The sequence below is a fragment of the Staurois parvus genome, unplaced genomic scaffold, assembly GCF_062004578.1.
Source record: "Staurois parvus isolate SC_StPar_1 unplaced genomic scaffold, SC_StPar_1.0 ptg000419l, whole genome shotgun sequence".
Taxonomy (NCBI): domain Eukaryota; kingdom Metazoa; phylum Chordata; class Amphibia; order Anura; family Ranidae; genus Staurois; species Staurois parvus.
Genome location: NW_028318215.1, coordinates 1 through 140,000, shown reverse-complemented (window position 1 = coordinate 140,000; position 140,000 = coordinate 1). Strand labels below are relative to the sequence as shown.

The 140,000-nt window shown below is 47.8% G+C and overlaps 3 protein-coding genes across 3 annotated transcripts; 2 read left to right on the top strand and 1 right to left on the bottom strand.

The window, feature by feature from the left end:
- Positions 1-21,045: 21,045 nt before the first annotated feature.
- LOC149454728 (caveolin-3-like) lies at positions 21,046-24,487 on the top strand. Its single transcript, XM_089687144.1, has 2 exons — positions 21,046-21,201; positions 23,964-24,487. The coding sequence occupies exons 1-2, from the start codon at positions 21,115-21,117 to the stop codon at positions 24,300-24,302; spliced, it is 426 nt and encodes a 141-aa protein (XP_089543270.1). The 5' UTR covers positions 21,046-21,114; the 3' UTR covers positions 24,303-24,487.
- Positions 24,488-37,526: 13,039 nt separating this feature from the next.
- On the top strand, positions 37,527-45,655 carry LOC149454727 (caveolin-3-like). Its single transcript, XM_089687146.1, has 2 exons — positions 37,527-37,665; positions 43,831-45,655. Exons 1-2 carry the CDS (start codon positions 37,579-37,581, stop codon positions 44,167-44,169), a joined length of 426 nt encoding a protein of 141 aa, XP_089543272.1. The 5' UTR covers positions 37,527-37,578; the 3' UTR covers positions 44,170-45,655.
- Positions 45,656-52,633: 6,978 nt separating this feature from the next.
- CACNA2D2 (calcium voltage-gated channel auxiliary subunit alpha2delta 2) lies at positions 52,634-139,987 on the bottom strand. Its single transcript, XM_089687145.1, has 28 exons — positions 139,871-139,987; positions 132,591-132,669; positions 131,951-132,000; positions 130,606-130,695; positions 127,784-127,858; positions 119,629-119,712; positions 119,240-119,314; positions 113,539-113,610; positions 113,058-113,129; positions 110,867-110,928; positions 103,559-103,635; positions 100,148-100,168; positions 87,511-87,571; positions 85,020-85,117; positions 82,035-82,125; positions 81,577-81,639; positions 81,360-81,463; positions 79,519-79,617; positions 79,278-79,372; positions 73,168-73,218; positions 69,062-69,133; positions 64,440-64,592; positions 62,711-62,763; positions 61,531-61,586; positions 57,330-57,453; positions 57,127-57,236; positions 54,318-54,400; positions 52,634-53,745 (listed from the first exon to the last, which is right to left on the bottom strand). The coding sequence occupies exons 1-28, from the start codon at positions 139,946-139,948 to the stop codon at positions 53,617-53,619; spliced, it is 2,277 nt and encodes a 758-aa protein (XP_089543271.1). The 5' UTR covers positions 139,949-139,987; the 3' UTR covers positions 52,634-53,616.
- Between the last annotated feature and the right edge of the window lie 13 nt (positions 139,988-140,000).

The window sequence follows — 140,000 nt, the reverse complement described above, 5'->3', positions numbered from 1 at the left end:
CAGTGCTGCACTGCTCCTGATCTCAGAGCAGCGTTGTCACCCTCATGTTGGCGGTGCACATTTCCACTACAATGGGAGGAGGAGATGTTATAGAGGCCATGGCTGTCAGCATTGTCAGGAGCCTGTAGCTTGTCAATCAGCATCTGATCACACCTAGTCCCTTCCACTGCTTCTGGATTGACAGCACTGCCTCTGCTACTGAAGCCCTCCCACTGTAAGCTGCAGTGCCTGGGAGGGGGAGTGTGTGAGACACAAATCAAAGATGATTTGGCTCAGTTAGGGAGGATAAAGAAAGTTTTTTGATGACTTTAAGAGGCTTGTGCATCACATAGTAACTTGTAGATAAATGTATAGATAAGGGGGGATGTCAGGTCAGAGGAGAGGGGGCTGCTCTGAGGGGGAGACTGGGGGAAGGGGAGCTGTACTGAGGGGGAGGAGTGTACTGGGTGGGGGAGGAGTGTACTGGGTCAGGCAGAGCTGTACAGGGGGGGAGAGGTTTTGTATTGGGGTAAAGAGCTGCACTTAGTGGAGGAGAGGTGTACTAAGGGGGGAGAGCTGTGCTGGAGGGAGGGGGCTGTGTTGGGGGGGGGGAGGTGTACTGGGTTGTACTGTGCAGATGACACACTCCTGACCCCTGTACTGTGTAGGTTACACACTCCTGACCCCTGTACTGTGAAGGTTACATACTCCTGACCCCTGTACTGTGTAGGTTACACACTCCTGATCCGTGTACTGTGTAGGTTACACACTCCTGATCCGTGTACTGTGTAGGTTACACACTCCTGACCCCTGTACTGTGTAGGTTACACACTCCTGACCCCTGTACTGTGTAGGTTACACACTCCTGACCCCTGTACTGTGTAGGTTACACACTCCTGATCTCTGTACTGTGTAGGTTACACACTCCTGATCTCTGTACTGTGTAGGTTACACACTCCTGACCCCTGTACTGTGAAGGTTACATACTCCTGACCCCTGTACTGTGTAGGTTACACACTCCTGATCCGTGTACTGTGTAGGTTACACACTCCTGATCCGTGTACTGTGTAGGTTACACACTCCTGACCCCTGTACTGTGTAGGTTACACACTCCTGACCCCTGTACTGTGTAGGTTACACACTCCTGACCCCTGTACTGTGTAGGTTACACACTCCTGATCTCTGTACTGTGTAGGTTACACACTCCTGATCCCTGTACTGTGTAGGTTACACACTCCTGACCCCTGTACTGTGTAGGTTACACACTCCTGATCCGTGTACTGTGTAGGTTACACACTCCTGATCCGTGTACTGTGAAGGTTACACACTCCTGACCCCTGTACTGTGTAGGTTACACACTCCGGACACTTGTACTGCGTAGGTTACACACTCCTGACCACTGTACTGTGAAGGTTACACACTCCTGACCCCTGTGCTGTGTAGGTTACACACTCCTGACCCCTGTACTGTGTAGGTTACACACTCCTGACCCCTGTGCTGTGTAGGTTACACACTCCTGATCCCTGTACTGTGTAGGTTACACACTCCTGATCCCTGTACTGTGTAGGTTACACACTCCCGACCCTTGTACTGTGTAGGTTACACACTCCTGATCCCTGTACTGTGTAGATTACACACTCCTGACCCTTGTACTGTGTAGGTTTACACACTCCCGACCCTTGTACTGTGTAGGTTACACACTCCTGACCCCTGTACTGTGTAGGTTACACACTCCCGACCCTTGTACTGTGTAGGTTTACACACTCCCGATCCGTGTACTGTGTAGGTTACACACTCCTGACCCCTGTACTGTGTAGGTTACACACTCCTGACCCCTGTACTGTGTAGGTTACACACTCCTGACCCCTGTACTGTGTAGGTTACACACTCCTGACCCCTGTGCTGTGTAGGTTACACACTCCTGACCCCTGTACTGTGTAGGTTACACACTCCTGACCCCTGTACTGTGTAGGTTACACACTCCTGACCCTTGTGCTGTGTAGGTTACACACTCCTGACCCCTGTACTGTGTAGGTTACACACTCCTGACCCCTGTACTGTGTAGGTTACACACTCCGGACCCCTGTAATGTGTAGGTTACACACTCCTGACCCTTGTGCTGTGTAGGTTACACACTCCTGATCCCTGTACTGTGTATGTTACACACTCCTGATCCATGTACTATGTAGGTTACACACTCCTGATCCATGTACTATGTAGGTTACACACACCTGACCCCTTTACTGTGTAGGTAACACACTCCTGACTCCTGTACTGTGTAGATTACACACTCCTGATCCGTGTACTGTGTAGGTTACACACTCCTGATCTGTGTACTATGTAGGTTACACACTCCTGATCCCTGTACTGTGTAGGTTACACACTCCTGATCCGTGTACTGTGTAGGTTACACACTCCTGATCCATGTACTGTGTAGGTTACACACTCCTGACCCCTGTACTGTGTAGGTTACACACTCCTGACCCCTGTACTGTGTAGGTAACACACTCCTGACCCCTGTACTGTGTAGATTACACACTCCTGATCCGTGTACTGTGTAGGTTACACACTCCTGATCCCTGTACTGTGTAGATTACACACTCCAGACCCCTGTACTATGTAGGTTACACACTCCTGATCCCTGTACTGTGTAGGTTACACACTCCTGACCCTTGTACTATGTAGGTTACACACTCCCGACCCCTGTACTGTGTAGATTACACACTCCTGACCCCTGTACTGTGTAGGTTACACCCTCCTGATCCGTGTACTGTGTAGGTTACACACTCCTGATCCGTGTACTATGTAGGTTACACACTCCTGATCCGTGTACTATGTAGGTTACACACTCCTGACCCCTGTACTGTGTAGGTTACACACTCCTGATCCCTGTACTGTGTAGATTACACACTCCTGATCCGTGTACTGTGTAGGTTACACACTACAGACCCCTGTACTATGTACGTTACACACTCCCGACCCTTGTACTGTGTAGGTTACACACTCCCGACCCCTGTACTGTGTAGATTACACACTCCCGACCCCTGTACTGTGTAGGTTACACCCTCCTGATCCATGTACTGTGTAGGTTACACACTCCTGATCCGTGTACTATGTAGGTTACACACTCCTGACCCCTGTACTGTGTAGGTTACACACTCCTGACCCCTGTACTGTGTAGGTTACACACTCCTGATCCGTGTACTGTGTAGGTTACACACTCCTGACCCCTGTACTGTGTAGGTTACACACTCCTAACCCTTGTACTGTGTAGGTTACACACTCCCGACCCCTGTAATATGTGTCCTAATTAATCCTGATCCCTGCTGTCTGTACATTTCACACTTCTGTATTCTGTGTGTTATTTACTCCTGACCCCTGTACACTGTACATTACACACTCTTGACCTCTGCTCTCTGTGTCTGTAGCACATCTACCCCTGTGCTCGTTGTGATAGTCACACAAGTTTTAAGCCCCTCCCACTGTTAGCGCAATTTTGCAAGCATAATTCATGACTGCATGCACCTCCTGATTTGTTTCTTCTGGATCTCCAATGTTGAAGCCCCTTCTCCAGGAAAATATATTTTTCTATGGCCCTGGTTAATACAGTCAATGGCATGCGCCAAGGTGCCTACATTAAAGTGGATACTTACCTTTCTAGTAACGGTCTGAAATCCCTCGCCAAAAGTGCAGCTTTCATAAAATGATTTCTGGTGATCCTGCCATAATGATCCTTGCTTAGGCACTTCCTGTTGTAGGGTGACAATGTTCTATCCCCATCTCCTGATTGAGCTCCTGCATTGTCACCCTGTCATACAGGCTTCCAATGGAGACAACGAATGACCACGTCAACACAATACAGGCAAGATCCACTGTTGTCACCATCAGGAAACCCACCCTGAGAAATATCGGGCAACCATTACAGTGCATGTAGACAGGAAGCAACTGCAAAGAGGCCGCGTGAGATCAGCCGCAAAGAAATGTCACAAAGGATAAAAAAGGGCGAAGATATTATTTTGAACAGTGACCGTCGTATGTGTTACCCAGCGCACAGAGCGCACTAAACGTCTTCCAGTTGGGGGTGATATCCGCTTTGAAGATGCTATAGACACCCTTTGCCGTCGCTGTCTTCTTCAGCAGCTCGTTTAGCGCAGATTATAGGACTCTGCATCCTGATTGATGGGGACGGCCGCAGATAGCGAGGACAATAAATATTTTACAAGGCAGTAAAAAAAATAAATAAATGACATTTTTATGCGGCGTTTCGCTATCTGGAGCATAAATAGGCGGTAAATGGCGGTGTGTATCTGGCTCTCCGGCGCCGGCACATAGATCACGTCCTAATGACAGGTCTGGGAATCGTGCTATTGTGCGCGGCGTTTAACCGGCGGAGGAGAGATATTTTGTGGGAGGTGAGGAAATGGATGGTTTCATGTTCGGCGTAATTGTGCGGCGCTGTCTGCAAGCAGATTCCACTCCGTGAATCATAAGAAAAGATGGGAATTACATTTATCAAAATGTATCAATGAAAGTATGAATATGGGCGCGTTGTCACATCATTAGAGGTGTCGCTTCACAACCCCCGCTATGTTCCACATCTGCAGTTCGCTGGTAATCGGCACAAACCCCAAATCTGAACACTGATAAAGTCAATGGTGATGGAATTCAAGTGCGCTGAACACGCCGCAGTCCTGCTGCTAAATGACAGATCCTGACTGCGGTAATAGCACTGGAAGTACTGGGTGATGTCAGTGACCACATTTGCACATTGGTGTCACCCAAGATTCCAGGTGGGAAATTAAATCAAACTAGTCCAAAAATTATTCTCCACCACCAATCCCAATTATTTTCTGTGGTAAATTAAATGACCACGGCTGGAAATCTGTCATTTAGAGGCGGGAACGCGGCATGTACTGCAGGGTCAGGGGGACTGATATGAACAACATAATTGGCACTGGAATTATTTCTGGGGATAATAATAACATTTTTTTTCCTTTTAAGAGGTACTTATTTTTTTGTTTTTTCTTTTATTTGATCAAAAAAATGTAATTCAGTGTTGGGGTTCTCGTTACCTCTTTGTGAGGTTGGGCAAGGGGTACTAATGGACCGCTGTACCAATACTCGTAGGATAGGGTGAATAATTGATCACCTCTTTAATAAAAAAAAAGGGGACTTTTATATTCAACCATATGCCCCCCCCCCCCATTAACTAATACCCCCCACCTTCTTTTTACAGGCATATAGAAGTGCAGAAGAGGCCACTGTCCCTCAACACTGGGACAAGGAGGGTACGATGGGTGAAGGAGGTTATGCTGTCCCACTTTGCAAGGTACCCCCCCCCCCCAATGTTGAATGGATGTAGCCTGGTCTAGTACAGAAAGCCGTAGGGGGGCCCAGGCTGACTGCCCTCCCTTTCCTTACTATCCAGGCTGCATGCCCAGATAAGGGCCTGGTTGAAATATAAAGGGACGGCTTCCAGTTTCCACCATAAGTCCCCATTTTACGAATATCCTCACCTCCTTTTTTGGCATACAGAGATGGGTGTGTGGCTACCATATCTCATGCCTGAGAAGGAGGAAGGGAGGGACCCCTGGCCAGCATGATCATCAGGGCCGTGGATAAGGGGGTACCACTGGTCCTCCTGCACAGGGCCCAGGCCAGCAGGGGGGCCCAGGTAGCTGGGTGAATCGAATGTGGGCAGGGAGGGTGATCAGCAAGGCAGTGGGGGGGAGGGGTGTGTACTGGAACAGATCCCCATGTATAGCTCTCAATGCAGCAGCTGAAAGCTGGCTTTTCTCCTCTGCATCCCGCTGGCTGTTGACTTCAGTAATTGCCCTCCAGCCACACCCATTACCCATCACCCTCCCTGTCCACCATATGTTTCCCCTTGTTGCCCCCATCCCCAAAGTGCTGCCAACTTCCCTCCTCAACTTCCCACCGGCAGCTGCAAGCATACAAAAGGGTCCTTCAGGATGGAGAGTGGGGGAAGGGACCAGTGAATACGTCACATTTGCCAGCCCCTTCCTTTCTTGAATGAACACAATGAGTGATTGGTACTATGCTCATTCATAATTGAAGCATAGCAAATCGTGCTTATTTGAGGGGGCCCTGTGAGGTTGACTTTAAATGGCCCCGTGGCCCTAACAGCAGCCCTGATGATCGTTGCTGGTAACAAATCAGGGCACTGCTAACACTTGGTGCAGTTGACAGGATATGGTACTCCACCATCTGAAGAAGATGTGTTGGCATTGGTTGGAGCCGGACCAGAAGACGGGGCTGAGAATGGAGTGGTCTGTGCTCAGTTGCGGGGCAGTACACTAGTCATTCTCTGTGAACAACGTACAGCAATGTATCATTTGCCATGGAAGAGAGCTTCTGATGAGGGGGTTACGCTCCGATTATCGGTGCCCATCTACTGGGCGACAACCAATACTGGACTGTTCATGGTACCAAGGAAGGGGTTTGCCCAATGTCAGTTATTGGGTGAGTGAAACCCTGGGCCTGGTAAGTCCTGACTGCAGTCAATTGACAGTGATTATTACCCTGGGCATGCTGCAGGAGGTGCCTTTGTCTTTGAGGTCCTCCCTGACTTTGAGTGGCCCCATGATCTGTGAATTCCCTAGGAGGAGGATGCAGCCTAGGAGGAGGCCCCATGTATCGGGAGATCCTATGAGGCATTCAGGGACAGGAGCCCTGGGCTCTCCTAGCATAAGCAAATCTGGGGTGAGTGAGGGGTGGACTGGTTCCCCCAGTGTTTTTGGGGTTCAGCCTGTCTGTGGGGAGCTCATGGTTGCAGAGTGGGAGCAGCCACCTATGGAGGATTTAGCCTTGGGTCAATTGGCTAGAGAGGAAAATGCAGCATACGGTGTTGTCCCAGTGATGGAAGATCTTGAGCTGGGAGAGGAGTCAAGGCACCTTATAATATGGTGGAGCAGGGGCGGACTGACCATTTGCCTGAGGGCCCAGGCTCAGTAAGGGGCCCCATGAGATGCCTCTGGTACCTTTTTCATAGGCTTTTTTGAGTTTGGGCAAGGATACAGGGGCCCCATGATCCCCTATTGCCCGGGGGCCCTGTGAGTTGTCAGTCCGCCCCTGTGGTGGAGTGATACTCCCCTGTGGTTGGGTTTCTGCCAGAGTGGAGCCTTAAATGGAGACCATCTTGGAGTTAGGAGGCACTCTGGGAGCTTTGTGTGGAACTCCACTGACCCAGGAGGGCAAAGAGCGGCATCTACATCATATCAAAGAGTTCCTAACCTGGTTGTGGGTGTGGACATCTTGGGAACAGTAGAGGAGCTTGGTGGTGCTGAGGAGCCAGTGGAGGCTCTGGTAGTGGGACATGTGCCAGTTTCATGCGTGGACACAGATTGATCCGCCTATCGTGGCTCCACAGATATCTGGTACTCCACAAGACTTCCTGTACAATCCTGAGGCCCTGTCGACAAAAAATCGACAAAAAAATTATGAGACTGCTATATGGGAACCTCTACAGGGACCAAAATGTAGGACTTCTCTCACAGGGGACTCGGCTACTATTCATGAATTCCGTTGGTGTTATATCGAATGGAATTATGGCGGACATGTTTGCTTGGACAAGGTGGTGGCAGTCTTCATTTGAATTATTATGTGCACCAACAGCAACTGGTCCCTGGGGAATGGAGGGACTCTCCTGACCCCGGTCGTTATTTGTAAATTCCGTCTGTTAGTTTTTCAAAAGGCGCAGTTTGTTATTTCCATACTTTGTATGCAGTTTGTAACAATGTAAGTGATCGGCCGGGTAGAATGCCTGTATGTTATGCATTGATGTCATGTTTATATGATGTATCTTTTGTATCATGTTATGGCCTTTGTATTGTTCAGTTGTAGCCACACCTTACCCCTCCAAAACTGTGGTACCCTCGGCACGGGGGGGCAGTGTAAGCAGGGGTTGGTGCCCCTTTTAGTGAGGTCCTTCCCCTGAGTGGGGATAGACTGTCCTATATAATCTAGAACCAGAAGAGCCCGGGGCAGAGGGTAACGGGAGAAGCCTGCCCTTCGGGGGAGGCTCATAACAAACGCAACTGGAGAATCTACCTATAGAGGACCTGCAGTCAGCGCAGCATAATAGTGGGAGTGACCACGGCTGGTGGCCTTGTTACCGTGTTATATCACAATGCAGAGAGGATACAATGCAGAGAGGATACAATGCAGAGAGGATACAATGTAGAGAGGATACAGTGCAGAGAGGATACAATGCAGAGAGGATACAGTGCAGCATACATCTAGAGAGGATACAACATAGAGGGGATACATCTACAGAGGATACAATGCAGAGAGGATACAATGTAGAGAGGACACAATACAGAGAGGATACAATGTATAGAGGATACAATGTATAGAGGATACTATGTAGAGAAGATACAACATAGAGGGGATACATCTACAGAGGATACAATGCAGAGAGGATACAATGTATAGAGGATACAATGCAGAGAGGATACAATGTAGAGAAGATACAATGTATAGAGGATACAATGCAGAGAGGATACAATGTAGAGAAGATACAACATAGAGGGGATACATCTACAGAGGATACAATGCAGAGAGGATACAATGTAGAGAGGATACAATGCAGGGAGGATACAATGTATGGAGGATACAATGCAGAGAGGATACAATGTATAGAGGATACAATGCAGGGAGGATACAATGTATGGAGGATACAATGCAGAGAGGATACAATGCAGGGAGGATACAATGCAGAGAGGATACAATGCAGAGAGGATACAATGCAGGGAGGATACAATGTAGAGAGGATACAATGCAGAGAGGATACAATGCAGGGAGGATACAATGTAGAGAGGATACAATGCAGAGAGGATACAATGCAGGGAGGATACAATGTAGAGAGGATACAATGCAGAGAGAACACAATGCAGAGAGGATACAATGCAGAGAGGATACAATGTATAGAGGATACAATGCAGAGAGGATACAATGTAGAGAAGATACAACATAGAGGGGATACATCTACAGAGGATACAATGTATAGAGCAGTGATGGCGAACCTTTTTGAGCCCGAGTGCCCAAACTGCAACCCAAAACCAACTTATTTCTTTCAAAGTGCCAACACTGCAATGAAACCTGAATATCGAGCTTTTGGTTTAGAAAAAACAACTCGTACAGTAGTGCAAACTAATTAACAGTACAGGGATGACCAGAGACTGCGGACACAGTACAGGAGATGACCAGAGACTGCGGACACAGTACAGGGGATGACCAGAGACTGCAGACATAGTACAGGAGATGACCAGAGACTGCGGACATAGTACAGGGATGACCAGAGACTGCGGACAGTACAGGGATGACCAGAGACTGCGGACAGTACAGGGATGACCAGAGACTGCGGACACAGTACAGGGATGACCAGAGACTGCGGACACAGTACAGGGATGACCAGAGACTGCGGACACAGTACAGGAGATGACCAGAGACTGCGGACAGTACAGGGGATGACCAGAGACTGCGGACAGTATAGGAGATGACCAGAGACTGCGGACAGTACAGGGATGACCAGAGACTGCAGACACAGTACAGGGATGACCAGAGACTGCGGACACAGTACAGGGATGACCAGAGACTGCGGACAGTACAGGGATGACCAGAGACTGCGGACACAGTACAGGGATGACCAGTGACTGCGGACAGTGCAGGGATGACCAGAGACTGCGGAAAGTACAGGAGATGACCAGAGACTGCGGACACAGTACAGGAGATGACCAGAGACTGCGGACACAGCACAGGGATGACCAGAGACTGTGGACACAGTACAGGGATGACCAGAGACTGCGGACAGTACAGGGATGACCAGAGACTGCGGACACAGTACAGGAGATGACCAGAGACTGCAGACATAGTACAGGGATGACCAGAGACTGCGGACACAGTACAGGAGATGACCAGAGACTGCGGACACAGTACAGGAGATGACCAGAGACTGCGGACAGTACAGGGATGACCAGAGACTGCAGACATAGTACAGGAGATGACCAGAGACTGCGGACACAGTACAGGGATGACCAGAGACTGCGGACACAGTACAGGGATGACCAGAGACTGCGGACAGTACAGGAGATGACCAGAGACTGCGGACACAGTACAGGAGATGACCAGAGACTGCGAACAGTACAGGGATGACCAGAGACTGCGGACAGTACAGGAGATGACCAGAGACTGCGGACAGTACAGGGATGACCAGAGACTGCGGACACAGTACAGGGATGACCAGAGACTGCTGACAGTACAGGGGATGACCAGAGACTGCGGACATAGTACAGGGATGACCAGAGACTGCGGACATAGTACAGGGATGACCAGAGACTGCGGACAGTACAGGGATGACCAGAGACTGTGGACAGTACAGGGGATGACCAGAGACTGCGGACAGTACAGAGATGACTGCTGACCTTTGGGGAGGGAGGGGGAGCGGGTACCTGAATTTGACAGGTACCCGCTCTTACTTCCACAGAGTTTTTTTTTTATCTTACCTGTTCCTCGATCCAGCCGCGCGCTGTCTTCCCGGCTTCTGTAGTGTGGGCGCTCGTCGGACAGCCGGATGCCCAGTGCGCATGCGCGAGAAGCGCTGCGCTTTGTGATTGGTCCGGCGGCTTCTGGGATCTGTCATGTGTCCCAGGTACCGCCTTACCATTTACAAAGAGCACTGCTTCTTGTGCATGCGCACTTGGGACCCGGCTGTCACGCACACTACAGCCGGGAAGACAGCGCGCCGCTGGATTCTCCTGGCGTGCCCACAGATAAGGCTCGGCGTGCCAGCTGTGGCACGCGTGCCACGGGTTCGCCATCACTGGTATAGAGGATACAATGCAGAGAGGATACAATGCAGAGAGGATACAATGTAGAGAGGATACAATGCAGAGAGGATACAATGTATAGAGGATACAATGCAGAGAGGATACAATGTATAGAGGATACAATGCAGAGAGGACACAATGTATAGAGGATACAATGCAGAGAGGATACAATGCAGAGAGGATACAATGTATAGAGGATACAATGCAGAGAGGACACAATGTATAGAGGATACAATGCAGAGAGGACACAATGCAGAGAGGATACAATGCAGGGAGGATACAATGTAGAGAGGATACAATGCAGAGAGGATACAATGTATAGAGGAGACAATGCAGAGAGGAAACAATGTGATGTCATTCATTGATCGGATATTATGTCATATTTATTATTATGTCATATAAGGTGCCTCTAGTAGTTCCTTTGCAGTTGCAGCCACTTCCCCCCAAAGACGCCCGGAACTCCACCACCCGCTTAATTTTGATTAATTTCAACCGATCTACCGTGACGCCTGTGTTTGTTTTCACTGTTCTAATCAAGAGGTTTGGGGGAACACACGAAATTAAATATACGCCGGCGTTTAACTCGGCACCGCAACCTGATTGGTTTCTATGGTAACTGCATCATTACTTCAGATGTACATGGAGACAAGGATGGTGGGGGGAGGTGATGGGGGGGGGGGTTTGATTGCTGGGCTCGGAAAGTTCAGAATGTTTTCTCTGTTTATAGGTGCAGACATGTTCAATGAGGCGTGTGCGTGTACCTGGCGGGTCAGTACAACTGTGCAAGACTGAAGGGAAGGCCGGAGGGAGGATATAAATATTTGATATAGAATTGTATAGATCAGACCAAGAAGAGGCAATAATCAGTATATACATAGTACTGCTGATCATCCACAAAGGACATGGAAAATGGGAATAAAAACAAAGTCCTTTATTAAGAAAAAAAGTCCCTTCACTGCTGATCACGGCTTCCAGCCTTGCAGATCCATCTCAATCACGACACCCACCGACCTGAAATTAAAAAATATCAAAAGCACGTCTGAACCTGATGACTGCTCGCCCCCTACTGACAGTTCCAGGGGCATTACAGTTCATATATACAAAAGGGGTGGGGTCTTTAACCCTATATGGGCATGACCATATTTAGTCAATGATGTCACCTTTTTTTCTTGATTTTCTTAATAGGGTTCCCCCATAAAATCCATACTAGATATGAAGGATCTTGTAAAGGATTTGGGGGGAACCTCGTGCCATTTTGTTTGTATAGGGTCCCCCTTAAAATTCATACTAGCCTTAAAGGACCTGTTGTGAATTATGAGGGAACCCCACACTGTTTTTTTTTTGTTAATATCTTCACCAGACCCCCATCTAGGATAGGTGAAGGGAACCCCCTGGCTGAGTTGTTTACAGACAGAACAAATGGAACTTGGAACTGTCATTTTGCCAGCAATCTAAATGGCAGATTGTAGTAAACTATAAACATCGCACAGATGGGTCACTTCACAGGCAGTGTCAGGCCCCGCCCCCCCCGGCATGGTTTTTATTGGAGTTTTGTAGTTTTAATGTTTCCTTTTACACTTCACAAGCATCACTGCTCCCAACCACACGGGGTTTTCAATTATATGGGTTCGTGTCCCCCAATGTCAGGACCTGGCTCACCTGCTGGTGGCACTGTCGTTCCTAGAGCAGATGGTTGTAGTTCTGGTGTCCACCAGTTGGTGTCTCCCAGCAGCCAGCAGAGCCTAGCAATTAATCTCCACCTGATGCTGGTTGCTGGGAGGGTATTTAGTCCCCTCCTCTACTATACTCTTTTGCTTCAGTGTTTTGCCTGCTACCCAGATGCCGCTTGCTGAGTTATCCTGCTCTTGCCTTGTTCTTATATCCTGTGCCCTGCTCCCTTGTACCCCTCTCCCTTATATCTACCCCCCTTGTTCCTGATCCCAGTACCCCCCTTTCCTTACACCTTCGGTTTTACCCTATAATCTGTGTTCCCCATTTTGTATGTATTGTATATAGTTAGTTGCTAGCTGGGCGTTCTGTTACGGGGCTGTTGGGTATTTTTGTCAGTTGGTTGCGGTTTACTTGTATTTTCACATTTGCTGTGTTTCGGTTGCTGGTGATTGGATGGATTTTATTTCTCAGTTAATAAACTTGCTTGAATTTGATACAGTCTGGTCTCAGCTACGCAGATCTGGTCATCCCTGTTGCTGGATGTCTGCATTCGGTATCCCTGTGCCCAACCCCCAGTACCAGGAGAAGGTCATCTACCACTCAAGACGAAGATGCCAAACTGCCCCCCCAAAAAATGTATGAACATTGTGTGTCAGAAAACATCCTCTCTCCCCTCCCCCATAAAAAATGTGAGCACTAATTTGCACCCTTCCCCCTTAAGTATAAATTCCTTTACCAAGCCAAAATTCTCCCCAAACAAAAACGTCCCCCTCTTTCAGTACAAATCCCCCCTCCCAGCTCAAATCTCCCTCCCCAAAATACTCCCTCCTAGCACAAATCCCTCCCTCAAACCCCCCTCCTAGCACAAATCCTCCCTCAAATATCACCTCCTAGCACAAATACCCCCTCAAATCCCCCCTCCTAGCACAAATCCCCCCTCAAATGTCGCCTCCTAGCACAAATCCCCCTCAAATGTCACCTCCTAGCACAAATCCAACCCCCTCAAATGTCACCTCCTAGCACAAATCCCCCCTCAAAACCCCCTCCTAGCAGCCCCCCCCCCTCAAATCCCCCCTCCTAGCACAAATCCCCCCTCAAATCCCCCCTCCTAGCACAAATCCCCACCTCAAATCCCCCCTCTTAGCACAAATTCCCCTTCCTAGCACAAATCTCCCCTCAAATCCCCCCTCCTAGCACAAATTCCCCTTCCTAGCACAAATCTCCCCTCAAATCCCCCCTCCTAGCACAAATCCCCCCTCCTAGCACAAATCCCCCCTCAAATCCCCCCTCCTAGCACAAATCCCCACCTCAAATCCCCCCTCCTAGCACAAATCCCCCCTCCTAGCACAAATCCCCGCCTCAAATCCCCCCTCTTAGCACAAATTCCCCTTCCTAGCACAAATCTCCCCTCAAATCCCCCCTCCTAGCACAAATTCCCCTTCCTAGCACAAATCTCCCCTCAAATCCCCCTTCCTAGCACAAACTCCCCCTCAAATGTCACCTCCTAGCACAAATCCCCCCTCCTAGCACAAATCCCCCCTCCTAGCACAAATTCCCCTTCCTAGCACAAATCTCCCCTCAAATCCCGCCTCCTAGCTCAAACCCCCCCTCCTAGCTCAAATCCCTCCTCAAATGTCACCTCCTAGCACAAATCCCCCCTTACATGTCACCTCCTAGCACAAATCCCCCCTCAAATGTCACCTCCTAACACAAATCCCCCCTCCTAGCACAAATCCCCCCATTAAATGCCACCTCCTAGCACAAATCCCCTCTCAAATACCTTCTTAACACAAGTCCCCCCTCTTAGTATAAATCCTCTTCCCCCCATCCCCCTTCCCATCACTAATACCCTTAAATCACCCCTCCTAGCACAAATTCCCCCCCCCCCCGCCACCCCCACATTTTCTCCTCCCAGTATAAATCCTCTCCCCCCCCATGCCTCCTCCTAGCACGCATCCCCCCCAAACCCCCTCCTAGCACTTATCCTCTCCCCCCCTGTCCTTAGCACAAATAATCTCATCCCCTCTTAGCACAATTGCTTGTTACTCTGAAGCTGCTGTCACTACTCCTGCCAGCCTATACGGTAGGAACCAGGGGCGGACTGACAACTCATGGGGCCCCTGGGCAATAGGGCATCATGGGGCCCCTGTATCCTTGCCCAAAGTCAAAAAAGCCTATGAAAAAGGTACCAGGGGCATCTCATAGGGCCCCCTACTGACCCCGGGCCATCGGGCAGTGCCCGAGTTTCCAAATGGTCAGTCCGCCCCTGGTAGGAACTCTCCCCACAGCGCCCCCCCGCTTCACATGATACCACAGCGCCCCCCCACTTCACATGATACCACAGCGCCCAGGGCCCCTCATGCCCATCCCTTGTCCCAGCCCTGTTCACACCTGACTGCCCACTACGCATGCGCAAAATGGAATATGTGACATGCGAACTTCCACAATCCTTGCCTAGGCGAGAGATGCAGAAGTGGGAGCAAGTGCCTGTCAGAAAAAGGAATCTGGCAGTGTCCTCACCCTGAGCTGATTCTTCAATCGGCTGGTGCTGCCATCTTGACTAAGGGCAACCCACTGCGGCTTCATGGCTGGTTTCCTACTGCGCATGCGTGAAGCGAAGGAGCCACATGCTTCTAAGAGGGCTGCGGGGGAAGGGGGGGGGACTTCCAGGTACCCCCCCACCCCCGAAAGGTGCCAAATGTGGCAGCGGAGGAGGGGAGGAGGAAGATAGGTGAGGAAGATTCCACTTTTAGGCGGAACTCCGCTTTAACACGAAAAAGTCTGAAATCAGTGCTGGGGGTCCTTCCTCTAAAATGTGTCTACAGCTGACAGAAAGCACTTAGATCTCCATAATCTCCATAGGACAAATTAGAAAAAAATGATGTAAACAAAATGTAAAAAAAAGTGAAAAAAGTTAACAAAAAAGTAAAAAAAAAAATAAAAAGAAATTAAAAAAAAAATGTGAGAAAAAATGTAAAAAAAAGTGAGGAAAAAATAAAAAAAAAAACAATAGGAAAAAAAAGGAAATAAAAAATGTTATGCCAGAACAGATATTTTTGACATGTGATTGATTGTGATTTTGTTACTATGTGATATGCGTGTCTATGTACCGTGTGTCTGCGTGTAGAAGGAGTGTTCGGCCCTCAGATCCCAGTGATTGATGTGTGTACACGGAGTGGCCTCAGCTACGGCCTGTCACCCCTCTGTATACTAACACGGGTAACCAGGCTCTAAACCAATACCTACCCCCCACTCCCCGCACTAGGGAGGGAAGGACGCCTCGTAACGCTTCATAAATCATTCGGCATAGCATTTATTATTATTATACAGGATTTATATATTACTATTATTATTATATTACAGAATTTATATATTATTATTATATTACAGAATTTATATATTATTATTATTATAATACAGGATTTATATGTTATTATTATTATACAGAATTTATATATTATTATTATACAGAATTTATATATTATTATTATTATACAGGATTTATATATTATTATTATTATTATACAGAATTTATATATTATTATTATACAGGATTTATATATTATTATTATTATTATACAGAATTTATATATTATTATTATATTACAGAATTTATATATTATTATTATTATTATTATACAGGATTTATATGTTATTATTATTATACAGAATTTATATATTATTATTATTATACAGAATTTATATATTATTATTATTACACAAGATTTATATATTATTATTATACAGGATTTATATATTATTATTATTATTATTATACAGGATTTATATATTATTATTATTATTATTATACAGGATTTATATGTTATTATTATTATACAGAATTTATATATTATTATTATTACACAAGATTTATATATTATTATTATACAGGATTTATATATTATTATTATACAGAATTTATATATTATTATTATACAGGATTTATATATTATTATTATACAGGATTTATATATTATTATTATTATTATACAGGATTTATATATTGTTATTATATTATTATTAGATTGTAAGCTCGAAAGAGCAGGGTCCTCGAACCCCTCGTGTATTGTCTGTTGCTGTATTGTCTCATGTTCTGTCCCCCACTATAATGTACAGCGCTGAGCAAACCTTTTTGGCGCTATATAAATACTGTATAATAATAATTCTATGAAATCCTGTTTATTAATAATAATATATATAAATCCTGTATAATAATAATAATAATATATAAATCCTGTATTATAATAATAATAATAATAAACAGGATTTAATAGAATTATTATTATTATACAGGATTTATATATATTATTATTATTATTATTATTATTAATAAACAGGATTTAATAGAATTATTATTATTATACAGGATTTACCGGCAGTTTGCACAGTGCTGTATAAAATAGTAAAGCCCCCACCGGAGATATCTCCATCCCTCTAATGCCGGCAGTAATCCCATATATTGGAAAACGTCATTTATTCTCTGTTGCAGCTTACTGGTGCTTAGATATGGCGGCTGCATTCATCTTCTATTTTTAGTCTTTCTTTCTTTCAATTTGCTGTCACTGATTATAAAGTGTGAGGTGGGGTTTGGTTTCAATGTGTTAGTGTAGCTAAATCTACTAGTCTATCTAACACTCCCCTCCCCCCCAGACTGACAATGCTGCTGTCCAGACATGCGCACTATACACTGTGCTGTACATTCCCTCTTCCACATTACATCCTTCTAGAACTGAATTAAAATTCAAGGAGATCCGGATGCAAATATTTTCTTCCAGCCGAGGTCTGAATCTCAAGTTTGTGTCATTGCATCTATCAACGCCAAGCGTGCGTTCTCTGTGCATTCCGTGTGCGGTCAGTGTGCGTTCCATGTGCATTCTGTGTGCATTCCGTGTGTGGTCAGTGTGCGTTCCATGTGCGTTCCGTGTGCATTCTGTGTGCATTCCGTGTGTGGTCAGTGTGCATTCCGTGTGCATTCCGTGTGCGGTCAGTGGGCATTCTGTGTGCGGTCAGTGTGCATTCCGTGTGCATTCCGTGTGTGGTCAGTGTGCATTCCGTGTGCGTTCAGTGTGCGTTCCATGTGAGTTCCCTGTGCATTCCATGTGCATTCTGTGTGCGTTCTGTGTGTGTTCCATGTGCATTCCGTGTGCGTTCCACATGTCTACTTACACGTTTTTAGGGCCCATTCACACTAGAATGCAGTGCGGGAAACCCGTGTTCTGTGTTTGTTCTGTGCATGTTCTGTGCATGTTTCCCACACACTGCATGTGTGATCTGCAGGAGGTGTCACATGCTACAGAAGTACCGCGCCATCCGGTTGCAGTGCGTTTCCAAAGGTATCGGTTCCTAGTGTGACCCGACCTTCAGGCTAGGTTCACGCTGACACGGGTGGTTGCGGGTGCAGGAATCACACCTGTCTCTGCACCCACCGCCCCCCCTCCCCCGCAGCAAAAACATGCTGCTCTCTACAGACACGCGGGGCTGCCGTTAGTTCTTTATGGCACCCTCATGCATCTAAAAATGCAGCGCGGGAACCGCCGGGCCAATCTCACGGTGCGATTTTCCTGCCGCTGCATTTTAAAATGGTGCAGGAACATTTTCCCTGCATGAGACACAGGCAGAGCACCCCATTCATGTGAATGGTCTGCTGTTCCCGCGCAAAAGCGGCGTGTAGAGCCGCCATAGTGTGCCAACATTGGTGAGTCTGTGCGAATTATAACCTCTGTTTCCTGTTCTTAGCTGACAGGAGTGGCACCCAGTATAGTCTTCTGCTGACAGGAATGGCACCCAGTATGGTCTTCTGCTGACAGGAGTGGCACCCAGTATGGTCTTCTGCTGACAGGAGTGGCACCCAGTATGGTCTTCTGCTGACAGGAGTGGCACCTAGTATGGTCTTCTGCTGACAGGAGTGGCACCCGGTGTGGTCTTCTGCTGACAGGAGTGGCACCTAGTATGGTCTTCTGCTGACAGGAGTGGCACCCGGTGTGGTCTTCTGCTGACAGGAGTGGCACCTAGTATGGTCTTCTGCTGACAGGAGTGGCACCCGGTGTGGTCTTCTGCTGACAGGAGTGGCACCCAGTATGGTCTTCTGCTGACAGCAGTGGCACCTAGTATGGTCTTCTGTTGACAGGATTGGCACCCAGTATGGTCTTCTGCTGACAGGAGTGGCACCCAGTATGGTGTTCTGCTGACAGAAGTGGCACTGGCGTGGTCTTCTGCAGACAGCAGTGGCACCGGCGTGGTTTTCTGCTGTTGTAGCCCATCTGCTTCAAGGTTGGACATGTTGTGCGTTCAGAGATGGTATTCTGCACACCTTGGGTGTAACAAGTGGTTATTGGAGTTACTGTTGCCTTTCCTTCATCTGGAACCAGCTGCCCATTCCCCTCTGACCTCTGACCTCAACAAGGCATTTTCCTCCACACAACTGCCACTCACTGGATATTTTCTCTTTTTCGGACCATTCTCTGTAAACCTTAGAGATGGTTGTGCGGGAAAATCCCAGGAGATCAGCAGTTTTCTAAATACTCAGACCAGCCCATTTGGCACCACCAACCATGCCACGTTCAAGGTCACTTAAATCCCCTTTCTTCCCCAGTTTGAACTTCAGCAAGTCATCTTCACCGCATCTGATGCGTAAATGCATGGAGTTGCTGTGATTGGCCGATTAGCCATTTGTGTTACCAAGTGTACCTAATACAGAGGCCGGTGAGTGTACAGTGGGGATGGAAAGTTTGGGCACCCCAGCTAAAAATGTGTATTAATGTGCATAAAGAAGCCAAGGAAAGATGGAAAAATCTCCAAAAGGCATCAAATTACAGATTAGACATTCTTATAATATGTCAACAAAAGTTAGATTTTATTTCCATCATTTACACTTTCAAAATAACAGAAAACAAAAAAATGGCGTCTGCAAAAGTTTGGGCCCCCTGCAGAGTTAATATCTTGTACTGCCCCCTTTGGCAAGTATCACAGCTTGTAAACGCTTTTTGTAGCCAGCCAAGAGTCTTTCAATTCTTGTTTGAGGTATCTTTGCCCATTCTTCCTTACAAAAGTCTTCCAGTTCTTTGAGATTTCTGGGCTGTCTGTCACGCACGGCTCTTTTAAGGTCTATCCATAGATTTTCAATGATGTTGAGGTCAGGAGATTGTGAAGGCCATGGCAAAACCTTCAGTTTACGCCTCTTGATGTATACCCCCGGGGATTTCGAGGTGTGTTTAGGATCATTATCCATTTGTAGAAGCCATCCTCTCTTTAACTTCAGCTTTTTCACAGATGGCATCAAGTTACCATCCAAAATTTGCTGAAATTTTATTGAATCCATTTTTCCTTCTACTCGTGAGATGTTCCCTGTGCCACTGGCTGCAACACAACCCCAAAGCATGATTGATCCAACCCCATGCTTAACAGTTGGACAGAGGTTCTTTTCATTAAATTCTGTGCCCCTTCTTCTCCAAACGTACCTTTGCTCATTCTGGCCAAAAAGTTCAATTTTAACCTCATCGGTCCACAGAACTTGTTTCCAAAATGCATCAGGCTTGTCTATATGTTCATTTGCAAAGTTCAAACGATGATTTTTGTGGTGAGGACGTAGAAGAGGTTTTCTTCTGATGACTCTTCCATGAAGACCATATTTGTACAAGTATCTCTTTATAGCGGAATAGTGACCACAACTCCAGTGTCTGCCAGATCTTTCTGGAGGGATCGTGCAGTCAAACGTGGGTTTTGAATTGTTTTTCTCACAATCCTGCGAGCTGTTCTGTCTGATATTTTTCTTGGTCTTCCAGATCTTGCTTTAACTTCCACTGTTCCTGATGACTGCCATTTCTTAATTACATTCCGAACAGAGGATATTGACATCTGAAAACGCTTTGCTATCTTCTTATAGCCTTCTCCAGCTTTGTGAGCGTCAACTATTTTCAGTTTCAGTTTTCTAGACAACTGCTTAGAAGAACCCATGGTGCTGATTGTTGGGGCAAGGTCAGATGAGTCGGGGCATTTAAAACCTTTGAGATTGACATCACCTGGTCTTCCCAGACGATGATTGAGAACAATCCATGACACTGGCAGGTCTCAGCTTGGCAAAGGGGGCAGTGCATGCTATAAATTCTGCAGGGTGCCCAAACTTTTGCAGACGCAATTTTTTTGTTTTCTGTTATTTTGAAAGTGTAAATGATGGAAATAAAATCTAACTTTTGTTGACATATTATAAGAATGTCTAATCTGTAATTTGATGCCTTTTGGAGATTTTTCCATCTTTCCTTGGCTTCTTTATGCACATTAATACAAATTTTTAGCTGGGGCGCCCAAACTTTCCATCCCCACTGTATATACGGGGAAGAGTTTATTTTGTAACATAATATCTCTAAGGAGTCGGTCCAGCCACGTGTGGTTAGGTGTCGGTGTCGGTCAGGTGACCCCGGATCTGGTGACACCATCCATCTCCTGCCCATCCCTCGGATGGTCTCCATGGCAGTGGAGTGAAGCTGTCCCGGCAGGGAGGAGGGAGCTGTTGATGTTCGGTCTCATAGTAACATTCGCCCTGCAGGTATATAAAACCTCCCAGGATGGAAGGGATGCAGAGACTGACCTGCCCTGACCACAGAGCCGACCTCCATCCAACATGGCCGAGCCCAGGACCATCCCCAGCGAGCCCATGCCCCTGGACATGGACAACCGAGACCCCAACAATATGAACGAGCACGTCAGAGTGAGTATGGGGCCCCGGCTGGCTCAGGGATCCACCAAACAGGGACACTCAGCTTGGACCATAGAAGTCAGGGCCGGGCAAGGGGTGGGGGGGCAGGAGGGGCGGCTGTCCTGGGCACTGCGGGGTCAGGTTCCCCATCACATCAAAGCCCCTCATCACATCAGAGGTTCCCCATCACATCAGAGTCCCTCATCACATCAGAGGTCCCTCATCACATCAGAGGATCCCCATCACATCAGAGTTCCTCATCACATCAGAGGTCCCTCATCACATCAGAGGATCCCCATCACATCAGAGTCCCTCATCACATCAGAGGTCCCTCATCACATCAGAGGATCCCCATCACATCAGAGTCCCTCATCTCATCAGAGGTTCCCCATCACATCAGAGTCCCTCATCACATCAGAGGTCCCTCATCACATCAGAGGTTCCCCATCACATCAGAGGTCCCTCATCACATCAGAGGTCCCTCATCACATCAGAGTACCTCATCACATCAGAGGTTCCCCTTCACATCAGAGGTCCCTCATCACATCAGAGGTCCCTCATCACAGCAGAGGTCCCTCATCACATCAGAGGTCCCTCATCACATCAGAGGTCCCCCCATCACAGCAGAGGTCCCTCATTACAGCAGAGTCCCTCATCACATCAGAGGTCCTATAATCACATCAGAGGTCCCCCCCCATCACATCAGAGGTCCCTCATCACATCAGAGGTCCCTCATCACATCAGAGGTTCCCCATCACATCAGAGGTCTCTCATCACATCAGAGGTCCCTCATCACATCAGAGTACCTCATCACATCAGAGGTTCCCCTTCACATCAGAGGTCCCTCATCACATCAGAGGTCCCTCATCACAGCAGAGGTCCCTCATCACATCAGAGGTCCCTCATCACATCAGAGGTCCCCCCATCACAGCAGAGGTCCCTCATTACAGCAGAGTCCCTCATCACATCAGAGGTCCTATAATCACATCAGAGGTCCCTCATCACATCAGAGGTCCCCCCATCACAGCAGAGGTCCCCCCATCACATCAGAGGTCCCTCATCACATCAGAGGTCCCCCCATCACAGCAGAGGTCCTTTATCACATCAGAGGTCCCTCATCACATCAGAGTTTCTCCCTTCATATCAGAGTCCCCCTTTCACATCAGAGGTTCCTCCTACACATCAGAGGTTCCCCCATCACAACAGAATTTCTCCCTTCATACCAGAGTCCCCCCTTTTACATCAGAGGTTCCCCATCACATCAGAGGTTCCCCATCACATCAGAGGTTCCCCCATCACATCAGACTTTCTCCCATCACATCAGAGCCCCTCGTTTCCCATCAGATGTCCTCCATCATATCAGAGGATTCCCCATCACGGCAGAGCTTCTCCCTTCATATCAGAACCCCCCCTTCACATCAGAAGTCCCCCATCACATCAGAGGTTCCCCAAACAAATTAGAGGTCCCTCAATACATCAGCGGTTCTCCCATCATATCAGAGTTCCCCCATCACATCAGAAGTCCCCCATCACATCAGAGGTTGCCCCATCACATCAAATTCCCTCCTTTCACATCAGAGGTTCCCCCGTCACATCAGAGGTTGCCCCATCACATCAGAAGCCCCCCATCACATCAGATTCCCTCCTTTCACATCAGAGGTCCCCCATCACATCAGGGGTTCCCCCAACACATCAGAGGTCCTCTCATCACATCAGAGGTTCCCCCATCACATCAGGGGTTCCCCCAACACATCAGAGGTCCTCTCATCACATCAGAGGTTCCCCCAACACATCAGAGGTCCTCCCATCACATCAGAGGTCCCCACATCACATCAGAGGTCCCCCCATCACATCAGAGGTTCCCTCAACACATCAGAGGTCCCCCATCATATCAGAGGTCCTTCATTATATCAGGAGTTCCCCCGACACATCAGAGGTCCTTCATTAAATCAGAAGTTCCCCAAACACATCAGAGGTCTCCCATCACATCAGAGTCACCCTTCTGGTCAGAGTCCCCCTATACATCAGAGGACCCCCGTCAACTCATGACACTGATCCGGGACAAATTGTGTCTCATGTTTATGACACCCTGGGGGAACCCAGACAGCACTCTGGCCTGGAGTATACTGTAGGTACTCGATGGGCAGATCCAATGCTGATCATTTTTACTTTAGGATTCTTATTACTCAGGTTCCTGACCGATGGGCCTTGCAGTTGACTGCTTGTAGCACCCCAGTTGGCTTTTCCATTTCCAAGGTGTTCTTGGAGCTTCAGAAACCTTTCTGGATGCCAAAAAAACCTCTCTTGGTGTCAGTAAGTTCCCATTTCTGCCCATTCCGCAGGGTTGTCATCAGGGGCGGACTGACCATTTGGAAACTCGGGCACTGTAGGGGGCCCCATGAGATGCCCCTGGTACCTTTTTCATAGGCTTTTTTGAGTTTGGGCAAGGACACAGGGGCCCCATGATCCCCTATTGCCCGGGGGCCCCATGAGTTGTCAGTCCGCCCCTGGTTGTCACCATCTTTGCTGGAACACTTCTAGGTGGGCAAGGTCACCAAATCTTTGGTAGGTTTCTGCAGGTCTTGGGGCTGATATGTAAAACATGGTACCGATGCCGGGATAAGGTCACTTACCGTCCAAAGCAAAGAATGCAGCACCCTCGGGACCTGGTAATGACTACAGCAGCATAGGTTGTAGGTCTCGCCCTTTTTGTTCCCCCCTCCTGTTGAAGCACCCAAGTTTCCCCTCCTCTGAACTGTCTTCTCTCCTAACAGGTCCTCTTTGAAGATGCCTTCGGAGAGCCGGAAGGGTCGCACAGTATCCCGGGGGTCTGGGGAATGTCCTACAAGACGTTCAACGGGGTGAAGAACTGCTGTTACATCGTGCTCTCCGTGCTGTGCGGTTGCCCACTGGCCTTCTGCTGGGCCCTGGAGTTCGCCTGCGTCCAGTGCTGCCACATCTGGTGCGTGGGGCCCTGCATACGCATGTGGAACATGAACTTCTCCTGTATGAAGCTCTTCTGGAGCTCCTGCGTCCACTGTCTATGCGACCCGTGCTACGAGTCCCGCGGCCTGTGCCTCAGCTTCATCAAGGTCCACAAAACGGAAGGATAAATGGACTGACAACCCCGACACCGATCCCCAAACCCGGACCTGGGCAGCCCAACCAGCACCGCCAATGCCCAACCTGACCCTCCCAGTCACTGTGGCCCTTCACCGCCTACGGCAATACCGAGCCGCGACTGTCATTGATTCTGTATATCTCATATATGAATAAAGAGTTTTCCGGGTCAGGCTCAGTTCCGTGTGCGGGAAATGTGTTCATACAACCAGGGGCGGACTGACAACTCATGGGGCCCCCGGGCAATAGGGGATCATGGGGCCCCTGTGTCTTTGCCCACACTTAAACCACACCCAAAAATGCCTATGAAAGGTACCAGGGGCATCTCATGGGGCCCCCTACTGACCCCAGGCCCTTGGGCAGTGTTAGAGTTCTCCAATGGTCAGTCCACCTCTGCATACGACGGCTTTATAGAACCCAAAATCACATTCCTAGATTCCGTGTCGGATGTATTACATGCATGTCATGAATGTGCCGGCGTGACCTTCCAGGTATGTATTCCCTCTCACAATGGGCACCGTACTCCCCCCCCCCGGCCTTCATCTGCTCTTCTCTCCAGAGAGACGGCACCAACTTTGTTTAGGCATCATTCAGGGCCACCATTCAGGGTCAACATTCAGGGCCACCATTCAGGGTCACCATTCAGGGCCACCATTCAGGGTCAGCATTCAGGGTCATCATTCAGGGTCATGATTCAGGGCCACCATTCAGGGTCAACATTCAGGGCCACCATTCAGGGTCACCATTCAGGGCCACCATTCAGGGTCACCATTCAGGGTCATCATTCAGGGTCACCATTCAGGGTCACCATTCAGGGCCACCATTCAGGGTCACCATTCAGGGCCACCATTCAGGGTCACCATTCAGGGCCACCATTCAGGGCCACCATTCAGGGTCATCATTCAGGGTCACCATTCAGGGTCACCATTCAGGGCCACCATTCAGGGTCACCATTCAGGGCCACCATTCAGGGTCATCATTCAGGGTCACCATTCAGGGTCACCATTCAGGGCCACCATTCAGGGTCATCATTCAGGGTCACCATTCAGGGTCACCATTCAGGGCCACCATTCAGGGTCACCATTCAGGGCCACCATTCAGGGTCACCATTCAGGGCCACCATTCAGGGCCACCATTCAGGGTCATCATTCAGGGCCACCATTCAGGGCCACCATTCAGGGCCACCATTCAGGGTCACCCTTCAGGGTCAACATCTACTTCCAGGACTGAGAAGACAGCCCAGAAATGATACATTCATGTATATCTTAGTGAGCCAGATCAGCCTCCTGCTGCAGCCTCTTACCTTGTGATTTTCTACAATGTACAGTCTGATCACTGGGGGAGGGGAGACTGAGGAAATGCCTCCTCCTTCTACAAAGTTACAATGTACAGTCTGATCACCGGGGGAGGGGAGATTGAGGAAATGCCCCCTCCTCCTTCCACAAAGTTACAATGTACAGTCTGATCACTGGGGGAGGGGAGACTGAGGAAATGCCCCCTCCTCCTTCCACAAAGTTACACTGTACAGTATGATCACTGGGGGACTGGAGACTGAGGAAATGCCTCCTCCTTCCACAAAGTTACACTGTACAGTCTGATCACTGGGGGAGGGGAGACTGAGGAAATGCCTCCTCCTTCTTCTACAAAGTTACAATGTACAGTCTGATCACTGGGGGAGGGGAGACTGAGGAAATGCCTCCTCCTCCTTCTACAAAGTTACAATGTACAGTCTGATCACTGGGGGAGGGGAGACTGAGGAAATGCCTCCTCCTCCTTCTACAAAGTTACAATGTACAGTCTGATCACTGGGGGAGGGGAGACTGAGGAAATGCCTCCTCCTCCTTCTACAAAGTTACAATGTACAGTCTGATCACTGGGGGAGGGGAGACTGAGGAAATGCCTCCTCCTCCTTCTACAAAGTTACAATGTACAGTCTGATCACTGGGGGAGGGGAGACTGAGGAAATGCCCCCTCCTCCTTCTATAAAGTTACACCGTACAGTCTGATCACTGGGGGAGGGGAGACGGAGGAAATGCTTTCTCCTCCATGGTTGACTTACTATGTGTGAAATCAGTGAATGATCACAGAGATCACATGGTACAGGACCATTAACAACAGCCTTGTACCATGTGACAAGCTGTGACCAATCACAGCTCACTCAGTATTTCTCAATGACTGCAAGAATGCAGCCAGAGAGAAGGAGAAATGATTGTACAGCCTTTATGGGTGTAAAAGCAATCAGTGTAAAAAAAAAACAAATCTTTATCTCCCCCCACAAGTAGTACAGTGTCACCATGGTGACTGCACTGCTAGGGTGACAGTACGTTAAAAAAAACATAAATAATAATATAAAAAAAATAAAATTAAAATGTGAAAAATTTCAAAAAATTATAATTTTTGGTTATAAACTAATTTGGATTATATTTTTTACTAAAAAGATAACGGAATACATTTTGGCCAAGATTTATGATGAAATATTATTTATTTGCAAAATTTTAAGAAAACCACTTTTTTTCAAAATGTTTGGACTTTTTCATTTATATAGAAAAAAAAATAAAAATCCCGGCGGTGAATAAATACCACCAAAAGAAAGCTTTATCTGTCTCAAAAAAATGCTAAAAACTTCATATGGGTACAGTGTTGCATGACCGCGCAATTGTCATTCAAAGTGAGACAGCGCTGAAAGCTAAAAATTGGCCTGGACAGGAAGGGGGTATAAGTGTCCTGTAGGCAGGAAGGGGGTAGAAGTGCCCGGTATGCAGGAAGGGGGTAGAAGTGCCCGGTAGGCAGGAAGGGGGTAGAAGCGCACGGTAGGCAGGAAGGGGGTAGAAGTGCCCTGTAGGCAGGAAGGGGGTAGAAGTGTCCTGTAGGCAGGAAGGGGGTAGAAGTGTCCTGTAGGCAGGAAGGGGGCAGAAGTGCCCGGTAGGCAGGAAGGGGGCAGAAGCGCCCGGTAGGCAGGAAGGGGGCAGAAGCGCACGGTAGGCAGGAAGGGGGTAGAGGCGCCCGGTAGGCAGGAAGGGGGTAGAAGTGCCCGGTAGGCAGGAAGGGGGTAGAAGTGCCCGGTAGGCAGGAAGGGGGTAGAAGTGCCCGGTAGGCAGGAAGGGGGTAGAGGCGCCCGGTAGGCAGGAAGGGGGCAGAAGTGCCCTGTAGGCAGGAAGGGGGTAGAAGTGCCCGGTAGGCAGGAAGGGGGCAGAAGCGCCCGGTAGGCAGGAAGGGGGTAGAGGCGCCCGGTAGGCAGGAAGGGGGCAGAAGCGCCCGGTAGGCAGGAAGGGGGTAGAAGTGCCCGGTGGGCAGGAAGGGGGTAGAAGTGTCCTGTAGGCAGGAAGGGGGTAGAAGTGCCCGGTGGGCAGGAAGGGGGCAGAAGCGCCCGGTAGGCAGGAAGGGGGTAGAGGCGCCCGGTAGGCAGGAAGGGGGTAGAAGCGCCCGGTAGGCAGGAAGGGGGCAGAAGCGCCCGGTAGGCAGGAAGGGGGTAGAAGTGCCCGGTAGGCAGGAAGGGGGCAGAAGCGCCCGGTAGGCAGGAAGGGGGTAGAGGCGCCCGGTAGGCAGGAAGGGGGTAGAGGCGCCCGGTAGGCAGGAAGGGGGCAGAAGCGCCCGGTAGGCAGGAAGGGGGTAGAGGCGCCCAGTAGGCAGGAAGGGGGCAGAAGCGCCCGGTAGGCAGGAAGGGGGTAGAGGCACCCGGTAGGCAGGAAGGGGGTAGAAGCGCCCGGTAGGCAGGAAGGGGGCAGAAGCGCCCGGTAGGCAGGAAGGGGGCAGAAGCGCCCGGTAGGCAGGAAGGGGGCAGAAGCGCCCGGTAGGCAGGAAGGGGGTAGAAGCGCCCGGTAGGTAGGAAGGGGGCAGAAGCACCCGGTAGGCAGGAAGGGGGCAGAGGCGCCCGGTAGGCAGGAAGGGGGCAGAAGCGCCCGGTAGGCAGGAAGGGGCAGAAGCGCCCGGTAGGCAGGAAGGGGGTAGAGGCGCCCGGTAGGCAGGAAGGGGGCAGAAGCGCCCGGTAGGCAGGAAGGGGGCAGAAGCGCCTGGTAGGCAGGAAGGGGGTAGAGGCGCCCGGTAGGCAGGAAGGGGGCAGAAGTGCCCGGTAGGCAGGAAGGGGGTAGAAGCGCCCGGTAGGCAGGAAGGGGGCAGAAGCGCCCGGTAGGCAGGAAAGGGGTAGAGGCGCCCGGTAGGCAGGAAGGGGGCAGAAGCGCCCGGTAGGCAGGAAGGGGGTAGAAGCGCCCGGTAGGCAGGAAGGGGGCAGAAGCGCCCGGTAGGCAGGAAGGGGGTAGAGGCGCCTGGTAGGCAGGAAGGGGGCAGAAGCGCCCGGTAGGCAGGAAGGGGGTAGAAGCGCCCGGTAGGCAGGAAGGGGGTAGAGGCGCCCGGTAGGCAGGAAGGGGGCAGAAGTGCCCGGTAGGCAGGAAGGGGGCAGAAGCGCCCGGTAGGCAGGAAGGGGGTAGAGGCGCCCGGTAGGCAGGAAGGGGGCAGAAGTGCCCTGTAGGCAGGAAGGGGGTAGAAGCGCCCGGTAGGCAGGAAGGGGGTAGAAGTGCCCTGTAGGCAGGAAGGGGGTAGAAGTGCCCTGTAGGCAGGAAGGGGGTAGAAGCGCCCGGTAGGCAGGAAGGGGGCAGAAGCGCCCAGTAGGCAGGAAGGGGGTAGAGGCACCCGGTAGGCAGGAAGGGGGCAGAAGTGCCCTGTAGGCAGGAAGGGGGCAGAAGTGCCCCGTAGGCAGGAAGGGGGTAGAAGCGCCCGGTAGGCAGGAAGGGGGTAGAGGCGCCCGGTAGGCAGGAAGGGGGTAGAAGTGTCCTGTAGGCAGGAAGGGGGTAGAGGCGCCCGGTAGGCAGGAAGGGGGCAGAAGCGCCCGGTAGGCAGGAAGGGGGCAGAAGTGCCCGGTAGGCAAGGGGTTAAAAAAACAAACTGTCTATCCTGCTATATTCCCTCTGAAATGTGAACCCCGAGCTGCCAGGGCAGTGCTCTATATGCGTTCTTCCCACCGACCTCCATTGCAATGCCCTCTTCCTAGTGATCAGTTACAGGGCCCCTTTCCCACCACCAGTGGAAGAGACCATTTTACTGACCACCAATGTGAGGGAACATTTTGATTATCTCATATTTCCTTTCTGGTTATTATAATGAAAATTATGAATTTATTTAAAATGTATGAAAATAATGTCTTTGTATAGAGCAGTTCTGGGTGTCAAACATTTCGTCTCAACCTGCTGTTCCTGAGAATGCCCCCCAGGCTGTAGATACAATAACTAGTAGGAGGTCTCCTGAGACCTGAGACCTGTTTAAAGGGTTCTTCCATGTTCTGAAGGATGGGAAAGGCCGGTTGGTCCTGGAGGGTTAAGGTCCTGCAGAGGACCCCCCCCCCCCCCCCCCCCCGCCTATTATCCCTCTAATTGCATTGTCTCTATGGGCTCCAGGTTGTCAGACAATCACCTTGTTACTTGTAAATTTTTAATTGGCTCCATCCATGTAGGGAGGTGCGGGACCTTCTCAGGAGGATGTTGGAAGATCACGACACTCCGGAAAATACTTCTCATGTTTCTAGCAGCCAAGGTGGTGGCTTCACAAATATTTGTAGACACGCAACAATGACCTCTGTGTGTTGGGGACTCTGAAGTTTGGCTCCCTGTGCTGCCTGCTGGGAATTGGACCATTGTTCCCGTACCAGCGGGCCGTAATAAAGACACCTGAGACGTAGATTTAGGTGAACCGAAAGAATAAAAGATAATGAGCGCTAATCGTTCAATCAAGTGCAATCAATGGATAAGAGCTCCTTCACACTCGGGGCAGTGAAACCCTACCACACTTTTACCGCCCCCCCCAACTGCTACCCTCTTTATCTGCAGAGGTAGGGGCAGGGTGTGCACATGCCACGTGGGGTGACCACCTCACTCCTATAAAACCGAACACGTATGAATGACGCGGGATCTGGGGCCGATTAAGGTGGTAATTGAACTCAGCGCATTATCTGCGTTGAATTAGCCTCAGAACCCGTGTCATTCATATGTGTTCGGCTCTAAAGGAATGAGGTGACAACCACAATGTCTTAGCAGCTGGAGGAATTGTCTCTTGGGGGCTCGTTCAGACATGGGGGGGCATAAAACAAGGTGGCTGAGCTGTGGTTTTACTGCCTCTCTCAGCCACCCCCTGGATGGCTACCAGTGCAGCTGGGCAGGGAACTATACACACGGCCATGGCATTTTTAACTCGGGTGCAGCCAGGGCCGGGACAAGGGGTGGGCAGAAGGGGCAGTTGCCTTGGGCACTGTGGTATCATGTGAGGTGGGGGGAGGCACCAGGAGTAAATGGGGGGGATTTGTGTTGGGAGTGGGAATTTGGGGGGGGGGGGGGCGTCAGGGGGTAAGATTTGTTCTAGGAGGGAAAGGTTGGGGAGACATCCTATGGGAGGGGATTTGGGGGGGGAGTTAGTGCTAGAAAAGGTAATATGGTAGAGAGGGAGAGGGTATTTGTGCTAGGAGGGGAGTGTTATTTTTTTTTGAGAGGGGGGGGGGGGTCTGTGCTAGTAGGGTTGATTGAGGGGTTTTTGTGCTAGGAGGGGAACTGTTTTGGGGGGGCAGGATTTATGCTGGGATGGTGACTTTTTCTTGGTGGGGGCATTTGTGATTGGGGCATATGGGGACAGAGAGGATTTCAGCTGGGTGATGGGGGGGGCAAAGATTTATGTTGAATGGGGGAATTTGGGAGATGTCAGGGGAAGGGGGTGGGGAATTGTGCTAGTAGGGATAATTGGGGGGTATTTGTGCTGTGGGGAATTTTTTTTGGGGGGAGCAGGATTTGTGCTGGGACGGAATTTTTTTTTTTTTGGGGGGGGAGGATTTGTGATGGGGTATATGGGGAGAGAGAGGATTTGATCTGGGTGATGGGGGGACAAATATTTGTGTTGGGAGGGGGAATTTGGGGGCGGCAGGGGGTAAGAATTGTTCTAAAAGGGAAAATTTGGGAAGATATCCTGGGGGAGGGGATTTGGGTGGTTAGTGCTAGAAAAGGTAATATGGTAAAGAGGGGGAGGGTAGTTGTACTGGGGGTAATTTTTTTGGGGGGAGCAGGATTTGTGCTGGGACGGAATTTTTTTTTTTTTGGAGGGGGGGGAGATTTGTGATGGGGTATATGTAGAGAGAGAGGATCTGAGCTGGGTGATGGGGGGGGGGGGGAAAGATTTGTGTTTGGAGGGGGAATTTGGGGGCTGCAGGGCATAAGAATTGTTCTAAAAAGGGAAAATTTGGGGAGATGTCCCGGGGGAGGGGATGTGGGGGGTTAGTGCTAGAAAAGGTAATATGGTAGAGAGGGGGAGTGATTGTTTTTTTTGAGGGGAGTTTGTGCTAGTAGGGATGATTGGGGGGTATCTGTGCTAGGAGGGGCATTTTTTGGGGGAGAGGGTGGGATTTATGCTGGGATGGGGGAAAACATTTTTTTTGGGGTGGGGATTTGTGATGGGGGCATATGGGGAGAGAGAGGATTTGAGCTGGGTGATGGAGGGGGGGTGCAAAGATTTGTGTCGGAGGGGGAATTGGGGGCGGGGGGTAAGAATTGTTCTAAAAGGGAAAATTTGGGGAGACGTCCTGGGGGAGGGGATGTGGGGGGTTAGTGCTAGAAAAGGTAAGATGGTAGAGAGGGGGAAGGAATTTGTGCTAGGAGGGGAATCCTTTTTTTTTGGTGGAGGGGGAAGGCAGGATATGTGCTGGTATGGGGGATTTTTTTGGGGGGGGGGATTTGTGCTGGTATGGGGGAATGTTTTTTTGGGGGGGAGGCAGGATTTGTGCTGGTATGGGGGAATTTTTTTTAGGGGCGGGGTTGTGATGGGGGCATATGGGGAGAGAGAGGATTTGAGCTGGATGATGGGGGGCATGTGAGGGAGGATTTCAGTAGGGGGGAGGATTTGTAATGGGAGGAAGGGGAATGTATTCTTAGGGGGTAAGCACGCAGATTAGTGCTTGATTTATTTTTGGGAGGGGGGGGGGATTTTTTCTGACATATAATACTCATCCACCTTGAGGGGGCGCAATTTGTCGTGTTCGCCCCTGGACTCTAGATGACCTTGTCAAATGCATCCATTGAGTTGAATGGGCTGCACCACATTGCAGTGTGGAGGTTCAGGGTTACATCAGGTGGTGGGGAGATATGATGGAGGAGATATGATGGAGGAGATATGATGGAGGAGTTATAATGGAGGAGATATGATGGAGGAGATATGATGGAGGAGATATGATGGAGGCGATATGATGGAGGCGATATGATGGAGGAGATATGATGGAGGAGATATGATGGAGGCGATATGATGGAGGAGATATAATGGAGGAGTTATGATGGAGGAGATATGATGGAGGAGATATAATGGAGGAGATATGATGGAGGCGATATGATGGAGGAGATATGATGGAGGAGATATGATGGAGGCGATATGATGGAGGCGATATAATGGAGGAGATATGATGGAGGAGATATGATGGAGGAGATATGATGGAGGAGATATGATGGAGGAGATATGATGGAGGAGATATAATGGAGGAGTTATAATGGAGGAGATATGATGGAGGAGATATGATGGAGGAGATATGATGGAGGAGATATGATGGAGGCGATATGATGGAGGCGATATGATGGAGGAGATATGATGGAGGAGATATGATGGAGGAGATATGATGGAGGAGATATAATGGAGGAGTTATGATGGAGGAGATATGATGGAGGAGATATGATGGAGGAGATATGATGGAGGCGATATGATGGAGGCGATATGATGGAGGAGATATGATGGAGGAGATATGATGGAGGAGATATGATGGAGGAGATATGATGGAGGAGATATGATGGAGGAGATATGATGGAGGAGATATAATGGAGGAGATATGATGGAGGAGATATGATGGAGGAGATATAATGGAGGAGATATGATGGAGGAGATATGATGGAGGAGATATAATGGAGGAGATATGATGGAGGAGATATGATGGAGGCGATATGATGGAGGCGATATGATGGAGGCGATATGATGGAGGAGATATGATGGAGGAGATATGATGGAGGAGATATGATGGAGGAGATATGATGGAGGAGATATGATGGAAGAGATATAATGGAGGAGATATAATGGAGGAGATATGATGGAGGCGATATGATGGAGGAGATATGATGGAGGAGATATAATGGAGGAGATATGATGGAGGAGATATGATGGAGGAGATATGATGGAGGCGATATGATGGAGGAGATATAATGGAGGAGATATGATGGAGGAGATATAATGGAGGAGATATGATGGAGGAGATATGATGGAGGAGATATGATGGAGGCGATATAATGGAAGAGATATAATGGAGGAGATATAATGGAGGAGATATAATGCCTCCTCACCACCTGTCAAATGCCATCTAAAAAGTAATCCAATCCCAGATCACATTTCAGAGGGCAAAGACCCCATCTCCTTCAGGGAGCACCACCACCCACCAAACACGGCCTATTCACATGAACTGGGAGGCCCTGCAACCACCCCCCAACCATGTGCAATGCAGCGCTAGTGTGGGGTTCAAGGGGTTAAAGCAGGAGGTGATACAGTACCTCCCCACTGCCTATCAAATGCCCTATGAAGAATGAACCTGAATGCGGATTGCTCTTCAGAGATCAAAGCTAGTATAAAGCCTTGAATCCATTAAGCAATCGGTCTCATTCATTAAAAAAGTCTCTGCTGGTTTGCTGGTTCCGCCATACATGTCCTGGTTCAGGCGCATCCTGTTATGGGGTGACAACGCTGCCTCCCATTTATCTTCCTGCGTTGTCACCCTATCACACAGGCCTCTGACGGAGACAACAAGCGACCATTTCAACACACATTATGCAGACACTATCCACCGTTGTCACCATCAGAATACCCGCCCTGAGAAATGTCATACAACCATAGCTGGAGTGACTGCAAAAGGGCCGAAGGAGATCAGCAGTACTGAGCTGATGTAAAGGATGAAAAAATGTGAAAACAAGTATTTCATAAAAAAAAAAAATCAGTTGTTTGTGACGCGCAGCGCACGCTAAATGTCAGTGCGTTCGGGTTTACACTGACTGTAAGCACTGTTTAGCAGGCCTGACCCACAGTCGCAGATTGGTGAATCAAGTCCAAATAACAGGATTAGAAAATGTGTTTGGCAGAGATGCTGATGTTCCCTTGGAGAGCGTCACTAAACGTTTAGTTGCTGAAGCGTGTTTTTGTTATTTCAAAAAAAAAAAAAAGGCAAAAAAACAAGAAGAATCTTTCAAAATATATGAAGATTCTGCCAACATTCAATACAAATGAATCATCTTCTTCTGAGGTTAGAAATTCTTCCAAAACACTTTCACTTTTTTCATTTATTAGTGGGAGAGCAGATGTTACATTTTTATAAATTATTATTATTCAGAGAGAAGATGTTTCATTGTAACCTTTTTATTTGTTATTATTGGGACATTGTATGTTACATTGTAATATTTGAATTTATATTTATTATTATTGGTATTATTATTTGGAGATCAGATGATAGAATTTTAACTTGTTAGATCACTTTACATTGTAACATTGTTTATTTGTTATTATTGGGACATTGAATGTTATATTGTAATTTGTGATTTTTTTTTTAATTGTTATTATTATTATTTGGAGATCCGATGATACATTTTAACTTTTTGATTCATTATTATTAGGAAATTGCATTTTACAATGTAAATTTATTATTATACCAGATGATACATTGTGACTTTTTTAAATTATTGTTAGATCACGTTACATTGTAACATTTTTTTATTTGTTATTATTGGGACATTGAATGTTACATTGTAATTTGTGATTTATTATTATTATTATTATTATTATTATTATTATCATTGTTGTCATTATTAATTGGAGATCTGATGATACATTTTAACTTTTTGATTCATTAATATTGGGAAATCGCATTTTACAATGTAAATTTATTTTTATACCAGACGATACATTGTGAGTTTTTTGTTATTATTGTTAGATCACATGTTATATTGTAACATTTTTTATTTGTTATTATTGGGACATTGAATGTTACATTGTAATTTTTTAACTTTTAATTGTAATTTTCTATTATTACTATTGTTAATAATATTATTGTTACTGAGCAATCAGATGTTACATTTGAACTTTTTTGTTATTATTGGGAGATTGCCTGTTATATTATACTAAAGTACAATGTAACATGCAATCTTCCAATAATAACAAATAAAAAAGTTAAAATGTAACATCTGATTGCTCAATAAATTATTATTATTTTTTGGTCATCAGAAACTACATTATAACTTCTTATCATTTATAATTTATTATTGGGAGATCACATATTACATTGTAACATTATTATTATTATTATTATTATTATTATGAGATCAGATGATACATTGTAACTTTTTATTTGTTATTATTTGGAGATCACATTACGTTGTAACTTTTTGTTTATTATTATTGGGAGATCAGATGTTACACTATAATTTTTTTTTATTTGTAATTAAGATGAGATGTTTTACATTGTAACTTTTTTATTGAAAATGTTTTATTTGTTATTATTGAGAGATTGCATGATACATTGTACCTTTTTTATTTTATTATCATTCTTTTTTTTATTAGATCAGATGCTACTTTACAACTTTTTAATTTGCTATTATTGGGAGATCACATATTACATTGTAACATTATTATGAGATCAGATGATACATTGTAACTTTTTATTTGTTATTATTTGGAGATCACATTACATTGTATCTTTTTATTTATTATTGGGAGATCAGATGTTACATTGTAATTTTTTTATTTGTAATTAAGATGAGATCGTGTTTTATATTGTAACTTTTTTATTTTACATTTTTATTTGTTATTATTGAGAGATTGCATGATACATTGTACCTTTTTTATTTTATTAATATTATTATTTTTTTTTTATTAGATCAGATGCTACAATACAACTTTTTTTATCTGCAATTATTCGGAGATCACTTTACATTGTAATGTTGTTAATATTATTAGGATAATTGCTTATAATTTGTTCTTATTGGAAGATCACATATTACATTGTAACATTATTATGAGATCAGATGATACATTGTAACTTTTTATTTGTTATTATTTGGAGATCACATTACATTGTATCTTTTTATTTATTATTGGGAGATCAGATGTTACATTGTAATTTTTTTATTTGTAATTAAGATAAGATGGTGTTTTATATTGTAACTTTTTTATTTTACATTTTTATTTGTTATTATTGAGAGATTGCATGATACATTGTACCTTTTTTATTTTATTAATATTATTATTTTTTTTTTTATTAGATCAGATGCTACAATACAACTTTTTTTATCTGCAATTATTCGGAGATCACTTTACATTGTAATGTTGTTAATATTATTAGGATAATTGCTTATAATTTGTTCTTATTGGAAGATCACATATTACATTGTAACATTATTATTATTATTATTATTATTATTATTATTATTATGAGATCAGATGATACATTGTAACTTTTTATTTGTTGTTATTATTGGGAGATCAGATGTTACATTGTAATTTTTTTTTATTTGTAATTAAGATGAGATGGTGTTTTATATTGTAACTTTTTTATTGTAAATTTTGTATTTGTTATTATTGAGAGATTGCATGATACATTGTACCTTTTACATTTTTTAATTATTATTATTATAATATTTATTAGATCAGATGCTACATTACAACTTTATAAAATATTTGCTATTATTGGGAGATCACATGTTACATTGTAATGTTGTTATTATTATTAGGAGATCGCGTTTTATATTTTAACTTTTTTTATTTGTAATTATTATGAGATCACATGTTACATTGCACATTTATTTTAATTATTTATTTGGAGATCAGATGTCACGTTGTAACTCTTGTTTCTGTCATTATTGGGAGATCAGACTTTACATCCCCAATCATTGTCAATGTATATTGAGGGACAAATTCTTTTCTTACACATCCATTGTTAGAAAGTTTCTTGTTTTTCCACAACGCGTGTTGTCAGTATGGAAACCAATACATATTTTGACCTTTCATAACTTAGTGACACCTCTCTAAGTGCAGGAAAAGCCCTGGGCCCTCAGGCAATGCAGATCGGGGCCCGTCTGACAATGGTCTCTATGACTCTTTAGCTGGATTTTCTGGACTTGTTTGATGTCATCTTCCATGGAAACCAGGTGACAGCAGATATAAAGGGACAGTCAGGAGGGAGAAAGGACTGACATTCCTCCATCCTGACCACAGGGAAGATCTCCAACCAACATGGCTGAAACTAAATCCATCCCTGATGAGCCAATGCCTCTGGACATGGACAATCGCGACCCCAACAACCTCAATGAGCATGTCAGGGTGAGTGCAGGCTCCAGACTCCATATGTGTTCATCGTTGTGGGGGTCATTCTCTAAGGGCTGGTCTCCTCCAGTACAATGGAGAAGTGTGGTCTTCAGACCCCGACAACCTCAATGAGCATGTCAGGGTGAGTGCAGGTTCCAGACTCCGTATGTGGTCATCATTGTGGGGGTCATTGTCTAAGGGCTGGTCTCCTCCAGTACAATGAAGAAGTGTGGTCTTCAGACCCCGACAACCTCAATGAGCATGTCAGGGTGAGTGCAGGCTCCAGACTCCATATGTGTTCATCGTTGTGGGGGTCATTCTCTAAGGGCTGGTCTCCTCCAGTACAATGGAGAAGTGTGGTCTTCAGACCCCGACAACCTCAATGAGCATGTCAGGGTGAGTGCAGGTTCCAGACTCCGTATGTGGTCATCATTGTGGGGGTCATTGTCTAAGGGCTGGTCTCCTCCAGTACAATGAAGAAGTGTGGTCTTCAGACCCCGACAACCTCAATGAGCATGTCAGGGTGAGTGCAGGTTCCAGACTCCATATGTGTTCATCGTTGTGGGGGTCATTCTCTAAGGGCTGGTCTCCTCCAGTACAATGGAGAAGTGTGGTCTTCAGACCCCGACAACCTCAATGAGCATGTCAGGGTGAGTGCAGGCTCCAGACTCCGTATGTGGTCATCATTGTGGGGGTCATTGTCTAAGGGCTGGTCTCCTCCAGTACAATGGAGAAGTGTGGTCTTCAGACCCCGACAACCTCAATGAGCATGTCAGGGTGAGTGCAGGTTCCAGACTCCATATGTGTTCATCGTTGTGGGGGTCATTCTCTAAGGGCTGGTCTCCTCCAGTACAATGGAGAAGTGTGGTCTTCAGACCCCGACAACCTCAATGAGCATGTCAGGGTGAGTGCAGGCTCCAGACTCCGTATGTGGTCATCATTGTGGGGGTCATTCTCTAAGGGCTGGTCTCCTCCAGTACAATGGAGAAGTGTGGTCTTCAGACCCCGACAACCTCAATGAGCATGTCAGGGTGAGTGCAGGTTCCAGACTCCATATGTGTTCATCGTTGTGGGGGTCATTCTCTAAGGGCTGGTCTCCTCCAGTACAATGGAGAAGTGTGGTTTTTAGACCCCAACAACCTCAATGAGCATGTCAGGGTGAGTGCAGGCTTTAGACTCCGTATGTGGTCATCGTTGTGGGGGTCATTCTCTAAGGGCTGGTCTTCTCCAGTACGATGGAGAAGTGTGGTCTTCTGACCTGGAGGTTTCCATTCTAGTCAATACAATGTTGTCCTCCTCGGTGCATACAAAATACAGGAAAACATTTCAAAAGCTTGCATCTGTCTGCCTAGAAATAGAAGTTTTATGAGAAATGAAGGGCCTCTAATACGCTGTAATTTGTACCCAACTGATGACTGACGCTTTATTGTGCCAAAATTTTGATGTAAAATACACAACCACCAGATTGTCTTTATTTCAGACAGAAATAGCCAAGGAAAATGTAAAATCTCCCCTAGAGTTACCAACATCTGTGTGGTATGAGGGCCTTCCGGACTGTTGTCAGTTGATAGCCAACACGTTTCGGGGGTGAGACTCCCCCTTCTTCAGGCACTGTATGAGAATCATAGCGAAGGACTCAGCAGTGGAATGTACAATTGCTGAAGTATGACTTTCATTCTTTGGTTCTGATGTTCGATCGTATCGATCTGGTGAGATGATGAGGCAGCAATCCGGAGTGTCCACAGATGCACTAGACCACGGGGTGTCAAACTGGCAGCCCTCCAGCTGTTGCCAAACTACAAGTCCCATGAGGCATTGCAAGATTAACAGTTACAAGCATGACTACTAAAGGCAGATGCATGATGGGACTTGTAGTGTGGCAACAGCTGGAGGGCCGCCAGTTTGACACCCCTGATAAAGGTCTATGCCGTGGCAAATGTACTTGATACTGCTGAGTCAATTTCTCAGATTTTCGTACAAACCCTCATGAAGGGGGAATCAGTCACCCCTGCAATGCCTTGGCTGTTGACTTCTAATAAAGAGCAATCTTTTGCCCCTATAAACACCTCTTTTTTAGCACTTTCTCCACCTCCAGTCTTCACCCAAGGTCCCTCAGACTGAGGGAAACCCTCCTTTAGAAGCAACCAAACTATATGGATCCCTATCACTAGATTATTATTTATTATTATTATACAGGACTTATATGGCGCCGACAGTTTGCTCAGCGCTTTACATTATGGAGGGAGACAGTACAGTAACAATACAGTTCAATACAAGAGGGATTAGAGGGCCTGATCCTGGGAGCTTACAATCTAGGAGGGAGGGGATAGTGGTACAAGAGGTAATTAGCTGTGGGGGATGGAGTGGTGGGAGGAGTAGGATATTCCAGTATTAGCTGGGGTCGGGGTAGGTTTCCCTGAAGAGATGGGTTTTCAGAGTGCACCTAAAAGTGAGCAGAGTAGGCAATAGCTTGATAGCTTGAGGTAGGGAGTTCCAGAGGATGGGTGAAGCCCTTGAGAAATCCTGAAGACGAGCATGGGAGGAGGAGACAAGGGAGCTAGAGATTAGGAGGTCTTGCGAGGAGCGGAGAGTACGGTTTGGGTGGTATTTAGAGATAAGGTCGGTGATGTAATTTGGGGCAATGTTATGAATGGCTTTGTACGTCAGTGTTAGTGTTTTGAATTTTATCCGTTGGGCAATTGGAAGCCAGTGGAGGGATTGGCAGAGAGGTGTGGAGGACACTGAGTGGAGGCCAGTGTAGGGATTGGTAGAGAGGGGTGGAGGACACTGAGTGGAGGCCATTGGTGGGATTGGCAGAGAGGGGTGGAGGACACTGAGTGGAGGCCAGTGGAGGGATTGACAGAGAGGGGTGGAGGACACTGAGTGGAGGCCAGTGGAGGGATTGACAGAGAGGGGTGGAGGACACTGAATGGAGGGCAGTGGAGGGATTGGCAGAGGGGGGTGGAGGACACTGAGTGGAGGCCAGTAGTGGGATTGGCAGAGAGGGGTGGAGGACACTGAGTGGAGGCCAGTGTAGGGATTGGTAGAGAGGGGTGGAGGACACTGAGTGGAGGCCAGTGGAGGGATTGGCAGAGAGGGGTGGAGGACACTGAGTGGAGGCCAGTGGAGGGATTGGCAGAGAGGGATGGAGGACACTGAGTGGAGGTCAGTGGAGGGATTGGCAGAGAGGGGTGGAGGACACTGAGTGGAGGCAAGTGGCGGGATTGGCAGAGAGGGGTGGCAGATACAGAACGGTTAGTAAGGTGGATGAGTCTGGCAGCAGCATTCATGATAGACTGAAGAGGGGATAGCCTGCGATGAGGTCGGCCAATGAGGAGGGAGTTACAGTAGTTGCGGCGTGATATAATTAGGGAGTGAATGAGTTGCTTTGTGGTTTCCGAGGTTAGGAACGGGCGTATCTTGGAGATGTTGTGGAAGTCGGAGAAGTTGTGGAGGTGAAGTCTACATGAGTTTGTCAGTGATCGGATCTGGGGCTGGAAGGACAGATTGGAGTCTAGGATGACACCTAGTACCCTGGCGTGAGGGGAGGGACTGATGGTAGTGTTGTTGGTCTTGATAGAGAAGTCAGGGCTGGGGGGAATACTAGGAGCTCAGTTTTGGAAAGGTTGAGTTTGAGGAAGTGGAGTGACATCCAATCCGATCTGTCACTTAGTAGGCTGGTGATGTGAATGGAGACTGAAGGGGTGAAGTGGGGGGTAGAGAGATAGATTTGTGTGTTGTCGGCATAGAGATGATAGTTGAAGCCGCGGGAGTTTATCAATTGGCCGAGGGAGGAGGTGTAGATGGAGAAGGGGATCCCTCTGATCCAGCTCCATTCCCAGCCAATATGACCTAGAGAGGGACAGCAATGGTGGGGAGGGACGCTGGATGGAGGTCCTTAGGATTTTAATGGCGTATGAACTGCAACTGCCGTCTGTCTAATAAATCCATGTATATTAATTCAATGTTTAACATTTCCCTTGTTAGTTTGGTTCTATGGCTACACACTCCACCAGCCAGTCTTTAGTTTGTGATGTTTATGTACAACTTTCCATACGTTTGATTTTTATGTTATAGAAAAGCAAGTTGTTTAGCATGAATTATTTTTGAATATTTTATATTCATTAAAGAGAACCTTGATGTAATCGAAGCATAAAATATGATGATGTGTCCTAGGGAGTTTTATGCGCTGGGACGTCTGCTTGATTCTGCTGTGACAGGTTCTCTTTAGTATAAAACATTATTCTCCTGCTATTAATGGATTTACTATTTATCTATTTTTAGAGATTTTCAAATATGTATATATGTATAGAGAGGGGGGGGAGAGAGGGAGGGGGAGAGAGAGAGAGAGGGGGAGAGAGAGAGGGGGGGAGAGAGGGGGGGAGGGAGGGAGGGGGAGAGAGAGGGGAGAGAGAGAGAGAGGGGGGAAGAGAGAGGGGGGAAGATAGAGGGAGAAAGAGAGGGAAGATAGGGAGGGAGGGGAAGAGGGAGAGAGAAGAGTGAGGTGGAGAGAAAGAGAGGGGGGGGGGAGAGAGGGAGGGGGGGAGAGAAAGAAAGAGAAAGAGAGGGGGGGAGAGAGGTAGAGGGGGGAGAGAGAGGGGGAGAGAGAAAGAGAGAGAGAGAGGGGGGAGAGAGGGAGGGAGGGAGAGAGAGAGAGAGAGAGAGAGAATGAGTTGTTGTAGCAGCTACAACTCTATTTTTTAAACTTTATATTATAGATTTACATTTTATTTGTTTTTTATTTTTTTAAATAACTTTATAATGTATTTATTTTATTTTATATACATTTTAAATATAGAGTCATTGCAGCGGCTACAACTCTTATTTACTCTACAATATCATTTCTGTCGCTGGGGGGGGGGTTATTTATTGCACGCATGTTTGTTGTGAATGTGAATCTGTGATTATTTTATGTTTACAATGTATCAAGTTTATGTTCAGGAGTAATTGGTAATTGTAGCAGCTGATTGGATAGGTATCATAAAAACTGGTATTTTAAAGAGAACCTGTCACAACGGAATCAGGCAGCCGTCCCAGCACACATACAGTACCCCCCCCCCCCTTCCCGGGGGACATGTCTGTCATTGTCATTAGATCCTGATCTGTAACAATTACTTTCATCGCTCTGATTGTTTTCTGGGTTAATGAATTGTTATTTGGACGGAAAGGTCACGCCGTGTTTTCTCACCTATAATTCCTTGGAAAATACAATTATATAAATCGGCCCGCGGGGAGCTGCGACACGTACAGGGGGACGCAGTCTTATTAATGTCAACAAAATGTCATCACAGATGGATCATCATCTTCATAGATCCACATTTCTGTCCTCAGTGAGGGCGATACATATATAACACTCCCAGGGGCGGACTGACAACTCAAAGGCACCATGGTCATCTCATGGGGCCCCTTACTGACCCCGGGCCCTCGGGCAGTGCCCGAGTTTCCGAATGGTCAGTCCGCCCCTGAACACGCCACTCTAATATCTAAATAAAAGAGATTCGTAAAGTTTGCAGCGCGCAGTCTGTACATCAGTAACTGTAAGCTCAGAATGGCATCCTGGAGCTGCTGGGGGGGGGAGGGGGGGCAACAAAAGTTGAAGGCCTTGAGGTATTTGGCACAGGCAGACTTTGATGGGCTGTAAAACCACAGCTCGGCCACCTGTTTTTACTGCCCTTCCTTCCAGCTACCCATGTGAAAGAGGCCTTAGACATGTTTCTTCTAGAGCCAGTAGGGACATCACCTCACTGATACTGCAATCAGCTTCCAGGTTTTCCTGTCAAAGCTTCATTGATCCAGCTGAATTGAGAAGCTGATTGGCTCCCATACACAGCTGCACCAGATTTTGCACTCTCCAGGTTTTGTAAACCTTCCCCATACTGTCTTGTGATTGGTGCCACCAGGACATGAAGGGGGGCAGATCTCCCTAGTGGGGACACAGACAGCAATAAAAGGCTTGAGAGAAGTGGTAACTCTTCTCTATTACATCCAGAACTGAAGACGAAACATTTTAGGCTGGAGCCGGGGCTATGCATTTCAAACAGTCCACTCAGGTGGGAAAACAGACGGACCGTCCTCACTATTGGTATCACACCATGAGCCGATTCATCCATTCACCATTCAGTCTGACACTTTCTGGGAATGATCCCCATTTGTCAAGAAATTTTTTTGTTTATCCAACAGGTCCTCTTTGAAGATGCCTTTGGAGAGCCGGAAGGGACGCACAGTATCCCGGGGGTCTGGGGAATGTCCTACAAGACGTTCCGCGGGGTGAAGAACTGCTGTTACATCGTGCTCTCCGTGCTGTGCGGTTGCCCACTGGCCTTCTGCTGGGCCCTGGAGTTCGCCTGCGTCCAGTGCTGCCACATCTGGTGCGTGGGGCCCTGCATACGCATGTGGAACATGAACGTGTCCTGTATGAAGTCATTCTGGAGCTCCTGCGTCCACTGTCTGTGCGACCCGTGCTACGAAGCCTGCGGCTTGTGCTTCAGCCTCATCCGGGTCCAGAATAAGAACGGATAAAGATGGCGCAGCGCCAAAAACCACACGGACTCCGACCTACGCCTGAAGGCAGCCATATTGCCTCCTGGCAGAGAAACCGTCTCATCTTCTAAGAACACTTGACCATCAAGGACCACTCCACCAGCCTGGACCACACCACCCGCGGCATCAGCTACTGACCTCAGAGAGGCATTGGGCACTGTCCATCATTTATAAAGTGCTAAACGGTGACTAAGGCATGCTAAAGCGGCCCATCAATCAACATTATTGTAGGTCATTTTAGCATGCCTTGAACACTATTGCAGACCAATGAATGAGGACCATTGAGTGCCTCGTGCCTCTATAGTACTGCCCTGTCTAACATCACCCCCTGGTCTCTCTCCACCCTTAAAGGGACTATCCATCTCATCCTAGACTCATCCAGACCCTTCCTAAAGAGTTAAGACAGGATTCAGGTTTTCATGTTGTTGCTCACTGTGAGCCCACGTGAAAGAAAAATATATTTTTAAAATATTCTTCCCAAATATATTGACATATATTTGAAATACTACAATGTCGGCTGTAGTCCATACATATCAAAAATATATTTCAAAATATATAGAAAGCGTATGTTGAGATGCGTTTTTTTTTTTTTTTTATATATGAAGAATATTTTTAAAAATACATTTTCAAATCTATGTCTTTGAAAATACATTCAATCTACAGTTTTTGGAATGCATTTACAAGCAGTTAAAATGACTTTTTAATATATGTTAAAAAAAAAAAGCTGAAGAATATATTTTTTAAATATGTGCCTTTAGGAAATATATTTAAATTTTCATTTTTTAGAATACGTTAAAATATATTAGCGGAGGCCAATACATTGGAAATATAGGTCACATGTAGCATTTTATTTTTCTAAATATATTGGAAATATATTTCTCTTCCATGTGGGAGGACCCTCCACCTACACGTTTTTCCCAAATGCTAGCGGGCGGGCAGCTCCTGCAATGTATTTTCCATCAGATTCTGAAGTTTAACCCCTTGATGCCGAGCGCACGCAAATATGCGGCCTCTCGGCGTCTGGGATGCATATTTGTGAGCAATTAGGAAATACACATGTGCTGAGAGCGCGTTCCCTGCGCGCTCCCAGCACGTGTCCGTGACTCACGGAAAGGTCCCAATCTTTCCTTTCGATCGGGACCTTTTTTGATCATGTGACCGCCGTGACGGCGAATCACGGCACTCACATGACCCCCGCCTTTCGGCTTCTGAAACTCTTAAAGGGCCGGGAGGTGCCAAGGCGAAGAGGTTAATAATACCGCTTTGGTCTTCATGTTAGCTTCCACATAGCAGCAGTAAATGTGAACTGTACCCAGAATAGACGGTCCCTGGCGTGGGATGCACCTCTTTGCTCCTTGTAATGTCATTCATATATATATGTTTTATTATAATTTAAATCCCTCTTTGGTCAAATGGCTCTCTAAAGAAGTGTGGTTAAAAATAAATCGTCTTCCTTTTCCATCAACTTCTCCGTCGTCGAATTTTCTTGCACAGTTTCTGCATTAGGTGGGTCGGTGGACCAGAACTCAATGATTTACCTCGACCTTTACTAACAGTCTGGCTTCAATAGACAGAGTAATAGAAATTCTTACATATTTACCTTTCCTGGGGCTAATGCTGCTCCAGGCACCCTCCAGTGCTGGCTCTAGGTCTAGGCATTGGGCCACACTAGGGAAACTGATCTGACAAGCTGCAGCCTCTTGCTACAAAGATACAATGTACAGTCTGATCACTGGGGGGGGGGGTCCCCTGTGGCAAAGCACCTTGACCCCATTATAAGGACAAAGGCCTCTTCTCCATAACCCTGGCCTGGTGGTTGTGGGGGGCCTGTAGGCAGGAGCTTATTGCCATATGTGCTGGTTGCTAGGGATGTGGTGGGTGCCAGCAGGTGCAAGCTGTATGCCAGGGGGTCCCTCTGGCAAAGCACCTTGACCCCATGTTGATGAGGACAAGGACCTCTTCTTCACATATCTGGCCCGGTTGTTGTGGGGGGCCTGTAGGCAGGAGCTTATTGCCATCTGTGCTGGTTGCTAGGGATGTGGTGGGTGCCAGCAGGTGCAAGCCACATTCCAGGGGTTCCCTCTGGCAAAACACCTTGACCCCATGTTGATGAGGACAAGGACCTCTTCTTCACATATCTGGCCCGGTGGTTGTGGGGGCCTCTAGGCAGGGGCTTATCAGCGTCTGTGCCAATTGCTAGGGATGTGGTGGGTGCCAACAGGTGCAAGCTGCATGCCAGGGGGTCCCTCTGGCGAAGCACCTTGACCCCATGTTGACGAGGACAAGGACCTCTTCTCCACAACCCTGGTCCAGTGGTTGTGGAGGTCTGTGAACAGGGGTTTATCGGCATCTGTGCCGGTTGCTAGGGATGTGGTGGGTACCAGCATGTGCAAGCCACATGCCAGGGGGTCTCCTCTGGCAAGGCACCCTGACCGCATGTTAATAAGGACAAGGACCTCTTCTCCACAACCCTGGTCCAGTGGCTGTAGGGTTTCTATGGGTGGGGGTTTATCGTCGTCCGTGCCAGTTGCTAGGGATGTGGTGGGTGCCAGCAAGTGCAAGCCGCATGCCAAGGGATCTACTTTGGCAAAGCACCTTGACCGCATGTTGATAAGGACAAGGGCCTCTTCTCCACAGCCCTGGCCCATTGGTTGTGGGGGGTCTGTGGGTGGGAGCTTATCGACATCTGTTGCTAGGGATGCGGTGGGTGCCAGCACTATATATGCTTCTATATATGATGCAACGCCCCAACTGCCAAAGTTTGGTCTGAACCTTGGCACATGTCTACCCAAGGAGGCGGGATGGAAAGGGACCCCAACATGAAGACAGTATGGGGCCCCATGATTTCTAATAGTGGCCCTGGTTGGTGTTTATTGTGACATGTGAAGGATTTACCCTAGCAGACTTGTTAAGTTAAATGGTGTGTATGAAATGATGTGATTGTGAGCCGTAGCGCCTCCCCACCCCCCCCGTTTCATGTGGGATCGTTGTTTGTGACGTTCGATCTGCAGAGTCAATTCAGAGGCGCAGTCAGGAAGCAGACTGAGATGAAGTGAAAATATGCACATTATTTATTAACTGATTCTTTGTAATAAACCATTTGAAAATATTTTACAAGTAAATCACACACGCACAATATCTTACAAACTTTCTGTCACTTGTTGAACTTTTCTGTACAAATAAATAAGTAAATAAATAAACTTTTGCTCCAGTTAACGGAAAAAAGCCACTAACTTATGGAGAGAAATTTCAGCAGCGATGACCCTCGAGCCTCCAAGAGATATTTATATATATATTTATATATATTTATACGTATTTATATCTTAGCTGTTTTTTTAAATCTTTTTTTTTTTTTTTTCTTTTTTTCCCGGAATGGAGGATCTGACTAAAACGAGTGCGTACAGACGACTGCGCACACACAATCCCACCCCTCGTAGCACAGTCACGTTTCCCAAACAAGGCCCAAAAAACACACACGCAAAAAGCTACGAGCAAAAATGACCAATAAAAGGGGGCTTGCTCATGGTTCCAATTCCCCGACCGCACCCTCCCCCCCCCCCCCCGAGCTCCAGCAGAGGGCATCCCCCGGGGTGGGGGTCACTTGGTGAGGTGGCAATCGTGTGATAGGATGGGTGTCTGGAGCGCCAGTGGAGGCGGTTGAGATGGAGAGTGAATGGGACGTGACCTTTCGAAAGATCCAGAACCAGCCTAAGGCAGGAAGAGAGAGGATGGGAACGCAACTAAAAGCCTAGTAGATGGCTAGCAAAGTTTGGGCAAGAGGGCAATTGGCCACACCGGGTACATATACACTGGGCATTATGGGAACAAAAGCAGGCATGATGGTTCATCATGTGTGTAATAGTCTACAAAAACAAGTGACAGTGATGAGACACTTATATAGGTTCTCATATGGCCCTGGAAAAGGTCCACTCAGAGACGCCATTGTTGCGCCATATATAAAGCCTCTCTTTTTGGAGAACCAGTCCTGACATACCTGATGGTGGTTGATGTCATTGGTATATACATAATCGATATAATGGCCAAAAGCATGTGGACCCTCCTCCAAGTCAGAGTCTTGGTCTCTCCATTGAAGGGTTCTCCTAATACTCCATCATACAAAGACATTGTAGAACATTGTGTTCTTCCAACCTTGTGGTAACACTTTGGTGAAGACCCTTTTCTGTTCCACCATGTCTGTGCCCCTGTGTAAAAAGCCAGCTCCAAAAAAAACAGTTTCATGTGTAGGATCTCATGTATCCTGCACAAAGTCCTGTCCTCAACCCTACTGAACACCCTCCGGATGAATTGGAACACCCAATGTGAACCAGGTCTTCTCATCCAACATCGGAACCTGACCTCACAAATGGGCACTTATTCCCACAGACACCTTTCAAAATCTCATGAAAACCTTCCCAGAAGAGTGTGGGATGATATAAAGGGAGATACCTCCACATTGATGACCATGAGGAAAGTAGGGGAGTAACTGCATACTAAAGACCATGGTTTGGATTGGGATGCCCTACAAGCTCGTAGAGGTGTGATGGTCAGTTGTCCACAAACTGTTAGCCATATAGTATGCTTAAAATGCTCCTCAATTATTACTTTTGACAACAGTTGTGATGGGTTACAGTTGCAAGAAAAAGTATGTGAACCCCTTGGGATTACGTGGAGTTTTGCATGAATTGGGCATAAAATGTGCTCTGAACGGCATCTAAGTCACAACAATAGAAGAACACAGTCTGCTGAACATAATACTACACAAATATTAGATGTTGCCATGGTTTAATTGCACATAACATGTAAACATTCACAGTGCAGGGAGGAAAAAGTATGTGAAGCCCTAGCTTAATGACTTCTCCCAGAGCTAATTGGAGCCAGGAGTGAGCCAACTTTGACTCCAATCAGTGTGATGATATTGGATGTGTTGCTGACAGCTGTCCTGCCCTTAAAAAACACACACCTGTTTTGGGTTTACTGGTTTCAAGAAGCACTGTCTGATGTGAACCATGCCTCGCAGAAAAGAGCTATCAGAAGACCTACGATCAAGAATTGTTGACTTGCATGAAGCTGGAAAGGGTTACAAAAGTATCTCTAAAAGCCTTGATGTTCATGTGTCCACGGTAAGACAGACTGTCTACAAATGGAGAAAGTTTAGCACTGTTGCTACTCTCCCTAGGCGTGGTCGTCCTGTAAAAATGACTGCAAGAGCACAGCGCAGAATGCTGCATGAGGTAAAGAAGAATCCCAGAGTGTCAGCTAAAGACCTACAGAAATCTCTGGCACATACTAACATTTTTGTTGACACATCTACAATAAGGAAAACATTAAACAAGAATGGAGTACATGGGAGGACACCACGGAGGAAGCCATTGCTGTCCAAAAAGAATATTGCAGTACGTTTGAAGTATGCAAAAGAGCACCTGGATGTTCCACAGCACTACTGGCAAAATATACTGTGGACAGATGAAACCAAGATTGAGTTGTTTGGGAAGAACACACAACACTATGTGTGGAGAAAAAAAGGCACAGCACACCAACATGAAAACCTCATCCCCACTGTAAAACATGGCGGAGGGAGCATCATGGTTTGGGGCTGCTTTGCTGCCTCAGGGCCTGGATGGATTGTTGTCATTGATGGGAAAATGAATTCCAGAGTTTATCAAGACATTTTGCAGGAAAACGTACGACCATCTGTCCGCCAACTGAAGCTCTGCAGAGGATGGGTGATGCAACAGGACAATGACCCAAAGCATACAAGTAATTCAACAAAACAATGGCTGCAACAGCACAGAATACGCCTTCTGGAGTGGCCCAGTCAGAGTCCTGACCTCAACCCGATTGAAATGCTGTGGCATGACCTTAAGAGAGCGATTCACACCAGACATCCCAAGAATATTGCTACACTGAAACAGTTTTGTGAAGAGGAGTGGTCCAAAATTACTCCAGATCGTTGTGCAGGTCTGATCTGCAACTACAGGAAACGTTTGGTTGAGGTTATTGCTGCCAAAGGAGGGTCAACCAGTTATTAAGTCCAAAGGTTCACATACTTTTTCCTCCCTGCACTGTGAATGTTTACATGTTATGTGCAATTAAACCATGGCAACATCTAATGTTTGTGTAGTATTATGTTCAGCAGACTATGTTCTTCTATTGTTGTGACTTAGATGACGTTCAGAGCACATTTTATGCCCAATTCATGCAAAACTCCACGTAATCCCAAGGGGTTCACATACTTTTTCTTGCAACTGTAAGTGTTAGGAATAAGACTTGTGACAAACCACAACAGTCATCCGTCATTTGCCCTCTTGCCCCCACCTTGCCAGGCCTCCATTCTAAATGCAACACAAAGGCGAAGGTCTGAAAACGAGGTCATGTTACTCTCCAAACATCTATATGCTTTATCTCCGATTGTACTTATAAGGAGCAGCACAGAAAATTATGAGCTCTGGAGGAGGGTTTTACTTCTGCTGGTAAAAGATGGCTGGACTGCCTGGGCATGCCATCAGTTGGGGTAAGATGGTGGAACTTCAGGTCCCTCAAATGCCAGAGAGGCTGAGTCATTCCAACTGCAGAGATCTGATCCAAGATTTACAAGGATGGAACACAAAAAGCGGACAGGGATGGACATCTGGAGGCTTCTACAGCTACATTTATCACTTACAGTTCCTTGGTTCACCTTGGCAAAGCCATAGGCAGCAGAAGAAGCCGCGTGCTTCCTTGGTGATCACCGCCTCCATGTTGTGCTGAAAGTTGTAGGTAACTAATATGTAGGACTTGTGCATGAGACGCTGGGCCACCCTACCTCGTGTGCTTGACGAGTCTGCTGTGCTTGTATAATGAGGCTGTGGTCTCTGAGCCACAAATGAGGTGTAGGAGCTCCATACCAAGATGGGGTAAAGCCCCTAGACTCGCTGAGTGATGCTGATTGTATGGAAAGTATGCGGTCTTAGAAGACGCGGTTGTGCTGACAATTTTTGTACACATTGTGCCTTATTTTGTGGCACTGGTGGGAGCCTAGATACTTGTGTTTTCCACAATCAGAGGCGGTATTTCCATTAAAGGACAACTCCACCCAACATGGATTTCAGTTTTGTGCTGTTGCTGAAAAACTTACTGAATCCCGTGCTTCCTTCCACATTGTGCTCAGCTGCCACGGCCAATAGAAAGCCCAGTAATGGTGTCACTCTCCCCTAATGGATTTCCCGTCATACAGAAAAAAAGAATTAAATCTGGAAGCCAGGCTTGAAAGAGAGGGACCTTCATTATGGCTTCAGGGGAGGGGCAGGGACACAAAATACTAATGGAAATCTTGTTGTGGGAGGGGCAGAGATGCAAACTAGTGCAGGGAAATCTCCCCATTGTGGGAGGGGCAGAGACACAAACTACTGCAGGGAAATCTCCCCATTGTGGGAGGGGCAGAGACACAAACTACTGAGGGAAATCTCCCCATTGTGGGAGGGGCAGAGACACAAACTACTGAGGGAAATCTCCCCATTGTGGGAGGGGCAGAGACACAAACTACTGAGGGAAATCTCCCCATTGTGGGAGGGGCAGAGACACAAACTACTGCAGGGAAATCTCATCATTGTGGGACGGGAGTGACATAAACTACTGAGGGAAATCTCCCCATTGTGGGAGGGGCTGAGACACAAACTACTGAGGGAAATCTCCCCTTTGAGGGAGGGGCAGAGGCACAAACTACTGAGGGAAATCTCCCCATTGTGGGAGGGGCAGAGACACAAACTACTGAGGGAAATCTCCCCATTGTGGGAGGGGCAGAGACAAACTACTGAGGGAAATCTCCCCATTGTGGGAGGGGCAGAGACACAAACTACTGAGGGAAATCTCCCCATTGTGATAATGGTAGAAATAAACTGTCCATAATGGTGAGAATTCCTAGCAATAGACAGGGAAATACAAAGCCCTGTGGGGAAATGTCACCATTGTGGGAGGGTCTGAGACACAAACTACTGAGGGAAATCTCCCCATTGTGGGAGGGTCTGAGACACAAACTACTGAGGGAAATCTCCCCATTGTGGGAGGAGCTGAGACACAAACTACAGCAGGAAATCTCCCCATTGTGATAACGGTAGAAACAAACTATTGCCAGGAATTCTCGCCATTATGGACAGACAGGGAAATACAAAGCCCTGTGGGGAAATGTCACCATTGTGGGAGGGTCTGAGACACAAACTACTTTAGGGAAATCTCACCATTGTGGGGGAATTTGAGACAAAAACCACGGTGGGAAAATCTCACCATTATGGAAGGGTGAAAGTCGCAAACTCCTGCGGGGAAATTTTACCATTGTAGAAGGGGTGGAGATACAAACCACCTCCATTTCGGGCAGGATGGAGACACAATCTACTGCGGGAAGATCTCTCCATTTTGAGCGCGGCAGAAACGCAAACTTTTGCCACTGGAGTCACTGACAAATTTAAGATGTCGTTGGCTAATTTAATCCACCACTGCCCAACATAAACTGAAATATGAGATTTGGGCTGAGTTGGCCTTCAAAGAAAATGTAACATTGCACAGAAGTAAAGACATCCCAAGCCTGTTTCTTTGGTACAATACTGTACGGTCCTAAGATGTGACAGGGTTGTGCTTGAGGTTATGAAGCCCGGACAGAAAGAATAACACCAATTATCTAACAAAGCTGCTTTTGGCACTCACGTTGCATCAGAAGTGCAGTCCCCTAGAACCTAGCAAAGGATTCTGGGGAAAGCAATTCTCAAGCCAAAGGCGTGATAACATCTCCAGTCCATGAAAGTGTGTACAGGATGCTCAACACAGACTTCTTGCATGAACAACTTGGCAACCCAATGTGGAAACCTAATGCTTCTCACTTTTTGAATTTTCTTGTCTCCACCCCCCTCCTCCTAGTGACTTTGGCCCCATGCGTGATCCAATGGGGAGATGGACTTCCACTCGGTATGATGATGATATGAAGAAGCCATGATGACTTGATGATGGATGTACAGAATGCCGTTGCGATGTCAACTCTGACCGTTAGCGTGTTACTGGAGCTATACAGAAATATGGAGGCCAAGGTCAGAACATCACAGTGACGTGGTGACATCATCTCAGAGACCAGATGTGAAGACAGAAACGGGAAACCGACGAGACGGATGGACAGAAAACAAGAGATCCTAGAATTGGCCATGATGGACATGGCAGGAAGTTCTTGCCAACGAGTTAAGTGCTGCTACAAAGCCGTGATGCGGTTCTCCCGGTTGCCTTGGAAAAACTCCTGATGACGCTAAAAGGTCTCCTTGTTGTCACAGTAAGATCATCCATAACAAGTGGTGGTTGTCGTGGTAACTCAGCCCAAATGCGCTGGAGTGGCACTCGCCTGGTTGTCATGGTAACCACGTCACTAATCAAGAAGTGGCCTCAGGAAGGAGGGAGGAAGCAGGGACGGGTCTAGAGCCCCCTACCGGTGGTGGACGACGTCGAGCCGGAAACCAGGCACAGGAGAAGCGACTGTAGAAAGATCAGCAAGAGCCAAGACGGTCGAAACATGGAGCCTCTGCCGCAGTCTGACGTGTCCTCCTGGAGAGGAAAGAAAGGGAAGAGTTATCTGTCCCTCGGGAGACCCAGGTGAGACACTAAGCTGAATGTAAGATATGAGAGCCAATAAGAGTATACAAAAGAGCCCTTAAATGGTAAGAGCCAACGAAAGATGGAAATATGGGTCACATGATGGACAATAGCTCTAATTATGGTCAATCACTTGAAGGATAGCCTAGTGTATTCATCCTATTGCCTTTGGAGGCAACCTATCTTTTAGGCGTACAGCAGTCCCGATGTAACGTTCATATCAATCATATGTACAAAGAGAAAATTCCAATAAAGTACCCTTGTTCAGAAATGTTGATTTGGTTTCAGTGCTTTAATGTCTGGTCACTTGGCCAATGCCGAGACACTAGTCATGTGCTCCTTTCTAAAGTAGAAGGCCAGTGATCAGAAAAGCCACCGAATGGCCAACGTCAACTGAGTATCAGTCCTCCAAACCCATAGCATTGGGTAGTTATGGAAATTCCACTGTTTCTGGTCATTTTTTAAAAACTCTCATTCCCCGACAGATTCTTTAGAAAGACTCTTCATAACAAATGCGCCATTACCATCTGGTTGTAGTCGAAGCAGACATGAGGACCTTTTCGGTATCGAGGCATCTGAACCAGTTCGCACTGCTCCGGACCTTCCGCTGAGAGAGGAAGTTAAGGGACAACAAGAGTTATTTGGCGGATGTAACCCAAGATGACGTGAGCTTTCTTGCCAGCCAAGGAACTGGAGTGTCCTTCACAAAGCCTTGACCTCAACCCCTAAGAACACCTTTCAGATGAATGGGAATGCCAGTTGTGAGTCAGGTCTTTTTTTTGGTGCCCAAAGTGAGGCTCAATACGTGGGCCAGGTCTTCCCATCCTACGTTAGTATCTGACCTCACAAATGGGGACTCTTCAGGAAAGCCTTCACAGAAGAGAAGAGGATGTTATAAACCAAAACTAAGGGGACAAATCCATATGAATGTGCATGGTCTTTGGTTGGTGCCTAATGTGAGGCTCAACATGTGAGCCAGGTCTTCCCATCCTACGTTAGTACCTGACCTCACAAATGGGGGCTCTTCAGGAAAACCTTCACAGAAGAGAAGAGGATGTTATAGTCCAAAACTAAGGGGACAAATCCATATGAATGTGCATGGTCTTTGGTAGGTGCCTAATGTGAGGCTCAACATGTGGGCCAGGTCTTCCCATCCAATGTTAGTACCTGACCTCACAAATGGAGACTCTTCAGGAAAGCCTTCACAGAAGAGAAGAGGATGTTATAGTCCACAACTAAGGGGACAAATCCATATGAATGCCCATGGTCTTTGTTTGGTGCCTAATGTGAGGCTCAACATGTGGGCCAGGTCTTCCCATCCTACGTTAGTACCTGACCTCACAAATGGGGGCTCTTCAGGAAAGCCTTCACAGAAGAGAAGAGGATGTTATAGTCCACAACTAAGGGGACAAATCCATATGAATGCCCATGGTCTTTTTTTGGTGCCCAATGTGAGGATCAACATGTGGGCCAGGTCTTCCCATCCAATGTTAGTACCTGACCTCACAAATGGAGACTCTTCAGGAAAGCCTTCACAGAAGAGAAGAGGATGTTATAGTCCACCACTAAGGGGACAAATCCATGTGAATGCCCATGGTTTTGGAATGCGATGTCCAAATATTTTATATAGTTGTGACGATCAGAGTGTATGGTGGTATAGTCATGGAAACAGTGCTTCCAGGTACATGGAGTATGTTTGTGCTGGATATGGTTTTGTTCGATAATTCTAAAGGAAACTTTTATCTAGAACCAATTAAAGGCCACAATGGCTACATTACCATTGGGGGGAAAAAGGATGAAGACCTACAAAACTAGGAATGAAGACCACTGAAGTGCAGAAGTTTTTTAGAAACTCTATTGGCTCCTCTGAGCTTCAGTCAGCCACCCTTCTGAGTTTATAATGTCCTGCCATTGTTCAGTTCTGTGGATCAGATCCTTCGATCTCAGGACCTCATAAATCAGGAGTTCCAAACTCAATTTCATCATGGGCCGCATCAGCACTATGGTTGTCCTCGAAGGACCGGTTGTATCTGTGAGATTAAATGTCCAGAGCATTCCACCTCCCTTACATCAGACATCAAGATCCCCCTCCCCCCAGCATCAGGAGTCCCCCACCCTCTCTTACATCTGAGAGTGCACCCCCATTACCTTGTGCTGCTCCAGGGAAGAAGTTGGGGGCGGAGTCTGGGAACAAAAAATGTAGAGTCTGGAGGAAGGCTGGAGTCTGCTGAATGCTGAGACCAGAGGAGGCTGAGACATGGGGATGCTGCGGCTGCACAGAGAGGATCGGGATATGTAGGAGGAGTTATGTCCTCTTTTCTGCTGCCGACTACTGAGACGGGGAGGTAGAGCCAAGCCTCTCCCTGGCTGCACAGAGAAGCGCAGGGTCTGGAGTAAGAGTTCTGTCCTCCTCTCTGCTGCTGACTGCTGAGACAGGGAGGTAGAGAAAAGCCTCTCCCTGGCTGCACAGAAAAGCACAGGATCTGGAGTAAGAGTTCTGTCCTCCTCTCTGCTGCTGACTGCTGAGACAGGGAGGTAGAGAAAAGCCTCTCCCTGGCTGCACAGAGAAGCGCAGGGTCTGGAGGAGGAGTTCTGTCCTCCTCTCTGCTGCCAACTGCTGAGACATAGGGGTAGAGATAAGCCTCTCAACAGCTGCACAGAAAAGCACAGGATCTGGAGGAGGAGTTCTGTCCTCATCTCTGCTGCTGACTGCTGAGACGAGGAGATAGAGACAAGCCTCTCTATGGCTGCACGGAGAAGCGCAGGGTCTGAAAGAAGAGTTCTGTCCTCCTCTCTGCTGCCGAATGCTGAGACACGGGGTACAGATAAGCCTCTCAATGGCTGCACAGAAAAACACAGGATCTGGAGGAGGAGTTCTGTCCTCCATTCTGCTGCTGACTGCTGAGAGAAGGTGGGAGCAGAGACGGGGGAGGGGATGCCGCAGCTGCAGGAGAGGTGCGAGGGCCACAATGAAACGGCTCGGTATGCCGGATTCGTCCGGAGGGCCTTGTGTTTGACACGTGTCACCAATGGTAGCGCAGATGTTGTAAGCAACTAACCACGCCTAGGGAACACGGCATGACATCATGGAGTACACACGGGTCGGAGCACCCGTGTTGGGAACATTTTAGAAGCCAGATGCCATCTGCATTGTTTCCAGTGAGTGTCACCCGAGACCTCTCTGTACCTGCTGCCTCATCCATCCCCCGCCGCACCCTAAACCGCGATTTGTAGACCCCGCTCCGACCCCCCAACCTCCGGCTTATCTCTTCTGGCTGCACTACTAATCCCCCAGGTTTGACTTTGACCCAAATTCCAGAACCAAAAGGATACACCGCGTCTCCGCTTGATCCAGCTTCATGATGTCACATTGGCTGCACATCAGCTTCTCCGCCACCACAAACAGCAGATTGGTGTTCGACAGTCGCTGGGCATGAAAGTATCTATTCAAAGGAGAGAAGAGAGGGCAGGCGGGTTATCAGGGGTGTATGACCGCCCCCTATAGATTGCACATGGTACAGTCCAATCTGACTCACCGGGAGCAGGGCCCGCAGTCAATGACCGCCGAGTACGTGGAGTTGATGTTGCTGAAGTAATACTGCGTCTGCTTCATTATACAGCTGGCCTCCCGTGGCTCCACCCCTTCCGCCATGATGTCATCTGCGGGGAGATACAAAATAAAGTCATTCCCTTGAAAGTTAAAAGACACAAAACCACTTGAGAAAAGATTACCCTCCAAATACAGAAAGGGTTCCTTACAGTAAGAGCTGTGAAAATGTAGACGGTCTTCCACAAACTCTACATACAGTTTCTAATAAGTGCTGAATGAGTTCCTACACACATCACATGCACCGGCGCACCTCGACTTACCAATGTAATGCGTTCTGCGGGATGTTTCGTATTGCGTAAAATTTGTAAACCGAAACACGGCTTCCCATAGAAATGCACTGAAAACCAATTAATCCGTTCCAGAGGTCAGAATAAAGTCAAAAAAGGTCTTTTATCTGTTCAAAACTCTTTACAAAGTGCACTTTAAAGGCATAAATACTGTACAGGGACATGATTAAAAAAAAAATCGTAAATGCACTGAAAACCAATTAATTCGTTCCAGAGGTCAGAAAAAAGTCAAAAAAAGTTTTATCTGTTCAAAACTCTTTATAAAGTGCACTTTAACCGCCTCCCGCCCTCCATATAGTCCAATGACGGGCGCAAGGCGGTTCTCTCGTTCTGGGAGGACATCATATGACGTCCTCCCATTCTCACCGCGCATGCGCGGCTCTGGGTGCACGCAGCTTGGCGTGTCCCTCGGACACAGCGGATCACCGATCCACGGAAAGAGCCGAAGATGTTGGCTCGATCATGTGATCAGCTGTGTCCAATCACAGCTGATCGCATGTAAACAGGGAAATGCAGGTTATTGGCATTTCTCTCCTCTCGAGCCGTCACGCTGACAGAGGAGAGGAGAGGAGAGCCGGTGATCGGCATTCCTCGGAGGGGACATATACACTGACCATCAGGGCACTGATGATCAGGGTGCCCTGATGATCTGTGTAGCCCCAGCAGTGCCACCTGTCAGTGTCCATCAGTGCCAGCTGTCAGTGCCCATCTGAGCTGCCTTTCAGTGTCAACCATCAGTGCCACCTATCAGTGCTGCCAGTCAGTGCCACCTATCAGTGCCAGTCAGTGCCGCCTATCAGTGCCAGTCAGTGCCGCCTATCAGTGTGCATCAGTGCCGCCTATCAATGCCCGTCAGTGCTGCCTAACAGTGCCAGTCAGTGCCGCCTATCAGTGCCACCTATCAGTGCTGTCTTTCAGTGCCCATTAGTGATGCCTGTCAATGCCCATCAATGCCACCTACCAGTGCCTCCTCATCAGTGCCACCTATCAGTGCAGCCTATCAGTGCCCATCACTGCATCCTCATTAGCGCACATCAGTGAAGGAGAAAAATCACTTATTTACAAAGTTTTATAACAAAAACTAAGAAAAAACCAAAATAAAGCTTTATCCGTCACAAAAAAATGATAAAAATTTCATATGGGTACAGTGTAGCATGACCGCGCAATTGTCATTCAAAGTGTGACAGCGCTGAGAGCTGGAAATTGGCCTGGGGGGGAAGGGGGTAGAAGTGCCCGGTAGGCAGGAAGGGGGTAGAAGTGCCCTGTAGGCAGGAAGGGGGTAGAAGTGTCCTGTAGGCAGGAAGGGGGTAGAAGTGTCCTGTAGGCAGGAAGGGGGTAGAAGTGCCCTGTAGGCAGGAAGGGGGTAGAAGTGCCCTGTAGGCAGGAAGGGGGTAGAAGTGCCCGGTAGGCAGGAAGGGGGTAGAAGTGTCCGGTAGGCAGGAAGGGGGTAGAAGTGCCCAGTAGGCAGGAAGGGGGTAGAAGTGTCCTGTAGGCAGGAAGGGGGTAGAACTGCCCGGTAGGCAGGAAGGGGGTAGAAGTGCCCGGTAGGCAGGAAGGGGGTAGAAGTGCCCGGTAGGCAGGAAGGGAGTAGAAGTGTCCGGTAGGCAGGAAGGGGGTAGAAGTGCCCAGTAGGCAGGAAGGGGGTAGAAGTGTCCTGTAGGCAGGAAGGGGGTAGAACTGCCCGGTAGGCAGGAAGGGGGTAGAAGTGTCCTGTAGGCAGGAAGGGGGTAGAAGTGTCCTGTAGGCAGGAAGGGGGTAGAAGTGCCCGGTAGGCAGGAAGGGGGTAGAAGTGCCCTGTAGGCAGGAAGGGGGTAGAAGTGCCCGGTAGGCAGGAAGGGAGTAGAAGTGCCCTGTAGGCAGGAAGGGGGTAGAAGTGCCCTGTAGGCAGGAAGGGGGTAGAAGTGTCCGGCAGGCAGGAAGGGGGTAGAAGTGCCCTGTAGGCAGGAAGGGGGTAGAAGTGCCCTGTAGGCAGGAAGGGGGTAGAAGTGCCCTGTAGGCAGGAAGGGGGTAGAAGTGTCCGGCAGGCAGGAAGGGGGTAGAAGTGCCCTGTAGGCAGGAAGGGGGTAGAAGTGCCCTGTAGGCAGGAAGGGGGTAGAAGTGCCCTGTAGGCAGGAAGGGGGTAGAAGTGTCCGGCAGGCAGGAAGGGGGTAGAAGTGTCAGGTGGGCAGGAAGGGGGTAGAAGTGTCCGGCAGGCAGGAAGGGGGTAGAAGTGTCCGGCAGGCAGGAAGGGGGTAGAAGTGTCCGGTAGGCAGGAAGGGGGTAGAAGTGTCCGGTAGGCAGGAAGGGGGTAGAAGTGTCAGGTGGGCAGGAAGGGGGTAGAAGTGTCCGGCAGGCAGGAAGGGGGTAGAAGTGTCCAGCAGGCAGGAAGGGGGTAGAAGTGTCAGGTGGGCAGGAAGGGGGTAGAAGTGCCCGGCAGGCAGGAAGGGGGTAGAAGTGCCCGGTAGGCAGGAAGGGAGTAGAAGTGCCCGGTAGGCAGGAAGGGGGTAGAAGTGTCCGGCAGGCGAGGGGTTAAAGGCATAAATACTGTACAGGGACGTGGTTAAAAAAAACAATTAATCTGTTCGTATTGCGAAAAAATTTGTAAACCAAAAATTATTTTAACCGAGGCGTCCGTACACAGAGTCATTATTTTCGATGGATTTTCATTCGTACCCCGGGGGGGCCGCCTGTAACCGGCTTCCATCATTTATAACAAGTAATGATGAATCTCGTTGATTCGGATTTCCTCGCTTCCTCCGGATCAATTGCAGGTTTCAGATGCTGCGCCAGACCTTGTCCTGAGGGAGCCGACACCCCACAGCAGCTGAATACATCCAGAGGTCTCTGCCATTCTGGGAGCAAGTGAAAGTTTGTAGAGCGCCTCCACAGGAGGTCATCATACAAACTCCATGCAGAAAATGATCCCAGGGCCCCAATGTTGCAAGAAAGAGCTAAGAGCACAGAGCTAGCACTGAAAACGGCTGATATCCAGCAACCAGCTGCAGACATTCTACACACAACCAAAAAAAAGTAAAAAGTACACAAGGTGAGTGCCCCGTCCTCCCGTCCTGCTGACAACTCCCATCTCAGATGTGCTGGCAAATCCCAGCTGTCAAAATGACAGTCAGGAGTTCCCTTGTGAAGCTGTTGATGTCAAAAAAGGTCATATAGGTTTATAAACATTGACCCGAGCAGAAATAGAGAGATACAAAGTAACATTGTTTATAAAGATCGATCAGACGGGGGATGGAGAGATACAAAGTAACATTGTTTATAAACATCGATCAGACGGGAGATAGAGAGATACAAAGTAACATTGTTTATAAACATCGATCAGACGGGAGATAGAGAGACACAAAGTAACATTGTTTATAAACATCGATCAGACGGGGGATGGAGAGATACAAAGTAACATTGTTTATAAACATCGATCAGACGGGAGATAGAGAGACACAAAGTAACATTGTTTATAAACATCGATCAGACGGGAGATAGAGAGACACAAAGTAACATTGTTTATAAACATCGATCAGACGGGAGATAGAGAGATACAAAGTAACATTGTTTATAAACATCGATCAGACGGGAGATGGAGAGATACAAAGTAACATTGTTTATAAACATCGATCAGACGGGAGATAGAGAGATACAAAGTAACATTGTTTATAAACATCGATCAGACGGGAGATGGAGAGATACAAAGTAACATTGTTTATAAACATCGATCAGACGGGAGATGGGGAGATACGAGGGGGGTGTACAGGAGGGGGGTGTACGGGGGAGAGATGAAGGCTGTGCTTCTACCTGGACATCCTGTCACACACACTCTGATGATCAGATATAGGAGATGGAGGAACTCACCCGCCTGCATCCACGTGCTGTACGCCAGGCTGTAGATGAGGGACTGGAATACGGACCTGGGGGGGGTGGGGGAGGGAGAGCAATAATCCAGGTCATACATTGTACAATCCATCATCCAATCTGTAACTGCACACAATGGCGGCATTATAACCCGACAACGATTAATATTTCATGTATATCCTGCCAGTAAGGGCTCCGGTCCAGGCACTTCCTCCGACTGGGGACTCCCAACTGCTTTCCTACATTGTCAACCCTGTCACATGTTCCCCCCCCAGCAGGGACTACAAGAGTCTACACTGACACACACTGTCACATAAGGAGGTCCTCATCATCCCTCTGCACACCTGCTGTGCCCATTATGAGGGGTTCCCACCATCCCTGTGCTGAGTTCCCAGGTCTGTACGCCCACTGTGCCCATTATGAGGGGTTCCCACCATCCCTGTGCTGAGTTCCCAGGTCTCTACACTGGCTGTGCCCATTATGAGGGGTTCCCACCATCCCTGTGCTGAGTTCCCGGGTCTGTACACCCGCTGTGCCCATTATGAGGGGTTCCCACCATCCCTGTGCTGAGTTCCTGGGTCTGTACACCCTCTGTGCCCATTATGAGAGGTTCCCACCATCCCTGTGCTGAGTTCCCGGGTCTGTACACCCTCTGTGCCCATTATGAGAGGTTCCCACCATCCCTGTGCTGAGTTCCTGGGTCTGTACGCCCGCTGTGCCCATTATGAGAGGTTCCCACCATCCCTGTGCTGAGTTCCCGGGTCTGTACGCCCGCTGTGCCCATTATGAGGGGTTCCCACCATCCCTGTGCTGAGTTCCTGGGTCTGTACACTCGCTGTGCCCATTATGAGGGGTTCCCACCATCCCTGTGCTGAGCTCCCGGGTCTGTACACCCGCTGTGCCCATTATGAGGGGTTCCCACCATCCCTGTGTTGAGTTCCCGGGTCTGTACACCCGCTGTGCCCATTATGAGGGGTTCCCACCATCCCTGTGCTGAGCTCCCGGGTCTGTACACCCGCTGTGCCCATTATGAGGGGTTCCCACCATCCCTGCTGGATTTCAATGACTCTATATTATGGAAAATGGAACAGAAGGAGTGAGACCCCCCAGATGGATAGAACTTTGATGAGGACGATGTCATCGCTGGCCCGAGCCGTTACATAGAGGAAGTAGAACTCACCACGCCGCGGCCGATGACAACCACGCCAGGTTCAGGATGTCGCCGATCGTTGGCTACAAAAGAATATAAATCGCTCATCAGAATCCAGAATCCCCGACATTGCGGGAAACACAGCAAAGTGCAGAGAAGTCCCCGGAGATCCCAGAACTGAACTCCTAATTCCCGGGACGGACAGACAACGCGCAGGATTTGGGGGGTCTGGATGGTGTCAGCCCTGCCTGGTCGCCTTTTGCTGAACTACTCATCCCCTCCCCCACCCAACACGGAGACCATTCTGGGGGGCGGATCTGACATGAGGAGAAATGACGGAACTCCCCGGCACAGAGCAGAACATCGGAATATCCAAGTAAATGTGAAAAGTATATTACAGTCCCAATGAAGAGCGACTTATGGTGACATCACAGCGCAGAGCCCCTCCCCCATCCGGCTGTATCTGGCAGAACGCCAGGAAAATCGAATATAATGTTTGCTGACTTCAGCAGAGTCACCTCTATCTCTTGGTACACTAAGTGGGTCTCAAAACTAATGAGATTCTAATGTAAGGGGGGACTCTGACGGGGATATTGATATAAGGGGGACTCTGATGTAAGGGGGGGTTGGATGGAGACTTTGATGTAAGGGGGTGCACTGATGTAAGGGGGGACATTGATGTAAGAGAGCTCTGATGGAGACTTTGATGTAAGGGGAATTCTAGAGTAAGGGGGACTCTGATGTAGGGAAGACCTTAATGGGGACTCTGATGGGGATCTTGATATAAGAGGGACTGTGATAGGGACTCTGATGTAAAGAGGCTCAGATGGGGACTTTGATGTAAGAGGGTGCTCTAATGCAAGTGGCTACATTGATGTAAGGGTGCTGTGATTGGGGACTTTGATGTGTTTGTGTGAGGGGGGGGGATTATAATGCAAGGGGGACTCTGACAGGGACTCTGATGTAGGGATGATTCTTATGTAAGTGATGTAAGTGGGGCTGTGATTGGTACTCAGATGTAAGGGGGCTCAGATGGGGACTTTGATGTAGGGGGATTCTAATGTAAGGGGGACTCTGATGGAGATCTTGATATAATAGGGAATGTGATAGGGACTCTGATGTAAAGGGGCTTTCTGCTGTAAGGGAGACTCTGATGTAAGTGAGGGCTCTAATGTAAGTGGGGACATTGATATAAGGGGGGATTTTGATGTAAGGGGACTCTGATGGGGACTTCGATATGGGGGGGTGGATTACAATGTAAGGGGGACTTCGACAGGGACTCTGATGTAGGGATGACTTTGATGGCGACTCTTATGTAAGTAATGATCCTGATGTAATGGGGGACTCTAATGTAAGTGGGGACATTGATGTAAGGGAGTTGTGAATGGGGACTTTGATGGGGGGAGGGGCTATAAATGTAAGGGGAACTCCCAACAGGGACTCTGATGTAAAGGGATGACTTTGATGGGGGCTGTGATGTAAGGGGGCACTCTTATGGGGACCCTGTTTTGGGGGGACTCTGATTTAAGGGGGAAATCTAATAGGGACTCTGAAGGCTACTAAGCTGAACCCAGGAAAAGTCAGAAATCGTTCCTCCTGGAGTTCCCCTTTACCTTCAGAGGATCTGATGTCCCGCACGTCATATCGCACCTCCCAGCGCATGCGCTCCCCGTGACTGCTGATCATGTACACTGGGGGGCGCCGTCCCTCAGATCAGGGAAGGATCCATAATAACCAGCATGCCACATACTGCACTTACCACGAAGATCCCCCGGGGGGCGGCACCTTTGTTGCTCTCAGTTTTGGGGGCGCACAGGGACTGGTAGTCGTAGGATTCTTTCCTCATGAAGAAGGAACTGTTGTAGAGAGCGGACATGAGATTGGGGTCCACCTCACTGAAGAACTTCCCCACCTGAGGAGAGACGTTACATTGTGTCCTGTGACTTCATACAACGCTACATTGTTCCAGCTTGGACCAACTATGTATACATTGTGTCTGCAGATGCCCCTGGAAGAGGGAAATCAGAGGTAGACACCACTACTGCACCACTACTGCACCACTACACTACTACTACACTGCTACACCACTACTACACTGCTACTACACCACTACTACACTGCTACACCACTACTACTACACCACTACTACACCACTACTACACCACTACTACACTGCTACACCACTACTGCACCACTACTACACTGCTACACCACTACTGCACCACTACTACACCACTACTACACCACTACTACACTGCTACACCACTACTGCACCACTACTACACCACTACTACACTGCTACACCACTACTGCACCACTACTGCACCACTACTGCACCACTACACTGCTACACCACTACTACTACACCACTACTGCTACTACACCACTGCTACTACACCACTACTACACCACTACACCACTACTACACTGCTACACCACTACTACACCACTACTACACTGCTACACCACTACTACACTGCTACTACACCACTACTACACTGCTACACCACTACTACACCACTGCTACTACACCACTACTGCACCACTACACTACTACTACACCACTACACCACTACTACACTGCTACTACACCACTACTACACCACTACTGCACCACTACTACACCACTACTACACTGCTACACCACTACACCACTGCTACTACACCACTACTACACTGCTACTACACCACTACTGCACCACTACTGCACCACTACTACACCACTACTACACCACTACTACACTGCTACACCACTACTACACTGCTACACCACTACTACTACACTGCTACTACTGCACCACTACACTACTACTACTACACCACTACTACACCACTACTGCTACTACACCACTACTGCACCACTACACCACTACTACACCACTACTACTACACCACTACACCACTACTACACTGCTACACCACTACTACTACACCACTACTGCACCACTACACCACTACTACTACACTGCTACTACTGCACCACTACACCACTACTACACCACTACTACACCGCTACTACACTGCTACACCACTACTACTACACCACTACTGCACCACTACTACTACACCACTACTACTACACCACTACTACACTGCTACTACTACACCACTACTACTACACTGCTACACCACTACACCACTACTACTACACCACTACTACACTGCTACTACTACACCACTACTACACTGCTACTACACCACTACTACACTGCTACTACTACACCACTACTACACTGCTACACCACTACACCACTGCTACTACACCACTACTACACTGCTACTACTACACCACTACTACACTGCTACTACACCACTACTACACTGCTACTACACCACTACTACACTGCTACACCACTACTACACCACTACTACACTGCTACTACACCACTACTACACTGCTACACCACTACTACACTGCTACTACACCACTACTACACCACTACTACACCACTACTACACCACTACACCACTGCTACTACACCACTACTACACCACTACACCACTGCTACTACACCACTACTACACTGCTACTACACCACTACTACACTGCTACTACACCACTACTACACTGCTACACCACTACTACACCACTACTACACTGCTACTACACCACTACTACACTGCTACTACACCACTACTACACTGCTACTACACTACTACTACTACACTGCTACTACACCACTACTACACTGCTACTAAACTACTACTACACTACTACTACACCACTGCTACTACACTGCTACTACACCACTACTACACCACTACTACACCACTACTACACTGCTACTACACTACTACTACACCACTGCTACTACACTGCTACTACACCACTACTACACCACTACTACACCACTACTACACTGCTACTACACCACTACTGCACCACTACACCACTGCTACTACACTACTACTACACCACTACTGCACCACTACACCACTGCTACTACACCACTACACCACTGCTACTACACCACTACTACACTGCTACTACACTACTACACCACTACTGGACCACTACACCACTGCTACTACACCGCTACTACACCGCTACTACACTGCTACTACACTGCTACTACACCACTACTGCACCACTACTACACCACTACTGCACAATTACACCACTGCTACTACTACACTGCTACTACACCACTACTACACTGCTACACCACTATTGCACCACTAATACACTGCTACTATACCACTACTGCACTGCTACACCACTACTGCATCACTACACCACTGCTACTACACCACTACTACACTGCTACTACACTACTACTACACCACTACTGCACGATTACACCACTGCTACTACTACACCGCTACTACACTGCTACTACACCACTACTACACTGCTACACCACTACTGCATCACTACACCACTGCTACTACACCACTACTACACTGCTACTACACTACTACTACACCACTACTGCACGATTACACCACTGCTACTACTACACCGCTACTACACTGCTACTACACCACTACTACACTGCTACACCACTACTGCATCACTACACCACTGCTACTACACCACTACTACACTGCTACTACACTACTACTACACCACTACTGCACGATTACACCACTGCTACTACTACACCGCTACTACACTGCTACTACACCACTACTACACTGCTACACCACTACTGCACCACTACTACACTACTACACCACTACTACACTACTACTACACCACTACTATACCAGTAATGCACTGCTACTACTATTACACTGCTACTACACCACTACTGCACCCCTACAACACCACTACTATTACACTGCTACTACACCACTACACCACAACTACTGCACTGCTACTACATCACTAACCTGCTGCTATACCACTACTACACTGCTACTACACTGCCTTTGGGCACTGCAGGTCACTACATGAGGTTGAGGAGCTTTATATAAGCTTGGAGTCTGTGGGAAGCTGGTAGGTACTGTGGGGGTTATGGGTTCTCAGGGGGGGGAGGGGGGGCACTAAGGGGGGCTGGGGGGCACTATGGAAGCTTGGAGGAGCTGTGAGAAGTTGGGCGGCACTATGGAAGCTGAAGGTTCTCTGGGGGCCACTGTGGCCCCTATGGGAGGTTGGAGGATGGTGTAGGACACCGTTGGAGGTTGGGGACACTATGGAGGACTAGAAGCTCTGCAGCATAGAGGGAGATTGGGAGACACTGTGAAGGCTGAGGGCTCTAGGGGGCCTTTGGGCACTGGGGGCCACTATGTGAGGTTGGAGGGCTTTCTAGAAGCTTGGAGACTATGGGAAGTTGGGAGGCACTATGGAGGTTGTTGGTTCTCAGGGGGCCCAGGTGCACTCTGGGAGGTTGATTGGCACTAGGGAAGCTTGGAGGCACTGTGGGAAGTTGGGAGGCACTATGGTAACTGAAGGTTCTTGGGTGGCTTGGGGGCACTGTGGGCCACTACGGGGGGTTGGAGGATGGTGTAGGACACTGTTGCAGGTTGGGGACACTATGGAGGACTAGAAGCTCTGCAGAACGCTGGGCCACAGCGGTAGGTTGGGAGACACTGTGAAGGCTGCTCTAGGGGGCTTTTGGGCACTGTGGGCCACTATGTGAGGTTGGAGGGCTTTCTAGAAGCTTGGAGAATATGGGACGTTGGGAGGCACGATGGAGGTTGTTGGTTCTCAGGGGGCCCAGGGCACTCTGGGATGTTGATTGGCACTAGGGAAGCTTGGAGGCACTGTGGGAAGTTGGGAGGCACTATGGAAACTGAAGGTTCTTAGGTGGCCTGGGGGCACTGTGGGCCACTACGGGGGGTTGGAGGATGCTGTAGGACACTGTTGCAGGTTGGGGACACTATGGAGGACTAGAGACTCTGCAGCAGGCTGGGCGGCACTGTGGGAGGTTGGAGGCACTGGGGGCATTGTAGGCCTCCCCGTACTATATGCTGTCCCCACATGTTCAGCATGCTTGCCGGGGACCGAAGCATTATGGTCATCCGATGTAATCATCTGCTGGAAAACGTGAGCCTCCAACATGGATGAACGTTTACGGCCTCCGGTACAGACTCCTTTAATGATGGGTCAAGGGTGCAACTAACTGGGACCTGCCTGATGGAAGAGCTCCAAGAACACAAAGAAGTCTGGCGTGAATGGTTTCCAAGGACATGAGTGTGGGAGCCTAGACAGAAGATCCCCTCCCCCATCTCTTCATCACCTCATCTTGGCCCCTCCTTCCCTTCTTCTGTAATTAGAATTTATGTATCTATTTATAAATAGCCCCCAAATCTAACTGTCCTTCCTTACATCAAGGCACCCCCCCCCCCGAACACACCATGTTCTCCAACAGGCATGCCTAGATCCTTCTACATGGTGCAAAGTCAGGAAATTAGAGAAAGTTAGAAAACACTGACCTGGGACCAGTGGTCCTGCTGGTTGGACATGACGAGGAACCCACCATCATCAATCAGGACGCACAGTAGATCCTGCAGAGAAAAAACACATGACACATCTTCGGCCCTAAACACGGAAGTAACGGGGGGGACCAAGATCGTTTCTGAGCAACGGGAGAGTGACAAGACTGGACTTGGACCTCAACTATCCAAATTTCTGGTGCAAACACCAACACGTAAGCAGGCTGTGTAGACCTGACTACCTCTCAAGCTGGCCGTACGCCTCACATTTTGGTGCCGTGACCCGGACTAAGTGACCATTAATACGATTCCCACAGACACGCTCCAACAGCGAGTGGAGGATGGTATGGCCAAAAAGGGGGGACCAACTCCAAGTTACCGGCCACGAGGAAAGGAGCGGGGCTACTTGAAGGACACGGTTGTGGATTGGGACGCTCTACCAGCCTGTAGAGGTGTGATGGAGAGTTGTCCACCAATTGCTGGCCATGTTGTGTGCTTTTCATACTCCTCAATGATTACATTGGACAACATTTCCGTGCCATGAGCTGGACTAATGGTTGGTAATAGGACTTACGACACACCACAACGGCCATCCAACATTTGCCCTCTTGGCCGCACCATGCCAAGCCCCCGTGCCGAGGTCCGAAAACTGGGTCCAACTACTTTCCAAAAACCTGTCTGTTCCTGCACTTCTCAGGAGCGGCTCAGTCACTCTATACCTATTCAATCCACCGGGAATTGCCGATACGACGGCAAGTAATCACCAGTTCATCACCGACGAGTCCCAACGGCCACCCATCATTTGCCCTCTTGGCCGCACCATGCCAAGCCCCCATGCCGAGGTCCGAAAACTGGGTCCAACTACTTTCCAAAAACCTGTCTGTTCCTGCACTTCTCAGGAGCGGCTCAGTCAAATCTAAAACCTATTCAATCCACCGGGAATTGCCGATACGACGGCAAGTAATCACCAGTTCATCACCGACGAGTCCCAACGGCCACCCATCATTTGCCCTCTTGGCCGCACCATGCCAAGCCCCCGTGCCGAGGTCCGAAAACTGGGTCCAACTACTTTCCAAAAACCTGTCTGTTCCTGCACTTCTCAGGAGCGGCTCAGTCAAATCTAAAACCTATTCAATCCACCGGGAATTGCCGATACGACGGAAAGTAATCACCACTTCATCACCGACGAGTCCCAACGGCCACCCATCATTTGCCCTCTTGGCCGCACCATGCCAAGCCCCCGTGCCGAGGTCCGAAAACTGGGTCCAACTACTTTCCAAAAACCTGTCTGTTCCTGCACTTCTCAGGAGCGGCTCAGTCAAATCTAAAACCTATTCAATCCACCGGGAATTGCCGATACAACGGAAAGTAATCACCACTTCATCACCGACGAGTCCCTAAGGCCATCCAACATTTGCCCTCTTGGCTGCACCATGCCAAGCCCCCATGCCGAGGTCTGAAAACTGGGTCCAACTACTTTCCAAAAACCTGTCTGTTCCTGCACTTCTCAGGAGCGGCTCAGTCACTCTATACCTATTCAATCCACCGGGAATTGCCGATACGACGGCAAGTAATCACCAGTTCATCACCGACGAGTCCCATCGGCCACCAGAACTCGGTCCATTGGGACGATGGAATGGCAAACAAATTCACAGCTTCGAAAATGGAAAAATTTGCAACCGTTTTGTCAAACGTGATCAGATCGGGGCAATTTAAATCCCGCGTTTTGGCGGCGGATCAAAACCGTGTCTTCAATTGCTTTGTGATTTTGCCGGAAAAAAAAGAATTGAACGCGCGATCGCGCTAGCCGAGATTGCCCCTTGTATGGCCAGCTGTAACGCGTCCCGTCAAGGTCGTCGGTTCTACACAATGCCGTGTATTTGCGGAGAACAGGGGCGGACTAACAACTCATGGGGCCCCCCAGGCTATAGGGGATCATGGGGCCCCTGTGTCCTCGCCCACACTCAAAAAAGCCTATGAAAGGTACCAGGGGCATTTCATGGGGCCCCCTACTGACCCTGGGCCCTCAGGCAGTGCCCGAGTTCCTGAATGGTCAGTCTGCCCCTGACGGAGAACATTATGTATTATCTGTATTCTCTATTTCAGGTACTTCTATATCGCCGTCAGTTTACGCCGCGCTTTATATATATATACAGTGGGGATGGAAAGTTTGGGCCCCCCAGCTAAACATTTGTATTAATGTGCATAAAGAAGCCAAGGAAAGATGGAAAAATCTCCAAAAGGCATCAAATTACAGATTACACATTCTTATAATATGTCAACAAAAGTTAGATTTTATTTCCATCATTTACACTTTCAAAATAACAGAAAACAAAAAAATGGCATCCCCAAAAGTTTGGGCACCCTGCAGAGTTTATAGCATGTACTGCCCCCTTTGCCAAGCTGAGACCTGCCAGTGTCATGGATTGTTCTCAATCATCGTCTGGGAAGACCAGGTGATGTCAATCTCAAAGGTTTTAAATGCCCCGACTCATCTGACCTTGCCCCAACAATCAGCACCATGGGTTCTTCTAAGCAGTTGTCTACAAAACTGAAACTGAAAATAGTTGACGCTCACAATGCTGGAGAAGGCTATAAGAAGATAGCAAAGCGTTTTCAGATGTCAATATCCTCTGTTCGGAATGTCATTAAGAAATGGCAGTCATCCGGAACAGTGGAAGTTAAAGCAAGATCTGGAAGACCAAGAAAAATATCAGACAGAACAGCTCGCAGGATTGTGAGAAAAACAATTCAAAACCCACGTTTGACTGCACGATCCCTCCAGAAAGATCTGGCAGACACTGGAGTTGTGGTCACTATTCCACTATAAAGAGATACTTGTACAAATATGGTCTTCATGGAAGAGTCATCAGAAGAAAACCTCTTCTACGTCCTCACCACAAAAATCATCGTTTGAACTTTGCAAATGAACATATAGACAAGCCTGATGCATTTTGGAAACAAGTTCTGTGGACCGATGAGGTTAAAATTGAACTTTTTGGCCGGAATGAGCAAAGGTACGTTTGGAGAAGAAGGGGCACAGAATTGAATGAAAAGAACCTCTGTCCAACTGTGAAGCATGGGGTTGGATCAATCATGCTTTGGGGTTGTGTTGCAGCCAGTGGCACAGGGAACATCTCACCAGTAGAAGGAAAAATGGATTCAATAAAATTTCAGCAAATTTTGGATGGTAACTTGATGCCATCTGTGAAAAAGCTGAAGTTAAAGAGAGGATGGCTTCTACAAATGGATAATGATCCTAAACACACCTCGGAATCCACGGGGGATGACATCAAGAGGCGTAAACTGAAGGTTTTGCCATGGCCTTCACAATCTCCTGACCTCAACATCATTGAAAATCTATGGATAGACCTTAAAAGAGCCGTGCGACAGACAGCCCAGAAATCTCAAAGAACTGGAAGACTTTTGTAAGGAAGAATGGGCAAAGATACCTCAAACAAGAACTGAAAGACTCTTGGCTGGCTACAAAAAGCGTTTACAAGCTGTGATACTTGCCAAAGGGGGCAGTACAAGATATTAACTCTGCAGGGGGCCCAAACTTTTGCAGACGCCATTTTTTTGTTTTCGGTTATTTTGAAAGTGTAAATGATGGAAATAAAATCTAACTTTTGTTGACATATTATAAGAATGTCTAATCTGTAATTTGATGCCTTTTGGAGATTTTTCCATCTTTCCTTGGCTTCTTTATGCACATTAATACACATTTTTAGCTGGGGTGCCCAAACTTTCCATCCCCACTGTATATATTGTACATTAACATCAGTCCCCGCCCCCGAGGAGCGTACAATCTAAGGTGCCTAACTATCATTCATACATACACATACTAGGGCCTATTTAGACAGGAGAAAATTCATTTCCCAGCATGTCTTTGGAGTGTGGGAGGAAACCGGAGTACCCGGAGGAAACCAACGCAGGCACAGGGAGAACATGCAAACTCCAGGCAGGTGGATGATGGTGTATGGGTCGGTAATGCCGATGTTAAATTTTATGCATTGGGTCCGCTACAGGATGACCTCAGAGAAGGCGGAGCTCGTCAGGAAAATCACACCCCCTGATGATGTCATGCGCACACAGACGCCACTCACCTCGTTGTTGATGTCGCAGTCCATCTCACAGCTCGCCGAGGGACTGCACTGCTGAGGAGAACAAAAGACGTTAGAAATCCTAGAAAACGCAGCACAGTCAGCTTCATGAACCTGGTTTCCTCTGATCTCAGGGAGCACAGCATAGGCAATGCATGACTTACACCTGGCTCCCTCTGATCTCAGGGAGTACAGCATAGACAATGCATGACATTACACCTGGCTTCCTCTGATTTCAGGGAGTACAGCATAGGCAATGCATGACATTACACCTGGCTTCCTCTGATCTCAGGGAGTACAGCATAGGCAATGCATGTCTTAGATCTGGCTTCCTCTGATCTCAGGGAGTACAGCATAGGCAATGCATGACATTACACCTGGCTTCCTCTGATCTCAGGGAGTACAGCATAGGCAATGCATGACTTTACACCTGGCTCCCTCTGATCTCAGGGAGTACAGCATAGGCAATGCATGTCTTACACCTGGCTTCCTCTGATCTCAGGGAGTACAGCATAGACAATGCATGACATTACACCTGGCTTCCTCTGATCTCAGGGAGTACAGCATAGGCAATGCATGACTTTACACCTGGCTCCCTCTGATCTCAGGGAGTACAGCATAGGCAATGCATGTCTTACACCTGGCTTCCTCTGATCTCAGGGAGTACAGCATAGACAATGCATGACATTACACCTGGCTTCCTCTGATCTCAGGGAGTACAGCATAGGCAATGCATGACATTACACCTGGCTTCCTCTGATCTCAGGGAGTACAGCATAGACAATGTATGACATTACACCTGGCTTCCTCTGATCTCAGGGAGTACAGCATAGACAATGCATGACATTACACCTGGCTTCCTCTGATCTCAGGGAGCACAGCATAGGCAATGCATGTCTTACACCTGGCTTCCTCTGATCTCAGGGAGTACAGCATAGGCAATGCATGACTTTACACCTGGCTCCCTCTGATCTCAGGGAGTACAGCATAGGCAATGCATGTCTTACACCTGGCTCCCTCTGATCTCAGGGAGTACAGCATAGGCAATGCATGACATTACACCTGGCTTCCTCTGATCTCAGGGAGTACAGCATAGGCAATGCATGACTTACACCTGGCTCCCTCTGATCTCAGGGAGTACAGCATATGCAATGCATGACATTACACCTGGCTCCCTCTGATCTCAGGGAGTACAGCATAGGCAATGCATGACATTACATCTGGCTTCCTCTGATCTCAGGGAGTACAGCATAGGCAATGCATGACTTTACACCTGGCTCCCTCTGATCTCAGGGAGTACAGCATAGGCAATGCATGTCTTACACCTGGCTTCCTCTGATCTCAGGGAGTACAGCATAGGCACTGCATGACATTACACCTGGCTCCCTCTGATCTCAGGGAGTACAGCATAGGCACTGCATGACTTACACCTGGCTCCCTCTGATCTCAGGGAGTACAGCATAGGCAATGCATGACATTACACCTGGCTCCCTCTGATCTCAGGGAGTACAGCATAGGCAATGCATGACATTACACCTGGCTCCCTCTGATCTCAGGGAGTACAGCATAGGCAATGCATGACATTACACCTAGCTTCCTCTGATCTCAGGGAGTACAGCATAGGCAATGCATGTCTTACACCTGGCTTCCTCTGATCTCAGGGAGTACAGCATAGGCACTGCATGACATTACACCTGGCTCCCTCTGATCTCAGGGAGTACAGCATAGGCACTGCATGACTTACACCTGGCTCCCTCTGATCTCAGGGAGTACAGCATAGGCAATGCATGACATTACACCTGGCTCCCTCTGATCTCAGGGAGTACAGCATAGGCAATGCATGACATTACACCTGGCTCCCTCTGATCTCAGGGAGTACAGCATATGCAATGCATGACATTACACCTGGCTCCCTCTGATCTCAGGGAGTACAGCATAGGCACTGCATGACTTTACACCTGGCTCCCTCTGATCTCAGGGAGTACAGCATAGGCAATGCATGTCTTACACCTGGCTTCCTCTGATCTCAGGGAGTACAGCATAGGCAATGCATGACATTACACCTGGCTTCCTCTGATCTCAGGGAGTACAGCATAGGCAATGCATGACATTACACCTGGCTTCCTCTGCTCTCAGGGAGTACAGCATAGGCAATGCATGACATTACACCTGGCTTCCATTACAATTTTCAATGCAATCCAACCAGAACTAGAAGGATCCTCCAATGGCATTGCAGGATGACATGGAGATGGCAGTTGAGGGTGTGGCCGGGCACGACTGTCTGCCTCCACCATGGAGCCATGTGCAGCACCTCGGGCCCTTGCTGTGTCTCTGTTAGTTTTTTTTTCCATACTTGTCTCTTTCTTTACAGGTCAGTAGAGAGGAAACGTGTGACATTAGAAGTGCGATTCACAAGAAGCAGAACTCACTGGACCGGCCTTCCTGGCCCCGTGTAATGTGGAGGAACATTGGAAATGTCAGCCTAGGGAGCCACGGCTAATAATGACACATCTACGGCTCGTGGCACACCGGCGGGGGCAGGGAGATGAGATCAGACAGCCGTGACCGATCTGCACCACACAACGATCTTCCTTCACTTTACTGAGATTATTATAATAATGAGAATAGATAGAAAGACGGAGAAGATCACATTGGTGGTTGTTGGAGAAATGATCTCTTCCATTGGTGGTCAGTGTGAAAGGGGCCCCCTGAACTGATGGACACTAGGAGAGGGGCTTCCATTATAAATGTGGTCAGTGGGAAGAATGTCCCTTACATTGGGGGTCAGTGGGAAGAATGTCCCTTACATTGGGGGTCAGTGGGAAGAATGTCCCTTACATTGGGGGTCAGTGGGAAGAACGTCCCTTACATTGGGGATCAGTGGGAAGAATGTCCCTTACATTGGTGATCAGTGGGAAAAATGTCCCTTACATTGGGGGGTCAGTGGGAAAAATGTCCCTTACATTGGGGGTCAGTGGGAAGAGTGTCCCTTACATTGGGGGGTCAGTGGGAAGAATGTCCCTTACATTGGGGGTCAGTGGGAAGAATGTCCCTTACATTGGGGGTCAGTGGGAAGAATGTCCCTTACATTGGGGGTCAGTGGGAAGAATGTCCCTTACATTGGTGGTCAGTGGGAAGAATGTCCCTTACATTGGGGGTCAGTGGGAAGAATGTCCCTTACATTGGGGGTCAGTGGGAAGAATGTCCCTTACATTGGGGGTCAGTGGGAAGAATGTCCCTTACATTGGGGGTCAGTGGGAAGAATGTCCCTTACATTGGGGGTCAGTGGGAAGAATGTCCCTTACATTGGGGGTCAGTGGGAAGAATGTCCCTTACATTGGAGGTCAGTGGGAAGAATGTCCCTTACATTGGGGGTCAGTGGGAAGAATGTCCCTTACATTGGGGGTCAGTGGGAAGAATGTCCCTTACATTGGGGGTCAGTGGGAAGAATGTCCTTTACATTGGAGGTCAGTGGGAAGAATGTCCCTCACATTGGTGGTCAGAGGGAAGAATGTCCATTACATTGGGGGTCAGTGGGAAGAATGTCCCTCACATTGGGGGTCAGTGGGAAGAATGTCCCTTACATTGGTGATCAGTGGGAAGAATGTCCCTTACATTGGTGATCAGTGGGAAAAATGTCCCTTACATTGGGGGGTCAGTGGGAAAAATGTCCCTTACATTGGGGGTCAGTGGGAAGAATGTCCCTTACATTGGGGGTCAGTGGGAAGAATGTCCCTTACATTGGTGATCAGTGGGAAGAATGTCCCTTACATTGGGGGTCAGTGGGAAGAATGTCCCTTACATTGGTGATCAGTGGGAAAAATGTCCCTTACATTGGGGGGTCAGTGGGAAAAATGTCCCTTACATTGGGGGTCAGTGGGAAGAATGTCCCTTACATTGGGGGTCAGTGGGAAGAATGTACCTTACATTGGGGGTCAGTGGGAAGAATGTCCCTTACATTGGTGGTCAGTGGGAAGAATGTCCCTTACATTGGGGGTCAGTGGGAAGAATGTCCCTTACATTGGTGATCAGTGGGAAGAATGCTCCTTACATTGGTGGTCAGTGGGAAGAATGTCCCTTACATTGGGGGTCAGTGGGAAGAATGTCCCTTACATTGGGGGTCAGAGGGAAGAATGTCCCTTACATTAGTGATCAGTGGGAAGAATGTCCCTTACATTGGTGGTCGGTGGGAAGAATGTCCCTTACATTGGGAGTCAGTGGGAAGAATGTCCCTTACATTGGTGATCAGTGGGAAGAATGTCCTTTACATTGGTGGTCGGTGGGAAGAATGTTACTTACATTGGGAGTCAGTGGGAAGAATGTCCCTTACATTGGTGGTCAGTGGGAAGAATGTCCCTTACATTGGTGGTCAGTGGGAAGAATGTCCCTTACATTGGGGGTCAGTGGGAAGAATGTCCCTTACATTGGGGGTCAGTGGGGAGAATGTCCCTTACATTGGTGGTCAGAGGGAAGAATGTCCCTTACATTGGTGGTCAGTGGGAAGAATGTCCCTTACATTGGTGGTCAGTGGGAAGAATGTCCCTTACATTGGGGGTCAGTGGGAAGAATGCCCCTTACATTGGTGATCAGTGGGAAAAATGTCCCTTACATTGGTGGTCAGTGAGAAGAATGTCCCTTACATTGGGGGGTCAGTGGGAAGAATGCCCCTTACATTGGTGGTCAGTGAGAAGAATGTCCCTTACATTGGGGGTCAGTGGGAAGAATGCCCCTTACATTGGTGGTCAGTGAGAAGAATGTCCCTTACATTGGGGGTCAGTGGGAAGAATGCCCCTTACATTGGTGGTCAGTGAGAAGAATGTCCCTTACATTGGGGGGTCAGTGGGAAAAATGTCCCTTACATTGGGGGTCAGTGGGAAGAATGTCCCTTACATTGGGGGTCAGTGGGAAGAATGTCCCTTACATTGGGGGTCAGTGGGAAGAATGTCCCTTACATTGGGGGTCAGTGGGAAGAATGTCCCTTACATTGGAGGTCAGTGGGAAGAATGTCCCTTACATTGATGGTCAGTGGGAAGAATGTCCCTTACATTGGGGGGTCAGTGGGAAGAATGTCCCTTACATTGGGGGTCAGTGGGAAGATTGTCCCTTACATTGGGGGTCAGTGGGAAGAATGTCCCTTACATTGGGGGTCAGTGGGAAGAATGTCCCTTACATTGGGGATTAGTGGGAAGAATGTCTCTTACATTGGGGGTCAGTGGGAAGAATGTCCCTTACATTGGTGGTCAGTGGGAAGAATGTCCCTTACATTGGTGGTCAGTGGGAAGAATGTCCCTTACATTGGGGGTCAGTGGGAAGAATGTCCCTTACATTGGGGGTCAGTGGGAAGAATGTCCCTTACATTGGTGATCAGTGGGAAGAATGTCCCTTACATTGGGGGTCAGTGGGAAGAATGTCCCTTAATGTGACTCTTCGTTGTCTTTAATAAATGTACATTTTTTCTAGTAATAATTGTGGGCTCTCGTTGAGCTTTATTTAACCATAATTTATTTTTGTTCATTTCTTCCTTTTTTTCCTTTTTCATTCATGAATATTTAAAACTTGCAGTAGTTGTTTTTTTTGTATCGCTGCCTTTGAATAAATAATGGTTTGTGCTAGAAAAAGAAATTTTGAGATTTTATAAAAGAGATAAATTGTCCAATAAAATCTCACTGTTGATGATCTGTAAAGCAGTTTAGTCCCCAAATGGAAGAACAAAAATGATCATTTTAATGGAATTTGTACTCATTGAGAAGGACTAGATCACGCTGGTTCAACCCCATCCTATCACCTCCCCCCATCCTACCAGCTGGACTTGGAGGAAAAGGTGGGACCTCTAGGAGATCCTGGTTGGAGCTGTCACTTCTGTGCCCTTAGCCGGCTCACCCAATGTATGCATGGATGTGCATGCTCCATCGTTTCCTCTTGGGTTGGGGTGGGGGTGGGGGGCACACTTTGTCACCTTTACCTGGAGAGGACCCTGTCCCGGCACACAAGACTGAACACTGTGTTTTATAACTAAGATCCCTAAACAGCCAGGAATATTCAATGGGTAACATGTTATTAGGCCGGTATACCAAATGCATTTTATTTCTAGAACATGTGAAGCGTTTCCTGACCTTGCGTGGTCCTTGAGGGTTGGACTCAGACTGGTTACTGGCCAGAACTTTGAACTTTTCCACCCAAGCTTCCAGGTCCAACTTCACTCCGACAACTGGAAGAAAACAAAGAGACCCTTGAACAAAAACAATGAACACAAACCAGAGAAGCTCAGTGGAGCTCCAAAACCGACTTTGCTGCAAAGGAAATGATCGTCTGGGTGCCCCTCTACCAATGCGGACTTTTTAGCCTCCAACCCACCAGCTGGTTTAAGTCTCCTGCCATCGGTCTCCAGGTCTACGGCTGTGCTGACCAGAATCCCCACCGTGTTATTCTCCAGATCGGACGGCCGATAGCCAGCTGAAACAAGACACAGTTATCAGTTTACAGATATGAATGGAGACCCAGTGCCCAATTCCTGAGCAGGCCTTAGTCACCCAGGATGAAGCTGCAGCCTCATTGGATGAGGCCATTATGACCAATCCTTAGTGGAAGGACATGGCTGCTGAGGCACCAGAGAGATAGGGAGGCTCAATTGTGGGACTCCACTGTGATCCTCCCCCTTACTGTCAAACCCAATCTTTGCGGTGACCTAATATCCCACCCCATGAGATTTCCATGCTTTACTTCCTGCACTGCTCATACTAAACACCATATGGCCTTCCCTCCATCCATGTGCAACTCATTATTCCCCCTGGAACCCCTACATTCTATCTCTGTGCTGCTCACACTTTGCTCCTTAGGGTTCTTGCACTTTACTCCGACAATGCTCACAGCAACTGCCACCCCTGCGCTACTCACACCCAGCCCACTAGGGTCCTCAATTTCAACTCATGGACTGCTCGCACATAGCCCCCCTGGGGGCTTCATATTCCATGCAAGTACTAATCACACCCCACCTCCTGAGGGCCCCACATTCTACCCAACACAGCTAACCAATGTCTTCATATTCTCCCTTTACATTGCTCACACCCTGTGACGGGAGTCACTTTGGGTGGGGGGCCCATGGAACACAGCTCACTTTAGAGAGGTGGGGAGACCCCTGTCACAGCTCCCCAGATCACTCTTATGTGTAAGTCACCCTGTGCCTTTTAGGGGTGCAGGGTGATATGTGTTTGTGTATTGGCTTGGTGGGGGGTGTCTGCTGATGTGTCTCTTATTGCTAGATGTGGTTTGCCCCACCCTGTGTCATTATGCAGGGAGGGGGGATTGTCCCCTTGAATGTATATATCTTGTATCTGTGTTAAAGTAGTCTATTTTCCTGGTTTTCCTTCAAGAGTTGTCTGGTCGGTGTTCGGACGAGGAAACAGGAGTCTAACGGAAATGCCCAAGTGCAATCGGGGTCCGGTTCCGTTACACACCCCCTTACCCACTGGGATTCCCATTTTCCTTTCAAACAATGCTTACAACAATACCCCATTGGGATTCTTATATTCCATCACTATACTGCTCACAACACTCCCCCTGGGGTCCTCATACTCCCACCATCTTCTCTGGTATCATCAAATTCAACCTCTATACTTCTCATATCCCACCCCCTGATATCCTCATATGCTTCTCCTACATTGCTCACACTCCAGCCTGACTCTGGGATCTTTATATTCCAACTCAACACCGATTGCACCCTACCTCCTGGGGTTCTCGTATTCGACTTCTACAATGTTCCCAAATCTGCCCCTTGGGATTCTCATATTCCACTCCTACGCTGATCGAAAACCTCTCCCCTGGGATCTTTAAATTCCACCGCTACACTTTACCCCCAGGGTGCTCAAATTCCACCCCTACACTATTCACATTTTACCATCTTGAGTCCTCATATTCTTCCCCTGCACTGCTCACACCCCTCCCTAATCCTGGGGCCCTAATACTCCTACCCAAGACTGCTCACACCCCACCTCCTGGGGTCCCCATAGTTCATGTCTACACAAATCATAAACCCACCCCCTAGGGCCTTCATGTTCCATTTCTGAATAACTCCCAAACCAGTTCTTGGGGTCCTTGTACACCACCCCTACACTGCTCATATTCCTATGGACTTTCCACTCTGACCCTCCACCCCCACCCCAGTGGTCCTGGCACTTCCTCTCTACTTAATTACTCACGTTCTCTGTATGGTGCTCGAAAGATGTAGCCTTTGTTGTCGAGACTTCTTCGGTAGAAGGTGGCATTGTGAGGCTCCATGTCCTCCAACCAGTCATCAGCGGCTCTAGATAACCACAGAAAAGCAGTTACCCCAATTACACTGACAGGTCCCCAGTATTACCACAGCTGGCTGATTAAATAGCTCAGATGCTTCACATGTCGAATATCAGAACTCACTTGTTGGGGAAGACTCGGGTGATGCCACCGTCTGTTGCCGCAAAGACCGCCAGAAGCCCATAACTATGGGAAGAGGAAAGAACGAGGACAGAGATGTGTAACGAGATACATGAAAAGTGATCTGACTAATCAAAAGATCAGAATTGCTAGAGCTACGTTGTCACATCTCTTCTTTTAGAGGTGTCCATTGGCTGCCATCACTTGTGTTGAGTCTGTCAGATGATAGGCTGTGTCTAGAATTTTTACAGACACCTTGTTGTCACAGACAGGCTTTGGTGGTTGTTTTAGGCTAAAAAATGGGAGTAAAATTTTACTGACGATTAAAAGTGCTTAAAAAAATAAAAATGCTACTGTAATCCTCATGAGCGTTACTGATTATGGATACTGAAGCTCGGCTGTGACATGGGTTTGTCCTTCAAGGATAGTGAAGGTGCAGTGAGTGATGTCAGTATGCTCACGTGAGAAGATCTTTGTCCTTCCAAACACGGTCAGCCAAATCCCGCGTGATTCCCGTGTCCAAGATGAGGTTGTGCAGCAGGAAGCTGTCACCTGTTAAATGGGACAATCAAGGTCATTATGCACAGCGTGGTGTGAAGGTCCATCAGCTGCATCCAATGATAATAGACTCCAATCATTTATCACACTTAAACTGTTTGGATTATAGGCGGAGTCTCCTCTCACTTCAGATAGTTTGGTATTCTTGTATAAGAGAAGAGTAACATCACGGTAACGTTTTATAATCCTTCCTACATCCTCACTGATCCAGGATACAGCCATCCAGGATACTGCAGACCTTTCTGGTGGTTTCTGTCAAGGTGCTTGTACATCTCCTCCACTGTATATAACCCTTCCTACATCTTCACTGACCCACCATCCAAGGTACAACAGATTTTCCAAGTGGTTCCTGTCTAAGCTGGTGGCTCATCTCCTCTATATATCTCTTCTTACATCCTTCTCAACCCACCATCCATGATACTGCAGACCTTCTAAATCAGAGTTTCTCAACCAGAGTTCCATGGAAGTCTAGGGTTCCTCCAGAGGTTTTTAGGGGTTCCTTGAGCAATTTCTGCCTCTAAGATGAGTTCCCACTGACATCATTGATCTTTTAGAGTAGTTTCTGTCCAAGCTGCTTGTACATCTCCCCTATATAACTGTTCCTACTTCCTCACTGACAAGCCATCCAAGATACTGCAGACCTTTCTAACAGTTCCTGTCCAAACGGATTGTACATCTCCTCTATCTAACCTTTTCTACCTCCCCAACAACACACCATCTATGATACTTCAAAACTCCTGAGTGATTCCTGTCCAAGCTGATGGTTCATCTCCTCTATATAACCCTTTCTACATCCTCATCAACCTACCATCCATGATACTGCAGAGCAGACCTTTCTGGTGGTTCCTGTCCAAGCTGCTTGTACATCTTTTCTATATAACCCTTTCTACCTCCCCACCAACCAGCCACCAGGATACTGCAGACCTTTTTAAGGGGTCCCGTCCAAGCTGATTGTAAATCTCTTCTATAAAACCCTTCCTACATCCTCTCGGACCTACCATCACAGTTACTACAGACCTTCCAAACGGTTCCTGTCCAAGCTGCTTGCACATCCTCTCTATATTACCCTTTCTACCTCCCCACCGACCCACCATCCATGATACTTCAAAATTCCTGAGTCATTCCTGTCCAAGCTGATGGTTTATCTCCTCTATATAACCCTTCTTACATCCTCATCAACCCACCATCCATGACACTGCAGAGCAGACCTTTTTGGTGGTTCCTGTCCAAGTTGTTTTGTACATCTCCTCTATATAACCCTTTCTACCTCCCCACCGACCAGCCACCAGGATATTGCAGACCTTTTTAAGGGGTCCCGTCCAAGCTGATTGTACATCTCTTCTATAAAACCCTTCCTACATCCTCTCTGACCTACCATCACAGTTACTACAGACCTTCCAAACGGTTCCTGTCTATGCTGATTGTACATCTCCTCTATGTAACTCTTCTTTAATTCTTCTCAACTCGCCATCTAAGACACTGCAGACCTTTCTAGGGATACCTATCCATACTGGTTGTACATCTTCTTTATATAACCCTTTCTATGTCCTCACAGACCCACCATTCATGATAGTGAACACCTTTTTGATGGTTCTTGTCCAAGGTGATTGTAAATCTCTATATAACCCTTCCTACATCCTCACTGACAAGCCATCCAAGATACTGCAGAGCTTTCCAGAGGTTCCTTTCAAAGCTGATTGTACACTCCCACATCCTCACTGACCCATCATCCTTTCAAACAGTTCCAATCCAAGCTGATTGTTTCTCCTCTGTATAACCCTTTCCACCAACCCACCATCCAAGATACTTCAGACCTACTGAGTGATTCCTGTCCAAGCTGCTGGATCATCTCCTCTATATAACCCTTCTTACATCCTCACTGAACCACCATCAAGGATACTGCGGACCATCCTAGGGGTTTCTGGCCAAGCTGATTGTACATCTCCTCTGTATAACCCTTTCCACCAACCCACCATCCAAGATACTTCAGACCTACTGAGTGATACCTGTCCAAGCTGCTGGATCATCTCCTCTATATAACCCTTCTTACATCCTCACTGAACCACCATCAAGGATACTGTGGACCATCCTAGGGGTTTCTGGCCAAGCTGATTGTACATCTCCTCTGTATAACCCTTTCCACCAACCCACCATCCAAGATACTTCAGACCTACTGAGTGATTCCTGTCCAAGCTGCTGGATCATCTCCTCTATGTAACCCTTCTTACATCCTCACTGACCCACCATCCAGGATACTGCGGAGCATCCTAAGGGTTTCTGGCCAAGCTGATTGTACATCTCCTCTGTATAACCCTTTCCACCAACCCACCATCCAAGATACTTCAGACCTACTGAGTGATTCCTGTCCAAGCTGCTGGATCATCTCCTCTATGTAACCCTTCTTACATCCTCACTGACCCACCATCCATGATACTGCGGACCATCCTAGGGGTTTCTGGCCAAGCTGATTGTACATCTCCTCTGTATAACCCTTTCCACCAACCCACCATCCAAGATACTTCAGACCTACTGAGTGATACCTGTCCAAGCTGCTGGATCATCTCCTCTATGTAACCCTTCTTACATCCTCACTGACCCACCATCCATGATACTGCAGACCATCCTATGGGTTTCTGTCCAAGCTGATTGAACATTTTCTCGTTGTCCCTTCCTTCTCTTAATTTTCCTTCATTACCCCGTTGGCTGCATTTACTCTACAAAAGACTGTTAGGTCATATTTACAGATACCATTCTGGATCATTTTCAACTGATAGACCCAATTATTATGATTATCCAAGAACTCTTTTACAGAGGACGGGTTCCTACTAAAAGCTGCAAAGCACATACCAGACCCCCATTATAAGCGCTCATCGATCGGCGGTACTCACACTGCTTGGAGTCCGGAGTCACTTTCTCCATCAGAGTAATGAAGTTCAGAAGGAACTCTGTGTTGTTTTCAGACTGTTCAAGCTCTCGACAGTACTGCCTGTGGGGGAAAGAGGGGCCCGGGAAACAGGAGAGGGGCATTAGAACGGGGATAAAAATCATTATGACCATTGGGAAGAAGGAGGAAGAGAAGGGGGGTGACCCAAAGGAGATGTGAACAGAGAGGATGAGGACAGGGGGAGAGGATGGAGGAGAAGACTGGGATGGGGTACAGAAGAAGATAGATGGAACACTGAGAAGCACAAGACAGGGATGATATACGAGGTGGTATCAAAACGTTTCAAGACTAGTTTTGTAACACGCCAACAGATGTCAGCACAAGGCTGCACGCACAGTCACAGGGAGCACCGACCTTCATAAGTCAGTGTGCCAAAAGACATCGTCCTGTGTATATCGGGAGCTGCAAAACTGGTGCTATTCTGACCACGTGCGTTACCACGTCTGCTATTTCATTATGGAGAGTAAGTTAGAACAAAGAGCAAACGTGAAATTCTGTGTGAAACGGGGCAAATCACTGGATGTCTGCAATGGGGTCATAATGGCGACCTTTGGGCTGGATCTTGACCTTCGGGAAGAGGGCATTTTCAGGGGTTGAGGGTCTTTCTGATCTCTCGTCGTCTTCCAGTGATGTTATTTTCCGCTCTTGAAGCGTGTGTGCCGCTCAAAACACCCCGAACGACTCATTGCGGCATCGCAGTAAACTTGCCGAATCGTGTCAGATGTCTCTGTGGCAGATCTGCCCAGCTAAACACAGAATTTCACGTTTCCTCTTTGTTCTAACTTGCTGTCCATGATGAAATAGCAGACGTGGCAACGCACGTGGTCAGAATAGCACCAGTGGCACAGCTCCCGATGTACACAAAAAGATGATTTTTGGCACACTGACTTATGAAGGTCGTTGCTCCCTGTGACTGTGCGTGATGCCTTATGCTGACATCTGTTGGCTTACAAAACTGTCTCGAAAGTTTTAGATACCACCTCGTATACAATGAAGCATAGGACAGGGATGGTATATACTATGAAGCACAGGACAGGGATGGTATATACTACGAAGCACAGGACAGGGATGGTATATACTATGAAGCACAGGACCAGGATGATATATACTATGAAGCACAGGACAGGGATGGTATATACGATGAAGCACAGGACCGGGATGGTATATACTACGAAGCACAGGACCGGGATGGTATATACTATGAAGCACAGGACCGGGATGGTATATACTATGAAGCACAGGACCGGGATGGTATATACTATGAAGCACAGGACCGGGATGGTATATACCATGAAGCACAGGACCGGGATGGTATATACTATGATGCACAGGACCGGGATGGTATATACTATGAAGCACAGGACCGGGATGGTATATACTATGAAGCACAGGACAGGGATGGTATATACTATGAAGCACAGGACAGGGATGGTATACACTATGAAGCACAGGACAGAGATGGTATACACTACGAAGCACAGGACCGGGATGGTATATACTATGAAGCACAGGACCGAGATGGTATATACTATGAAGCACAGGACCGGGATGGTATATACTATGAAGCAGAGGACCGGGATGGTATATACTATGAAGCAGAGGACCGGGATGGTATATACTATGAAGCACAGGACCGGGATGGTATATACTATGAAGCTCAGGACCGGGATGGTATATACTATGAAGCTCAGGACCGGGATGGTATATACTATGAAGCACAGGACAGGGATGGTATATACTATGAAGCACAGGACAGAGATGGTATATACTATGAAGCACAGGACCGGGATGGTATATACTATGAAGCTCAGGACCGGGATGGTATATACTACGAAGCACAGGACCGGGATGGTATATACTACGAAGCACAGGACCGAGATGGTATATACTATGAAGCACAGGACCGGGATGGTATATACTATGAAGCAGAGGACCGGGATGGTATATACTATGAAGCAGAGGACTGGGATGGTATATACTATGAAACAGAGGACCGGGATGGTATATACTATGAAGCACAGGACCGGGATGGTATATACTATGACGCACAGGACCGGGATGGTATATACTATAAAGCAGAGGACCGGGATGGTATATACTATGAAGCAGAGGACCGGGATGGTATATACTATGAAGCACAGGACCGGGATGGTATATACTATGAAGCAGAGGACCGGGATGGTATATACTATGAAGCAGAGGACAGGGATGGTATATACTATGAAGCACAGGACCAGGATGGTATATACTATGAAGCACAGGACCAGGACGGTATATACTATGAAGCACAGGACAGGGATGGTATATACTATGACGCACAGGACCGGGATGGTATATACTACGAAGCACAGGACCGGGATGGTATATACTACGAAGCACAGGACCAGGATGACATACACCATAAAGCACAGGGAATTTCCATAGAGCTACCATACCTCGGAGCAATGAACACCCGTCCCTCAGACTCAAAGGTGTTGGGCATCAAAGACTCAAAATCTGTAACAGAGAAGAAGATTTATCCAGCAAGTGAGCCGGCGCAGAGCCCCGAGTACATCCACAGAGGGGGGAACAGACCCCTTTGTGGGGTAACAGAGGAGCCGGCAGCTCCTGGGTGGGTGGCCACGTGCCAGTCTAAAGGGTCTACAGGAGAGCGCCCTCTATAGGAGGGGGGAATGTGACTGCAGTGTGGCCCTAAGGCTGTACAGGTGTGTGCTGAACCAGAGAGTGTGATGTCACCAGCGAATGTTTCTACAGTGCCATGGATGGGTGCTCTGCTCTGCGGTGTCCCTAAAACCCAACTTCACCTTACAAAGGGCCCATTCACATGGCTCTCCGACAACGCAGCCAGCAAGGAGACTGGGAACCTGCGCTCGCTTGGCTCTGAACACTTTCTCAAAGCAAGCAACAGCAAGAGGAATGTAGGGCTGACACAACCCCTCCCTCTGCGTTCCTCTGGCCGCTGCCTGTCTTGGGCAAGTGCTTGGAGCTGAGCGAACACCGGTCACCATGGAGCTGTCTCCTTGCTAACTGTGTTGTCGAACGGCTCTGCGGGGGTGGGGTGGGTTGCCCTGTTTGACCTCAAAACCAGGCCAACCAAGCATGAAGGAACATGGGACAAAGCACCGCCTGGTCACTGCACCCTGCTGGATAGAGCATTATAAAAATGAGCCTAGCCATGAGGTCAGAGCGGGCGAACCAAACCCCATCCCACTCCCCCCCCACAGCCGTCCGACAACACAGCTAGCAAGGAGACAGCTGCATGGTGACCGGCGCTAGCTCACTTAGTTCTGTCTGCAGGGGGAAGGCGGAGTGATGTCATCTGCACTCCGCCTCTTCCTGCTGACCGGATGCTGGTTTGGCCTCAGCCGTGTGGAAGAATTGCGCTGCGTGTAGCCTGCAGGACTGCTCAGTGCTCACTGTGGACTGGTCTGGAGACAAGTTGTTAGACATCAGGATGGTAAATTGATTGACAATGTTGCTGGGTGTAGGCCTGTGCTGTGACTGTCTCTTTGTTTGATTGTGCTGTTTGTGACAGACTCCTTGTTGGATTGGGTTGTCTCTTTGCTATATGGGGAATCTCTTTGCTGGATTAGGCTGTCTCTGTGCTGGACTGGGATGTCTCTTTACTGAAAATAAGGGGATGTCTCTGCTGGATGGGGATGCCTCTTTGCTGGATTGAGATGTCTCTTTGCTATATGGAATGTCTCTTTGCTGGATTGGATGTCTCTTTGCTATATGGGGATGTCTCTTTGCTGGATTGGGATGTCTATTTGCTGAGTAGATGGGGATGTCTTTTCTGGATAGGGCTGTCACTTTGCTGGATTGAGATGTCTCTTTGCTATATGGGAATGTCTCTTTGCTATATGGGGATGTCTCTTTGCTAGATTGGGATGTCTCTTTGCTGAATATATGGGGATGTCTTTGCCTCACAGGGATGTCTCTTTGTTGGATTGGGCTGTTTCTTTGCTAGATATATGGGGATGTCTTTGCGGGATTGGGCTATCTCTTTGTTATATGGGGATGTCTCTTTGCTGGATTGGGATGAATATATATATATATATATATATATATATATATGCTGAATATATGGGGATGTCTTTGCTGGATAGGGATGTCTCTTTGCTGGACTGGGTTGTCACTTTACTATATGGGGAATCTCATTGCTGTAAGTGGATGTCTCTTTTCTGGATTGGGATGTCTCTTTGCTGAATATATGGGGTTATCTCTACTGGATGGGGATGTCTCTTTGCTGGATTGGGCTGCCTGTATTTCAAATATATTTTTCTTCCATATGGGCGTCCATTTTAAGATTTGTTAATATAAAGTATGTGTATTTTATAATAATGTGTGGTCTCATGTGGTGTCTATAAAGTTCGCTCTTATACCATCTAGTTTTTCTAGCGGTTCTTCTCTCTATTGTATATCTTGGGATGTGGCACGTTGGACGCTTAAGTGGTCTATATTTTTTTCTTTCGTTAATATAATAATAAAAAAAAAACAAACAAAAAAAAACCAGTGGTTATCAAATACCACAAAAAGAAAATTCTATTTGTGTGAAAAAAAATTATCTAAATTTCAAATAAGTAAGAATGCTGCGGGTCATGAAGGGGGGAAAACCTTCCAGAGGCCAAGTGGTGAATAATAGATTACATGTAAACTCCATAATCTATTTTCAGTGTATTTCACATCTTTTCTCGCTATGTGCAATCTTCCTAACCCTTAATATTTTTTCTGCTTATATTTTGTCCTGTTAGTCTATTTTTTTTTCTAGGTTCAATGGTATTTATTTTTATTAAAAAAAAAAAAAAAAAAAAGGAGTCGTTTGGGAAAATACTGCAGTATGGCCACTAGATGGAGCTGATGGTCATAGGAAATAAATATATATATTTCCTATGATGGTCAGCTCCATCTGGTGGCCATAATGTGGTATTTTCCTGAGTCACTGTAGACCTGGAGAGAAAATAGTCATATAACATTCGATTTGCACCAATCCAGACAGAACGAATGTACATGCAGTTTCGCAGAACGAATAGCTGTGCAAATTTTTATGTACACACTAGGGGCGGACTGACAACTCATGGGGCCCCCGGGCAATAGGGGATCATGGGGCCTCTGTGTCCTTGCCCAAACTCAAAAAAGCCTATGAAAAAGGTACCAGGGGCATCTCATGGGGCCCCCTACTGACCCCGGGCCCTCGGGCAGTGCCGGAGTTTCCAAATGGTCAGTCCGCCCCTGGTACACACCCCTTTCAAATTTGAAGGTGATCGTAATGGTTTTATCGATGTGTTACTCTTTGCGTCTATGTCCTGACCATAGCTTTGGCGGTATCTGGTGAGATCACATGACATGGCGTGTAGCGTGTGCAGGTTGCCTTTGTAATGCAAAATGAATACTTGTTGTGTCATTAGGAATGTTTTTCATACATGTGGGCAACTTACCTCCAGGGTTCTGGAACTCTTTTTTTCAGCAGTGTGTGTGGTGTCGGGTGTGGTGTTTGCCTGTTGGAGGAGGGGTGACCATGTCTGCTCTCTAAGCTGATTGGATGTGTTATGTTCACATGCAGGATGTACTAACGGGTGGAGAGAGACTTCACTGGACCATTCTGGGAGTAACAGGACAAACTGAACTCAGGCACCTGCGAAGCCACACCGGGGGGACCCAATAAAGACAGTCCAAACTCGCGCCATCCACCCAGACAGGAGGCACCGTGCATTGTGGGGGACTCCAAGGGCATCATAATGTCGGTCAACATGGCTCCTTAAATCATAGTCAAGACGTGATCTCACTCAGTAGGCAATCAGGTACTGGAGACAATTTGCAGAGGATTACATTTTTTTGTAGAAGAGGCCCTTTAATTTACCACCCACAATGCACTTGGGTGCTCAGCTGTGGGGTGGGCTGGGGACACGCGATTGGTTCGACTGTAATCTTCTGATCAGAGGTTGAGGTATAGGGACAGACAAGCGATGGTAGGAAGGGAAGGGAAGGGAAGGAAACAGGACACTATCATTCTATCATCAGCATTGCCATTACAGGGTCACCGAAGGTCAAACAGAAGCTGCAGGGGTCAGTCCTGGTCTGGACAACCACACCATCATATTGATTGACTGAAGACCATCCGCCCCCTTAAACTACCCAAAGATAAATTCTCTAGGAAGCCCACCGTATTGTCTGTGCTGACTCAGCACTGCCCCCTAGCAGCTTGTGTAAGAAAGAGAGGTTGGGAGAGGAGTGAGGAGGAAAACGGAACGGGTACAATACATCATCAGTAGCTAATACCCATTCATGATAACTAGATGAAGGCCACAACTCCATCGCAAGTGGCCGTACAGGAAGGAGAGGCAGCAAGGCAAATGAGGGGTGAGGTGGAGAGAGAGAGAGGCACCCGGCAGAGGAGGGTAAAAAGACAAGTGTGGGTGGACGGGGGGGGGGGGGGGGGAAGGCGGGAGACACACAGGTGGAAACTGGTAACACAAAATGGGTAGGGAGTCTCAGGAGAAGACAACGAGGAGGGGGTAGGGGAGAAGAACACAAAAAAGGTAGGAATGGGAAAAAGACAATAAGGTGGGGGTATGGAGATCAACACAAAAAAAGTTGGACTTGGGAGAAGATGACAAGGAGAGGGTAAGGAGATCAACACAAAAATAGGTAGGAATTGGGAGACGACAATATGTGGGGCGTAAGGAGGAGATCCACACAAACGAGGGTAAGAAGATTAACACACAATTGTTGGAATTAGAAGAAGGCAATAAGGACCCGAGGTAGGGAGAAGAACACAAAAAAATGTTGGCATCAGGAGAAGACAACAAGGAGAGGGTAATGAGATCAACAAAAAAAATATGGAATTGGGAGAAGATAACAAGGAGAGGGTAATGAGATCAACAAAGAATATGGAATTGGGAGAAGATAACAAGGGGGTAAGGAGGAAATGCCCAAAAATAGGGGGGAAGAATATTAACACAAAAATGTAGAAATCGGGAGAAGGCAAAAAGGACCCGGGGCAAGGAGATCAACACAAAATAAAAAGTGGAATTGGGAGAAAATAATGAGGGGTAAGGAGATCAAGGCAAAGTGGAAGGAATTGGGGAAAGATAATACGTACAATAGGGGGTAAGGAGGAAACCCACACAAAGGGGGGTAAGAACACAAAAACATTTTGGAAACGGAAGACAATAAGGTGGGGGTATGGAGAACAACACAAAAAAAGTTGGACTTGGGAGAAGATTACAAGGAGAGGGTAAGGAGATCAACACAAAAATAGGTAGGAATTTGAAAAAGATAATGAGTAGGTAAAGAGATCAAGACAAAAAAGGTAGGAATCGGGAGACGACGTGGCGTGTAAGGAGCAGATCCACTCAAACGGGGGGAAGAAGATTAACACACAATTGTTGGAATTGGAAGTGGAAGAAGGCAACAAGGAACCAGAGGTAGGGAGAAGAACACAAAAAAAATGTTGGAATCGGGAGAGGACAATAAGGACCAGGGGTAAGGAGATCAACACAAAATAAAAGGTGTAACTGGGAGAAAATAATGAGGGGTAAGGAGATCAAGGCAAAGTGGAAGGAAATGGGGAACGATAATATGTACAGTAGGGGGTAAGGAGGAAACCCACACAAAGGGGGGTAAGAAGATTAACACAAAAATTTAGGAATTTGGAGAGAACAATACGTGGGGCGTAAGGAGGAGATCCACACAAAAGGGGGTAAGAAGATTAACACAAAACTGTTGGAATTGGAAGAAGGCAATAAAGACCAGAGGTAGGGAGAAGAACACAGAAAAATGTTGGAATTGGGAGAAGACAATAAGGACCTGGGGTAGGGAGAAGAACACAGAAAAATGTTGGAATTGGGAGAAGACAATAAGGAAAGGGTATGGAGATCAACACAAAAAAGGCAGGAATTGGGAGAAGATAATGCAGGGGTCTAAGGAGCACATCCACACAAACAAGGGTAGGAAGATTAACACAAAAATGTAGAAATAGGGAGAAGGCAAAAAGGGCCCGGGGTAAGGAGATCAACACAAAATAAAAGGTGGAATTGGGAGAAAATAATAAGGAGGGGTAAGGAGATCAAGGCAAAGTGGAAAGAATTGGGGAAAGATAATATGTACAGTAGGGGGTAAGGAGGAAACCCACACAAAGGGGGGTAAGAACACAAAAAATTGTTGGAATCGGAAGACAATAAGCAGAGGGTATGGAGATCAACACAAATAAAGTTGGACTTGGGAGAAGATGACAAGGAGAGAGTAAGGAGATCAACACAAAAATAGGTAGGAATTTGAACAAGATAAGGAGAGGGTAAAGAGATCAAGACAAAAAAAGTAGGAATCGGGAGACGACGTGGTGTGTAAGGAGGAGATCCACACAAACGGGGGTAAGAAGATTAACACACAATTATTGGAATTGGAGGAAGGCAAAAAGGACCAGAGGTAGGGAGAACACAAAAAAAATGTTGGAATCGGGAGAGGACAATAAGGACCAGGGGTAAGGAGATCAACACAAAATAAAAGGTGTAACTGGGAGAAAATAATAAGGAGGGGTAAGTAGAACAAGGTAAAGTGGAAGGAAATGGGGAACGATAATACGTACAGTAGGGGGTAAGGAGGAAACCCACACAAAGGGGGGTAAGAAGATTAACACAAAAATTTAGGAATTGGGAGAGGACAATACGTGGGACGTAAGGAGGAAATCCACACAAAAGGGGGTAAGAAGATTAACACAAAACTGTTGGAATTTGAAGAAGGCAATAAGGACCAGGGGTAGGGAGAAGAACACAGAAAAAAAAGAAATCAGGAGAAGACAATAAGGAGAGGGTATGGAGATCAACACAAAAAAGGCAGGAATTGGGAGAAGATAATGCAGGGGTCTAAGGAGCACATCCACACAAACAAGGGTAGGAAGATTAACACAAAAAGATAGGAATCGGGAGAGGGCAATAAGGAATGGGGTATAGAGAAAAACACCAAAAAAGTAGGAATCAGGAGAAGACAACAAGGAGAGGGTAACGAGATCATCAATAACAGGTGGAATTGGGAGAAGATAATAAGGGGGTAAGGAGGAAATCCACAAAAACGGGGGTAAGAAGATTAACACAAAAATGTATAAATTGGGAGAAGGCAATAAGGACCTGGGGTAAGGAGATCAACACAAAATAAAAGGTGGAATTGGGAGAAAATAATAAGAAGGGGTAAGGAGATCAAGGCAAAGTGGAAGGAATTGGGGAACGATAATATGTACAGTAGGGGGTAAGGAGGAAACCCACACAAAGGGGGGTAAGAAGATTAACACAAAAATTTAGGAATTTGGAGAGAACAATACGTGGGGCGTAAGGAGGAGATCCACACAAAAATTTAGGAATTGGGAGAAGACAATAATGAGAGGGTATGTAAATAAACACAAAAAAGGTAGGAACTGGGAGAAGGCAATAAGGACCAGGGGAAGGGAGAAGAACACAAAAAGGTATGAAGACAAGAGAGAAGACAATAAGTAAGGCGTAAGGAGATCAGGACAAAAAAAGGTGGAATTAGGAGAAGATAATATATAGGAGGCAAGGATATGAACACATAAAAGATGGAATTGGAAGAACATAATACGTTAGGAGATCAACACAAAGAGTAGGAATCAGAAGACAATAAGGAAGGGGTATGGACAGCAACACTAAAAAGAATCGAACTGGGAGGAGATAACGTGTAGGGGGTAGGGAGGAGGTCCACACAAACGGCGGTAAGAAGATTAACACAAAAACTTAGGAACATCTGGAGAAGGCAATAAGGTCTGGGGATAAGGGAGAAGAACACAAAAAGGTAGGAATTGGGGAAAGACAACAAGAGGGGGTAAGGAGATCACCATAAAAGGTAGAAATCAGAAGATAATAATGAGGGATAAGGAGATCAACACAAAAAAGATGGGCATTAGAAGATAAAATGTAGGGGGTAAGGAGATCAACACAAAGGGTAAGGATTAGGAGAACGCAATAAAAAGGGGGTAAGGAGGAGATTCACACAAACAGGGGTGGGATTTGAAAAGAAAAGTGAAAATAGTTACAGAGGGAAAGAATTATGTCGACGAGTAAAAAAACAAACATTCAGATGGAACGGATGGGACCTTGGGTATTAGGTAAACATGATAGAAAGGAGAGAATATACTATGGACTTGGAAGGAGAAGAGAGAGTTCGGACTTTGGAAGACAAACCGGAGCATGATCTTGGGACTCGGAAGACTTGAGACAAGGACAAAGATAAAGGTGATGAGAGTTTAGGAGAAGGACAAACCTTTGGGGTTGGGTAAGGGTCTTGATGGGAAATGGTAAGACGAGGGGAAGGCAGATACTTAGGAATTAGGTCACACAGACCAGAACCTGGAATCAAAGGGTTTCGAGTCTCAGGATTAAAAAGAAAGAAAACTAAAGAATGGCTGAAACATAATGGGAATTTAGGAGAAAGACACATATCTGAGAACACAAAGAAAGGGAACAGGCCTTCAAAACAAGGAGCACCTAAGGGTACAAGAAAGGAACAGGAGCAATGGCATAACCATAGCCATAGCAGTTGACATGGCTGCTATGGGGCCTGGGATAGGAGGGGGCCCTATTAGGGGAAGGATGTTAAACTGTGAAGTTTCCAGTATAGGAAGACTGAAGTCAGACCTCAGGTTCCTCCTAGTCATAGACCTTAGCAATGTAGTTGTATTGCCCTCTGAACTCCTCCTACAGACCAAGTGACCCTTGTATGCCTAAAGCCATTAAAAATCTGAGGGTTCTCTTGAGCTTTTAGACTCCCTCAAGAGTTGGTTGTGGCCAGCTCAGTGGATTGCTGTAGGAAAGTCCTGGATTCTTTCTTGGATACACAGAATATAACTGGATATAACATTTATAGGGAAAGTTCATCCAGGAAATATCCGATTGCCTCTCGGGGGATCAGGAAGGATTTTTTTCCCCAGCAGGAGCAAATTGGATCGTGCTTTGCTGGGGTTTTTTCGCCTTCCTCTGGATCAACTGTGGGTATAGGATTATAACTTTTTTTTTTTATTTTTCTATGTTTGAAATGGATGGACTTTGGTCTTTTTTTAGCCAGACTAACTATGTAACTATGTAGCTAAAATTTAAGGACATGACTGCTGAGGGCTGATGTTCTACCAAAAAAGCTAGAATTTAAAGAAGTTTGTATTAGGATTATAGAGTAATTGTGTGCAAAAGCATTAATCATTTTGTCATAATGTAAAATATCATTACAGTTTTTATTATTGTTATTATTATTATTATTGTTATTATTATTATTATTATGAGTACAATTACACCTTTCAACCAAAGCATTCCATAGTGGTGTGCTGACTATGCTGACAGCTCTCCTGCTGCCTGCCCTGGATTTAGGCATATATTATGTTAGGATCAGTGACACATATTGTTACGGTTGACACTACCAGCTGCTACGGATTATGGAGCTGCCCCCCCCCCCCCAAAAAAAAAACAACAAATAGTAGAGGTGTGCAGAAGCACCTATTTAAGGATAAGATGTTCAAGAGGACCTTGTGTGACAATAATGGGTCATAGGATACAAGGGGAGGACCCGTGATTCATCATCTGGTGAGGAATCAAGAGTTTGGACACACAAGAAGGATGGATTGTTGGATCATCAAATGTATAAAAAGGAAAGAGTATTTCTGAAAGGTTAGGATACAGTATCAACTGGAACAAAAATGATGACAAGAATGAAGGAAAGAAGGCTACTCAAGAAGAAAGATAAAATCCTGAGACCAGAGAAGATCAACACCAGGCCACCACACCAAGATAGGAAAATGGAACACAAAGGGACAACGTCTTGTTAGTTAGGAGTAAAAAGGTACAAGGGGGGATTAAGTCGGAGGATTTGTGGGAAGCCAGAGAGGAAATCTGGCATGCAGGAAAAGAGTAAACTCAGAAACCAAGGATGAAGGGAAAAGAGATGGGTACCAAGAGAAGATGAAAACAGAGAAGATGGGGGGTGGCTCTGGGAAGGTGAGAGAAGAAGCTAGAAAAGTGGAACTTGGGGTATTAGGAACTTGAGTAGTAAGAGGGAAAAGAATGAAGTACTTTGGGGTGTTGGTAGATACAAGTTGGGAATTCGGAGCACATCGGGTGTTAGGAACTTGAGAAGTATGTGGGAAGAGAATGGAGCACTTTGGGGTGTTAGCACAAACGAGCTGGGAATTTGGAACACATCTGGGTATTATGAATTTGAGTAGTAAGAGGAAATGGAATGGAGCACTATGGGGTGTTAGCACGCACAAGTTGTAAATTTGGAACACATCGGGTAGTAGGAACTTGAGTAGTACATGGAAAGAGAGTGGAGCACTTTGGGGTGTTGGTAGATACAAGCTGTGAATTTGGATCACATCGAATGTTAGGAACTTGAGCAGTATGTGGTAAGAGAATGGAGGAATTTGGGGTGTTAGCACAAACAAGTTGGGAATTTGGGACACATCTGGTACTGGGAACCTGAGTAGTAGGACGGAAGACAGTGAATCACTTTGTGTGTTAGCACACACGAGTTGTGAATTGGGAACACTTTGGGTATTTGAAACTTTGGGGTGTAAGAACACACAAGTTGAGAATTTGAAACACATTGGGCATCATGAATTCAAGTAGTAAGGGGGAATAGAATGGACCACTATGAGGTGTTAGCACGCACAATTTGGGAATGTGGAACACATCGGGCATTAGGAACATGAGTAGTACATGGGAAGAGAGTGAAGCATTTTGGGGTGTTAGCAAGGACAAGTTCGAAATTTGGAACTCATCAGGTATTAGGAACTTGAGAAGTATGTGGAAAGAGAGTGGAGCACTTTGGAGTGTTGGTAGATACAAGTTGGAAATTTGGAGCACTTTGGGTGGTAGGAACTTGAGTAGTATATGGGAATAAAACAGAGCACTTTGGGGTGTTAGCACAAATGAGTTGGGAATTTGGAACTCATCTGGTACTGGGAATATGAGTAGAAGAGGGGAAGAGAGTGGAACCCTGTGGGGTGTTAGCACACATAAGTTGTTAATTTGGAACACATCTGGTGCTGGGAGCCTGAGTAGTAGGAGGGAAGAGAGTGAAGCACTTTGGGGAGTTAGCACACACAACACACAAGCTGTTAATCTGGAACACATTGGGTATTTGAAACTTTGGGGTGTAAGAATATACAAGTTGGGATTTTGAAACACATTGGGCATTATGAATTTGAGTTGGGAAGAGAATCAAGCACTTGGGAAATGGAGGGAGCACTATGGGGTGTTAACACGTAAAAGTTGGGAATATGGAACATATCGGGTATTCGGAACCTGAGTAGCGGTTGGAAGAGCACTTTATGATGTTAGCACACACAATTTATGAATTTGGAAAACATCAGGTACTGGGAAATTCAGTAATAGAAGGGAAGGGAGCACGTTGAGGTGTTAGCACACACAACTTAGTCATTTGGAACACAATGAGCAGTGGGAACCTGAGTTGTAGGAGGGAAGAGAAAGCAACACTTTGGGGAGTTAGCACACACAATTTGTGAATTTGGAATAGATTGGGTATTAGGGACCTGAGTAGTAAGAGGAATGGGATTGGAGCGCTGTGGGGAGTTAGCAAACACAGTTGTCAATTTGGAACACATCGGGTATTTGGAGTTTTGGGTTGTTAGAACATACAAGTTGGAAATTGGAAACATATCAAGTATTGTGAATTTGAGAAGTAAGAGAAAAGGGATTAAAGCACTTTGGTGTGCTAGGACACACAAGTTGGGAATCTGAAACACATCAGGTATTATGAGTTTGAGTGGAACGTGAGAAAAGAATTGAGAATATCGGGGTGTTAGCACACACAAGTTGGGAATTTGGAATAGATTGGGTAGTAGGAACTTGAGTACTACGAGGAATGGGATTGGAGAGCTTTGGGGTGTTAGCACACACAAGTTGGGAATTTGGAATAGATTGGGTATTAGGAACTTGAGCAGTAAGAGGAATGGGATTGGAGAGCTTTGGGGAGTTAGCATACACAGTTGTCAATTTGGAACACATCGGGTATTTGGAGTTTTGGGATGTTAGAACATACAAGTTGGGAATCTGAAACACATCGGGTATTATGAGTTTGAGTGGAACGTGAGAAAGGAATTGAGAACTTTGGGGTGTTAGCACATACAAGTTGGCAATTTCGAATAGATTGGGTATTAGGAACTTGAGTAGTAAGAAGGAAAGAAATGGAGAACTTTGGGTTGGAGAACATACAGAAGGTGGGGATTTAAAACACATCGGGTATAAAGAACGTGAGTAGAAAGCGAGAAGGGAATGGAGCAGCTTGGGGTGTTAGCACACATACAAGTTGGGAACACGTTAGGAACATGAGTAGTAAGAGGGAAGGGAATGGGGAATTTGGGGGGTTAGCACACACAAGTTGGGAATTTGGAACACACAAGGGAATGAGGACTTAAGGAGGAGATTAGAATGGAAAGAACGGAAGAATTTGGGAATCTGGAAGACATGGGGTCGAAGGATTTCGGGCACTAGGAGAAAACCAAAGTAAAAGGGGAAGAAGATACAAAAGGATAAAAAATAAAGAAAATGACATAAAGGTGGGAAGGTAAAGGGAAGGGAGACAAAGTTTTTTGCAGGACGGGAGACATAGGAACACAGAGGAGGATACCACATTACTTGTCTGATTTAACCCCTTAATTACCATAGTAGCGCAGGGCGTACAAACCAGCCATTGTCATGTACACACGCACACTTAAGATATAAAAAAAATATATATATATTTGGTTGATATATATATACACCGCTTCTGGTGGCTCCTCTGGAGACCGTCTTTCATTGAGGGGATCAGAGAAGGCAGGAACAGGGAAGGGAAGGAGTGTGAAAGTGATGAAGGGGTCCCACTTTATCCCACATGGTGATAACACAGGGGGGGGGGGTCCTCCGAGGAGGTGACAGAGGGGTACAGACAGGAGGAGGAGTGACAGGATCTGTGAGGTGGTAGTAGGCATTACGGGCAGGGTGACGGGCGGGTGGGCAGGCAGGCGGGTGGTGGTAGGTTGTGAGGGGGCAGGAAGATCTATTGCTGGATTATACTTGCCCTTAGTTTTCTTGTTTGGATCTGTGAAAATCCACCAGAGAGCCAGAAAAACAACACAAAGAAAAAGAACACAAAAGAAAAAAGGAGGAACGGGTGGAAAGGAGGAGCCATTACAAACAATATTTTATTCAAGAGCGGATTGAATAAAAATATTGTATTTCATAATTGTACTGAAAACCAAAAACTGAATAGAAAATAAATCTTGCAAGAAACACCATGAAACATAAGCAGCAAACGAGAAATGGCAAGAAAAGAAAGAGAGAGAGAGAAGGAAAGAAAGAGAGAAAGAAAGAGAGAAAGAAAGAAAGAGAGAAAGAGAGCAAGAAATAGAGAAAAGAAAAAAGAGAGCGAAAGAGATACATAGAGGGAGAGAGAAAAAGAGAAAGAGAGAGATGGAAAGAATGAGAGAAAAAGAGAAAGAAATACATGGATAGATGGAGAGAGAAAAAATGACAGAAAAGAAGAGAGGAATAAAAAGATACATATAGTGGAGAGACAATAAAGGAGAGGAAAAGAGAATAAAAGAGAGAAAGGGAAGGAAAGGAAAGGAAAGGAAGGAAGGAAGGAAGGAAGGAAGGAAGGAAGGAAGGAAGGAAGGAAGGAAGGAAGGAAGGAAGGAAGGAAGGAAGGAAGGAAGGAAAAAGAAGCAAATCAGAAAGGAGGAGAAAGAAAGGAACAAGTAAAAGAATGCAGAGAAAGGAAAAGAAAGGAGAGCAGAAGAAAAGGGAAGAAGGAATGAATGCAAGAAGGGAAAGAAGGAAAGGGAGAGTAAAGTGATGACAGATGGGAAGGAAAAAAGAAAGAAATGAAAAAAGAAAGGAAGGAATAAAGAAGGAAAAGGCAGAAAAATGAAGTGAAGGAAGAAGGAAAAGAGTTAGGAAAGAAGAGGGAAAAAAGAAGTGAAGGAATGAAGGAAAGGAAAACAAAAGGAAGGAAAAAGAAGTGAAGATAAAAGGGAAGGAAGGAAACCAGGAAAAAGGAAGATCTGTATAAAGGCAGAAAGAAAGTGAAAACAGAGAAAAGGAAATGAAATAAAAAGATAAGATGTGTATATAAAATCTGCATATCAAGCCAAAACTTCTTTTTTTTTACATTTTGTGTAGACTTTGGTTAAAACCCATCTCAGGTTTATTTGGGAGATTTCCTTTAACTTCCTGTACTGGAGACAAAACACAAAGTGAAAAGAAATCTCAGCTGCCCCCAGAACGAGCGTCCCCATTGGAGCATTTCCTCTGATGATTTCCAGTGACATCTGGATTTTCTACCACTTTCTGTGTTGGTGTTAATGGTGACAAAACAAAAAGAGAAGGTGAATCCACCCAGCGGGGACACAGACAGCCAGAAGAACCTGACAGGGGGTTTAACTCTTCATAGACCATCCAAAGATATAAAAAAGAGATTTGGCTTTAGATACACTTGAGAATGGAAGAAGTGAAGCAAGAAAATGAACAAAAGGAAAATAAGTGAGTTACAGAAGAAGAAAATAAAAAAAAGATAAGAAAAAAGAAATAATGCAAATATGTTTGTCAGAGAAACAGTAATCAGAGGAAGGAAGAGGAAAGAGAATGATAGGAGAAGAGACAGAAAGGAGAAATGAAAAAGTGGAAATAGAGGTAGGATGAGAAGAGGAGAAAGGAAGTGAGGGGAGACAGCAAGATAGAATGGATGAGAGGGAAGAGGCAGGAAGAGAAAAGAGGGAAGAGGCAGAAAGACTGAAGAGAGAAGAGGGAGGAAGAGAGAAGAGGCAGGAAGAGAAAAGAGGGAAGAGGCAGAAAGACTGAAGAGAGAAGAGGCAGGAAGAGAGAAGAGGCAGGAGGAGAGAAGAGGCAGGAAGAGAAAAGAGGGAAGAGGCAGAAAGACTGAAGAGAGAAGAGGGAGGAAGAGAGAAGAGGCAGGAAGAGAAAAGAGGGAAGAGGCAGAAAGACTGAAGAGAGAAGAGGCAGGAAGAGAGAAGAGGGAGGAAGAGAGAAGAGGGAAGAGGCAGAAAGAGGGAAAAGAGAAGAGGCAGGAAGTGGGAAGAGGAAAGAGGTAAAAAGAGGGAAGAGGCAGAAAGAGAGAGGAGAGAAAAGGCAAGAATAGGCAGGAAGTGGGAAGAATCAGGAAGAGGGAAAAGGCAGGAAGAGAGAAGAGGGAAGGGAAAAGGAAGGAAGAGACAAGAAGAAGGAAGAGGCAAGAAGAGGGAAGAGGCAGGAAGAGGGAAGAGGCAGGAAGTGGGAAGAGGAAAGAGGTAAAAAGAGAGAAGAGGGAAGAGGCAGAAAGAGAGAAGAGGGAAAGGCAGGAAGAGAGAAGAGGGAAGAGGCAGGAAGAGGGAAGAGGCAGGAAGTGGGAAGAGGCAGGAAGAGACAAAAAGAAAGAAGAGGCAGAAAGAGGGAAGGGGCAGGAAGAGAAGAGGGAAGAGGCAGGAAGAGACAAAAAGAAAGAAGGAAGAGCCAAGAAGAGGGAAGAGGCAGGAAGAGACAAGAAGAAGAAGGAAGAGGCAAGAAGAGGGAAGAGGCAGAAAGAGGGAAGGGGCAGGAAGAGACAAGAAGAAGAAGAAGGAAGAGGCAAAAAGAGAAAAGAGGCAGGAAGAGACAAGAAGAAGGAAGAGGCAAGAAAAGGGAAGAGGCAGCAAAAGGGCAGAGGAAGGAAAAGGGGGAACGAAGGTCAAAAAGAAAGCAGGAGGCACAAAGAAAATGGGAAGGAAGAGAAGACTAGGAGGAAGAGGAAAGAGGCAGGAAAAGAGAAGGAACAGGAAGTGGGCAGAGGTAGTAAGAAGAAAGAGGCTGGCAGAGTGGACAGGCAGGATGGGAGAATAGAAAGGGAGAGGCAAGAAACAGGAGGAGGAAAGAGGCGTAAAGATTGGACAGACAAGAAGAAGAAGAGAGAGAGACAGAGCAGAGGAAGGAAGGGAGAAGAGACCGGAAGTGGCAGGAGGGGGAAGGGGAGGCAGCAAAAGGAAAGGGGCAGGAAGAGTGGCGAGAGAAGGAGAGTGAAGAGGTGTAAAGAGAGATTAGATAAGTAGATAAAGTCTAGAGAAAGGAAAAGATCAGTAGAAGGAAGAGACAGGAAGAGATCAGCAGAAGGAAGAGATCAGCAGAAGGAAGAGACAGGAAGAGATCAGCAGAAGGAAGAGACAGGAAGAGATCAGCAGAAGGAAGAGACAGGAGCAGCATCTGATCCAGAGATTAATCTGAATGAATCAAACTGAAAGACACTCATCATGATTCCGATGAAAGGAGAAGTCTCATGCACACCTCCCAGGCAGCGAATGTCTGCCAGGCTCTGCATGCTGCGCCAACTTCTGCCCTCACCCCAGACATATCCCTCCCCGCTAAACAATGACAAACCTGGGGGATGGCAGGGGGCAGGCATGAGCCAGGGGGACAGGAAAAGGGGGCTAGTCAGGGGACACACAAGCAAAAGGGAACTTACACTGCACCTGGAGGATCTGATCACTGAGATTAGCACGCAGGTAGTAGGAGCTGTACAGAGGTAAAACCAGACCCAGGCTGCCAGGAACACCAGAGAGAGAGAAGAGAGCGTGGGAGAAAAAAACGGAGAGATGGGGAAGGGGGAGAAGGGGTGAGAGAAGAAGGAAACGAGAAAAGAAAGAAAAGGAAAGAGGAGAAAGGAAAGGAAAGGAGAAAGGAAAGGGGAAAGGAAAGGAGAAAGGAAAGGAGAAAGGAAAGGAGAAAGGAAAGGGGAAAGGAAAGGAAAGGAGAAAGGAAAGGAAAGGAGAAAGGAAAGGAAAGGAGAAAGGAAAGGAAAGGAGAAAGGAAAGGAAAGGAAAGGAGAAAGGAAAGGAAAGGAGAAAGGAAAGGAAAGGAAAGGAGAAAGGAAAGGAAAAGGGAAAGGAGAAAGGAAATGGGAAAGGAAAGGAAAGGAAATGGGAAAGGAAAGGAAAAAGGAGTAAAAAAGAGTAAATGAAAGGGGGGGGAGAAGGAAGGAAGATGGAGAAAGGTGAGGAGGAGAAAGAAAGAAAGAAAGACATGTGAGAGGTGAAGGAAGGACAGAGAAGAGTATGGATGAGGAGGACAGAGAAGAGTAGGGATGAGGAAGACAGCAGAGTGGTGATGAGGATGTGGGAGGGTTGGGGAGGGTCGGTGATGTCAGGAAGGGATGAGAGGAGAAGGAGAATTCCATTACTATCTGTTCACAGCTTAGCAGCCAATTACAGTACACATACACAGACACAACTCACACTGCCCCTCCCCCACATGTTTAAAGGGACCCTGTCAGAATTGCACTTCATAAGTGTCTTTTGTTTTTGAATCCTCATCATCATCATCCTCCTCCTCATCAAATACCCAATACTAATGTCCTCCGCCACAGTGGACTCAGCAGATGGAGAATTCACCGACAACTATATAGAAAACCTGAGGGTACAAGTCACGGCAAGCAGAGCGAATGTAACAATCTCCAGCTCACAGATATTCGCCGTTCTCTGCAGACTATTCCGACAGGCGATTCGTCCCGTGAACCCGCACGTACATTCATTCTGGAGGCATCACAGGATGTCACTAGGTTATTTTCCCTCCAGCTCGAATGTTGATCCCTCACGCAGAATAGGGTGAATCAGGAAAATACCACTTTATGGCCACTAGATGGAGCTGACGATCACAAGAAATAAACAATTCTTTGCTATGACTGTCGGCACCATCTAGTGGCCTTAAGGCTGTATTTTCCCAAACCACTCTTTTGCTATGAATGAATAACATTCGACCCGGTAAGAAAGGAGAATATTAATTGATTTCGCCCCCCCCCATTTGCACAGAACGAATGTACATGCCGTGTCACAGGACGAATATCTCTCTGAAGTACATCCTAAGAAAAAGAGCTCTTCAGCAGTTCACTAATAGGAAAGAATTATTGGCGTCTGGAAGAATATTATAGATCAGGGTCTCCAAACTTTCTAAACAAAGGGCCATTTCACTGTCCTCAAAATTTAGGGGGGCCGGACTAGTGCCAGTGGGAGTAGAAAATGTCCTCGAGTCCAGTGAGAGTAAACAATGTCTTATCTTTGGTGTCAGTGGGAGGAATAGTGCCCCATAATTGGTATCAGTGGGAGGAATAGTGCCCCATCATTGGTGTCAGTGGGAGGAATAGTGCCCCATCATTGGTGTCAGTGGGAGGAATAGTGCCCCATCATTGGTATCAGTGGGAGGAATAGTGCCCCATCATTGGTGTCAGTGGGAGGAATAGTGCCCCATCAATGGTGTCAGTGGGAGGAATAGTGCCCCATCATTGGTATCAGTGGGAGGAATAGTGTCCCATAATTGGTGTCAGTGGGAGGAATAGTGCCCCATCATTGGTGTCAGTGGGAGGAATAGTGCCCAATCATTGGTGTCAGTAGGAGGAATAGTGCCCCATCATTGGTATCAGTGGGAGGAATAGTGCCCCATCATTGGTGTCAGTGGGAGGAATAGTGCCCCATCAATGGTGTCAGTGGGAGGAATAGTGCCCCATCATTGGTGTCAGTGGGAGGAATAGTGCCCCATCATTGGTGTCAGTGGGAGGAATAGTGCCCCATCATTGGTGTCAGTGGGAGGAATAGTGCCCCATCATTGGTGTCAGGGGGAGGAATAGTGCCCCATCATTGGTGTCAGTGGGAGGAATAGTGCCCCATCATTGGTGTCAGTGGGAGGAATAGTGCCCCATCATTGGTGTCAGTGGGAGGAATAGTGCCCATCATTGGTGTCAGTGGGAGGAATAGTGCCCCATCATTGGTGTCAGTGGGAGGAATAGTGCCCATCATTGGTATCAGTGGGAGGAATAGTGCCCCATCATTGGTGTCAGTGGGAGGAATAGCGCCCCATCATTGGTGTCAGTGGGAGGAATAGTGCCCATCATTGGTGTCAGTGGGAGGAATAGTGTCTCATCATTGGTGTCAGTGGGAGGAATAGCGCCCCCACTATTGGTGTCAGTGGGAGGAATAGAACCCCATCATTGGTGTCAGTGGGAGGAATAGCGCCCCCACTATTGGTGTCAGTGGGAGGAATAGTGCCCCAAGGGCCGGATAAAGACAAGTAAAGGGCCACAGTTTGGAGACCCCTGTAACAGAGTAATAATAAATTCCCACGCCTGCGGCCCTTGGATATAATCATCTGCAGAGTCCAGAGCTGAACAAGAAGGCAGGAATGACCAGTGCTGATTACAGCTCCATCAGAAAACGAATTTCAGTTTTGATGACAGGGTCCCTGTAAAGCGTCGGGGGAGGGGCCACACCTAAATATTATAAATCATTAATAAATGACGACATCCATGATGGAGCTACGCGTGAGATCCACACAATTCAAATCTTCGATTATTCCCTCTGGGGTCAAATGATAAAACATCAGCTGGACGAACACACATTCCATGCAGGCCGGACAAATCCCCTCCCCCAATAGAATATTTCCTGCGATCGTCAGCTCCATCTGGTGGCCGAAACACAGTAATAGTTTTCTTGAAATACCTCAATAAGAAAAAAAAATGAAGCACATTTTTGGCCACTAGGTGGAGCTGATGATCGAAGGAATTCATCTATTGCAGAAATTATGGGAAAAATGCGTTCAGCCGCGACGTTCGTCCAACGAGCGATTTATAAATAGATCCCTTGGTGCCACATTAGTCTGTACATGAGAGATCAGCAGTAGAATGAAGTAACTGATCTCCTCTGCCCAGCCACACATGGGCACAGAGTGTGCGCATCTAGGGTCGGGCGCCCCATGAATGCGCAGGCAACCTACACCCAGCCATCTACAGCCACTTATTATGGAGGTACGAGTCGCCGCTCTCCCAGCCCCGATCCACGTAGGTGTATGCAACGGCCTCAGCCAGCGCTGCTCCACTGACCCCGACAGGACGCGTTTCGTCCCGCCCACCAGGGCTCATTCATAGACCTCTATAACCAATCCTCCGGTGGGCGGGGCAAAACGCATCAGGCGGCGTGGTCTAGACATGTGCACAATGAAAAACTTTGTCTCGTTTCCTTGACTCATTTCGTTTCGTTCGATTAGTAAATTCGTTTAATTCCTTTTTTGGAATTCGTTTAGTTTATTCAAATTCATCTGAATTTGAAATTTCGAAAATTATTCCAACGGATTCGGAAATATTTCTAACGTCGCAATTAATCATCCGCAATCCGTCATCTGCAATCCATCATCCGCAATCCGTCATCTGCAATCCGTCATCCGCAATCCGTCATCCGCAATCCGTCATCTGCAATCCGTCATCTGCAATCCGTCATCCGCAATCCGTCATCCGCAATCCATCACCCGCAATCCATCATCCGCAATCCGTCATCCGCAATCCGTCATCCGCAATCCGTCATCCGCAATCCATCACCCGCAATCCATCACCCGCAATCCGTCATCCGCAATCCGTCATCCGCAATCCGTAATCCACCATCCGCAGTCCATCATCCGCATTCCATCATCCGCAATCCACCATCCGCAGTCCATCATCCGCAGTCCATCATCCGCAGTCCATCATCCGCAATCCGCCATCCGCAATCCGCCATCCGCAATCCGTCATCCGCAATCCATCATCCGCATTCCGTCATCCGCATTCCGTCATCCGCAATCCGTCATCCGCATTCCATCATCCGCAATCCATCATCCGCATTCCATCATCCGCAATCCATCATCCGCAATCCATCATCCGCAATCCATCATCCGCAATCCATCATCCGCAATCCATCATCCGCATTCCATCATCCGCAATCCATCATCCGCAATCCATCATCCGCAATCCATCATCCGCAATCCATCATCCGCAATCCATCATCCGCAATCCATCATCCGCAATCCACCATCCGCAGTCCATCATCCGCAGTCCATCATCCGCATTCCATCATCCGCAGTCCACCATCCGCAGTCCATCATCCGCAGTCCATCATCCGCAGTCCATCATCCGCAATCCACCATCCGCAATCCGCCATCCGTCATCCGCAATCCATCATCCGCATTCCATCATCCGCATTCCGTCATCCGCAATCCGTCATCCGCATTCCATCATCCGCAATCCATCATCCGCAATCCGTCATCCGCATTCCATCATCCGCAATCCATCATCCGCATTCCATCATCCGCATTCCATCATCCGCATTCCATCACCCGCAATCCGTCATCCGCAATCCATCATCCGCAATCCATCATCCGCAATCCATCATCCGCATTCCATCACCCGCAATCCATCATCCGCATTCCATCATCCGCAATCCATCATCCGCATTCCATCATCCGCATTCCATCATCCGCAATCCATCATCCGCAATCCATCATCCGCAGTCCATCATCCGCAATCCATCATCCGCATTCCATCACCCGCAATCCATCATCCGCAATCCATCATCCGCAGTCCATCATCCGCAATCCATCATCCGCAGTCCATCACCCGCAATCCATCATCCGCATTCCATCATCCGCAATCCATCATCCGCATTCCATCATCCGCAATCCATCATCCGCAATCCATCATCTGCAATCCACGTGTGTTTCTGGAGGTATACCGGGCGATAGGAAGAGTTGCGCGACCATATTGGAAATTTCTATTTCAGCAGAATTTTCACAGTGCCTTCGTTGATCACGACTCACTTCACCATAGCGCAGCTCACAATGTTTTGTAAAGTATTTTATTCTTTTCTAATCTATTCTGTACTTTTCTATTATTTTATATTTTATTTTTTATTTTATATTCTATTCTCATGTATTCTGTTCGAATTCAAAGTCATTCTACTTAAAATTTGACTTTTCGGAAGGCAGTTATATTCTATTCTATTCTTTGATTCTCTATTCTAATATTTTCTATTCTATTCTAATTGATTTTATTCCTTTATTTTTTGTTCTAATTTTTGCTGTTTTACTCTATTATTTTCTGTTCTATTCTTTGATTTTCCATTCTAATGGATTCTATTCCTTTATTTTCTATACTATTTTCCTCTGTTTTACTTTATTATTTTTTATTCTATTCTTTGATTTTCTATTCTAAGCTTTTGTATTCTATTCTATTCTGTTATTTTCTATTCTAATATTTTTCTATTCTATTCTAATACATTCTATTTTTTTCTATTCCTTTATTTTCTATTCTATTTTGTTCTGTTTTACTTGAATATTTTCTGCTGTATTATGTTCTATTCCTTTATTTTTTATTCTATTTTCCTGTTTTACTTTATTATTTTTTATTCTATTCTTTGATTTTCTATTCTAAGCTTTTCTACTCTATTTTGCTCTATTTTACTCAAATATTTTTTATTCTATTCTTTTATTTTCTGTTCTAAGCTTTTGTATTCTATTCTTTGATTTTCTATTCTAATGCATTCTATTTTTTTCTATTCCTTTATTTTTTATTCTATTTTTCTCTGTTTTACTCCATTATTTTTTATTCTATTCTTTGATTTTCTATTTTAATCTTTTCTATTCTATTCTAATGGATTCTATTTTTTTCTATTCCTTTATTTTGTATTCTATTTTGCTCTGTTTTACTCTATTATTTTCTATTCTAATCTTTGATTTTCTATTCTATTGGATTTTATTATTTTCTATTCTGTTTTGTGTTACTGAAATATTTTCTACTGAATTCTGTTCTATTCCTTTTTTTTTATTCTATTTTTCTCTGTTTTACACTATTATTTTTTATTCTATTCTTTGATTTTCTATTCTAATCTTTTCTATGCTTTTATTTTCTATTCTGTTTTACGCTATTATTTTCTACTGTATTCTGTTCTATTCTCTTATTTTCTATTCTGCTCTTTTTTCCTCTATTATTTTCTATTATTTTATTCTCTATTATATTTCTTTCTTTTCTTTTCTATTTTATTCAATTCTTGTTTTCAAATTCAAATTGACTTTCAAATTTGAATTTGATTTCAAAGTGGAATCAATTTGAATTTCAGCCGAACTTTGTTTCGTGATTTCAGATCCGCTTAATTTCATTACTATTGTAATTCGGAATCCCCGAGTAATGGAAAATTTGCCCGAATTTTGATCTGACACAAAACGAACTGCACATGTCTAGCGTGGTCAGTGGAGCAGCGCTGGCTGAGGCTGCCACATACACCTACATGGATCAGGCTGGGCGAGCGGCGTCTCATACTTCCACTGCCGGAACCCCTAGTCCTGGGCCCTGCACTGCACTTCTACCTTTGAGTGGCACTATATCGTCCCACATTCATTAATACGGTTGGCGGTACGCGGTAGCTGCGTCTCTTAGGCGCCGAAATACGCCGTAATTTGCTTTGTGCGGCTATTTCAGAGGTCGTTTGGCAATTTTTTGTTCCATTTTAATCTATTTAGTAGACGTAAACCCGATTAGTAAAACCTCCTGGAAGCTTCAACATGTTCCGGTGACTTCAGAAGTCACTTCCAATCTGTTTAAGGGGCTCATTTACCTCATTTGCGTTAAGGCAGCCTATTGAAACGAATGGGCTGCCAACGCCTCCCAATGTGCTAGAAGCCAGAGCTGATTAGGTGTGGCCCCTTGCAGCTGTCAGGGGCCACAGCTGAGGCTCCCTATTCCTCATGAGTTGACCACCGCTGGCCTACTGGATCACCACTAGAGACAGTTCCAGCAATAGTCCAGAAGGTGGCAGTAAAATACAAGAGCTCGCAGACAGCGGAGGATTCTGGGAGTGCAGCTAAATGCTGGCGTGCATACAATACGCCTCGCCAAATTGGTTTGACCCTCCGCGAGCGTCATTCTCTACACTCCCCAGAAATGCGAATCCTTTCAAGCGATACGTGAGACGGACGTCTTTCTTACCTGTAATTTGTACTGTGAATTGGCGCATATGTGTACGTTCGGTCAGCTTCATCGATGTATCTCTGGAAAAGAAGATACGTGAAAATAGCATCGAGAACACATACCGGCTCTGGGCATTGTGGTGGGCACCGGGCATTGTAGAGGGCACCCACTCTGGACATTGTGGTGGGCACCGGCTCTGGGCATTGTGGAGGGCACCGGCTCTGGGCATTGTGGTGGGCACCTGCTCTGGGCATTGTGGAGGGCACCGGCTCTGGGCATTGTGGAAGGTACCGGCTCTGGGCATTGTGGAGGGCACCGGCTCTGGGCATTGTGGCGGGCACCGGCTCTGGGCACTGTAGTGGGCACCCGCTCTGGGCATTGTAGTGGGCACTGGCTTTGGGCATTGTAGTGGGCACCTGCTCTAGGTATTGTAGCGGGCAACGGCTCTGGGCATTGTGGAGGGCACCGGCTCTGGGTATTGTGGTGGGCACCCGCTCTGGGCATTGTGGAAGTCACCCGCTCTGGGCATTGTGGCGGGCACCGGCTCTGGGCATTGTAGTGGGCACCAGCTCTGGGCATTGTAGTGGGCACCCACTCTGGGCATTGTGGTGGGCACTGGATCTAGGCATTGTGGAGGGCACCGGCTCTGGGTATTGTAGTGGGCACCGGCTCTGGGCACTGGCTATGGGCATTGTGGCGGTCACCCGCTCTGGGCATTGTGGCAGGCACCCGCTCTGGGCATTGTGGCGGGCACCCACTCTGGGCGTTGTGGTGGGCACCCGCTCTGGGCATTGTGGCGGTCACCGGCTCTGGGCATTGTGGTGGGCACCCACTCTGGGCATTGTGGTGGGCACCGGCTTTGGGCATTGTGGCGGTCACCCGCTCTGGGCATTGTGGTGGGCACCCGCTCTGGGCATTGTGGCGGTCACCGGCTCTGGGCATTGTGGTGGGCACCCACTCTGGGCATTGTGGTGGGCACCGGCTTTGGGCATTGTGGCGGTCACCCGCTCTGGGCATTGTGGCAGGCACCCGCTCTGGGCATTGTGGCAGGCACCCACTCTGGGCATTGTGGTGGGCACCCACTCTGGGCATTGTGGTGGGCACCGGCTTTGGGCATTGTGGCGGTCACCCGCTCTGGGCATTGTGGTGGGCACCGGCTCTGGGCATTGTGGTGGGCACCGGCTCTGGGCATTGTGGAGGTCACCCGCTCTGGGCATTGTGGTGGGCACTGGCTCTGGGCATTGTGGTGGTCACCCGCTCTGGGCATTGTGGTGGTCACCCGCTCTGGGCATTGTGGTGGGCACTGGCTCTGGGCATTGTGGTGGTCACCCGCTCTGGGCATTGTGGTGGGCACCCGCTCTGGGCATTGTGGCGGTCACCGGCTCTGGGCATTGTGGTGGGCACCCACTCTGGGCATTGTGGTGGGCACCGGCTTTGGGCATTGTGGCGGTCACCCGCTCTGGGCATTGTGGTGGGCACCCGCTCTGGGCATTGTGGCGGTCACCGGCTCTGGGCATTGTGGTGGGCACCCACTCTGGGCATTGTGGTGGGCACCGGCTTTGGGCATTGTGGCGATCACCCGCTCTGGGCATTGTGGCAGGCACCCGCTCTGGGCATTGTGGCGGGCACCCACTCTGGGCATTGTGGTGGGCACCCACTCTGGGCATTGTGGTGGGCACCGGCTTTGGGCATTGTGGCGGTCACCCGCTCTGGGCATTGTGGTGGGCACCGGCTCTGGGCATTGTGGTGGTCCACCCACATCACACACATTGCATTGCAACTGAAAGGTCTCCTATTTCCACTGATTGCAAAGTGTGTGGACGTTTCTGAAGATCCCCCGCTCATAGCTCATAGCTGGAGGACAAATAATGTTCAGAGGTCCTGAAGGCCCCCTCTATGATGTTCAACAAGGGTCACGGTTTTGGCCCCATCCCTCTCCAAGTCCGGGACAAGGGGTGGGCAGGAGGGGCAGCTGCCCTGGGCACAGTGGTATCACATGAGGTGGGGGGCACTGCATGGAGGGTTCCTACCTACAAGCTGACAGGAGCAGTGACAGCAGGGAGGAGATTTTGGCCGATACATAATGCTCATCTATTTTTTGGGGGGGGTGGTTGGCATCTTCGACACTAGAAGACCTTGTCCTGGCACTGGGCCCATGTGCACGGTGTGCTCCACAGACCAATCACAGCTCCAGAGAGCTCAGCTATACCTCATCCAAGGACTTCACCAGGGTTCGGATGAGCTGATGTCCCTCCATCCCGTCAATCATCCTCCGTCGGATCTAATGAAAGACACAAAGACGAGAAACGGTCACCACAAAGGAAAAAACCACCAATGAAGATGGCTACCAGCAAGGACAGCGAGAGCTTCACCTCTACCTAGTCCACCATAACTGAAGACCAACAGAACTCACGGGGTTCCCAGGCCAGTGTAAGCGTTGCTTTGCTTTCATCCGCTAGTCTGCAGTCTGCACTACACTGAGTACAAAGACAGTTTTCCCAGTTGACCGTCTGGAACCCCATTGGTGGGGGAAGGGGTTGGCATGGCTTACCTACTCTCATGCATGGGCTGTCCCTTGGCATTGGGGATGGTGATAGGACTCTGGAACCGATTTTTGGTTGTTGTCCCTCCTGGTCTGCAGGTATGTTGCCAATTTTATAAAAAAGGAGAATAAAGGAACGTACACTTACCTCCTCCTTATTCTCATCCTCCAACTCGGCGTCCAGGAAGTCCAGAGTCACCGGCTCCTGGAAGTTGATGACCTGCAAATATCGGAGGGAACCGTCCAAATTAAACTGAAGTGTACAAAAGGCAGATCACTCAAAAGAAACCTCTTCCAGAAACCATCCCGCTCCAAATACCCAATCACATGCATGAATACTGTCCCGGATTTGCTGGGACACGCCCACATCTTGTGCCCCAATTGTGCCGGCAATGTCCTAGGATCACAGGATCGACCCCATGTCCCGGGATCACAGGATCGACCCCATGTCCCGGGATCACAGCATCGACCCCATGTCCCGGGATCACAGGATCGACCCCATGTCCCTGGGGTCACAGGATCGACCCCATGTCCCGGGATCACAGGATCGACCCCATGTCCCGGGATCACAGGATCGACCCCATGTCCCAGGATCACAGGATCGACCCCATGTCCCGGGATCACAGCATCGACCCCATGTCCCGGGATCACAGGATCGACCCCATGTCCCGGGATCACAGCATCAACCCCATGTCCCGGGATCACAGGATCGACCCCATGTCCCGGGATCACAGGATCGACCCCATGTCCCGGGATCACAGGATCGACCCCATGTCCCGGGATCACAGGATCGACCCCATGTCCCAGGATCACAGGATCGACCCCATGTCCCAGGATCACAGGATCGACCCCATGTCCCGGGATCACAGCATCAACCCCATGTCCCGGGATCACAGCACCAACCCCATGTCCCGGGATCACAGGATCGACCACATGTCCCAGGATCACAGCACCAACCACATGTCCCGGGATCACAGGATCGACCACATGTCCCAGGATCACAGCACCAACCCCATGTCCCAGGATCACAGGATCGACCCCATGTCCCAGGATCACAGCATGGACCTTATCTGAGTAACAGGAACTGAGTGTGCTACACACACCCAAAAGTACACAGAATGTGTGCAGCACATCCAGTTCTTTAGCCACTCCACCATGTCCCCTCCCCCAATGTCCAGCAATTTAAAGCTCTGAATATTAAGCTGAATGTTGCTGTGTACATACAGACGCTTCAGTGTTTATCGATACAGTTCAGATGAGAAATAGAGAGATACAAAGTAACATTGTTTATAAACATCGATCAGACGGGAGATAGAGAGATACAGAGTAACATTGTTTATAAACATCGATCAGACAGGAGATGGAGAGATACAAAGTAACATTGTTTATAAACATCGATCAGACGGGAGATAGAGAGATACAAAGTAACATTGTTTATAAACATCGATCAGACGGGAGATGGAGAGATACAAAGTAACATTGTTTATAAACATCGATCAGACGGGAGATGGAGAGATACAAAGTAACATTGTTTATAAACATCGATCAGACGGGAGATAGAGATACAAAGTAACATTGTTTATAAACATCAGACGGGAGATAGAGAGATACAAAGTAACATTGTTTATAAACATCGATCAGACGGGAGACAGAGATACAAAGTAACATTGTTTATAAACATCGATCAGACGGGAGATAGAGAGATACAAAGTAACATTGTTTATAAACATCGATCAGATGGGAGATGGAAAGATACAAAGTGACATTGTTTATAAACATCGATCAGACGGGAGATAGAGATACAAAGTAACATTGTTTATAAACATCGATCAGACGGGAGACGGAGAGATACAAAGTAACATTGTTTATAAACATCGATCAGACGGGAGATGGAAAGATACAAAGTAACATTGTTTATATACATCGATCAGACGGGAGACAGAGAGATACAAAGTAACATTGTTTATAAACATCGATCAGACGGGAGATAGAGATACAAAGTAACATTGTTTATAAACATCGATCAGACGGGAGATAGAGAGATACAAAGTAACATTGTTTATAAACATCGATCAGACGGGAGATGGAGAGATACAAAGTAACATTGTTTATAAACATCGATCAGACGGGAGATGGAGAGATACAAAGTAACATTGTTTATAAACATCGATCAGACGGGAGATAGAGATACAAAGTAACATTGTTTATAAACATCAGACGGGAGATAGAGAGATACAAAGTAACATTGTTTATAAACATCGATCAGACGGGAGACAGAGATACAAAGTAACATTGTTTATAAACATCGATCAGACGGGAGATAGAGAGATACAAAGTAACATTGTTTATAAACATCGATCAGATGGGAGATGGAAAGATACAAAGTGACATTGTTTATAAACATCGATCAGACGGGAGATAGAGATACAAAGTAACATTGTTTATAAACATCGATCAGACGGGAGACGGAGAGATACAAAGTAACATTGTTTATAAACATCGATCAGACGGGAGATGGAAAGATACAAAGTAACATTGTTTATATACATCGATCAGACGGGAGACAGAGAGATACAAAGTAACATTGTTTATAAACATCGATCAGACGGGAGATAGAGATACAAAGTAACATTGTTTATAAACATCGATCAGACGGGAGATGAAGAGATACAAAGTAACATTGTTTATAAACATCGATCAGACGGGAGATAGAGATACAAAGTAACATTGTTTATAAACATCAATCAGACGGGAGATAGAGATACAAAGTAACATTGTTTATAAACATCAATCAGACAGGAGATGAAGAGATACAAAGTAACATTGTTTATAAACATCGATCAGACGGGAGATGGAGAGATACAAAGTAACATTGTTTATAAACATCAATCAGACAGGAGATGAAGAGATACAAAGTAACATTGTTTATAAACATCGATCAGACGGGAGATGGAGAGATACAAAGTAACATTGTTTATAAACATCGATCAGACGGGAGATGGAGAGATACAAAGTAACATTGTTTATAAACATCGATCAGACAGGAGATGAAGAGATACAAAGTAACATTGTTTATATACATGGGCCGGACAGAAAGTGGTTAAAATGTTTGTGAGAATTTGTATTACATGGGCAGCTTCTCCTTCCTTCTAACAATGCTGTACGGTGACTGTGCTCTTCTGTTCCTCACCCTCGGTGCAGATTGATCAGCCTCTGTAGTCGGTGTTCACCTTCCGTTCACCGTGGGAAGGTCTTATTTGTGTCAATTAGGTGTAATTTGGTGTCTAACATCTACAGCTTCAGCTCATTCTTAGTGAATCAACTCCTAGGTGACTAACTGATCTTATCTCATCACAGATGCTGCTCACTCTCCCTGACGTACAGCAAAGGAGAACCCATAGCTATGTACACTCACCGGCCACTTTATCAGGTCCACCCTGCTAGTCCCGGGTTGGACCCCCTTTGGCCTTCATTCTTGGTGGCAGAGATCCAACAAGGCGTTGGAAACGTTCCTCAGAGATTTTGGTCCATAGTGACATGATGACATCACGCAGTTGCTGCAGATTTGTCGGCATGTCCACCCCTCTATGACTCCAGTGTCCCCATCTTCTGATGGCTCCTCCCAGCAGGATAATGCTCCATGTCACAAGGCTCCAATCATCTCCAGATGGTTTCTTAAACATGACAATGAGGTCACTGGACTCCAATGGCCTCCACAGTCACCAGATCTCCATCCAATAGAACACCCTTTGGGATGTTGTGGAACGGGAGATTCCTAACATGGATGTGCACATGATGCGAATCTCCCGTTCCACCACATCCCAAAGGGTGCTCTATTGGATGGAGATCTGGTGACTGTGGAGGCCATTTGAGGACAGTGACCTCATTCTCATGTTGGAGATGATTGGAGCTTTGTGACATGGTGCATTATCCTGCTGGGAGGAGCCATCAGAAGATGGGGATAATGGAATCATTAAGGGATGGACATGGTCAGCAACAATACTCAGGTAGGCCGTGGTGTTTAAACGATGCTCAATTGGTACTAAGGGGCCCAAAGTGTGCCAACAAAATACCCCCCACACCAAGACATCACCACCACCAGCCTGAACCATTGATACAAGGCAGGATGGATCCTCCTCACCATGACACCACCAGCCTGAGCCGTTGATACAAGGCAGGATGGATCCCCCACACCATGACACCACCACCAGCCTGAACCGTTGATACAAGGCAGGATGGATCCCCCACACCATGACACCACCACAACCAGCCTGAAGCGTTGATACAAGGCAGGATGGATCCATGACACCACCACAACCAGCCTGAACTATTGATACAAGGCAGGATGGGTCCACCACACCATGACACCACCACAACCAGCCTGAACTATTGATACAAGGCAGGATGGGTCCACCACACCATGACACCACCAGCCTGAGCCGTTGATACAAGGCAGGATGGATCCCCCACACCATGACACCACCACAACCAGCCTGAAGCGTTGATACAAGGCAGGATGGATCCTCCTCACCATGACACCACCAGCCTGAGCCGTTGATACAAGGCAGGATGGATCCCCCACACCATGACACCACCACCAGCCTGAACCGTTGATACAAGGCAGGATGGATCCCCAACACCATGACACCACCACAACCAGCCTGAAGCGTTGATACAAGGCAGGATGGATCCATGACACCACCACAACCAGCCTGAACTATTGATACAAGGCAGGATGGGTCCACCACACCATGACACCACCAGCCTGAACCGTTGATACAAGGCAGGATGGATCCTCCTCACCATGACACCACCAGCCTGAGCCGTTGATACAAGGCAGGATGGATCCATCACACCATGACACCACCACCACCATCCTGAACCATTGATACAAGGCAGGATGGATCCCCCACACCATGACACCACCACAACCAGCCTGAAGCGTTGATACAAGGCAGGATGGATCCATGACACCACCACCACCAGCCTGAACTATTGATACAAGGCATGATGGGTCCATGCTTTCATGTTGTTTACGCAAAATTCTGACCCTACCATCTGAATGCTGTAGCTGAAATCCAGACCCATCAGACCAGGCAACGTTTTTCCAGTCTTCTATTGTCCAATGTTGGTGATCCTGTGCAAATTGCAGCCTCCGTTTCCGATTTTTAGCTGACAGGAGTGTCACCCGGTGTGGTCTTCTGCTGCTGTAGACCATCTGCTTCAAGGTTGGACGTGTTCTGCGTTCAGAGATGGTATTCTGCATACCTTGGGTGTAACGAGGGGGTATTGGAGTTACTGTTGCCTTTTTATCATCTCCAACCAGTCTGCCCATTCTCCTCTGACACCAACAAGGCATTTTCCTCCACACAACTGCCGCTCACTGGATATTTTCTCTTTTTCGGACCATTCTCTGTAAACTCTAGAGATGGTTGTGCGGGAAAATCCCAGGAGATCGGCAGTTTTTGAAATACTCAGCCCGTCTGGCACCAGCAACCATGTCACGTTCAAAGTCACTTAAATCCCCTTTCTTCCCCATTCTGTTTGAACTTCAGCAAGTCGTCTTCACCACATCTAGATGCCTAAATGCATTGAGCTGCTGCCATGCGATTGGCTGATTAGCAGTTTGTGTTACCAAGCCATTGAACAGGCGGACCTCATAAAGGGGCCGGTGAGTGTAGATGGAAATATGGAACGGAAAGAGCGGAAGGTGCAAAAGTCCCATCAGAAACGACTTTCCGGCACATTACAATAATTACTAAAGAAAAGTGAAAACTGCACCAGAAAAAGAAGAAACAGAACATTTCACAGATAATTAACGTCTACCAATCAGAGACGAGGAGTCTTACTTGTGGCTTCAGGTTTGGGTGGAGCAGAACATATCCGTTCAGATCGATGGCAAACATGTATCCATTGGCACCCAACTGAGGAGGGAAACAAAGTGGTTTGGATTTGTTCCGGGAGAGAAACTTCCAATATATAATAATTAGAATACTAAATATAAAATACAATTCATATAAATGCCGCAGGCACCCCCATCCCCCGTCCCCCCATCCCCTGCTCCCATCCCCCCATCCCCCGACCCCCCATTCCCTGTCCCCCCATCCCCTGTACCCCATCCCCTGTACCCCATCCCCGTCCCCCATCCCCCGTCCCCCAGCCAAACATTAACCGGCATTGAATCTCCTCCCATCCAATCCTCAGATCCCAGAACAGCGAGTCCTTTGGCTGAACTTACGCTGTATCTCGGCATCAGCTTCTGGATATCTTCCAGCGCCACATCAATGCCCATCACACCGAGAATGAGCTGGTTCTGCCGACTCTGCAGGTGGGAGACAAATCAAGAGCTGAACAGACATCCGGTGTCTCTAAAGATTTTATTTTTAGTTATGGGTCGAGCGTGACGGGTCAGAACCTCTGGCAGCTTTTATTGCCATCATTGGTGTCAGTGGGAGGTATAGTGTCCCATCATTGGTGTCAGTGGGAGGAATAGTGCCCCATCATTGGTGTCAGTGGGAGGAATAGTGCCCTATCATAGGTGTCAGTGGAGGAATAGTGCCCCATCATTGGTGTCAGTGGGAGGAATAGTCTACCAATCAGAGTGAGGCAAGGGGCTGTGATGCCCCATCATTGGAGTCAGTGGGAGGAATAGTGCCCCATCATTGGTGTCAGTGGGAGGAATAGTGCCCCATCATTGGTGTCAGTGGGAGGAATAGTGCCCCATCATTGGAGTCAGTGGGAGGAATAGTGCCCCATCATTGGTGTCAGTGGGAGGAATAGTGCCCTATCATAGGTGTCAGTGGAGGAATAGTGCCCCATCATTGGTGTCAGTGGGAGGAATAGTCTACCAATCAGAGTGAGGCAAGGGGCTGTGATGCCCCATCATTGGAGTCAGTGGGAGGAATAGTGCCCCATCATTGGTGTCAGTGGGAGGAATAGTGCCCCATCATTGGTGTCAGTGGGAGGAATAGTGCCCCATCATTGGAGTCAGTGGGAGGAATAGTGTCCCATCATTGGTGTCAGTGGGAGGAATAGTGCCCCATCATTGGTGTCAGTGGGAGGAATAGTGCCCCATCATTGGTGTCAGTGGGAGGAATAGTGCCCCATCATTGGTATCAGTGGGAGGAATAGTGTCCCATCATTGGTGTCAGTGGGAGGAATAGTGCCCCATCATTGGTGTCAGTGGGAGGAATAGTGCCCTATCATTGGTGTCAGTGGGAGGAATAGTGCCCCATCATTGGTGTCAGTGGGAGGAATAGTGCCCCATCATTGGTATCAGTGGGAGGAATAGTGCCCCATCATTGGTGTCAGTGGGAGGAATAGTGCCCCATCATTGGTGTCAGTGGGAGGAATAGTGCCCCATCATTGGTGTCAGTGGGAGGAATAGCACCCCATCATTGGTATCAGTGGGAGGAATAGTGCCCCATCATTGGTGTCAGTGGGAGGAATAGTGCCCCATCATTGGTGTCAGTGGGAGGAATAATGCCCCATTCATTGGTGTCAGTGGGAGGAATAGTGCCCCATCATTGGTGTCAGTGGGAGGAATAATGCCCCATTCATTGGTGTCAGTGGGAGGAATAGTGCAAGGGCCAGATAAAGGCAAGCAAAGGGCCACACCTGGCCCACGGAGTTTGGAGACCCCTGATCTAGCCCTTTCCTCTCCAGCCTGACTGACCCCGCCCCCACCCACGCCTTTCATTCATTGGATTTCAGTTCTTTCAATCACGGGGGCTCAGCATCCCATGTGGGCGTTCCCTAGGCAAATATAGCCTGCCTAGGAACGCTCAGATTGACACCCACCCATCAAGGCATTTTGACAGTTGCATAACCCCTCCCACAGCTTGCATCAGGGCTGAGGGTTCTTCAGAGGAGTAGTGAGGCAAGGGGCTGTGATGTTTTCAGAAAGGTATCTACAGCACCCTGCTGGCCCCTCCTACCAGCCATGGTCTGCCTGCATTGCATAGAGAAGAACAGGGGGAAAGAGGAATTTGTCACTTCCTGCTGTGTGTATATATATACAGTTGTGTTCAAAATAATATCCGTGTGTTGACAAAAGTGACTAAAGCTGAAAATCCTTCTAATAGCTTTTATTTCCATCCACACAAATGCATTGGGAACACGACACATTCTATTCCAAATCACAACATGAAGAAAAACACATCAAATTTGTGTTGTTCCTCTAAAAAAAAAAAAAAAAAAAAAAAAAAATAATCTCCGTGTTTGTATTCTTTTTTACAAACTCCAACATTCACTATATAAACTGAGAAATGTTTGAAGATTTTGCTTTCCTTTGAATGACTTCATGAATATTTGGTTGTAGTCGCACTGTTTCTGAGAACTGCTGTACATCTGTGTTGCATGGAGTCCCCCAACTTCTGGCCCCTGTGATCAGGTATTCCAGCCCAGGATGATTGGACCACATTCCACAGTTCTTCTCCATTTCTTGGTTTGGCCTCAGAAACGGCATTTTTGATGTCACCGCACAAGTTTTCTATTGGATGAAGATCCGGGGATTGGGCTGGCCACTCCATAACGTCCATCTTGTTGGTCTGGAACCAAGATGTTGCACGTTTACTGGTGTGTTTGGGGTCGTTGTCTTGTTGGAACACCCATTTCAAGGGCATTTCCTCTTCAGCATAAGGCAGCATGACCTCTTCAAGTATTCTGATGGATTCAAACTGATCCATGATCCCTGGTATGTGATAAATAGGCCCAACACCGTAGTATGAGAAACATCCCCATATCATGATGCTTGCACCACCATGCTTCACAGTCTTCACAGTGTACTGTGGCTTGAATTCAGTGTTTGGGGGTCGTCTGACAAACTGTCTCCGCCCACTAGACCCAAAAAGAACAATCTTACTTCCATCAGTCCACAAAATGTTGCCCCATTTCTCTTTAGGCCAGTCAATGTGCTCTTTGGCAGATTGTAACCTCTTCAGCACACGTCTTTTTCCCAACAGTGGGACTTTGCGGGGACTTCTTGCAGATAGCTTGGCTTCACATCGGCGTCTTCTAATTGTAACAGTCCTCACAGGGAACGTCACACCTTCTTTCATCTTCCTGGAGCTGATTGTTGGCTGAGTCCTCACAGGGAACGTCACACCTTCTTTCATCTTCCTGGAGCTGATTGTTGGCTGAGTCCGCCCCATTTTGGCTATTCTTCTATCCATTCCAATGGTAGTTTTTCGCTTTCTTCCTCATCTTTCAGGTTTTGGTTGCCATTTTAAAGCATTTGCCATCATTTTAGCTGAGCAGCCGATCATTTTCTGCTCTTCTTTATATGTTTTCCCCTCCAATCAACTTTTTAATCAAGGTACGCTGTTCTTCTGAACAATGTCTGGAACGACCCATTTTCCTCAGAATTTCAGAGAGAAATGCCCTGTAACCAGCATGTCCAACATTTGCTGCCTTCCTTCCTTAAATAAGGGCAATAACTGCCACCTGTTTATCAAAGAATGAATGACGTCACTAATAGAACTCCACACGGCTATTATTGTGAACACGCCCCTCAATGAGTGATTCAATGACACAGAATCAGCAGCATGCATGTCATGACTGTCGGGTCTGTTGGATTTCTATGACTCTACTACACCTGCTAGGAAATTATCTGCCATTTGATTGATCCAGTTAGTGATGTCTGACTGCTAGTATTTTCAACACAACTGTATATATATATATACACACACACACACATATATACACACACACATATATACACACACACACACACATATATATATATATACACACACACACACACACATATATATATATATACACACACACACACACATATATATATATATACACACACACACACACATATATATACACACACACATATATACACACACACATATATACACACACACACACACATATATACACGCACACACATATATATATATATATATATATATATACACACACACACATGCACACATATATATATACACGCACATACACACACACATATATACACACACACACATACATATATATATATACACACACACACACACACACATATATATACACACACACATGCACACATATATATACACATACACACACATGCACACATATATACACACACATGCACACATATATATATACACACACATACACACACATACACACACATATATATATACACACACATGCACACATATATATATATACACGCACATACACACACATGCACACGCACACACATTTGCGTTTAGATACACTTGGAATTTAGGAAAACACAACTGTTACATCAGATGTAGAAATGTAACAAATTTGCAGAAAGTTTCTGATTTTAAAGTCACAAATCGCTGCGGCTGACACCATGTAAATCCCAATTCACACGCATGGAAATGACGCAATCTGCACTTATAAATGCGTCTCTGCCGCGTCTCGGAGGCGCTGAGACTCAACGCGATAAATAATTTCCCGTTATTTATTCCCGATTTCTCCGATGAGGAGAGAACAATGAAGAATAACTCTGTGTATTACACCTTCCCCGCACGACTCCATAAGGCCCCGCCCATACCTGAGAGACTCTTTGAGTTGCGTCATCAGAAGAAAAAAAAAAAACTCGGACTTGAATATTTTTTTTTTTTAACTCCGACGCAGCGATCTGCCATCTGCACAATACAACCTTCCTGCATCTTCCTGCAGCAAAAGCTGCATCGCTCTTCATTGCTAGTTCTTCGCCAAGGAAACATCAAACGTCCTCGCTAATCAGCAATTCACTCGGGAGGATTTACAAGGACACGCGGCGTATATTTTACCGCAAATTCAACCGTGACGTACTCGGGGCCTGCAATGCTGTGCTTTGATTTCTCCCCGCCTCCATCGCGGAACTGACCCGGACAAAGTCAGGAAATCCTTATGGCGCGCCATGCGGGTCTGGATCTCCTGCGTGGGGGGGGTGCGGCGACCACAGAATGGCGCAGATACGTGATATGTCTGGATCTCCTGCATGGGGGGTGCGGCGACCGCAGAATGGCGCAGATACGTGATATGTCTGGATCTCCTGCATGGGGGGTGCGGCGACCGCAGAATGGCGCAGATACGTGATATGTCTGGATCTCCTGCGTGGGGGGGGTGCGGCGACCACAGAATGGCGCAGATACGGGATATGTCTGGATCTCCTGCATGGGGGGTGCGGCGACCGCAGAATGGCGCAGATACGGGATATGTCTGGATCTCCTGCGTGGGGGGGGGCGACCGCAGAATGGCGCAGATACCGGATATGTCTGGATCTCCTGCGTGGGGGGGGGGGTGCGGCGACCCCAGAATGGGGCAGATACGGGATATGTCTGGATCTCCTGCGTGGGGGGGTGCGGCGACCCCAAAATGGCGCAGATACGGGATATGTCTGGATCTCCTGCGTGGGGGGGGCGACCGCAGAATGGCGCAGATACGGGATATGTCTGGATCTCCTGCATGGGGGGTGCGGCGACCGCAGAATGGCGCAGATACGTGATATGTCTGGATCTCCTGCGTGGGGGGGGCGGTGACCGCAGAATGGCGCAGATACGGGATATGTCTGGATCTCCTGCGTGGGGGGGGCGACCGCAGAATGGCGCAGATACCGGATATGTCTGGATCTCCTGCGTGGGGGGGGGGTGCAGCGACCCCAGAATGGCGCAGATACGGGATATGTCTGGATCTCCTGCGTAAGGGGGGGGGGGGGGCGGCGACCCCAGAATGGCGCAGATACGGGATATGTCTGGATCTCCTGCGTGGGGGGGTGCGGCGACCCCAAAATGGCGCAGATACGGGATATGTCTGGATCTCCTGCGTGGGGGGGGGGCGACCGCAGAATGGCGCAGATATGGGATATGTCTGGATCTCCTGCGTGGGGGTGTGGCAACCGCAGAATGGCGCAGATACGGGATATGTCTGGATCTCCTGCGTGGGGGGGGGGCGGCGACCGCAGAGTGGCGCACATACGGGATATGTCTGGATCTCTTGCGTGGGGGGGGGTGCGGCGACCCCAAAATGGCGCAGATATGGGATATGTCTGGATTTCCTGCGTGGGGGGGGGTGCGGCGACCACAGAATGGCGCAGATACGGGATATGTCTGGATCTCCTGCGTGGGGGGGGTGCGGCGACCCCAAAATGGCGCAGATACGGGATATGTCTGGATCTCCTGCGTGGGGGGGGGGGGCGACCCCAAAATGGCGCAGATACGGGATATGTCTGAATCTCCTGCATGGGGGGGTGCGGCGACCCCAAAATGGCGCAGATACGGGATATGTCTGGATCTCCTGCGTGGGGGGGGGGGCGACCGCAGAATGGCGCAGATACGGGATATGTCTGGATCTCCTGCGTGGGGGGGGGGGTGTGCGGCGACCGCAGAATGGCGCAGATACGGAATATTTCGCCAGCATGCAAAATACTTCAGAAACGTGTTTCAAGTCACATAAAGAACAATTTTTTGGGGGTCGCATGGGACTTCGTCATGGTCTATGTCACAAAAAGAACATTTTGGGGGGTCAGGCAGCTTACGTTGGGGGTCATCAGGGTCTATGTTACAAAAAGAATGTTAGGGGGGGTCACACAGAATTTTATCAGGGTCTATGTTGCAAAAAGAGACAGTTTTAGGGGTCACACAGGACTTCATCAGGGTCTATGCTACAAATAAAAGAACATTTTGGGGTCACACATCACTTCATAAGGGTCCATGTTACAAAAAGAACATTTGGGGGTCACGCCGGTGGTCATCAGTTTCTATGTTACAAAAAGAATGTTGGGGGGGGTGACACAGGACTTCATCAGGGTCTATGTTACAGAAAAGAACGTTTCAGGGGTAACACGGGATATCATCAGGGTCTGTTACAAAAACAATATTACAAGGGTCACACAAGACTTCATCAGGGTCTATGCTACAAAAGAAGAACGTTTTGGGGGTCACACAACACTTCGTCAGGGTCTACGTTACAAAAAGAGAAAGTTTTGGGGGTCACACAGGACTTCATCAGGGTCTATGCTACAAAAAAAAAGAAAGTTTTGGGGGGTCACACAGGACTTCATCAGGGTCTATGTTACAAAAAGAACGTTTCAGGGGTCACACAAGAGTTCACCAGGGTCTGTTACCAAAAAACATTTCAGGAGTCCCACAGGAATTCATTAGGGTCTGTTACAAAAAGAATGTTTCTGGGTCGCACAGGACTTCATCAGGGCCTATGCTACAAATAGTACGTTTCAGGGGTCACACCGGACTTCATCAGGGTCCATGTTACAAAAAGAACGTTTAAAGGGGTCACATGGAACTTCATCAGAGTCTATGTTACAAAAAGAAAATTTTGAAGGTCGCACGGGACTTCATCAGGGTCTATGTTACAAAAAGAAAGTTGCGGGGGTCACAAGGGACTTCATCAGGGTCTATGCTACAAAAAGACTGTTTTGGGGGTCACACAACTTCATCAGGGTCTATGCTACAAAAAAGAAGGTTTCGGGGGTCACAAGGGACTTCATCAGGGTCTATGCTACAAAAAGAACGTTTCGGGAGTCACACGGGACTTCATCAGGGTCTATGCTACAAAAAGAACGTTTTGGGGGTCACATGGGACTTCATCAGGGTCTATGCTACAAAAGAAGGTTTTGGGGGTCACATGGGACTTCATCAGGGTCTAGGCCACATTTCCTTGATGGAGTCCCGGATGATCCCCCAGTTGCTGCAGTCTCTGTGACTTGCACTTGCTTCAATAAAAGACGTATTATAAAAAGATCGATGTGTACTGGTAATATATTCGGTACTCGACCTGGGCAGGGATGACTGCTTTCAGCTGGTGCTGGGATGAATCTTATGAAGGGAGGATTTACTACAGAGGATGACCAAGTCTTCCCTTCAGGCTCCTCTCCTGGACTGAAACGGCTTCCTCTGATTTCACTGCACACTGGGAGCTTCTCACAGTGTGCATTAGAAGCTGCAGCAATTTAGATTTGGAGGACGCCCAGCATCATTTAGCGTTTTCCTCCCCAGCCTGACTGGCCCTGGCCCCACCCCTTTTATTTAGTGGATTTCGGTTCTTTTAATCATGGAGGCTCAGCATCACAGGTGGGCATTACCTATGCCAGTACATCCTGACTACCTGCCTAGGAATGCCCACTCCTCCAGGTGGACACCCACCCAAAATATTTTGATTTTTGCATAACTCCTCCCACTGCTTGCATCGGGGCTGAGGGGTTCTTGAGAGTAGTACTAAGGCAAATCGCTGTGTTTTTTTTCAGGAAGCTATGTATAGCACCCTGCTGGCCTCTCCCAAAAGCCATGATCTGTTGCATTCAATAGAGAAGCACAGAGACCCAGTGATGATGTAAGAGTAAGAGCAGATGTGCTTATCTTGATGAAGGGAGTCAAAGATGAAATGACTGGCAAAGAATATCTGACCTTTCCGGGATTTCCAGAGTCATCTGTCGTCAGGTTAAATACCGGAAGCGTTCCTGTGACCACCAAGCCCAGCCCCTAGAAGGAAATAAAAAAAGGTTCATGGGCAATATGATACACTGTAATATATATACATACATACATACAGTGAAGGAAATGCGTATTTGCTCCCCGGCTGATGATGAATGTTCGCCCCTCACACAGAAACGATCGGTCTAACAATGGAATGTTCGCCCCTCACACAGAAATGATCGGTCTAACAATGGAATGTTCGCCCCTCACACAGAAATGATCGGCCTAACAATGGAATGTTCGCCCCTCACACAGAAACGATCGGTCTAACAATGGAATGTTCGGTGTAACACTGAGAGACAGAATACAACAACAAATTCAGCAGAAATGCGTCTAACAAATGATGACGGATCTGCATGTTCATGAGGGAAAGAAGGATTTGATCCCCTTCACAAAACATGACTTAGTACTTGGTGGCAAATCCCTTGTTGGCAATCCCAGAGGTCAGACGTTTCCTGGAGTTGGCCCCCAGGTTCGCACACATCTCAGGAGGGATTTTGGCCCACTTCTCTTGGCAGATCATCTCCAAGTCATTAAGGTTTGGTGGCTGACGTTTGGCAACTCGAACTTTCAGCTCCCTCCACAGATTTTCAATCGGATGAAGGTGTGGAGACTGGCTAGGCCACTCCAGGACCTTAATGTGCTTCTTCTTGAGCTGCTCCTTTGTTGCCTTGGCCGTGTGTTTTGGGTCCTTGTCATGCTGGAACACCCATCCACCACCCATTTTCAATGCCCTGGCTGAGGGAAGAAGGTTCTCACCCAAGATTTGATGGTACATTTGTCCATCGTCCCTTTGATGCGGTGCAGTTGTCCTGTCCCCTTAGCAGAAAAACACCCCCAAAGCAGAATGTTTCCACCACCATGTTTCATAGTTGGGATGGTGTTCTTGGGGTCATAGGCAGCATTGCTCCTCCTCCAAACACGGTGAGTTGAGTTGATGCCAAAGAGCTGGATTTTAGTCTCCTCTGACCACAACACTTCCCACCAGTCCTCCTCGGCATCATTCAGATGTTCAGTGGCAGACTTCAGACGGGCCTGGACATGGGCTTTCTTGAGCAGAGGGACCTTGCGGCACTGCAGGATTTCAGTCCTTGTCGGCGTAGTGTGTTACCAATTGTTTTCTTGGTGACTGTGGTCCCAGCTGCCTGGAGATCATTGACAAGATCCTCACGTGTAGTTCTGGGATGATTCCTCACTGTTCTCATGATCATTGACACTCCACGAGGTGAGATCTTGCATGGTGCACCAGACCTAGGGAGACTGACACTTGTTTTGTGTTTCTTCCATTTGTGAATGATTGCACCAACTGTTGTCACCTTCTCACCAAGCTGCTTGGCCATAGTTTGGTAGCCCAGTCCAGCCTTGTGTAGGTCTACCATCTTGTCCCTGACATCCTTGGACAGCTCTTTGGTCTTTGCCATGGTGGAGAGTTTGGAATCTGATGGTTTGATTGCTCCTGTGGACAGGTGTCTTTTATACAGGTAACACAATGAGATTAGCAGCACTCCCTTTAAGAGACTGCTTCTAATCTCAGCTTGTTACCTGTATGAGAGACACCTGGGAGCCAGAAATCCTGCTGAATGATAGGGGATCAAATCCTTCTTTCCCTCATGAACATGCAGATCAGTCATCATTTGTTAGACGCATTTCTGCTGAATTTGTTGTTGTATTCTGTCTCTCAGTGTTACACCGAACATTCCATTGTTAGACCAATCATTTCTGTGTGAGGGGCGAACATTCCATTGTTAGACCGATCATTTCTGGGTGAGGGGCGAACATTCCATTGTTAGACCGATCATTTCTGTGTGAGGGGCGAACATTCCATTGTTAGACCGATCATTTCTGTGTGAGGGGCGCGCATTCCATTGTTAGACCGATCGTTTCTGTGTGAGGGGCGAACATTCCATTGTTAGACCGATCGTTTCTGTGTGAGGGGCGAACATTCCATTGTTAGACCGATCGTTTCTGTGTGAGGGGCGAACATTCCATTGTTAGACCGATTGTTTCTGTGTGAGGGGCGAACATTCCATTGTTAGACCGATCATTTCTGTGTGGGGGGGGGGGGAACATTCCATTGTTAGACCGATCATTTCTGTGTGTGGGGGGGAACATTCCATTGTTAGACCGATCGTTTCTGTGTGAGGGGCGAACATTCAGCATCAGCCGGGGAGCAAATACACATTTCCTTCACTGTATGTCACCAAAGTCACATCCCGTTTCTCTGGCCCAGGGGCGGACTGACCATTAGAGCACTGGAGCACTGCCCGAGGGCCCGGGGTCAGTAGGGGGCCCCATGAAATGCCCCTGGTACCCTTTTTATAGGCCTTTTTTGGGTGTGCTTTGAGTGTGGGCAAGGACACAGGGGCCCCATGATCCCCTATTGCCCGGGGGCCCCATGAGATGTCAGTCCGCCCCTGCTCTGGCCATAGACAAAGCTGTATGGGATCCAATGCTGGGCTTTCCCATTAGGAAGCCCATCCAGACTCCATTGAGCATATCCATTATTTGTCCATTTTCCAGCAAAACCCAAGAATCCTGACAGATCCGAGTCCTTCACTTGTTGGCTGCTTGTTGTGCGTTTACTGCAGAATACAGAATTCCATCTGTGCCGAAACAGGTGGGGGTGGGGCTGGGACATCACAGGGAGGAGTGGATGGGAAGGGGGAGGGGCATAAACGGGGACACGATGACGTTAGGCCGACACCCACCATAGGTCTTCGGGGACAAGGTGGTGGCGGTGTCCCGGTACTCACCAGGGCGTCCTGATAAACGTTCGTCCACTGAACCTGCTTGGCCTCGTTCCCAGCGAGAACCATCGGACGTCCGAGAACATCGAGATATTCCTGGAACACAGCAAGACACCAATTAAAGGGGCAATCCTTCCAATCAGAGCAATGGGGGCGGTCTGGTGGGCCGGGTTAGCCATTCGCTACCTGGAATATCTTTTGGGTACTTCGGTGATCTTCCTGGAATAGTTCCTAGTTTGGTCCCCACCTGCCTGCGAGCTCTAAATATTCCCCGCGGGGACTTCTATTATATTCTCCATTGTATAAAATAAATGTAAATCTTCCAGGGATGGTGGGAACCCCTCATAATGGGCACAGCAGGTGTACAGACCCGGGAACTCAGCACAGGGATGGTGGGAACCTCTCATAATGGGCACAGCGGGTGTACAGACCCGGGAACTCAGCACAGGGATGGTGGGAACCCCTCATAATGGGCACAGCGGGCGTGCAGACCCAGGAACTCAGCACAGGGATGGTGGGAACCTCTCATAATGGGCACAGCGGGTGTACAGACCCGGGAACTCAGCACAGGGATGGGGGGAACCCCTCATAATGGGCACAGCGGGCGTACAGACCCGAGAACTCAACACAGGGATGGTGGGAACCCCTAAAAATGGGCACAGTGGGGGTACAGACCTGGGAACTCAGCACAGGGATGGTGGGAACCCCTCATAATGGGCACAGCGGGGGTACAGACCCGGGAACTCAGCACAGGGATGATGGGAACCCCTCATAATGGGCACAGCAGGTGTACAGACCCGGGAACTCAGCACAGGGATGGTGGGAACCCCTCATAATGGGCACAATGGGTGTACAGACCCGGGAACTCAGCACAGGGATGGTGGGAACCCCTCATAATGGGCACAGCAGGTGTACAGACCTGGGAACTCAGCACAGGGATGGTGGGAACCCCTCATAATGGGCACAGCGGGGGTACAGACCCGGGAACTCAGCACAGGGATGATGGGAACCCCTCATAATGGGCACAGCAGGTGTACAGACCTGGGAACTCAGCACAGGGATGGTGGGAACCCCTCATAATGGGCACAGCGGGGGTACAGACCCGGGAACTCAGCACAGGGATGATGGGAACCCCTCATAATGGGCACAGCAGGTGTACAGACCCGGGAACTCAGCATAGGGATGGTGGGAACCCCTCATAATGGGCACAGTGGGGGTACAGACCTGGGAACTCAGCACAGGGATGGTGGGAACCCCTCTCAGTGCTGTGATTGGCTGTTAGTGGTCTCCGCACTTCTCTACCCCTGATGAATATTCCCGTGTTCCCCGCAGGGCTCGGCGTTCCCCATACCTGAGTGTTGATCCGGATCGCTCCGATGGACGGGATTTCAAAATAGTAACCTGTGAAGGATGAGAAAACAATTACTATTGATGATATGATAGTCAGCAGCCCTGTGCGGGGGAGGGGAGGGGCGGTGAAGTGACGTCACGGTGCAGGAAGAACAGCCTGTGAATGTAATGGGGACATCCGACTTTGAAATCGTGTAACTTGGCTGGAGGTCGCACATCGGAGGGGTGTGTGCGGGGTGTTACATATCTGTCAGGGTTCAGCAGCTGGAGGGTGTAGCACGGCGAGGAAAGCGATGCGTCTCTGGAAAGGTGGGAGGTGCAAATCTGGGACCAACTGATTGAAATCCGAAGGATGACTTTGTATGGGTGTGGTTTGGACCTACAGACCCGGCCCACTGAAGAGGGACCTGGTCCTGGTCTCCAGCGGCTCCCTCTCCGATGGTGTGAGGTGCGCGGGGTACAAATGGTCGGACGGCGGGAGTGAAATGTGTGTGAATACAATGCAGCCGACACGTTGCGGAGAAGCACTTCCCCTTCTTCAGGACTGTGGGGGGGATTGGTGCCTCCAGGAGGACGTGAATGCTGCACGCTGCATGGAAGAACGCCGCACAGCCGCCTCTCCGCCCTCTAAGCGCACTCACCTTTATTAGCGCACGCCATCCACTGCAAGGGGGTGACATCATAATTGTGCTGACCGACTGAGAAGGTGAAAACCCGAACCTGCAAGAGAAAGAACCAGTGACGGTGTGACAGTATGACGGTGTGACAGTATGACGGTGTGACAGTATGACGGTGTGACAGTATGGCGGTATGACAGTATGGAGGTGTGACAGTATGGCGGTGTGACAGCATAGCAGTGTGACAGTATGGCGGTGTGACAGTGTAGCGGTATGACAGTATGGAGGTGTGACAGTATGGCGGTGTGACAGTATGACGGTGTGACAGTGTAGCGGTGTGACAGTATAGTGGTGTGACAGTATGACGGTGTGACAGTATGACGGTGTGACAGTATAGTGGTGTGACAGTATGACAGTATAGCGGTGTGACAGTATGACGGTATGACAGTGTAGCGGTGTGACAGTATAGCGTTGTGACAGTATGGTGGTGTGACAGTATAGCGGTGTGACAGTATAGCGGTGTGACAGTATGGCGGTGTGACAGTATAGCAGTGTGACAGTATAGCTGTATGACAGTATGGCGGTGTGACAGTATGGCGGTGTGACAGTATAGTAGTGTGACAGTATAGTAGTGTGACAGTATGACGGTGTGACAGTGTAGCGGTATGACAGTATGACGGTATGACAGTGTAGCGGTATGACAGTATAGCGGTGTGACAGTATAGTGGTGTGACAGTATGACGGTGTGACAGTGTAGCGGTGTGACAGTATGACCGTGTGACAGTATAGCGGTGTGACAGTATGACAGTATAGCGGTGTGACAGTATAGCGGTGTGACAGTATGGTGGTGTGACAGTATAGCTGTGTGACAGTATGGCGGTGTGACAGTATAGCAGTGTGACAGTATAGCGGTGTGACAGTATAGCAGTGTGACAGTATGACGGTGTGATAGTATAGTAATGTGAAAGTATAGCGGTGTGACAGTATGGCGGTGTGACAGTATAGCGGTGTGACAGTATGATGGTGTGACAGTATAGTGGTGTGACAGTATGATGGTGTGACAGTATGGAGGTGTGACAGTATGATGGTGTGACAGTATAGCGGTGTGACAGTATGATGGTGTGACAGTATGGCGGTGTGACAGTGTGGCGGTGTGACAGTATGGTGGTGTGACAGTATAGCGGTGTGACAGTATGATGGTGTGACAGTATGGCGGTGTGACAGTGTGGTGGTGTGACAGTATGACAGTGTGACAGTATGGCGGTGTGACAGTATGGCGGTGTGACAGTATGACAGTGTGACAGTATGGCGGTGTGACAGTATGGCGGTGTGACAGTATGGCGGTGTGACAGTATGACGGTGTGACAGTATGACGGTGTGACAGTGTGGTGGTGTGACAGTATGGCGGTGTGACAGTATGACGGTGTGACAGTGTGGTGGTGTGACAGTATGGCGGTGTGACAGTATGACGGTGTGACAGTATGGCGGTGTGACAGTATAGTGGTGTGACAGTATGGCGGTGTGACAGTATGGCGGTGTGACAGTATGGATGTGTGACAGTATGGCGGTGTGACAGTATGGAGGTGTGACAGTATGGAGGTGTGACAGTATGGCGGTGTGACAGTATAGCGGTGTGACAGTATGGCGGTGTGACAGTATGGCGGTGTGACAGTATGGAGGTGTGACAGTATGGCGGTGTGACAGTATAGCGGTGTGACAGTATGGCGGTGTGACAGTATGGTGGTGTGACAGTATGGCGGTGTGACAGTATGGCGGTGTGACAGTATGGATGTGTGACAGTATGGCGGTGTGACAGTATGGCGGTGTGACAGTATGGCGGTGTGACAGTGTGACAGTATGGAGGTGTGACAGCGTAGCTGAGCCTTCCTGCAATGAAATTTTAGTTTTGGGTGGATCGATTTTTAATGTTCGCAATGCCCCCCCCCCCCTTACTGTTTTCGGTCACCAGCTCAATGATGCTCGGTGGAGGCCGCCTGCTGCGCAGGAAGTACGCTGTGCGTAGAACCCCCCCCTCCCCTCCCCCGCCGGGTCAGAACCTTTAATTATTTTCAGTTCTGATAAGCTCCGGCGACATTTACATATATATATCTGGAAATGTAAATCAGCCTTTTGTCGGAGTCCGGAGGTAATTCCAGCAGACATTTCGCCTGTCCGTGGCTTTAAGATGGCGGGTAATATATCAGCGGCGTGCGCGGCGTCTCCGTTGTCACCCTGGCGGTCATTATAATTATATCAGTGATGTTTTATCTGTCCTGTCATGTCCTGTAATTGTCCCGTACCGTCAGGCTGCATGTTAAGTGACTGTCCTCCATATTACTTCCTGGCGGGCTGCCCATCAATCCGCGTGCGCGCTAATGCGTCCCAGGTAGTACAGCTTTATTGAAAGCCGTTATCTGGACGCCGAGCGACATGTCAGACCCCAAGAGCCAAACAGAATGACTTCCCGAGCTAATCTCGGCCCGGAGACCATCGGGCCGGCCGGAGAACTCAATTAAAAGTTAATCTGGAAAGCGGAGGAAAGTCACATCCAACCGGCTGATTAATTAAAGGCGGAATTAAAAGCTGGAAGTCGGAGAAAGAAGAGATTTTCCTTCGGGTGACGCCGATGGATGGGCTTTGCTATGTGCCGGCCGTGTACATGGAGGGATGCCTTGATTGGTGGGCAACATGGGGGAAGGGGAGACCTTGTGTGAGAAGGGAGTCATGGTGGGGCGAGGGGGCTATTATGGGGAAATGGCAACCATTGTAGGGGAAGGAAGGCATCATGGAGGAGGAGGGGGGATCATAAAATAGGAGGGGAGCACTGAAAGGTGGGCACCACAGGGGGAGAGGGCATTGTCAGGGAAATGGGGATGTCTTGAAAGGTGAATGAGGCATTGCGGAGGAAGGGTGGGGGGCTATTGTGAAGGGCAACATGGGGGCAAGAGGACTCGTGGTGGAGGGAAGACGTCATTAAAGGAAGGGAGGAGTATTTAGGGGAAGGAAGGGCGTTGTAGGGGAAATGGGAACATCATTGAAGGACCGAGCTCATTGTGGGGAAAGGGGGTGCTAATGTGAGGGGAGAGGGACTCTATGAAGAAAGGAGGCCATCGTAGAGGAAGGGAGGCATCATGGAAAGAAGGGGAGCATTCAGGGGAAGGGGAGGCGCCACTGTTGGGGAAATTAGGACGTCATGGATAGAAAGGGGGAGATTTTGAGGAAACAGGGACACCATGGAGGAAGGACAGCATTGTGGGAAAGGGGGACATCATGGGGGAAAGAGGACATCATGGAAGGAAGGGTGAGCATTCGGGAGGAAGGGGAGGCACCATGGGGGAAGAGGGCATTGTTGGGGAAATGGGGACATCATGGACAGGAAGGGGGAGAATTGTGAGGGAACAGGGATACCATGGAGGAAGGAGAGCATCATGGGAAAGGGGGACATCATGGGGGAAAGAGGACATCATAGAGGGAAAGGGGAGCATTCGGGGGGAAGGAGAGGCACCATGGGGGGAGAGGGCATTGTCAGGGAAATGGGGATGTCTTGAAAGGTGAATGAGGCATTGCGGAGGAAGGGTGGGGGGGCTATTGTGAAGGGCATCATGGGGGCAAGAGGACTCGTGGTGGAGGGAAGACGTCATTAAAGGAAGGAAGGGCATTGTAGGGGAAATGGGAACATCATTGAAGGACCGAGCTCATTGTGGGGAAAGGGGGTGCTAATGTGAGGGGAGAGGGACTCTATGAAGAAAGGAGGCCATCGTAGAGGAAGGGAGGCATCATGGAAAGAAGGGGAGCATTCGGGGGAAGGGGAGGTGCCACTGTTGGGGAAATTAGGACGTCATGGATAGAAAGGGGGAGATTTTGAGGAAACAGGGACACCATGGAGGAAAGCAAGCATTGTGGGAAAGGGGGACATCATGGGGGAAAGGGGGACATCATGGAGGGAAAGGGGAGCATTCGGGGGGAAGGGAAGGCACCATGGGGGAAGAGGGCATTGTTGGGGAAATGGGACATCATGGATAGGAAGGGGGAGAATTGTGAGGGAACAGGGATACCATGGAGGAAGGAGAAATATCATGGGAAAGGGGGACATCATGGGGGAAAGAGGACATCATAGAGGGAAAGGGGAGCATTCGGGGGGAAGGAGAGGCACCATGGGGGAAGAGGGCATTGTTGGGGAAATGGGACATCATGGATAGGAAGGGGGAGAATTGTGAGGGAACAGGGATACCATGGAGGAAGGAGAGCATCATGGGAAAGGGGGACATCATGGGGGAAAGAGGACATCATGGAGGGAAAGGGGAGCATTAGGGGGGAAGGAGAGGCACCATGGGGGAAGAGGGCATTGTTGGGGAAATGGAGACATCAGGGACAGGAAAGAGGGGACATGTGAGAGAACAGGGATACCATGGAGGAGAGAGCATCACGGGAAAGGGGGACATCATGGGGGAAAGAGGACATCATGGAGGGAAGGGGGAGCATTCGGGGGAAGAGGAGGCACCATGGGGGAAGAGGGCATTGTTGGGGAAATGTGGACATCATGGATAGGAAGGGGGAGCATTGTGAGGGAACAGGGATACCATGGAGGAAGGAGAGCATCATGGAAAGGGGGACATCATGGGGGAAAGAGGACATCATGGAGGGAAGGGGGAGCATTCAGGGGAAGGAGGTGCGCCATGGGGGATGAAGACATTGTTGGGGAAATGGGGACATCTTGAAAGGGAATTGGGCATTGTGAGGGGAGGGGGGCTATTGTGAGGGGCACAATGGAGGAAGGAGGGCATTATGGGGACAGGAGGCATCATAGGGGAGGGAAGACATCATTAAAGGAAGGGGGAAGTATTTAGGGGAAAGGAAGGGCATTGTAGGGGAAATGGGTACAAAAATGAAGGACCGAGCTCATTGTGGGGAAAGGGGGGGCTAATGTGAGGAAAGAGGGACACCATGGAGCAAGGAGGCCATCATAGAGGAAGGGAGGCATCATGAAGGGAAGAGGGAGCATTGTGAGGGAACAGGGATACCATGGAGGAAGGAGAATATCATGGGAAAGGGGAGCGTTTGGGGGGAAGGAGAGGCACCATGGAGAAAGGAGGCCATCATAGAGGAAGGGAGGCATCATGAAGGGAAGAGGGAGTATTTGGGGGAGGAAGAGGCACCATGGGGGAAGAGGGTATTGTTGGGGAAATGGGGACATCATGGATAGGAAAAGGGGATATTGTGAGGGAACAAGGATACCATGGAGGAAGCAGAGCATCATGGGAAAGGGGGACATCATGGGGGAAAAGGGGAGCATTAGAGGGAAGGAGGTGCGCCATGTGGGAAGAAGGCATTGTTAGGGAAATGGGGGCACTGTGAAGGAATAGGATACCATGGAGGAAGGAGAGCATCATGGGGGAGGGATGCCTCGTGGGAAAGGGGGACATCATGAGGGACAGAGGACATCATGGAGGGAAGGGGAGGATCATGGGGGAAGAATGGAAACCAACAATATGGTTTACAATTCTTTTAAAGCCTCAGGGGGCTCTACCTCTGATAACACTAGTCCCCCAGCTATACATTCAATCCTCTGGCTTCAGCCAGGAAATGAGCATTTTCAGAAAGAAGTCAGCCCTAATATTTCCTTTAACCATTTTCTTAGCATTCATTGGGGGAGATTTACTAAAACTGGAGCACTCACAATCTGGTGCAGCTGTTCATGGGAGCCAATCAGCTTCCAACTTCAGCTTGTTCAATTAACTTCGACAATAAAAGCTGGAAGCTGATTGGCTCCCATGAACAGCCGCACCATATTTTGCACTCTCCAGTTTTAGTAAATAACCCCCCTTCCCCCCCAAATAATACACAGGGGGTGTACGCCTCACAATCTCTTCTGACTCTTCTTTAGTACAAAGGAGTCTGTCTCTAAATTGCAGGGTCTGTCTGTTGGTGGAGGGGTTTGCCGGCAGTGGTGTGGTCTGTCTGTTGGTGGAAGGGTCTCTGTTGGTGGTGGGTCTATATGTCGGTGTTGTGATCTGTCTGTCGGTGAAGTGGTCTATCTAATAGTGGTGGGATCTGTCTGTCGGTGGTGGGGTCTGTCTGTCACTGGTGGGGTCTGTCTGTCGGTAGTGGGGTCTGTCGGTGGTAGGGTCTGTCTCTCGGTGATGGGGTCTGTCTCTCAGTGATGGGGTCTGTCTGTCGGTAGTGGGGTCTGTCGGTGGTGGGGGTCTGTCTGTCGTTGGTGGGGTCCTGTCTGTTGGTTGTGGGGTCTGTCTCTCGGTGATGGGGTCTGTCTCTCGGTGATGGGGTCTGTCTCTCAGTGGTGGGGTCTGTCTGTCGGTAGTGGGGTCTGTCGGTGGTGGGGGTCTGTCTGTCGTTGGTGGGGTCTGTCTCTCTGTGGTGGGGTCTGTCTCTCTGTGGTGGGGTCTGTCTCTCTGTGGTGGGGTCTGTCTCTCTGTGGTGGGGTCTGTCTGCCGGTGGTGGGGTCTGTCTGCCGGTGGTGGGGTCTGTCTCTCTGTGGTGGGTCTGTCTCTCTGTGGTGTGGTCTGTTGGTGGCGGGGTGTGTCTGTCATTGGTGGGGTCTGTCTGTCGGTGGCGGGGTCTGTCTGTCGGTGGTGGGGTCTGTCTGCCGGTGGTGGGGTCTGTCTGCCGGTGGTGGGGTCTGTCTGTCGGTGGTGGGGTCTGTCTGTCGGTGGTGGGGTCTGTTTGTCGGTGGTGGGGTCTGTCTGTCAGTGGTGGGGTCTGTCTGTCAGTGGTGGGGTCTATCTGTCATTCGTGGGGTCTATCTATCATTGGTGGGGTCTGTCTGTTGGTGGTGGGGTCTGTCTGTTGGTGGTGCGCTCTGTCTATCAGTGGTGGGGTCTATCTGTTGTATGTCTTGCTCTCCTGCAGGGTGATTGAGAACTCCAGACACGTAGACCATCCCACGCACTGTTGGTCGTTCTGGTAACCAATCAGAAGACAGCTGCTTTGTATTTTGGGTTTTGTGAGTCCTGCTCCTCCATGCAAGTGAAGAGGAATTCTGGCAGACATTGTCGAGCTCCTGGAACAATGAGACGGCTTCTACATAATAGACAGGTAGAGAGAACAAGGTGGGGGTAGAGCAGCTCCCCTCCTGTAGATGATGATTCCAGTTTAGTCATCCCCATCCTTGGGCTCTGCCATCCTTCCAGTAAAAGGTATAAGGAGGTGACGGCCCAGGAGGAGTCCTGCACATGGTGGGTTGCCCTGACATCAGCATCAATAAGGGGCCCCGTACTCCAACCCTGTACAGGGTACCAGAGAGCCCAAGGACAGATATGGTGGCCTGTATTTCCAGGTGAACTTACGGTTTTGTTGGGCCAGTTGTATTTCTCAAAGACATCCTGTACTCGGTCCTCCCCGCCGTCTGTGAACATCATAATCATCTTGTTGCAGTTGGCTCGGGTGACGTTAGTCTGAAACAGGAGGCAGAAAAAA

Coding starts and splice junctions, on each gene's coding strand:
- LOC149454728 (XM_089687144.1), top strand. CDS start 21,115: ATGGCCGAGCCCAGGACCATCCCCAGCGAGCCCATGCCCCTGGACATG. Junction 21,202..23,963: donor ATATGAACGAGCACGTCAGA/GTGAGTATGGGG, acceptor CTCTCCTAACAG/GTCCTCTTTGAAGATGCCTT.
- CACNA2D2 (XM_089687145.1), bottom strand. CDS start 139,948: ATGATTATGATGTTCACAGACGGCGGGGAGGACCGAGTACAGGATGTC. Junction 132,670..139,870: donor ACAACTGGCCCAACAAAACC/GTAAGTTCACCT, acceptor TTTCTCTTGCAG/GTTCGGGTTTTCACCTTCTC. Junction 82,126..85,019: donor GACTCCGGACTCCAAGCAGT/GTGAGTACCGCC, acceptor CCCATTTAACAG/GTGACAGCTTCCTGCTGCAC.
- LOC149454727 (XM_089687146.1), top strand. CDS start 37,579: ATGGCTGAAACTAAATCCATCCCTGATGAGCCAATGCCTCTGGACATG. Junction 37,666..43,830: donor ACCTCAATGAGCATGTCAGG/GTGAGTGCAGGC, acceptor TTTATCCAACAG/GTCCTCTTTGAAGATGCCTT.